The sequence below is a fragment of the Engystomops pustulosus genome, chromosome 8 (genome assembly GCF_040894005.1).
Source record: "Engystomops pustulosus chromosome 8, aEngPut4.maternal, whole genome shotgun sequence".
NCBI lineage: Eukaryota > Metazoa > Chordata > Amphibia > Anura > Leptodactylidae > Engystomops > Engystomops pustulosus.
The window spans coordinates 12791562-12935740 of record NC_092418.1 but is presented as its reverse complement, the minus strand read 5'-3'; the positions used below and the strand labels follow the sequence as shown (position 1 = coordinate 12935740).

The 144179-nt window shown below is 44.9% G+C and overlaps 4 protein-coding genes across 4 annotated transcripts; all 4 read right to left on the bottom strand.

Moving 5' to 3' along the window:
* Nucleotides 1-11743: 11743 nt before the first annotated feature.
* On the bottom strand, nt 11744-12670 carry LOC140076122 (olfactory receptor 5V1-like). Its single transcript, XM_072122628.1, has one exon. The coding sequence runs from the start codon at nt 12668-12670 to the stop codon at nt 11744-11746; it is 927 nt and encodes a 308-aa protein (XP_071978729.1).
* Nucleotides 12671-54096: 41426 nt separating this feature from the next.
* LOC140076121 (olfactory receptor 2M4-like) lies at nt 54097-55065 on the bottom strand. The gene has a single exon (XM_072122627.1). It carries the CDS (start codon nt 55063-55065, stop codon nt 54097-54099), a length of 969 nt encoding a protein of 322 aa, XP_071978728.1.
* Nucleotides 55066-82395: 27330 nt separating this feature from the next.
* LOC140076120 (olfactory receptor 1G1-like) lies at nt 82396-108939 on the bottom strand. Its single transcript, XM_072122626.1, has 3 exons — nt 108897-108939; nt 82958-83336; nt 82396-82828 (listed from the first exon to the last, which is right to left on the bottom strand). The coding sequence occupies exons 1-3, from the start codon at nt 108937-108939 to the stop codon at nt 82396-82398; spliced, it is 855 nt and encodes a 284-aa protein (XP_071978727.1).
* A 780-nt stretch (nt 108940-109719) lies between these two features.
* On the bottom strand, nt 109720-116019 carry LOC140076119 (olfactory receptor 6P1-like). The gene is made up of 4 exons (XM_072122624.1): nt 115963-116019; nt 110757-110763; nt 110282-110438; nt 109720-110152 (listed from the first exon to the last, which is right to left on the bottom strand). The coding sequence occupies exons 1-4, from the start codon at nt 116017-116019 to the stop codon at nt 109720-109722; spliced, it is 654 nt and encodes a 217-aa protein (XP_071978725.1).
* Nucleotides 116020-144179: the final 28160 nt, after the last annotated feature.

Sequence of the window (144179 nt, the reverse complement as noted above, 5' to 3'; positions counted from 1 at the left end):
ACAATTCAGGAAACCCCAGATCTACAGCAGACACTAATACTGGAGACCCTGAGACATATAATAGTGGAGACCCCCAGAGCAGATATAATATAGTGGAGACCTTCAGAGCAGACCTATAATACTGTGGACCCCCCAGAGCAGATATATAATAGTGGAGACCTACAGAGCAGCCTTATAATACTGTGGACCCCCCCAGAGCTGATCTATAATTTTGGAGACCCCTAGACCAGACCTATAATACTGTGTTGTGTTTCTTACAGGTTACAGGGTTGGCTGTTGGATAGAGGAGGATACAGCGGGATTTGGAGAGGAGATGGAAACCCCTGCAGTGCGATGTGTGATCATCCATCTGCTGTTTGTCAGGTCGGGAAGAGGTAGCAGTACTTATAATGAGATGTAAGTGGTAACAGAAGAGTCAGGGGAATAATAACATTGCATCTATTTTTCTTACATCATTACTTAGATTTTTTTCTGTGTATCCTTCTCCCCAGGTTTGTAATTTTTTATTCTCTCTGGATCTTATTTTTTTTTATAGTATACACAATGACAAAGCGGCGGCCATGCTTAAAACATAAAAATAATCATAAAGTACAAAAAGCAGAGTCGCTGTGCACATGCAACACTCCGGATCTGCATTCACCGATCTGCATATTTACAGTCCATCATCAGCCGAGCTCCGATTACACAGAAGACGAGATGGTCTTCACTGTAGACATGACCGTGTTGGGTACTATCATGTAAAATCCCTAAAACGAGTGTGGCATATTTGGCAGATGGCTGTGGATGTTCGGTACAAATATATTCAATGGACAGACAGAAAACCAAAGACTTGATTTCATCAGCACATTAAAGGGAACAGTTAGGGGCAGGTTCCCATAGAGCCCTCGTAACTAACTGACACCCTACTTTTAGCTAAAAATTGTTCCCCTCAGCTTCCAATATATTCAGCTTTATAATTTTACCTGGTATTCAAGGATGTCTATAGCAAGTCGAGGTGGGCGTGGCCTCCTCTGGCTGCATTTAGCATCTCCTCCCCATGCTCTATCTTCATGAAGCAGTAATGTCATGTGACCAGGGTTACATCATTGCAGGTCCTTTAGACTCCTAACATTAGCAAACTGTACACCAAGCATATATCACATGAAATCACAGCAGTCTGCATGGAGAGAAGCAGAAGTCCATGCAGGTATGCTGTGATTTTTTGTGGGCAGATACGTGCATGGCGTAAAGTTTGCTAATATTAAGAGGCTAAAGGACCGGTGATGATGTCACCCTGGTCACATGACATTAGACCACTCCCCGACCAGCTTTATAGATCCCTAGATACCAGGTTAGTTTACAACTCTGATTCTACGGGGATATTGAACTTATACCAACACAGTTCATCGGAACGATCCAAAGTGGCTTTCATCATCAGCCTCCTCTCTGGGAAAGCCCTAGTATGGGCTACTCCTCTCTGGGATATGAAAGACCTGTTCACAGCTGATATTACCTCCTTCTTCACTGAGTCTGTCTTTGAGAAACCTCCTCGGGAGTCTTCTGCTGAACCTGCATCAAGGGGACTCTTCTGTCAGTGACTATGTGGTTTGGTTACATACCCTGGATTCAGAGTTAACCTGGAATGAAGCAGCTCTGGTCGCAACTAGAGATGAGCGAACATACTCGTCTGAGCTTGATGCTCGTTCGAGCATTAGCGTACTCGAAACTGCTCGTTGCTCGGACGAATACTTCGCCCGCTCGAGAAAATGGCATCTCCCGCCGTTTTGCTTTTTGGCGGCCAGAAACAGAGCCAATCACATGCCAGGAGACTCTGCACTCTACCCAGCGTGACGTGGTACCCTTACACGTTGATAGCAGTGGTTGGCTGGCCAGATCAGGTGACCCTGGAATAGACTAGCCCCTGCCCGCGCTGCTCGTGTCATTCTCTGTCTGGATGCCGCTAGGGAGAGAGCTGCTGCTGGTCAGGGAAAGCGTTAGGGTGTTCTATTAGAATAGTGTTAGGCAGGAGTGATTCTACAAGAACCCAACAGTCCTTCTTAGGGCTACAATAATGTTATATTTTCCTTTTTTTTGGTTTGCTTGTGGCTGGGCTTGCTGCTATTAGTAGTGCAGCTAGTACCATATTGTGAGTAATTTGCAGGGAGACTTGTGTTTAGCTCTTAGTGACACACATATCCACCTCAATACAATACAATAGCGTTATATTTTCCTTTTTTTTTGGTTTGCTTGTGGCTGGGCTTGCTGGCATTAGTAGTGCGGCTAGTACCATATTGTGAGGAATTTGCAGGGAGACTTGTGTTTAGCTCTTAGTGACACACATATCCACCTCAATACAATACAATAGCGTTATATTTTCCTTTTTTTTTGGTTTGCTTGTGGCTGGGCTTGCTGGCATTAGTAGTGCAGCTAGTACCATATTGTGAGGAATTAGCAGGGGGACTTGCGACCGTTGTGTTTAGCTCTTAGTGACACACATATCCACCTCAAACACCGAAGTGGGACAATTTATTAGGGGTTTGATTTGAATTACGCCGAGTCTGCTGATTTATTTTTTTTTTAAGTTTATTTCTCTTATAACTCAAAGTCATCTGGCACAGCACAAAATCCAGTTGTGTGCTGTCAGTGTAGGTTAGAAACTAGCCATATCAATAGGATAGCATTTAAAAAAAAATCACAAAAAAGCACAAAAAAAAAAAAAATTTGAAGTTTACACTTTAATTTTGAAAATGTTTAACCCGAGGGCAAGGGGTAGAGGACGAGGGCATGGGTGTCCAACTACTGCAGGGGTCAGAGGCCGTGGTCCTGGGCGGGGTGAGACACCACCTGCTGATGAGGGAGCAGGGGAACGCGCAGAGCTACACTCCCTAGGTTCATCATGTCTCAAGTTACTGGGACTCGTGGTAGAGCACTGTTGAGGCCAGAACAGTGCGAAGAGGTGATGTTGTGAATTGCGGACAATGCTTCTAGCCATTTGTCCACCAGTCAGTCTTCCACGCAGTCCACCCATGTCACCGAAATCAGCACTCCTCCAGCTCCTCCACCTCAGCCTCCTTCCCCCCCCAGTCTGCCCCCTCCCAGCAAAATTTGGCATTTGAACCGGCATACTCTGAGGAACTGTTTTCTGGACCCTTCCCACAGTCACAAACCACTTGTCCGGTTGCTGCTGAGCAATTTTCCGATGCCCAGGTTTTCCACCAGTCGCAGTCTGTGGGTGATGATGACATTATTCACGTAGTGGAAGAAGTGTGTAAAGAGGTGTCGGACGATGAGGAGACACGGTTGTCAGACAGTGGTGAAGTTGTTGTCAGGGCAGGAAGTCCGAGGGGGGAGCAGACTGAGGGATTGGAGGATGATGAGGTGACAGACCCAAGCTGGGTTGATAGGCCGGGTGAACACAGTGCTTCTGAGACGGAGGCGAGTCCTATAGCAGAACAGGTTGGAAGAGGCAGTGGTGGGGCCAGACGGAGAGGCAGGGCCAGAGCTGGTGCATCAGCACCAAATGTTGCCCGTAGTCAAGCTCCCGTGGCGAGGGCTAGATTTTCAGAAGTCTGGAGGCTCTTTATAGAAACACCGGATGACCGACGGACTGTGGTGTGCAACCTTTGCCAAACCAGGATCAGCAGGGGTTCCACCACTACTAGCTTAACTACCACCAGTATGCGCAGGCATATGAATGCTAAACACCTCACTCAATGGCACCAAGCCCGTTCACCTCCAGCCGGGCACACCACTGCTCCTTCCCCTGTGTCATCTGCTAGTCAGCCCCCTGCCCAGGACCACGGCCCAAACACCTCCCGTGCGAAAACCCCATCTTCGCCTCCACGATCCTCCACAGCATCCACTAGCGTTAAGCTCTCCATACCCCAGACGCTGGAGCGCAAAAGGAAGTATAGCGCAACCCACCCACTCGCCCAATCCCTCAAAGTCCACATCTCCAAGTTGCTTAGCCTGGAGATGCTGCCCTATAGGCTGGAAGAGACCGAGGCCTTTCGAAACCTCATGGCGGCGGCCACCCCGCAGTATTCGGTCCCCAGCCGCCACTACTTTTCCCGATGTGCCGTCCCAGCCCTGCACAAGCACGTGTCAGAGAACATCATCCGTGCCCTGACCAATGCCGTTTCTGACAAGGTCCACCTGACCACGGACACGTGGACGAGTGCTGCCGGGCAGGGCCAATATATATCGCTGACGGCACATTGGGTAAACTTGGTGAAGGCTGGGACCGAGTCTGACCCTGGGGCTGCTCATATACTGCCGACGCCGAGGATTGCGGGGGCCTACCTCGGTCCAGGTCTCAAAGGCCTACTATGCCTCCTCCTCCTCCCACCCCTCCTCCACCTCCTCCTCCTCCGAATTACCATCCGTGGGCATGGCGCCATCAGTCGGTAGCTCTAGGCACAGCAGCAGTGCCATCGCTAAGCAACAGAAGGCGGTGCTCAAACTGCTGAGCCTAGGCAATAAAAGGCACACCGCCCAAGAGCTATTACAGGGCATCACGGCGCAGACTGATCTGTGGCTGGCACCGCTGAACCTGAAGCCAGGCATGGTTGTGTGTGACAACGGCCGTAACCTGGTGGTGGCTCTGCAACTCGGCAGACTGACACATGTGCCATGCCTGGCCCATGTGTAAAATCTCATAGTTCAGCGTTTCCTCAAGACATACTCCAATCTGTCTGATTTGCTCACGAAGGTGCGCCGCATCTGTGCGCATTTCAGGAAGTCCAGCACAGATGCTGCCACTCTCAGGGCAGCGCAGCGCCGCCTCCAACTGCCCGCTCACCGACTGTTGTGCGACGTGCCCACGAGGTGGAATTTAACATTTACCATGTTATCCAGAGTTTACCAGCAGCGCAGAGCGATTGTAGACTGCCAGATGTCAACTTCCACCAGAACTGGTAGTCAGGTCAGTCAGCTTCCTCAAGTCTACAATGAGGAGTGGACGTGGATGTCTGATATCTGTCAGGTGCTGAGTAACTTTGAGGAGTCAACACAGATGGTTAGTGGCGATGCCGCCATCACCAGCCTCACCATCCCGCTGCTTGGCCTGTTGAAAAACTCTCTGGTCAGCATGAAGTCGGAAGCTTTGCGCTCGTCACAAGAGACGGGGGAAGAAGATTCTCTTGTTGATAGCCAAAGCACCCTCAGGTCTGTTTCTCAGCGCAGGAGGTGGAGGAGGATGAGGAGGAAGAGGAGGAGAATGTTGGCGAGACAGGTGACCGAAAGCCATTGGCCATAAATTTGCCTTAGGAGAGTGGCATTATCTTCTGGAAGAAACGCATTTTCCAGTCTGCATTTACACAGATCACAGGTCTATAGATCATAACTGGAGGAGTTTGTGCCCATATATCACATCCGCATACATCTTTTCTAAATTATGACTAGTTATGATTAAGTTCGACGTTCCGTCCAAAACGCATCAACTCTACTTGGCATAAAGCTCTCAAGATTTGAAATGGTCAAGCTGGAGCAGCATCTTTTGTTTCTTTTTTACTTACCTGGAGCAACCCTGACCCTTCCTATGTGCGACCCTCCTAATTTTCAGTCCTGGACATGTCCTTGTATCATTAGTTTTTTATTCTTTTGCAAAATACACAAGAGATACTTTACTTGGTCTTCATGAACCTTCGACAAGCTCTCTTAATTTCCCTGTTACGTAGACTGTATATGACAGGATTGAGCATGGGAACTACTATGTTGTAGAAGGTTGAAAAGCTCTGACTGAGGGTCACTGTTTGGTATGATGATGGTGTCATGTACACCAAGCAACCTGTGGAGTAGTAAATCATCATGACAATGAGATGGGACAGGCAGGTGGAGAAGGTTTTCCTTCTTCCTTCTTTTGACTTAATACATAAAATCACTCGGATTATTCTTATATAAGACAGGAAGTTGCAGGAGAGAGGACCAACTCCAAACACCACAAACTCTACATAGATTACAATGGTGAACTTTGGAGAACCCCCATGGAAAGCATTGACTACATCCACAGCATGACAAAATAAGTGATGAACGGTAATGGCCTCCTGGAAGGGCAGTGATAAGAGGGGACTGATGATGAATAAAGAATTCAGGAAGGCACAGACCCAGATGACGACTATGATCAGGATACAGATTTTCTTGTTCAAAATTTGGTGGTAGTAGAGAGGATGACAAATCGCTATGTACCGGTCATATCCCATTGCGAAAAAAAGTGTAAGTTCTGCTGTGACGGCTAAAAAGTGGAAATACATCTGAGTGAAGCATTGCTTGAAGGACAAGGACTTCATCCCTGAGTGCACTATATGGAGAAGCTTTGGGATGATGACTGTGGTGTAGCAGATGTCTATGAAGGATAAGTTACAGTGGAAGACGTACATTGGGGAGTGTAGCCGAATATCGAAACAAATCACAACGAAAATAAGCAAATTCACCAAGACCCCGATAGAGTATATAGACGAGAAAACAGTAATAATTACAAACTTATTGGTAGTCGTTGAGAACGGCACAATCTGGAATTCTACACACGTGCGGTTATCCATGGAGACTTGTCACAATCCTGTAAGAGCAAAGGATTTTCTGTTGATATAAAATAAGAAAAAAACATAACGAAGACGGTGGAATTCCCATGTAATAAATGTATTGTAATTTTAAAGGCATAAGAAATAACAATAAGGGGGAGCTGTCAAGTTGCAAACTAACTGGAGAAAACTATATACAATTCTCCTTGGGATAAAAAATGAGGGGTGCACGACCTAATTTGGATACGGTGCTGCTCTAACCTGAAAAATTATATAGCAAAACAGTTGTCACTGACCATTCCTTAAAATCAAGTCTTCATTTTGTGCATCAATAACAAAATTTCCTAAGGGAGGGATGGAATAAAGCAGGAGGCAGGTGAAGGTGATATCCAAGCGCTCATTGTTATTTTTTTTGCCTTAACTAGTTTTGTCTTTTAATTTGACTTATCTGGGCATCTATTACAGATACTTTCTCGTCGGTCAATGTAGTTGAGGTGACACTGCTTTTACTTATTAAAACATAAGCAAATATAAAGAGCATTTTGAGCTCGGATAGAAATCTTCATCAGTCTAATGTACTTAGAGACATCTTTCGTTACAATGGTTCAAGTATCGAAAATAAAAATAAGTGATGGCTCTTCATGGGATCATGCATCAAGGGTAAATGTGGTGTCAAAAATGTGGACATGTGATTGGAAGTACAATAAATAATAGTTGACAAAAGTATTTAAAAAAATAACTTCCCGGTCTTTGAACCGTTTGGTTGTCCATTATATGGGGTCCCTAGAATATAATAGTAAAAAGACAATATTTAGGCTGCAAAGGGACTACCGTTGGCTTTTTTGCTTAATATAAAAGCAGAAAAAGTAAGGGACGTATTTATTATTATGTAGTCGAGTCAGAAGCAAGACATGGGAAACTATTATCTCCTGAAGCACTTAAAGGGGTCGTCCACTTTCTTCAAAGAATTGATAAGGTTTGATAAACCTTATCAATTATTTGCTGAAAGTGGTCAGTCCCTTCAAGTAAGGGTAGAAAAATCAAGTGAACATCTACACAAGAAAGAGTTTGACATTTTTCATACACTTTTTAAAAATTGGTTATTCACGGTGGTGGACCCAGTATTGGTAAATAGCAGCCAAATGTCCGAATTGGCACTTTTTTTCAATTTTGCAGGCCCAAGCAGAAGTTCTGTGGTCGTCAAAGCAAACATTATAATGCATAATGGTTATTGTGAGATACATAACGGAAACTGAGCACAAAGTAACACACCAGTAATACACCACACAGTAACACCAGTAACGGAGCACACAGTAACACAAATAATGGAGCACACAGTAACACAAGTAATGGAGCACACAGTAACAGAGCACACAGTAACACACCAGTAATACAGCACACAGTAGCACACCAGTAATGGAGCACACAGTAACACACCAGTAATACAGTACACAGTAACACAAGTAATGGAGCACACCGTAACACAAGTAATGGAGCACAAAGTAACATTCCAGTTTTGGAGCACACAGTAACACGTCAGTATTGGAGCACACAGTAAAACACCAGTAATATAGCACACAGTAACACAAGTAATGGAGCACACAGTAACACACCAGCAACGGATCACACAGTAACACACCAGTAACGGAGCACAAAGTAACATACCATAAATGGAGCACACAGTAACACATCAGTAAAGGAGCACACAGTGACACACCAGTAACGGAGTACACAGTAATACACCAGTAACGGAGCACACAGTAACACACCAGTAAAGGAGCACAAAGTGACACACCAATAACGGAGCACACATTAATATACAAGTAACGGAGCACACAGTAACACACCAGTAATGGAGCACACATTATCACACCAGTAATGGAACACACATTAATAAACCAGTAATGGAGCACACAGTAACACACCAGTAATGGAGCAAACAGTAACACACCAGTAATGGAGCACACAGTAACACACCAGTAACGGAGCACACAGTAAAATACCAGTAACACAGCACACAGTAACCCACCTGTATCAGAGCACACAGTAACAAACCAGGAACACAGCACACAGTAACACACTAGTAACTGAGCACACAGTAATAAACCAGAACGGAGCTCATAGTAACACACTAGTAATGGAGCACACAGTAGTATATCAGCAACGGAGCACACAGTAACACACCCTTAACTAAGCACACAGTAACACACTAGTAATACAGCACACAGTAACACACCAGTAACGGAGTACACAGTAACAAACCAGTAACAATGCACACAGTGACACACCAGTAGCAGAGCACACAGTAACACACCAGTAACGGAGCACACAGGAACACATCAGTAACGGAGCACACAGTAACAGACCAGTAACAGAGCACACAGTAACACTACAGTAATGGAGCACACAGTAACATATTAGGAACAGAGCACCCAATAACAGACCAGCAATGGAGCACACGGTAACACACCAGTTAAAGAGCACACAGTAACACACCAGTAATGCAGCACACAGTAACAAACAAGTAACAGAGCACACAGTGGCAAACTAGTATCGGAACACACAGTAACATGCCAGCAATGAAGCACACAGTACAATAACAGTAACAGAGCACGCAGAACATACCAGTAATGGAGCACACAGTAACATACCAGTAAGGAAGCACACATTAACCTACCAGTAACAGAGCACCCAGTAACGCACCAGTAACAGAACACACAGTAACATACCAGCAATGGAGCACACAGTAACACACCAGTTATGGAGCACACAGTAACACACCAGTAATGGAGCACACAGTAACACACCAGTAACGGAGCACACAGTAACATACCAGTAATGGAGCACACAGTAACATACCAGTAATGGAGCACACAGTAACATACCAGTAACAGAGCACACATTAATATACCAGTAACGGAGCACCCAGTAGCACACCAGTAACGGAGCACACAGTAACATACCAGTAATGGAGCACACAGTAACATACCAGTAGTGGAGCACACAGTAACATACCAGTAATGGAGCACACAATAACATAGCAGTAACGGAGCACACAGCAGGTACATTACAGGCTATAACATGCCAGGGTAGGGGGGGTCTAAGCTCTGCTTATATCTTGTAGTACGTGACACCATGTGGTTCTTCCCCAGACAGAAGTCTCCCTGCAGTCCTCATTACACTCCCTGACACTGAGATTCATTGTATTATTTATTAGTTTATCATTTCCCTTTTATATATTTTAATAAAATTTAGGAATTTACATTAAACATTTTGAAACTCTTTGCTTTATCTCTTCCTGGCCTTTCCATAGGTCTGGCCACATGTAGTTCTCCGATAAGGGATCTCTATAATAAGGGCCTAAGAAACGGAGCTTAATTTTAGTCAGTTTATTCCAATAATTTAGGAGGATATGAATGGATCTGGCGTGTCTGGGTCCTGACCTCTTGGCGATGCCGGTGCAACACTAGGGGACCAGAATTGAAATATACAGCAGGTCCAGGCTGGTGGAGAATTCAGTGTTTGGCTCGGGTTATAGTAGTTTTGGCAGAACATCCCTGCCCTGGCTCGTCACCACATACTTTGTGAAGGAATCGTGACTTTTCATGCCTTACAGTACATGAGATATCTGCCCCTCAAGTTTTCTTTGTCATTTTTTAACCCCAGTTTTTGCATTTTCTCTCTTGTCGCATAATGTTGGTGTATTGTAGATCATTTAGATTCAGAACATTAGGGCTTGTTTTTTTGTGTGGGACAGTTTCTAGATTTCATGGCCCCATATTTGGGTGAATGTAACTTTTTCATGAAAATGTTTTACCATTAATGCAGAGGAAAAATAGCAATTCTGTTATTGGCTTTTTACATGCTAAATTTTGTTGTAGCATAAATAACAATAGGGCACATTTATTTACCAGGTCCCTGCGCGATCCCCGATCCGGACTGTCCGATGAGGATGAACTCTGCCGCGATTCATGAAGATCGTTCGCCCGATATCCTGCATGTGTCGCTTCACCGCTCAGGTCCGCCGGAGTTCACCTTCTTCTTCCTGAAGCATGTAAGTGCTTGGTTTGCGACACAATTTTGAAGTTAAATCCTACGGTTTGTCCGAATCCGTTGGATCGTCCGACGGCCCACCCCCCGATTTGTGTCGCATGAAAGCCGGCGTGATTGCACCAAAATCCGATCGCGTGCGCCAAAAACCCCTTTTAAATCCCTGTCCCAGCACCGCAAAATGTAAATTGTCGGGATGTCCGACGAAAGTGCGGTCCACGGGGCCCTTAGTGAATGAGCTTCAATATGTCCATGTTGATACAATTGCAGAGATGCCCTAAATAATTTTTTTTTTTTCATTTGGGAAGCCTTTCATACTTAAATCACTTGTTACACAAAGGAAAATGTGTTCCTTTCCAAGACCCATATAATATTTCTTTTTTGTGATGTAACCATGTGGGGGTCTTGTTTTTTGCAGAATTAGATGTTGTTTTTATTGGTACCATTTTTTTTTTTTGCTATATTTAGATTTTTATTTAGGTGGCTGCATAAAAATTGCAAAACTTGTATTGTCTTTTAGGATTTTTCTTTTACTTTATTCAATGTATGTGTCAAAAAGGCAGTTACAGTTAGGGGTTAGGGTTACAGGGTTAGGGTTGCAGTTAGTAGTTTAAGCAGCCTTAATGGGATCTCCTTCCAATCCAAACTGTTAGATCAGGTGCCCATTTGTTACAGGACAGTCAAGCTTCTGCTTGATTAGCTATAAAAATAAATCTTCTCCAAAGTCATGGGAAAATGATCATATTTTGAGTTAAGTCACTTATAAAGCTGAAGACACCCTTATCTTCAGTTCTATAGCTCTTAAATTCAAGCTTTTGGTGTCATGTTTGAGAATCTCACCTTTCAGATGACTTTAGGCTTGATGTGGTCTGAAGGATTTCTACCTGTACTTTGACAGCAAAGGCATGTTTCCAGGAGCAATGGATCTACATAAAGGGACATCTAAAGTAAAGTAATGTCCCTTTAGGCTATAAAGTCACTCATCGTAATCAAAATATAACTATTCTCTGTACATTTTTGCATTACTTTAGAGGAAATTTTTTTTTATAGAAAATGGGTGAAATTCCACCTAGGAAAGCAAATTCTATAATGGACATTTATCCCCTACCTGGAAGGGCTTGTCATTGAGTGGGATAAAATCTAATGACAGAGTCCTTTTCTTCTTCATATGAGTTATGTTGTTGTTCACTGATATTTCATGAGATCTTCATTAGCTTCTTACAAGCAGTGATGATTTCTTTGTTGCGTAGACTATAAATGATCGGATTGATTGTGGGAACAATTATCACATAAAACACTGAAAGGATCTGCTTCAGGAGCTCCGTGTGCCCTGAAAAGGGCATCAGATACACCACGGAACCTACAGAGTAATAAATGGCCATAACAGTGAGATGGGACAAGCAGGTGGAGAGGGTCTTCCTCCTTCCTTCTTTTGACTTCATGTGGAGAATAACACGGAATATACATACGTATGACATAAAGTTGCATAAAAATGGCAAAAATCCAAGCAGCACCAACTCTACATAGACAATAAGGGTGAACTCCCGAGAGCCGCCATGAATACTAACAACTTTATTAAAGGACAATGTTAAGAGTGATCTTAGGAGTAAGGAAGAATTTAGGAAGGCACAGATCCAGATGATGACTACAGTCAGGAGACATTTGTTTCTTTGAAACATTTGGTGATAAGAAAATGGATGACAAATGGCAACGTATCGGTCAAACCCCATCACAAATAGCAGAAGAACCTCTGCACTGGCACATAACATATAACAGTCCATCTGGGAGAAGCATTGGGTGACAGATAACAGGTCATCCCCAGATAGTAATATGTAGAGGAGATTAGGTATAGTAACTGTGGTGTAGCAGATGTCTATGGAGGACAAGTTACAGAAGAAGACATACATAGGAGAGTGTAGATGGGCATTAAGACAAATCCCCACAATAACAACCAAATTCAGAAAGATTCCTGTGAAATATAAAGTGGAAAAAGCCCAGAGATTCAGCAGCTTCTCTTTGTTTCTTGAGGAGAACGGCAGAATGTGAAATGAAATGTACATGGGGTCGTCCATGAGATATCGACAAGGAAATTCTGCAAGAAAGGAAAAATTCTGAGGATCCATCGTTTTTTCCCAATGTGATTGTCCTTCCCTCAAGTGTGACCCACAGTTCAAATAAATAAAAGAATCTCAAAAGATCCATTGAGTTTTCCCAAAATGTATTTGAGTTCTGCTCCATAGGGGGGTCTTCAGTTGGAGGTAAGGGATAATCCGGATGCCATAACGTCACTTTATTACATTTTGAGGAATAAAATCATCTACAGCCTCTTACATTCTTATATTCATAATTATATAAATCTAAACATAACAAAAGTCTGTCACCCCTCGTGTCGTGTAATGTAAACGGATCCTTTAAATTGGCCTTATATATAGATCAAACTGAATAAAAAATAATGACATCCCAAAAGGAAATTTCCCAGTGGCTCCGATTACATCAGTTACTCTACAATAACAAGGACCTGTTTTTTTAGTGTTATTTTTAAAATATTTCAGATTGGTGTGGGCCCCAGAACAGGGACTTGCATCCATCAAGTGTTTATGACATCCTGAGGCAATGCCATTGTCCAGATTCAAGGGTAGTGGACCCACTGGACCCCCACAGATGAAGATGTAAGCTGACACCTGGAAACAGAGTCTAAGTGGTACCTGGTTTTCACCAAAATCCCACTGCAAAGCAGGATGGACTTGCTGCAGTGTGTTACCACCAGGTCGCGACTTTGTCTGTGGTGGCCACTAAGATCAGGAGGTACAGAGTCTTGAGGCAAAATCATGGTTGGAGGACAGACAGAAGGTCAGTGCAGGCAACGGATAAGCGATATCAGGAACAGAACTGGGTTGACAACGGGAAATCAGTCTAAACACATGGCATAGAAGCACAAAGATCCAGCAGGGAACACAGGAAGGAGCTGGCTTTTAAACAGGGATGGTGGCTGGTCAGTGCCAAATATTGGCCACTGGCCCTTTAAATCTCAGAACACCGGTGCACGAGCCATTGGAGATGACGTCGCATTGGAGCGAGGCGACCATCGTACAGTCCAAGATGGTAGTCAATGCAGGGGCGGAGAGATACGTCTTTCTTGGCCACAAAGAAGAAACCAGCACCTGCAGGGGAAGAAGACTTGATGTAGGCTGACATTGATACGGTTTCAGGTACAGACAGGTGCAGACAGTGGGTACACCCAACTGCGTGGGGGAGATCTGCCCGGCAGATGGTCAAAAGGACAGTTGTAGGGACGGTGAGGTTGCAGAGTCTCTGCTTGCTTCTCCGAGCAGACATCAGCAAAGTCCGTATAAGAAGCTGGGAGACCCATCAGAGCCTTGGTGGACAACGGAGAAGGCACAGGATGAAGTGCCACTAGACAGCAAGACTGGCATTTTGGTCCAATGAAAAACTTCCCTAGTCTGTCAATTGAGCACAGGTGCGTGGCGCTGCAGCCACAAAAGACTCAGAAGAACAGAAGATGTAGATCAGGGTTGGCACAATAGATATAGAGATTCTCCTGTCTTTGTCTAGAGTGCTCTTAGAGTGTTAGCTGGGTTTTATCCACCTACATAGGTTCTTCAGTAACAGACATAGAGGACGGCAGAGAGGGCCTTTGGATGACTGCAGCCAAACAGGGTAGCCGTCGGACTCTGGCTTGCATTAGTTCTGCTTGCAGTTCCTCCAAGCGTTCAGAGCGGGGGATGTCAATCCGGGTAGCCAGAGAGATCAGGGCGCTCAGGGAAGTCAGCAGATCCCGTGCTGACAGGTTGCCTCTGATCAGACCAGACAGTCATTTTTTAAACGTGCCAACCAAAGCTGCTTCATTCCAGGAGAGCTCGGAAGCGTAGTCAACAACTGAAGAGTCCCATTGGCGCAAGTTCAACAGGGCGATCACCGCAGATCAAGCCCGGGATGGTTCCTTGAGTATGGAGTGGAATTCTGTGAGGAATGCGGTGATATTGGCCAAGACCGTGTCGTTCCTGTCCCAATATTGGCCGTGACCGGGTCATTCCTGTCCAAGAGGGGTGTAGCCCATGCCAGGGCCATCCCGGAAAGGAGCCTGATGAAGAAGGCCACCTTAGACTGTTCTGTGATCAACTGCATTGGCATTAGTTCAATGTGCAAGGAGCACTGGGTAATAAAGCCCCCGCAGAATTGTGGTCGGGGACAGGCAGGAGGTCGAGAGAGGCAGCACTGGTTCAATGTCAGAGGCAGAGCAGGAGGTCAGGGAAGGCAGCAGAGAAGTGATATCAAGAACAGAACCGGGGTCACAAGGGGAAATCAGTTTTATTGCAGGAGATATGGGACATACCTTTATGGGACAAGGCATAGAAGCACAAAGATACAGCAAGGGGACACGGGAAGGGGCTGGGATTTAAACAGAGAAGGCGCCATTTATCAGAGCGAGGAGACTGATTGGTGGAAAAAAATGCAATAAGCTACATAAATTTCAATGTCTTACATGCCTCAAAGTGTGATAATGGCTTAGTGGTACTGTATATATAGAAATAAAACCAGGTCAAAAAATAAAATAACACTTACACTATATAAAAGTATTTATGACATATGATCTAAGTAAGTCTCATTTATTATTTGAATTCTACCAAGTTTCTATTATTAAATTCTACCAAGTTTATTCTTCCCGCAGTCCTCCTGGAATGTGAGACGGTGGAATATTAGGATCAATTCTCAAATCTGTTTTTAACTGAAAAAACATCCTCATATTCATTAGAGAAGTTGGTTTATTTAAAGTTACGGATTCCTGCAGAAAATCATCACTGGGAGACGTCTCTAGTTGTTCTTTTATACACAAACAGGAATATAATTACATTCTATAATTTCTGGCATAATATTACCGCCGGCAGGATAAGCTTTTCCTCCCTCAGATAAGAATTAAATTGAATGAATCACATTTTGCAGTTTGAAAAAAATATTTTCTAAACATAATAATAATTAAACTAAGATGCATAAAACTTACCGAAATTGTCATTTTATTGGATTAAAGCGATTTTCATAAAATACTGTTTGTAATATTCTGAAAATGTTATGTTTTGTATTAAAGTTCCTGATAACATGTGTTTTTTTTTTTAAACTTACCATTAAAAACATTTTAAGACACTTCAATCCATTCCAAATCTTTGAAGCTGCTGGAGTGATGTGAAGAGCTCTCTACAGAATCCAGAAAATGTACTTAGTTACTTTAAAAAAAAACAATCTTCATGGGGTTAGTAATATTATTTTTTATTTTATATTTTCATATGCAGAAAAAAGAAGACACAACAAGTATAAAACGCATATACTGTACATAGGAAATGAAAAATAATAATAATAATAATAATAAGGGTAAACTAGTAGCACGTAGAAGGTGATAGACCACTGTCCTCACCCAACTAATCATCTGAACTATCGCTTATCGTTACACAATGGGGCTCATTTACTAAGAGTCCATGGAACACATTTCTGTCGGGTTTCCTGAATTTTTCCGATTTGCCCCGAATTGCACAGGGGTTTTTGGTGCATGCGATCTGATTTTGGCGCATTGGCGCTGGCTTTCATGTGACACAAATCGAGGGGCATGGCCGTCGGACAACCCGACTGATTCGGACAGACCCCGGAATTTAAAATTCAAATTGTGTCGCAAGCCATGCACTCACATACACCGGGAAGAAGAAAGTGAACTCCGGAGGACCTCAGTGGCGGAAGCGACACATGCAGGAAATTGGACGCACGATCTTAGTGAATCGCGGCAGCTCCGAATACTCGTCAGACAACGCACCTCGGGGATCGTGATGTGATGGGTAAGTAAATGTGCCCCAATATATTCCTGGTCAATCTCCAGATGTCATTAGTATGACAATATGCTTCAGACTGTCTAAACATGATCCAGTGATGCCATAAAGAATGAAAATTATCATAAGAACCTGAGGCGGAAGATATGCACATAATGGGGCACATTTACTTACCCGGTCCCTGCGCAACCCCCGATCCGGAATGTCCGACGATAATGAACTCTTTAGGAGGGGCCGTAACTTTAGAGACAAGGTAGTCCACAGTCACTTTGTAAGACCTAAATCTGACCAGACTTGGCTTACTCAGATCCGCAAAGGCTGTTACCGCTGCAGTGGAGGTATTGCCTGCAAAGTAGTTAAGACCTGCAAGAGGTTCATGAGTAATACTACAGGACTTACATATGACATCAACCATTTCATTAATTGTAAATCCCTAGGGGTGATTTATCTATCCACCTGCAAATGCGGTAAAAAGTACATCGGAAAGACCTTCCGCGAGTTCCGCCGCAGGGTTGGAGAACACCTAGGGGACATTAAACACAACAGAGACAAACTACTGGCTAGACACATCCACGAGGAACACTGTGGCAACTTGACAGGTCTATCCTTTATCGGCATTGAACTGCAGAAAGAGGGGGAGACTGGGACCGCCTTCTCAGACAAAAGGAAACACGATGGATTTTCAGACTCAAGACTGAATCCCAACTAGGTCTCAACGAACAGTTGAGTTTCGCATGTTTCCTTTAAATAACCCCCCTTCCTCATAATTTTATGTCAATTCAATTCTTGGCATTAGAATTTTCTTACATTGTTCCTTTCAGACACCAACCTCAGTACCTGCCACTCACACTGGAGTTCCTCTCACAACCACTGAGACAAATATGCCACAAATCCCTACTCTTTTTATTTATTAGTACCCATCGTGTGTTATTGCACTCACTTTGGATCACTATCACATTGCGGAGGTGTCCTACCTTCACCCCGCACCATTATCCTATTATGTGCCCGTACTATTGTTGAACTGTTACCTTTTGCCTACGACTCCTCCCTGCTGCCACCCGGCTCCGCCTATCTAGTGGGCAGCTGTTCACTTCTTGGTGAGTACCCGGTCGGCAGTGCACACGCGCCGTGCGCATGCGCATAAACATCGGCATTCCGCACTCGCATTGGCACTCGCTAGCTGGCGTGTACCTGTCGCGTGCGCCTGCACCACCCACTGAGGCGGCCTCTTCTGGAACCTCACTAATAGGCTGACACCCATGGGCGGTGTTGTTGGGGGCGGGGGCCAGGCACACCTCCTCATTACGGCACGCCCTTTTTTTTTTTTTTTTTTTTTTTTTTTAAGTTTTAAAAATTTTTTATTGAGAAATCGACAATACATGTCATATAAACATATAAATCAGAAAATCGGGGCTCGCAGGCACCGAATCTGCGAAATTAACAATTGTCTTATTACTATAAACAGGATTGGAGGGGGTGGGGAGAGAGGGGGGGGGGAAGGTTTGGGGTAGTAGGTGTGTAAAGGGAAGAGGTTACAGACATCTGGTTGACCATTGCACATTTTATCCTATCATCTGAAAGTCATATAATATATTTAGATGTTAGACAGTGTAAGTATAGTCAATTGTCATCTATGAACACAGTATGAGCAAATTCTGTTATGTTTCTTAGAGAGAGCTAGGAGATCACCGGCAAAAACAGTTGGTAAACTTGAGCAGACTCTAATAGCTTTAGGTAACTTGGCTCCTAAACAGGGACCCTGGGGACCATATCTTTATGAATGTGTCATGTTTCCTATCAGACCAACTGGTGAGCTCCTCCAATCTACTCATTTGATCCACTTTATTAATCCATTCTGGGATCGTGGGAGGGGTCTTACTCAGCCAGTGCAGTGGGATGAGCAATTTAGCTGCTTGTACTAAGGATGTGACTAGATTTTTCCTCGAGGGAGTCCAAGTTTTGTTAGGAAGCCATAGAAGCACACTTGCTGGGGTAAGTTGGATGGACTGGGAAGTAATCTGATTTATTACTCTGGAGATATCCTTCCAGAATTTTTGAATGCCAGGACACGTCCAGAATATATGTGAGTGCGTGCCACTTGCTGCATTGCATCTCCAACATCTGTCATGCATGGTTAGTCCCATCTGGTTGAGGGTCTTAGGGGTTCTGTACCACCTGGTTAATAATTTATAAGAATTTTCTTGGACTCTTACGCATCCAGAAAAACCATGTGAGTTTCTATGGATTTTGGAAATTTCAACATCGTTGAAGATGACTCCTAACTCTCTCTCCCAATTGCCTATGTAGTCGGGCTTTTGTACTCCTAAGGTGTCTTCCATTAATTTGTTGTAAATAGAGATGAGCGAGTATACTCGTCCGAGCTTGATGCTCGTTCGAGTATTAAGGTACTCGAAACGGCTCGTTGCTCGGACGAATATTTCCCCTGCTCGAGATCGAGCATTTAATTAAAAAAACACAGTGAAGAACAATGAAGAATAGAATAAAAACAGTGAACACAGTGAACACAGGATCATTTAAGTGAAAAACACAGTGAAAAACACAGTGAAGAATAGATTACAGATGTTCGGCACATCTGCTTACTTGTCGGGAGATACGCGCGGAACGGTGCGAAGAAAATAGCATGTGAAGAACAATATATATGTGTGAAGAACACATTGCAGAACACGGTGAGCAGGACAGAGACAACGAGGAGCAGCACAGAGACACCGGGGAGCAGCACAGAGACACCGGGGAGCAGCACGGAGACATGGGGCAGCGGCAGCACGAAGACATGGGGCAGCGGCAGCACGGAGACATCAGGCAGCGGCAGCATGGAGACATCAGGCAGCGGCACGGAGCGGCACGGAGACATCGGGGCACGGAGACATCGGGGAGCGGCGGGGAGCCGCACGGAGACATTGTTGCACGGAGACATCGGGGAGCGGCACGGAGACATCGGGGCACGGAGACATCGGGGCACGGAGACATCAGGGCACGGAGACAGCGGGGCACGGAGACAGCGGGGCACGGAGACATCGGGGCACGGAGACAGCGGGGCACGGAGACATCGGGGCACGGAGACAGCGGGGCACGGAGACATCGGGGAGCGGCGGGGAGCCGCACGGAGACATCATTGCACGGAGACATCGGGGAGCGGCACGGAGACATCGGGGCACGGAGACAGCGGGGCACGGAGACAGCGGGGCACGGAGACAGCGGGGCACGGAGACATCGGGGCACGGAGACAGCGGGGCACAGAGACAGCGGGGCACGGAGACAGCGGGGCACGGAGACAGCGTATCTCCCGACAAGTAAGCAGATGTGCCGAACATCTGCAATCTATTCTTCACTGTGTTTTTCACTTAAATGATCCTATTCTTCACTGTTCTTCACATCTGCTAACTTGTCGGGAGATAATATACGCGCGGAACAGTGAAGAATAGATTGCAGATGTTTGCATACATCTGCTAACTTATCAGAAGACATTCTTTTTCAATTAATTAACACATTTTATTCCCGAACCATGGTCCCTTTGAAAAATGCTCGAGTCTCCCATTGACTTCAATGGGGCTCGTTATTCGAGACGAGCACTCGAGCATCTGGAAAAGTTCGTCTCGAATAACGAGCACTCGAGCATTTTAGTGCTCGCTCATCTCTAGTTGTAAATTTTTGAAATCAGGCCTTTAGGTTTCTGCCTTTTACACATTAATTCCTCTAACCATGTGTGGGGTCTAGTTCTTGGATTACTAGCAACTATTTGCCTTGTGAAGCTTTGTATTTCAATTTTATGCAAAAAATGCATATTAGGGAATAGAACTTCTAAGTAATTAGATAAGGTGTCCGGTTGGGCTAATTTATTAAGTATTTCTGAGGCCGGTATGGATTCTAGTCTGGACCATAATCCTAAGTTTTGTCTGTTTGTGGGCTTTACAAAGTACGGAAGTAACCGTGCTGGCATAACTGGGGATGGGGTAGGGAAGAGTGAACTGTAGAGCTGGACTACTTCCAGGGTGCCTTTTGTTAGTAAATTGTCAGGTTTATTACACTTGCCCTTTATCAGCCCCCAAGTCCAGGCTAGTTGTTCATCTGTTATGTTCGCCGATTCTATATCTACACCCATCTGCCGTCCCATAGGGGAGTTAAGATGTATCCATCTTTTCAGGTGGATTGCTCTATAATACATTAATGGATCTGGGAGGCCCATTCCCCCTTTGTTTCTATGCTGGGTAAGGCGAGCATAATTTATTCTGGCTCTTCTGTTCTGCCACAGAAATCTACGAAATGTATTTTGCACTTGTTGAAAGAAGTTTTTTGGGACATGCAAAGGTAGCATTTGCATTAAATAAAGTAATTTGGGCATTATATATGCTTTTAATATGTTTTTTCTTCCTATCCAGGACACAAAAGGGATTTTTAGTGAGTTTAAGAACTGGTCAATATTTTTCAGTAATGACTTATAATTGGCGTCGTACAGTTTAAACGGATCTCTGGTCATGTATACACCTAGGTATTTTATTTGGTTGGGCTGCCAGACGAATGGGAAGCTTTTCTGTAGTTCCTTTACTAATGCACTGTCAGCTGTTATGTTCAGAGCCTTTGTGAAATTAATTTTAAAGTTAGACAAGGAGCCAAATTCCTCTATAAGTGTCATTATGTTAGGGAAGGCCTCCTTCGGGTTAGTGATAAGAAGCAAAAGATCATCCGCAAACGCGGCGTTTAGATGAGTTGTGTTACCCACTTGGAGACCTTTTATATGTGGATGTTCTCTAAAAGCTTGCAATAGTGTTTCCATGATGAGGACAAATAGAGATGGGGATAGGGGACAGCCTTGTCTTGTGCCGTTCCTAATTAGGAAGGGGTTCGAGAGGTAGTTATTTACTCTTACTCTAGCACTAGGCTTAGAATATAAAGTCATAATTGATTTTACAAATTCAGGAGGGAAGCCAAATTTACTCAGAGTGGAAATCATGAAATCCCAATTTATTCTATCAAACGCCTTCTCGGCATCTGTACCGAGAAGAACTAAAGGAATTTTGTGTTTTTTGGCATGAAAGATGGCATGAACCACTCTTGTTGAATTTTGGTTTCCTTCCCTCGAAGGTACAAAACCTGCTTGTTCTTGGTTAAGTAATTGTGGTAACGCTCTATTCAGCCTTAGTGAGAGTATTTTGGCCCATATTTTTGCTTCCACGTTTATTAGTGAAATTGGGCGATAGCTACTGCATAGCTCTGGTTTCTTCCCTTCTTTAGGGATAACTGTAATTGTGGCTTCTAGCGCTTGTGGAGGTAAAGGGTTACCTAAGCGTAAGGCTTCACACCATGATGTTATATGCGGCAAAAGGGTGGTGGCAAATTTACGATAGTATGCTGTCGGAAGGCCGTCAGGACCTGGGGCTTTGTGTAGCGGTAGGGACATGAGAACTTCTTCTACCTCTTTCTGTGTAATTGGTTGCGTTAATTCTTCTTTTTCCGCTTGTGATAGGGATGGCAAGGTAAGCTTATTTAAAAAAGCGTTTATGTAGAGATGAGCGAACATACTCGTCCGAGCTTGATGCTCGTTCGAGCATTAGCGTACTCGAAACTGCTCGTTGCTCGGACGAATACTTCGCCCGCTCGAGAAAATGGCAGCTCCCGCCGTTTTGCTTTTTGGCGGCCAGAAATAGAGCCAATCACAAGCCAGGAGACTCTGCACTCCACCCAGCATGACGTGGTACCCTTACACGTCGATAGCAGTGGTTGGCTGGCCAGATCAGGTGACCCTGGGATAGACTAGCCGCTGCCCGCGCTGCTCGGATCATTCTGTGTCTGGATGCCGCTAGGGAGAGAGCTGCTGCTGGTCAGGGATAGCGTTAGGGTGCTAGTAGATTACTGTTAGGCAGGAGTGATTCAACAAGAACCCAACAGCCCTTCCTAGGGCTACAATAACGTTATACTTTTTTTTTTTTGTTTGCTTGTGGCTGGGCTTGCTGGCACTAGTAGTGCAGCTAGTACCATATTGTGAGGAATTTGCAGGGGGACTTGCTACCGTTGTGTTTAGCTCTTAGTGACACACATATCCACCTCAAACACCAAAGTGGGAAAATTTATTAGGGGTTTGATTTCAATTAGGCACAGTCTGCCAGTTTCTTTTTATTTTACGTTTATTTTTTCATAACTCAGCGTCATCTCATCAGTGTGCTTTCATACTTGGCTAGAAAATAGCCAAAGGAGAATCCAAATGGCTTACTTACGCCTACAATAGCATTATATATATTTTATTTCTGGTTGATCTGCTGGTGGCTGTCCTTGCTGCAGTGCATATACTAGCCAATTGTGAGGAATTTGTAGTGAGACTTGCGACCGCTGTGTTTAGCGCTTAGTGACGCACATATCCATCGCAAAGACCGAAGTGGGAAAATTTATTAGGGGTTGGATTTCAATTAGGCACAGTCTGCCATTTCCTTTTTATTTTACGTTTATTTTTTCATAACTCAGCGTCATCTCATCAGTGTGCTTTCATACTTGGCTAGAAAATAGCCAAAGGAGAATCCAAACGGCTTACTTACGCCTACAATAGCGTTATATATATTTTATTTCTGGTTGATCTGCTGGTGGCCGTCCTTGCTGCAGTGCATATACTAGCCAATTGTGAGGAATTTGGAGTGAGACTTGCGACCGCTGTGTTTAGCGCTTAGTGACGCACATATCCATCGCAAAGACCGAAGTGGGAAAATTTATTAGGGGTTGGATTTCAATTAGGCACAGTCTGGCAGTTTCTTTTTATTTTACGTTTATTTTTTCATAACTCAGCGTCATCTCATCAGTGTGCTTTCATACTTGGCTAGAAAATAGCCAAAGGAGAATCCAAACGGCTTACTTACGCCTACAATAGCGTTATATATATTTTATTTCTGGTTGATCTGCTGGTGGCTGTCCTTGCTGCAGTGCATATACTAGCCAATTGTGAGGAATTTGGAGTGAGACTTGCGACCGCTGTGTTTAGCGCTTAGTGACGCACATATCCATCGCAAAGACCGAAGTGGGAAAATTTATTAGGGGTTGGATTTCAATTAGGCACAGTCTGCCATTTCCTTTTTATTTTACGTTTATTTTTTCATAACTCAGCGTCATCTCATCAGTGTGCTTTCATACTTGGTTAGAAAATAGCCAAAGGAGAATCCAAACGGCTTACTTACGCCTACAATAGCGTTATATATATTTTATTTCTGGTTGATCTGCTGGTGGCTGTCCTTGCTGCAGTGCATATACTAGCCAATTGTGAGGAATTTGGAGTGAGACTTGCGACCGCTGTGTTTAGCTCTTAGTGACACACATATCCACCTCAAACACCAAAGTGGGAAAATTTATTAGGGGTTGGATTTCAATTAGGCACAGTCTGCCATTTCCTTTTTATTTTACGTTTATTTTTTCATAACTCAGCGTCATCTCATCAGTGTGCTTTCATACTTGGCTAGAAAATAGCCAAAAGAGAATCCAAACGGCTTACTTACGCCTACAATAGCATTATATATATTTTATTTCTGGTTGATCTGCTGGTGGCTGTCCTTGCTGCAGTGCATATACTAGCCAATTGTGAGGAATTTGTAGTGAGACTTGCGACCGCTGTGTTTAGCGCTTAGTGACGCACATATCCATCGCAAAGACCGAAGTGGGAAAATTTATTAGGGGTTGGATTTCAATTAGGCACAGTCTGCCATTTCCTTTTTATTTTACGTTTATTTTTTCATAACTCAGCGTCATCTCATCAGTGTGCTTTCATACTTGGCTAGAAAATAGCCAAAGGAGAATCCAAACGGCTTACTTACGCCTACAATAGCGTTATATATATTTTATTTCTGGTTGATCTGCTGGTGGCCGTCCTTGCTGCAGTGCATATACTAGCCAATTGTGAGGAATTTGGAGTGAGACTTGCGACCGCTGTGTTTAGCGCTTAGTGACGCACATATCCATCGCAAAGACCGAAGTGGGAAAATTTATTAGGGGTTGGATTTCAATTAGGCACAGTCTGGCAGTTTCTTTTTATTTTACGTTTATTTTTTCATAACTCAGCGTCATCTCATCAGTGTGCTTTCATACTTGGCTAGAAAATAGCCAAAGGAGAATCCAAACGGCTTACTTACGCCTACAATAGCGTTATATATATTTTATTTCTGGTTGATCTGCTGGTGGCTGTCCTTGCTGCAGTGCATATACTAGCCAATTGTGAGGAATTTGGAGTGAGACTTGCGACCGCTGTGTTTAGCGCTTAGTGACGCACATATCCATCGCAAAGACCGAAGTGGGAAAATTTATTAGGGGTTGGATTTCAATTAGGCACAGTCTGCCATTTCCTTTTTATTTTACGTTTATTTTTTCATAACTCAGCGTCATCTCATCAGTGTGCTTTCATACTTGGTTAGAAAATAGCCAAAGGAGAATCCAAACGGCTTACTTACGCCTACAATAGCGTTATATATATTTTATTTCTGGTTGATCTGCTGGTGGCTGTCCTTGCTGCAGTGCATATACTAGCCAATTGTGAGGAATTTGGAGTGAGACTTGCGACCGCTGTGTTTAGCGCTTAGTGACGCACATATCCATCGCAAAGACCGAAGTGGGAAAATTTATTAGGGGTTGGATTTCAATTAGGCACAGTCTGCCATTTCCTTTTTATTTTACGTTTATTTTTTCATAACTCAGCGTCATCTCATCAGTGTGCTTTCATACTTGGCTAGAAAATAGCCAAAAGAGAATCCAAACGGCTTACTTACGCCTACAATAGCGTTATATATATTTTATTTCTGGTTGATCTGCTGGTGGCTGTCCTTGCTGCAGTGCATATACTAGCCAATTGTGAGGAATTTGTAGTGAGACTTGCGACCGCTGTGTTTAGCGCTTAGTGACGCACATATCCATCGCAAAGACCGAAGTGGGAAAATTTATTAGGGGTTGGATTTCAATTAGGCACAGTCTGCCATTTCCTTTTTATTTTACGTTTATTTTTTCATAACTCAGCGTCATCTCATCAGTGTGCTTTCATACTTGGCTAGAAAATAGCCAAAAGAGAATCCAAACGGCTTACTTACGCCTACAATAGCGTTATATATATTTTATTTCTGGTTGATCTGCTGGTGGCTGTCCTTGCTGCAGTGCATATACTAGCCAATTGTGAGGAATTTGGAGTGAGACTTGCGACCGCTGTGTTTAGCGCTTAGTGACGCACATATCCATCGCAAAGACCGAAGTGGGAAAATTTATTAGGGGTTGGATTTCAATTAGGCACAGTCTGCCATTTCCTTTTTATTTTACGTTTATTTTTTCATAACTCAGCGTCATCTCATCAGTGTGCTTTCATACTTGGTTAGAAAATAGCCAAAGGAGAATCCAAACGGCTTACTTACGCCTACAATAGCGTTATATATATTTTATTTCTGGTTGATCTGCTGGTGGCTGTCCTTGCTGCAGTGCATATACTAGCCAATTGTGAGGAATTTGTAGTGAAGCTTGCGACCGCTGTGTTTAGCGCTTAGTGACGCACATATCCATCGCAAAGACCGAAGTGGGAAAATTTATTAGGGGTTGGATTTCAATTAGGCACAGTCTGCCATTTCCTTTTTATTTTACGTTTATTTTTTCATAACTCAGCGTCATCTCATCAGTGTGCTTTCATACTTGGCTAGAAAATAGCCAAAGGAGAATCCAAACGGCTTACATACGCCTACAATAGCGTTATATATATTTTATTTCTGGTTGATCTGCTGGTGGCCGTCCTTGCTGCAGTGCATATACTAGCCAATTGTGAGGAATTTGGAGTGAGACTTGCGACCGCTGTGTTTAGCGCTTAGTGACGCACATATCCATCGCAAAGACCGAAGTGGGAAAATTTATTAGGGGTTGGATTTCAATTAGGCACAGTCTGCCATTTCCTTTTTATTTTACGTTTATTTTTTCATAACTCAGCGTCATCTCATCAGTGTGCTTTCATACTTGGCTAGAAAATAGCCAAAAGAGAATCCAAACGGCTTACTTACGCCTACAATAGCGTTATATATATTTTATTTCTGGTTGATCTGCTGGTGGCTGTCCTTGCTGCAGTGCATATACTAGCCAATTGTGAGGAATTTGGAGTGAGACTTGCGACCGCTGTGTTTAGCGCTTAGTGACGCACATATCCATCGCAAAGACCGAAGTGGGAAAATTTATTAGGGGTTGGATTTCAATTAGGCACAGTCTGCCATTTCCTTTTTATTTTACGTTTATTTTTTCATAACTCAGCGTCATCTCATCAGTGTGCTTTCATACTTGGTTAGAAAATAGCCAAAGGAGAATCCAAACGGCTTACTTACGCCTACAATAGCGTTATATATATTTTATTTCTGGTTGATCTGCTGGTGGCTGTCCTTGCTGCAGTGCATATACTAGCCAATTGTGAGGAATTTGTAGTGAAGCTTGCGACCGCTGTGTTTAGCGCTTAGTGACGCACATATCCATCGCAAAGACCGAAGTGGGAAAATTTATTAGGGGTTGGATTTCAATTAGGCACAGTCTGCCATTTCCTTTTTATTTTACGTTTATTTTTTCATAACTCAGCGTCATCTCATCAGTGTGCTTTCATACTTGGCTAGAAAATAGCCAAAGGAGAATCCAAACGGCTTACATACGCCTACAATAGCGTTATATATATTTTATTTCTGGTTGATCTGCTGGTGGCCGTCCTTGCTGCAGTGCATATACTAGCCAATTGTGAGGAATTTGGAGTGAGACTTGCGACCGCTGTGTTTAGCGCTTAGTGACGCACATATCCATCGCAAAGACCGAAGTGGGAAAATTTATTAGGGGTTGGATTTCAATTAGGCACAGTCTGGCAGTTTCTTTTTATTTTACGTTTATTTTTTCATAACTCAGCGTCATCTCATCAGTGTGCTTTCATACTTGGCTAGAAAATAGCCAAAGGAGAATCCAAACGGCTTACTTACGCCTACAATAGCGTTATATATATTTTATTTCTGGTTGATCTGCTGGTGGCTGTCCTTGCTGCAGTGCATATACTAGCCAATTGTGAGGAATTTGGAGTGAGACTTGCGACCGCTGTGTTTAGCGCTTAGTGACGCACATATCCATTGCAAAGACCGAAGTGGGAAAATTTATTAGGGGTTGGATTTCAATTAGGCACAGTCTGCCAGTTTCTTTTTATTTTACGTTTATTTTTTCATAACTCAGCGTCATCTCATCAGTGTGCTTTCATACTTGGCTAGAAAATAGCCAAAGGAGAATCCAAACGGCTTACTTACGCCTACAATAGCGTTATATATATTTTATTTCTGGTTGATCTGCTGGTGGCTGTCCTTGCTGCAGTGCATATACTAACCAATTGTGAGGAATTTGGAGTGAGACTTGCGACCGCTGTGTTTAGCGCTTAGTAACGCACATATCCATCGCAAAGACCGAAGTGGGAAAATTTATTAGGGGTTGGATTTCAATTAGGCACAGTCTGCCATTTCCTTTTTATTTTACGTTTATTTTTTCATAACTCAGCGTCATCTCATCAGTGTGCTTTCATACTTGGTTAGAAAATAGCCAAAGGAGAATCCAAATGGCTTACTTACGCCTACAATAGCGTTATATATATTTTATTTCTGGTTGATCTGCTGGTGGCTGTCCTTGCTGCAGTGCATATACTAGCCAATTGGGAGGAATTTGGAGTGAGACTTGCGACCGCTGTGTTTAGCGCTTAGTGACGCACATATCCATCGCAAAGACCGAAGTGGGAAAATTTATTAGGGGTTGGATTTCAATTAGGCACAGTCTGCCATTTCCTTTTTATTTTACGTTTATTTTTTCATAACTCAGCGTCATCTCATCAGTGTGCTTTCATACTTGGCTAGAAAATAGCCAAAGGAGAATCCAAACGGCTTACTTACGCCTACAATAGCGTTATATATATTTTATTTCTGGTTGATCTGCTGATGGCTGTCCTTGCTGCAGTGCATATACTAGCCAATTGTGAGGAATTTGGAGTGAGACTTGCGACCGCTGTGTTTAGCGCTTAGTGACGCACATATCCATCGCAAAGACCGAAGTGGGAAAATTTATTAGGGGTTGGATTTCAATTAGGCACAGTCTGGCAGTTTCTTTTTATTTTAGGTTTATTTTTTCATAACTCAGCGTCATCTCATCAGTGTGCTTTCATACTTGGTTAGAAAATAGCCGAAGGAGAATCCAAACGGCTTACTTACGCCTACAATAGCGTTATATATATTTTATTTCTGGTTGATCTGCTGGTGGCTGTCCTTGCTGCAGTGCATATACTAGCCAATTGTGAGGAATTTGGAGTGAGACTTGCGACCGCTGTGTTTAGCGCTTAGTGACGCACATATCCATCGCATAGACCGAAGTGGGATAATTTATTAGGGGTTGGATTTCAATTAGGCACAGTCTGCCATTTCCTTTTTATTTTACGTTTATTTTTTCATAACTCAGCGTCATCTCATCTGGCATAGCAGTGTGCTTTCATACTTGGCTAGAAAATAGCCATAGCAATAGGATAGCATTGTTTGGTTTTAAAAACTAAAAAACACAAAAAAAAAACTAAAAAACACAAAAAACACAAAAAAAAGTTAAAAAAAAAATTAAAGTTATATAACTTTCATTTTCAAAATGTTTAACCCGAGGGCTAGGGGTAGAGGACAAGGACGAGGGCGGGGACGTGGGCGTCCATCTACTGCAGGGGTCAGAGGCCGTGGTCCTGGGTGGGGTGAGACACCACCTGCTGATGAGGGAGCAGGGGAATGCCGCAGAGCTACACTCCCTAGGTTCATCATGTCTCAAGTTACTGGGACTCGTGGTAGAGCACTGTTGAGGCCAGAACAGTGCGAACAGGTGATGTCGTGGATTGCCGACAATGCTTTGAGCAATTTGTCCACCAGTCAGTCTTCCACGCAGTCCACCCATGTCACCGAAATCGGCACTCCTCCAGCTCCTGCACCTCAGCCTCCTCCCCCCCAGTCTGCCCCCTCCCAGGAAAATTTGGCATTTGAACCGGCATACTCTGAGGAACTGTTTTCTGGACCCTTCCCACAGTCACAAACCACTTGTCCGGTTGCTGCTGAGCAATTTTCCGATGCCCAGGTTTTCCACCAGTCGCAGTCTGTGGGTGATGATGACCTTCTTGACGTAGTGGAAGAAGTGTGTAAAGAGGTGTCCGACGATGAGGAGACACGGTTGTCAGACAGTGGTGAAGTTGTTGTCAGGGCAGGAAGTCCGAGGGGGGAGCAGACTGAGGGATCGGAGGATGATGAGGTGACAGACCCAAGCTGGGTTGAGAGGCCGGGTGAAAACAGTGCTTCTGAGACGGAGGAGAGTCCTATAGCAGAACAGGTTGGAAGAGGCAGTGGTGGGGCCAGACGGAGAGGCAGGGCCAGAGCAGGTGCATCAGCGCCAAATGTGTCACGTAGTGAAGCTCCCGTGGCGAGGGCTCCCGCGGCGAGGGCTAGATTTTCAGAAGTCTGGAGGTTCTTTAAGGAAACACCGGATGACCGACGGACTGTGGTGTGCAACCTTTGCCAAACAAGGATCAGCAGGGGTTCCACCACTACTAGCTTAACTACCACCAGTATGCGCAGGCATATGAATGCTAAACACCCGAATCAGTGGCACCAAGCCCGTTCACCTCCGGCCGTGCACACCACTGCTCCTTCCCCTGTGTCAGCTGATAGTCAGCCCCCTGCCCAGGACCCTGGCACAAAAACCCCATCGTCGCCTCCACGATCCTCCACAGCATCCACCAGCGTTCAGCTCTCCATACCCCAGACGCTGGAGCGGAAAAGAAAATATAGTGCAACCCACCCGCACGCCCAAGCCCTTAATGTCCACATCTCCAGATTGCTTAGCCTGGAGATGCTGCCCTATAGCCTAGTAGAGACCGAGGCCTTTCGCAACCTCATGGCGGCGGCCGCCCCTCGGTATTCGGTCCCCAGCCGCCACTACTTTTCCCGATGTGCCGTCCCAGCCCTGCACCAGCACGTGTCAGACAACATCATCCGTGCCCTGACCAACGCCGTTTCTGACAAGGTCCACCTGACCACGGACACGTGGACGAGTGCTGCCGGGCAGGGCCACTATATATCGCTGACGGCACATTGGGTTAACTTGGTGGAGGCTGGGACCGAGTCTGACCCTGGGGCTGGTCATATACTGCCGACGCCGAGGATTGCAGGGCCTACCTCGGTCCAGGTCTCAAAGACCTACTATGCCTCCTCCTCCTCCCACCCCTCCTCCACCTCCTCCTCCGAACTACCATCCGTGGCCATGGCGCCATCAGTCGGTAGCTCTAGGCACAGCAGCAGTGCCGTCACTAAGCGACAGCAGGCGGTGCTCAAACTGCTGAGCCTAGGCGATAAAAGGCACACCGCCCAAGAACTATTACAGGGCATCACGGCGCAGACTGATCTGTGGCTGGCACCGCTGAACCTGAAGCCAGGCATGGTTGTGTGTGACAACGGCCGTAACCTGGTGGCGGCTCTGCAACTCGGCAGACTGACACATGTGCCATGCCTGGCCCATGTGTTAAATCTGATAGTTCAGCGTTTCCTCAAGACATACCCCAATCTGTCAGATTTGCTCACGAAGGTGCGCCGCATCTGTGCGCATTTCAGGAAGTCCAGCACAGATGCTGCCACTCTCAGGGCAGCGCAGCGCCGCCTCCAACTGCCCGCTCACCGACTGTTGTGCGACGTGCCCACGAGGTGGAATTCAACATTAACCATGTTATCCAGAGTTTACCAGCAGCGCAGAGCGATTGTAGACTGCCAGATGTCAACTTCCACCAGAACTGGTAGTCAGGTCAGTCAGCTTCCTCAAGTCTACAATGAGGAGTGGACGTGGATGTCTGATATCTGTCAGGTGCTGAGTAACTTTGAGGAGTCAACACAGATGGTCAGTGGCGATGCCGCCATCATCAGCCTCACCATCCCGCTGCTTGGCCTGTTGAAAAACTCTCTGATCAGCATGAAGTCGGAAGCTTTGCGCTCGTCACAAGAGACGGGGGAAGAAGATTCCCTTGTTGATAGCCAAAGCACCCTCAGGTCTGTTTCTCAGCGCATATATCGGAGGAGGTGGAGGAGGATGAGGAGGAAGAGGAGGAGAATGTTGGCGAGACACAAGAGGGGACCATTGTTCAGTCCTTCACTGTTCAGCGTGTATGGGCAGAAGAAGAGGAGTTGAAGGAGTTGGAGGAGGAGGAAATGGACAGTCAGGCCAGTGAGGGGAGTGAATTCTTGCGCATTGGTACTCTGGCGCATATGGCAGATTTCATGCTAGGCTGCCTATCCCGTGACCCTCGCGTTCAAAGAATTTATTCCAGCACCGATTACTGGGTATTCACTCTCCTGGACCCACGGTACAAGCAAAATCTTTCCACTCTCATCCCTGGAGAGGAAAGGAGTGTGAGAATGCATGAATACCAGCAGGCCCTGTTGCACAAGCTGAAACAGTATTTCCCTTCTGACAGCGCTAGCGGCAGAGTGCGTAGTTCTGCGGGACAAGTAGCGAGGGAGAGTAGGCGAGCAGGCAGCTTGTCCAGCACTGGCAAGGGTGCGCTTTACAAGGCTTTTGCCAGCTTTATGTCACCCCAGCAAGACACTGTCACCTGTCCCCAGTCTCGGCAGAGTAGGGCTGATCTTTACAGAAAGATGGTGAGGGAGTACGTAGCTGACCATACCATCGTCCTAAATGATCACACAGCTCCCTACAACTACTGGGTTTCAAAGCTGGACATGTGGCACGAACTGGCGCTGTACGCCTTGGAGGTTCTTGCCTGCCCTGCCGCTAGCGTGTTGTCCGAGCGGGTTTTCAGTGCAGCTGGTGGCATCATTACCGATAAGCGTACACGCCTGTCGACTGACAGCGCTGACAGGCTGACGCTTATTAGATGAATAAAGCCTGGATTTCTCATAATTTCCAATCTCCACCAGGTGAAGGAAGCTCAACCTGAATAATTTATGCACTCCTCCTCCTCATTTTCCTCCTTCTCCTCCTCTTTGTACACTAAAGCAGAGGAAACTGGCTATTTTTTGACAGGGCCCACTGGCTCTAGCTATAGTACTCTATGCATTTAATTTTTCTGGAGGGCCACCTACCCGGTCCTCTGTTTTAAACAATTTTTGGGACTGCCACATACAGGCACTCAATCTATTCAATTTTTCTGGAGGGCCACCTACCTGCTCCTCTGGTTTGAAAACTTTTTTGGACTGCCACATACAGGAACTCAATCTATTTCATTTTTCTGGAGGGCCACCTACCTGCTCCTCTGGTTTGAAAACTTTTTTGGACTGCCACATACAGGCACTCAATCTATTTCATTTTTCTGGAGAGCCACCTACCTGCTCCTCTGGTTTGAAAACTTTTTTGGACTGCCACATACAGGCACTATCCAAATTAAATTGTCTCCATAGCAGCCTCCACACGTTGTCTCCATTGCTACCTCCAAAAGTCGTCCATATAGCTGCCTCCATACATCGTCCCCTTATCAAACGAGGTGTGTCAGGCAGAAATTTGGGTTGTTTTTATGGATTCCACATCAAAGTTGTTAACTTTGTCGCCACCCTGCTGTGTTATCCACAAAATATACTGGCAAACTTTTATGATTAACCGATATTATTTCAGCGCTTCTTGCGCATCTGTTTACATTCCCCTCACCCGCCATATCCCAAACTTATAAGAACGCTACTACACTTGATCTTATACAAAAGGTTCTTAGAAGTGCTGTTTGGGGAGTAGCCTAGAGACAGGGGCTTGGATTGGCGAAAGCTCGCCTGGCAGCGGAGCGCCAGCTCCATCCCAAGATCCAACTAACATAGTTTTAACTGCAGCACCTTTAATCTACTACTAGTTCACAGCCTCCATACTGTCCCCTGTCCCCTTATCAAACGAGCTGTGTCAGGCAGAATTTTCAGGTGTTTCACCACATACATAGTGGAACTCGGCGCGTCTGTCGCCGCCATGCTGGAGACCTGCAGTTGCAATCATAGAAGCGCAATATGGATGCCCCATACTGTCGCTCTTAATCATGGAAGTCCTCTCCATGGCTGCCTCCAAATGTCGTCCCCTTATCAAACGAGCTGTGTCAGGCTCATTTTTCGGGTGTTTCACCAGATACGTTATGGAACTTGGTCACTATGTCGCCACCATGCTGTGTTATCGACTAAATATACCGTCAACCTTTTGTTCACAGAGGAAATAATTTCAGCGCTTCTTGCTCACCTCCTTTGGTTCCTCTCTGCCACCCATTGGTTTGAAGCCTGAGTCCATTTAGGGTATGTCGCCATGAGACTCTCTAGCCTGCCACTGCTGCCGCTGCCTCTGCATGCCGTCCCCTATAGTGTCAGGGTCAATTATTGGATGTTTTAGATGCTATCTAGCTTCATTCTGTCACTCTGTCATGGCCATGCTGTTGCCCATAATTTTGGCATAATGGTGCGATTAAGCAGCCTCAGAGGCATCCATGCATGCTGCCCCTGCTGTTTCCTGTCCATTTCCGTGGTGTTTCCATCCTTTTCTGAGGTTCCCAGGTGTTTGGCCAAGCTTCCCTGTGCAGAGCCTTGGTCCCCTTGAAAAATGCTCGAGTCTCCCATTGACTTCAATGGGGCTCGTTATTCGAGACGAGCACTCGAGCATCGGGAAAAGTTCGTCTCGAATAACGAGTACCCGAGCATTTTAGTGCTCGCTCATCTCTACGTTTATGGCTTTTAAAGTTTGCCGTTCACCCCTAGGGTGTTGTGGGGTTAAGTTATACAGTTGCTCATAGTATAACCTAAATTCTTCTGCAATTTCGTGAGTTTTGTCTGTCTTATGGTCGGGAGATTTTGCTATACTGTACTAGAAACAACTGAGGAGTCTTTGTGTTTCTTAATTAAGAGGGTCATTAACTTGTTCCCTTTGTTCCCATGTGAGTAATGCCTAAATTTAGCATACAGATAATTCTTTGCAGCTTTAGCATTAAGAAGGTCTTTTAATTTCTTCCTTTCTGATTCTAACTCATGTGAAGTGGCTACCAGCTTGGATTTTTTAAAAACTGACTCTAGTTTGTAGATTTTTGTGAGTATTTCGTCTAAGTCCTTCGTGCGCTTCTTTTTAAGGTAAGCTCCTAAGGCCATAAATTCCCCACTTATAAAAATTTTATGGGCTTGCCAGTTAAGGGGTATTGATGTATCTTGTGGTTGATTTCTAGAAAAGAATGCAGATAATTTGTCCTTTATGATTTCTATTTTCTCTTCAGAGTCTATTAGTGATTCGTTTAACCTCCACGTGTTTGATGCAGAAGGCACACTTTGGAAGCAAAGGAACACAGACACTGGTGCGTGGTCAGATACAGTGATTGACCCTATCTCTGCCTTTGTGACCGTATCCACAGAGCTATTGGATACAAATATATAATCCAAGCGTTGAAAGGAGTGGTGGACTGGTGAATAAAAAGAGTAATCTTTTACTAATGGATTTAACATTCTCCAAGAGTCTGTCAGGGAGTAATTCCTGAGTGTTTTAATGACACTTGCTAATGATCTTTGCGAGTGGACTGACTTAGAGGTGGATGAATCAATTGTTGGATTTAGTGTGATATTTAAATCTCCACCAACTATCCATGTTCCTTCGGCAAAGGTGCTCAACGTTTCCAACGTTTCTCTAATCCAATTTGTTTGCTGTTTGTTAGGCGCATAGAAATTGGCAAGAGTGACTTTAGATGTTCCTATTTTCCCCAGTACAAATAGGAATCGACCCTCTGGGTCCTGATAAGACGCTAAATGCTGGAATGGGACTTTCTTACTAATAGCAATTGAAACACCTCTGCTGGCTTGTGTATAACAACTATGAAACCACTGATTAAAATAGTTGGTGGGTAGAGCTGGAATTTTCTCTGATTTAAAATGCGACTCTTGTATGAAGCATATATCTGTGTTCATTTTTTTAATTAGTGTAAAAACTTGCGTTCTTTTTTGTGGGACATTTAGACCTTTTACATTAAAAGTCGAGACCTTAAATACTGTCATTGTTCATTATTGTTTTAAATCTGTGCATACTAATCGTATTTTCCTGTGTTTTTTAGCCAACCTCGAGATATCTGTCACAGGGAGGGAGTTAAACAAGAAACCAGGTAAACTCGCATGCTTGGTTACGTCACCAAGCACACTGTAACAAGAAACTGCCACCAATGTGGCGTAAAATAGATTTGAGTATTGCTGTGATCCTAAGTATTTACATTTCTGTAATTTTTTATACCAATTTGTTGACACTCTCATCCCTTTATGGGGTGGCCACTCCAGGGTTGAGCTTGGTGGGGGGGTGAACAGTGTCACTGAGCCTGATCTAGGTGAGGGGTGTAGTGACCCGGATGAGGATGGTCGGGGGGGGGGGGGGTGAGGGGGAGGAATCTAGTAGTATTATCCTTACATATTACTGAGTTCTGCAGGTTGCAGGTATGTTGATGAAGAAACGCCTAAAGTTTCAAATTGATTCCAGCCATAGACCAGAAACGGTTTCTAACCCATGGCCTACACCAACCCGAAACCCAAATGCTATCAACATATTTCATCTACTTTATATGTATCACATTCGTGGTGCATTTGCTTAACTATAGTTATATAGCAATAAAAGTATACTTAGTGTCCCTTGGACTATCTGTTCTCCGTCTCAAGATCCACAAATGGCATGGTGAATATACTGCTGTTGACTGTAACAGTCACTTTTTCGGTCTCGGCGATTTTGTGGACCCTGCTACCTTCCATGGCTGACGCTGCGGCAAGGGCGGCAAGTCCAGTAGGTGTTCCGGAACAGTCTGCCATGACTGGATCTCCATCGGGTTAATGTCTAGAATATCCCAGACTTGCAGTAGGTCTTCAGGTGTTCTAACTGTGCCTCTTTTCCCCCTGAATTGGAAGGTGAGTGCAAATGGGTATAGCCAGCGAAACAGTATTTTATTGCTCTTTAAGTAATCTGTGAGCGGCTTTAGATGTCTACGTTTGTTAAGCGTAGAGGAGGACAGGTCTTGGAAGAAATTGATCTTGTCTCCTTTGAAGGAATAATCTCCTTTCTCCCTTGCTGCTCTTAAAATGGCGGCTGTGTCGACGTAGCTTAACAGCCCACAAATGATGTCTCGCGGCGGATCATCCTGTTTAGGCGCAGGTCTTAGTGCCCTATGGATGCGCTCTATGCATATTTGATTGGCTCTTTCTGGTGTCAGGAGATCTGCAAACATATCTACTGCATAACTCTGCAGGTCGTCATACAGTATAGTCTCTGGGACTCCCTTTATTCTAACATTCTTCCTCCTGCTACGGTTTTCTTGATCTTCTAATAAAGAAAATGCTGAGTTGATTGCTCTTAATTGTGCTTTGTGGCCCTCTTCCATAGCTGTACTATGGTCTATGATGGCGTCCTGCGCTTCTTCTAATGTCTCCACTCTCCTTCCTATTTGCCTGATTTCTGCTCTTAAGTCTGCTAGCTCTTTGGCCACAGGCGTTAGGGCTTGAAAAAGCGTTTTCTTCAGGAATGACCGTGATAGAGGTACCTCAGATGTTGCTGCTGCATCGCTATTGTCAGCTAGGCTTTCCAGGTCTGACTCGTCTGGCACATCAGAGTCATGCGGTTCAGCCGGCGCCATCTTGCGGCCTGTGGCTGGTGGAGTAGCGAGCTTCTTTTTAAGAAACTTATCCAAGTCTCCTTGATGCTTCTTAGTCCTCGGCGTCTCAATCCTCTCCACGGCTCTTTCCTTTGCTTTCCCCATCTTTAGAAGCGATATTATAATTGCTATATGGCGGGTCGCGTCTCCTCACAGCGGGAGCTCACTCAGACGCAGCCGTCTCGCTCTGCGGTCAGGCTCCGCCCCACGGCGCGCCCTTTTTAAACCCCCGGCATCTAGGACCGAAACAGAAGATCCCACTGGACCCCATGGCTTAGACAATGAGCGTACCCCACACTCTCTAAGCAACCTCTATTCACCTGGCTGCATTGCCTTACCCGTAAACTGCCCCCACAAGGGACAAGGTAAGACTATTAAGCTCCTTTGATCAATATACACCACTCTTGTTTCACATGCATCCTAGCAGGGCAAACATTAAAACAAGCTACCCACTTTTCAATAGGATGTTTGTTGGATGAACCCAGTGATCCCCTGATGAACCCCATAGGGCGAAACAAGCCTTGTCAGGATTTGGGATTCATACTCCATTCAGGACATGCATCTTATAACGCAGGAGCCACAACTCCATTTGTGACACCTCTGTAACATTATAAGGACCATTACCTGACTTTAGCTGCTAAATAGGTCTATAACAGGGCCAGCTATTGCAGGGTCAGGTTCCAGTCGGGCCTGTGGTTTAATAGGACCACAGTCCCGAGGCTAGGCTACCAGGGTGTATTAGATCTATGTTCCAAACTAGGGTTTGCTAGGGACTTACTTTGTGACTATAGTCCATAACCCACATGGACATAACGCTTATCTTTTCACCCTCTCTTTTAAGTATTCTGTGCACTCCTCATGGATCGTTCATCTACCCCACTGTGACCATTAACTATCCTCTAACTGACTCTGGGGTAGAATTATCCCTGACACCACTTCCTAAGGAGTCTCGCAGATCCCACATTTGGAAGTTTTGCAGACATACGCAACTCCGGAGGTGAGCCCATTTTCATCGTCTATTACAACCTTTCGGACACCCCGAGCTGACTCTCATACTCCTTTAATCTATTTCATTTTTAGATTGGTCACCAATGCCGAAGATTTGAATACGCAAGGCAAAAGATCTCAATACACGTTTCGTTGTAAATAGTTGTAAATAAATAAGCACTATCATATCATCAAATCATGAGTTTTACTTTCCTTTATTAACATTTACGTGATTTTTTAGGGCCATCTCAGTAGACCTCCTGAGAAACCCAACACAAATTTTTTTCGATAATGAACTCTGCGGCGACTCACTTAGATTGTGCACCCGATTTCCTGAATGTGTTGCTTCCCCGATCAGGTCCGCCGGAGTTAACCATCTTTCTCCTGATGTATGTAAGTACTTTGTCTTGCAACACAATTTTTAAGTAAAATCCTGCGGTTTGTCAGAATCTGTCGAATCGTCCAACGGTCCGTCCCCCGATTTGTGTCCATGAAAGCTGCTAAATACCTGTCCAAGTGTCGCGATCCCTGAAAAACGCTGGGGAACCCAACCGATATGCAACCGTGGGACCCTTAGTAAATAAGCCCCAATATTGTTTACCATTTCATTTATCATTTATCCAAAAGGTGCATTTGGTTAGCGCCATTTTCTAAAAGTGCAACAGCGATCTTTTATATATCTGGACAGGAGTCTCGCTGGGCTGAAGGAGGATCAGGCCCAATCTGGTTCAGAAATATCCTGAATTTGCCAAACTTTGGCCAGATTGATTCCCAAAATAGGGATAGAGCCTGACCAGTATTCCTTCAGAGACTACAGCAAAAGGCTCTGCCAGTACCAATCTGGTCTATAGATCAGAACTGGTGGAGATTGCACCCATAATCACTAAGAGGCCGGAGTGGATCAGGGTACATATGATGGTGCTGCCACTGTTCTAAACTCGATAAGCAATGAGAAAATGTCAAGAATGTCCAGACATTTTGAAATCTACATTTGTCAGTAATTGATTCTATGCTAGTTCAAGGTATCAGAAAGGTCAACCTGTGAGGGTTTCTGGATCATGACCCTTAGGGTGCAGCCACACGTTCAGTTTTTTAGATGCAATTTTTTAAGCCAAAAGCAGGTGTGGGTTCATAATGGGTAATGCATTATCATTGAGAATTGTTACTCCTCCTCTATTTTTACTACACTCCGGGTTTGGGCATCAAAAACTGCATCTGAAAAACTAAACGTGTGGACGCACCCTCAACCCTCAAGTTCTCCTAATGGTCTCAATCTCAAAATCTATTTGTTATACTCTTAGTAGAAAATTGCTTTTGTGATGTGTCCTGATATGATACATTCTTGAATCTCTACTTGTATTTGCATTTATAAATACCGGTATTCAAACATATATATATATATATTATATTATACGTTACTACATTTTCTCCTTTTTTCTGTAATATCACATCCGCTTATGTCTTTTCTAAATTATGTCTAATTACTATTAAGGACAATGTTCCATCCGAAACGTGCCAACTAGAGATGAGCGAACATGCTCGTCCGAGCTTGATGCACGTTCGAGCATTAGCGTACTCGAAACTGCTCGTTGCTCGGACGAATACTTTGCCCGCTCGAGAAAATGGCAGCTCCCGCCGTTTTGCTTTTTGGCGGCCAGAAACAGAGCCAATCACAAGCCAGGAGACTCTGCACTCCACCCAGCATGACGTGGTACCCTTACACGTCGATAGCAGTGGTTGGCTGGCCAGATCAGGTGACCCTGGGATAGACTAGCCGCTGCCCGCGCTGCTCGGATCACTCTGTGTCTGGATGCCGCTAGGGAGAGAGCTGCTGCTGGTCAGGGAAAGCGTTAGGGTGTTCTATTAGCTTACTTTTAGGCAGGAGTGATTCTCCAAGAACCCAACAGCCCTTCTTAGGGCTACAATAACGTTCTACTTTTTTTTTTTTTATTTGCATCTAGTACCATTTTGTGAGGAATTAGCAGGGGGACTTGCTACCGTTGTGTTTAGCTCTTAGTGGCACACATATCCACCTCAAACACCAAAGTGGGAAAATTTAGTAGGGGTTGGATTTCAATTAGGCACAGTCTGCCATTTTTCCTTTTTTATTTTACGTTTATTTTGTTTAATAACTCATCTCATCTGGCATAGTAGTGTGCTTTCATACTTGGCTAGAAAATAGCCATAGGAGAATCCAAACGGCTTACGCCTACAGTAGCGTTATATATTTGATTTCTGGTTGATCTGCTGGTGGCTGTACTTGCTGCAGTGCATCTACTAGCCAATTGTGAGCAATTTGTAGTGAGACTTGCGACCGCTGTGTTTTGCGCTTAGTGACGCACATATCCATTGCAAAGACCGAAGTGGGAAAATTTAGTAGGGGTTGGATTTCAATTAGGCACAGTCTGCCATTTGTCCTTTTTTATTTTACGTTTATTTTGTTTAATAACTCAGCGTCATCTCATCTGACATAGTAGTGTGCTTTCATACTTGGCTAGAAAATAGCCATAGGAGAATCCAAACGGCTTACGCCTACAGTAGCGTTATATATTTGATTTCTGGTTGATCTGCTGGTGGCTGTACTTGCTGCAGTGCATCTACTAGCCAATTGTGAGCAATTTGTAGTGAGACTTGCGACCGCTGTGTTTTGCGCTTAGTGACGCACATATCCATTGCAAAGACCGAAGTGGGAAAATTTAGTAGGGGTTGGATTTCAATTAGGCACAGTCTGCCATTTGTCCTTTTTTATTTTACGTTTATTTTGTTTAATAACTCAGTGTCATCTCATCTGGCATAGTAGTGTGCTTTCATACTTGGCTAGAAAATAGCCATAGCAATAGGATAGCATTGTTTGGTTTTAAAAACTCAAAAACACAAAAAAACACAAAAAAACACAAAAAAAAGTTAAAAAAAAATTAAAGCTATAACTTTCATTTTAAAAATGTTTAACCCGAGGGCTAGGGGTAGAGGACGAGGGCGGGGACGTGGGCGTCCAACTACTGCAGGGGTCAGAAGCCGTGGTCCTGGCCGGGGTGAGACACCACCTGCTTATGAGGGAGCAGGGGAACGCCGCAGAGCTACACTCCCTAGGTTCATGTCTGAAGTTACTGGGACTCGTGGTAGAGCACTGTTGAGGCCAGAACAGTGCGAACAGGTGATGTCGTGGATTGCTGACAATGCTTCGAGCAATTTGTCCACCAGTCAGTCTTCCACGCAGTCCACCCATGTCACCGAAATCGCCACTCCTCCAGCTCCTGCACCTCAGCCTCCTCCCCCCCAGTCTGCCAAATGTGTCAACTAGTGAAGCTCCCGTGGCGAGGGCTCTTGCGGCGAGGGCTAGATCTTCAGAAGTCTGGAGGTTCTTTAAGGAAACACCGGATGACCGACGGACTGTGGTGTGCAACATTTGCCAAACCAGGCTCAGCAGGGGTTCCACCACTACTAGCTTAACTACCACCAGTATGCGCAGGCATATGAATGCTAAACACCCCACTCAGTGACAACAAGCCCGTTCACCTCCGGCCGTGCACACCACTGCTCCTTCCCCTGTGTCAGCTGATAGTCAGCCCCCTGCCCAGGACCCTGCCACAAAAACCCCATCGTCGCCTCCACGATCCTCCACAGCATCCACCAGCGTTCAGCTCTCCATACCCCAGACGCTGGAGCGGAAACGCAAATATAGTGCAACCCACCCGCACGCCCAAGCCCTTAATGTGCACATCTCCAGATTGCTTAGCCTGGAGATGCTGCCCTATAGGCTAGTAGAGACCGAGGCCTTTCGCAACCTCATGGCGGCGGCCGCCCCTCGGTATTCGGTCCCCAGCCGCCACTACTTTTCCCGATATGCCGTCCCAGCCCTGCACCAGCACGTGTCAGACAACATCACTCAGTGTCATCTCATCTGGCATAGTAGTGTGCTTTCATACTTGGCTAGAAAATAGCCATAGCAATAGGATAGCATCGTTTGGTTTTAAAAACTCAAAAACACAAAAAAAAAAAAAAAACACAAAAAAAAGTTAAAAAAAAATTAAAGCTATAACTTTCATTTTAAAAATGTTTAACCCGAGGGCTAGGGGTAGAGGACGAGGGCGGGGACGTGGGCGTCCAACTACTGCAGGGGTCAGAAGCCGTGGTCCTGGCCGGGGTGAGACACCACCTGCTTATGAGGGAGCAGGGGAACGCCGCAGAGCTACACTCCCTAGGTTCATGTCTGAAGTTACTGGGACTCGTGGTAGAGCACTGTTGAGGCCAGAACAGTGCGAACAGGTGATGTCGTGGATTGCTGACAATGCTTCGAGCAATTTGTCCACCAGTCAGTCTTCCACGCAGTCCACCCATGTCACCGAAATCGCCACTCCTCCAGCTCCTGCACCTCAGCCTCCTCCCCCCCAGTCTGCCCCCTCCCAGGAAAATTTGGCATTTGAACCGGCATACTCTGAGGAACTGTTTTCTGGACCCTTCCCACAGTCACAAACCACTTGTCCGGTTGCTGCTGAGCAATTTTCCGATGCCCAGGTTTTCCACCAGTCACAGTCTGTGGGTGATGATGACCTTCTTGACGTAGTGGAAGTGTGTAAAGAGGTGTCCGACGATGAGGAGACACGGTTGTCAGACAGTGGGGAAGTTGTTATCAGGGCATGAAGTCCGAGGGGGGAGCAGACTGAGGGATCGGAGGATGATGAGGTGACAGACCCAAGCTGGGTTGAGAGGCCGGGTGAACACAGTGCTTCTGAGACGGAGGAGAGTCCTCGACCAGAACAGGTTGGCAGAGGCAGTGGTGGGGCCAGACGGAGAGGCAGGGCCAGAGCTGGTGCATCAGCGCCAAATGTGTCAACTAGTGAAGCTCCCGTGGCGAGGGCTCTTGCGGCGAGGGCTAGATCTTCAGAAGTCTGGAGGTTCTTTAAGGAAACACCGGATGACCGACGGACTGTGGTGTGCAACATTTGCCAAACCAGGCTCAGCAGGGGTTCCACCACTACTAGCTTAACTACCACCAGTATGCGCAGGCATATGAATGCTAAACACCCCACTCAGTGACAACAAGCCCGTTCACCTCCGGCCGTGCACACCACTGCTCCTTCCCCTGTGTCAGCTGATAGTCAGCCCCCTGCCCAGGACCCTGCCACAAAAACCCCATCGTCGCCTCCACGATCCTCCACAGCATCCACCAGCGTTCAGCTCTCCATACCCCAGACGCTGGAGCGGAAACGCAAATATAGTGCAACCCACCCGCACGCCCAAGCCCTTAATGTGCACATCTCCAGATTGCTTAGCCTGGAGATGCTGCCCTATAGGCTAGTAGAGACCGAGGCCTTTCGCAACCTCATGGCGGCGGCCGCCCCTCGGTACTCGGTCCCCAGCCGCCACTACTTTTCCCGATATGCCGTCCCAGCCCTGCACCAGCACGTGTCAGACAACATCACCCGTGCCCTGACCAACGCCGTTTCTGACAAGGTCCACCTGACCACGGACACGTGGACGAGTGCTGCCGGGCAGGGCCACTATATATCGCTGACGGCACATTGGGTTAACTTGGTGGAGGCTGGGACCGAGTCTGACCCTGGGGCTGGTAATATACTGCCAACGCCGAGGATTGCGGGGCCTACCTCGGTCCAGGTGTTTCAGGCCTACTATGCCTCCTCCTCCTCCCACCCCTCCTCCACCTCCTCCTCCGAACTACCATCCGTTGGCACGGCGCCATCAGTCGGTAGCTCAAACTGCTGAGCCTAGGCGATAAAAGGCACACCGCCCAAGAGCTATTACAGGGCATCACGGCGCAGACTGATCTGTGGCTGGCACCGCTGAACCTGAAGCCAGGCATGGTTGTGTGTGACAACGGCCGTAACCTGGTGGCGGCTCTGCAACTCGGCAGACTGACACATGTGCCATGCCTGGCCCATGTGTTAAATCTGATAGTTCAGCGTTTCCTCAAGACATACCCCAATCTGTCAGATTTGCTCACAAAGGTGCGCCGCATCTGTGCGCATTTCAGGAAGTCCAGCACAGATGCTGCCACTCTCAGGGCAGCGCAGCGCCGCCTCCAACTGCCCGCTCACCGACTGTTGTGCGACGTGCCCACGAGGTGGAATTCAACACTGACCATGTTATCCAGAGTTTACCAGCAGCGCCGAGCCATTGTAGACTGCCAGATGTCAACTTCCACCAGAACTGGTAGTCAGGTCAGTCAGCTTCCTCAAGTCTACAATGAGGAGTGGACGTGGATGTCTGATATCTGTCAGGTGCTGAGTAACTTTGAGGAGTCAACACAGATGGTCAGTGGCGATGCCGCCATCATCAGCCTCACCATCCCGCTGCTTGGCCTGTTGAAAAACTCTCTGATCAGCATGAAGTCGGAAGCTTTGCGCTCGTCACAAGAGACGGGGGAAGAAGATTCCCTTGTTGATAGCCAAAGCACCCTTAGGTCTGTTTCTCAGCGCATATCGGAGGAGGTGGAGGTGGAGGAGGATGAGGAGGAAGAGGAGGAGAATGTTGGCGAGACACAAGAGGGGACCATTGTTGAGTCCTTCACTGTCCAGCGTGTATGGGCAGAAGAAGAGGAGTTGGAGGAGTTGGAGGAGGAGGAAATGGACAGTCAGGCCAGTGAGGGGAGTGAATTCTTACGCGTTGGTACTCTGGCGCATATGGCAGATTTCATGCTAGGCTGCCTATCCCGTGACCCTCGCGTTCAAAGAATTTATTCCAGCACCGATTACTGGGTGTTCACTCTCCTGGACCCACGGTACAAGCAAAATCTTTCCACTCTCATCCCTGCAGAGGAAAGGAGTGTGAGAATGTATGAATACCAGCAGGCCCTGGTTCACAAGCTGAAACAGTATTTCCCTTCTGACAGCGCTAGCGGCAGAGTGCGTAGTTCTGCGGGACAAGTAGCGAGGGAGAGTAGGCGAGCAGGCAGCTTGTCCAGCACTGGCAAGGGTACGCTTTACAAGGCTTTTGCCAGCTTTATGTCACCCCAGCAAGACACTGTCACCTGTCCCCAGTCTCGGCAGAGTAGGGCTGATCTTTACAGAAAGATGGTGAGGGAGTACGTAGCTGACCATACCATCGTCCTAAATGATCCCACAGCTCCCTACAACTACTGGGTTACAAAGCTGGACATGTGGCACGAACTGGCGCTGTACGCCTTGGAGGTTCTTGCCTGCCCTGCCGCTAGCGTCTTGTCCGAGCGGGTTTTCAGTGCAGCTGGTGGCATCATCACCAATAAGCGTACACGCCTGTCGACTGACAGCGCTGACAGGCTGACGCTTATTAAGATGAATAAAGCCTGGATTTCTCATAATTTCCAATCTCCACCAGGTGAAGGAAGCTCAACCTGAATAATTGATCCACTCCTCCTCCTCCTCATTTTCCTCCTTCTCCTCCTCTTTGTACAGTAAAGCAGAGGAAACTGGCTATTTTTTGACAGGGCCCACTGGCTCTAGCTATAGTACTTTATGCATTTAATTTTTCTGGAGGGCCACCGACCCGGTCCTCTGTTTTAAACAATTTTTGGGAGTGCCACATACAGGCACTCAATCTATTCAATTTTTCTGGAGGGCCACCTACCTGCTCCTCTGGTTTGAAAACTTTTTGGGACTGCCACATACAGGCACTCAATCGATTCCATTTTTCTGGAGGGCCACCTACCTGCTCCTCTGGTTTGAAAACTTTTTGGGACTGCCACATACGGGCACTCAATCTATTCTATTTTTCTGGAGGGCCACCTACCTGCTCCTCTGGTTTGAAAACTTTTTGGGACTGCCACATACAGGCACTCAATCGATTCCATTTTTCTGGAGGGCCACCTACCTGCTCCTCTGGTTTGAAAACTTTTTGGGACTGCCACATACAGGCACTCAATCGATTCCATTTTTCTGGAGGGCCACCTACCTGCTCCTCTGGTTTGAAAACTTTTTGGGACTGCCACATACAGGCACTCAATCGATTCCATTTTTCTGGAGGGCCACCTACCTGCTCCTCTGGTTTGAAAACTTTTTGGGACTGCCACATACAGGCACTCAATCGATTCCATTTTTCTGGAGGGCCACCTACCTGCTCCTCTGGTTTGAAAACTTTTTGGGACTGCCACATACAGGCACTCAATCTATTCTATTTTTCTGGAGGGCCACCTACCTGCTCCTCTGGTTTGAAAACTTTTTGGGACTGCCACATACAGGCACTCAATCTATCCTATTTTTCTGGAGGGCCACCTACCTGCTCCTCTGGTTTGAAAAATTTTTGGGACTGCCACATACAGGCACTATCCAAATTAAATTGTCTCCATAGCAGCCTCCACACGTTGTCTCCATTGCTACCTCCAAAAGTCGTCCATATAGCTGCCTCCATACATCGTCCCTTTATCAAAAGAGGTGTGTCAGACAGAAATTTGGGTTGTTTTCATGGATTCCACATCAAAGTTGTTAACTTTGTCGCCACCCAGCTGTGTTATCCACAAAATATACTAATAAACTTTTATCATTTACCAATATTATTTCAGCGCTTCTTGCGCATCTGTTTACATTCCCCTCACCCGCCATATCCCAAACTTATAAGAACGCTACTACACTTGATCTTATACAAAAGGTTCTTAGAAGTGCTGTTTGGGGAGTAGCCTAGAGACAGGGGCTTGGATTGGCGAAAGCTCGCCTGGCTGCGGAGCGCCAGCTCCATCCCAAGATCCAACTAACATAGTTTTAACTGCAGCACCTTTAATCTACTACTAGTTCACTGCCTCCATAATAATAATAATAATCTTTATTTGTATAGCGCCATCATATTCCGTAGCGCTTTACAAATCATAGGAAACAAATACAAATGTAATGTAACAGAGCACAACATTTGTACGGAACAACAGGAGTGAGGTCCCTGCTCGCCAGAGCTTACGGTTTATGAAGATGATGGGGTAACACGAGGTAAAAGAATATTTAATGGTCAAGCCATTCTTCTTAGGGAATAGAACAAAATATAATAAATGGAATTGCTGTCGCTTGAACCACTCAGCCGTCATCTTATATACCAGGTCCAGGGTGAATGGGACTGTAGAGAAGTCTGGTGCCTGTTGGTTGCTGGATAACAGATGGGAGGACGACACAGGACGGGTTAGTAGAAGAGTTAAAACTTCATGCAGTTAATGAGTGTTATAGGCTTGCCTAAAGAAATGGGTTTAAAGAGCACGTTTGAAACTTTGGAGGTTAGGTATTAGTCTGATAGTCCAGGGCAGAGCATTCCATAGAATTGGTGCAGCTCTAGAGAAGTCTTGGAGACGCGAGTGGGAGGTCCGCACTAGGGTAGAGGTTAATCTAAGATCACTGGCAGATCTAAGAGCACGGGTTGGGCGATAGACTGAGATAAGAGAGGAGAGGTAGGGGGGTGCAGCATTATACAGAGCTTTATGGATGAGGGTTATTATTTTAAACTATTCGAAAGGAGACTGGCAGCCAGTGCAGCTACTGGCATGAACTGTAAGCATACATGGTCCCCTTATCAAACGAGCTGTGTCAGGCAGAATTTTGGGTTGTTTTCATGGCTTCCACAACAAACTTGTTAACTTTGTCGCCACCCTGCTGTGTAATCCACAAAAAATACTGGCAAACTTTTATCATTTACCGATATTATTTCAGCGCTTCTTGCGCATCTGTTTACATTCCCCTCACCCGCCATATGCTAAACTTATAAGAACGCTACTACACTTGATCTTATACAAAAGGTTCTTAGAAGTGCTGTTTGGGGAGTAGCCTAGAGACAGGGGCTTGGATTGGCGAAAGCTCGCCTGGCAGCGGAGCGCCAGCTCCATGCCAAGATCCAACTAACATAGTTTTAACTGCAGCACCTTTAATCTACTACTAGTTCACTGCCTCCATACATGGTCCCCTTATCAAACGAGCTGTGTCAGGCAGAATTTTGGGTTGTTTTCATGGCTTCCATGTTAACTTTGTCGCCACCCTGCTGTGTAATCCACAAAATATACTGGCAAACTTTTATCATGTACCGATATTATTTGAGCGCTTCTTGCTCACCTCCTTTGGTTCCTCTCTGCCACCCATTGGTTTGAAGCCTGAGTCCATTTAGGGTATGTCGCCATGAGACTCTCTAGCCTGCCACTGCTGCCGCTGCCTCTGCATGCCGTCCCCTATAGTGTCAGGGTCAATTATTGCATGTTTTAGATGCTATCTAGCTTCATTCTGTCACTCTGTCATGGCCATGCTGTTGCCCATAATTTTGGCATAATGGTGCGATTATGCAGCCTCAGAGGCATCCATGCATGCTGCCCCTGCTGTTTCCTGTCCATTTCCGTGGTGTTTCCATCCTTTTCTGAGGTTCCCAGGTGTTTGGCCAAGCTTCCCTGTGCAGAGCCTTGGTCCCCTTGAAAAATGCTCGAGTCTCCCATTGACTTCAATGGGGTTCGTTATTCGAGACGAGCACTCGAGCATCGGGAAAAGTTCGTCTCGAATAACGAGTACCCGAGCATTTTAGTGCTCGCTCATCTCTAGTGCCAACTCTACATGGAATAAAGCTCTCAAGATGGTCATGCTGGAGCAGAACCTTTCCTTTCTTCATAACTAATTGGAGAAAACCAGTCCCTCCTATTTTTCAGTCCTGGACATGTCCTCCCAAAGGAGAGCTCTATCCTTAGTTTTTTTATTCTTTTGCAAAATACACAAGAGATACTTTACTTGGTCTTCATGAACCTTCGACAAGCTCTCTTAATTTCCCTGTTATGTAGACTGTATATGACAGGATTGAGCATGGGAACTACTATGTTGTAGAAGGTTGAAAAGCTCTGACTGAGGGTCACTGTTTGGTAGGACGATGGTGTCATGTACACCAAGCAACCTGTGGAGTAAAAAATCATCAGGACAATGAGATGGGACAGGCAGGTGGAGAAGGTTTTCCCTCTTCCTTCTTTTGGACCAACTCCAAACACCACAAACTCTACATAGATTACAATGGTGAATTTTCGATAACCCCCATGGAAAGCATTGACTACATCCACAGCATGAAAGAATAAGTGATGAACAGTAATGGCCTCCTGGAAGGGCAGCGATAAGAGGGGACTGATGATGAATAAAGAATTCAGGAAGGCGCAGACCCAGATGACGACGTGAAGCATTGCTTGAAGGACAAGGACTTCATCCCTGAGTGCACTATATGGAGAAGCTTTGGAATGATGACTGAGGTGTAGCAGATGTCTATGAAGGATAAGTTACAGAGGAAGACGTACATTGGGGAGTGTAGCCGAATATCGAAACAAATCACAGTAAAAATATGCAAATTCACCAAGACTTCCATAGAGTATATAGACGAGAAAACGGTAAGAATTACAAACTTACTGGTAGTTGTTGAAAATGGCACAATCTGGAACACGTGTCGTTATCCATGGAGACCTACCACAATCCTGTGAGAGCAAAAAATTTTAAGTTCATATAAAATAAGAAAGAACATAACGAAGACGATGGAATTCCCTTGTAATAAATGTATTGTAGTTTTAAAGGCATAAGAAATAACAATAATTAACTGGAGGAAACTATTTACAATTCTCCTTGGGATAAAAAATAAGGGGTGCACGACCTATGTAGGATACGGTGGTGCACTAACCTGAAAAATTGATATAGCAGAACAGTTGCCACTCACCATTCCTTAAAATTAAGTCTTTATTTTGTGCATCAATAAAAAATATGGGAGGGAAGGAATAAAGCAGGAGGCAGCTGAAGGTGACCATTTTGTGCTATCCAAGCGCTCATTGTTATTTTTTTTGCCTTAACTAGTTTTGTCTTTTAATTTTACTCAACTGGGGGTCTATTACAGATACTTTCTCCTTGGGTCAATGGCAGTGGATAATCTTCAGACTTTGTAGTTGAGGTGACACTACTTTTATTTATTAAAACATAAGTAAAAATAAAGCGCATTTTGGGCTCGGAGAGACGTCTTCATCAGTCTAGTGTACTTAGAAACATCTTTCGTTACAATGTTTGTTACAAGTGACGGCTCTTCGTGGGATCATGCATCAAGGGTAAATGTGGTATCAAAAATTTGGACATGTGATTGGACGTAGTATAAATAATAGTTTACAAAATTATTGAAAAAAATTACTTCCCTGTCCTTTTAACCGTTTAGTTGTTAAATACAGGGGGTCCCTATAATATGATGGTAAAAAGACAATCTTTAAGGTAAAAAAAATTAAAAGTGTCTTTTTGCTTAATTTGAAAACAGAAAAAATAAAAGACCTATTTAGGGTCTATTTAATTGAGGAAAACAATTGTTGTTGCGGTGCACAATTTGCCCCTTACGGAGCTACTCACGGAACAAGACAGGTCCACAAAGTCTCAATGATAAAGCAGTTTTTTTTTAAAGAAAATAATCAATTTTCCTTCTAGCCGGAGCTCCAGAGTTCTTCTAATTCTTCTCCTATAGTGTTAGATATCCATTCGATGAAATCCAGCATTAGCAATGACAGATCCTTCTGATGAAACTATGCCTCAGTTCAGACCAGCACCACCGCGTTTGTTCCCCTTTCGTCTCTTAACTGATTCTTGTCAGACGATATTGCTACGAGGAACATACAGGCAGATGGTGTAGTGTGTTTCAACAGGTTAAAAATGTATTAAAAGAAATACTCAAAAACATACCGTATATACTCGAGTATAAGCCGACCCGAGTATAAGCCGAGACCCCTAATTTTACCACAAAAAACTGGGAAAACCTATTGACCCGAGTATAAGCCGAGGGTGGGAAATGCATTGGTCACAAACCCCCCAGTATACAGCCCAGCCTGCCCCCAGTAGTATACAGCCCAGCCTGCCCCCAGTAGTATACAGCCCAGCCTGCCCCCAGTAGTATACAGCACAGCCTGCCCCCAGTAGTATACAGCACAGCCTGCCCCCAGTAGTATACAGCACAGCCTGCCCCCAGTAGTATACAGCACAGCCTGCCCCCAGTAGTATACAGCACAGCCTGCCCCCAGTAGTATACAGCACAGCCTGCCCCCAGTAGTATACAGCACAGCCTGCCCCCAGTAGTATACAGCACAGCCTGCCCCCAGTAGTATACAGCCCAGCCTGCCCCCAGTAGTATACAGCACAGCCTGCCCCCAGTAGTATACAGCACAGCCTGCCCCCAGTAGTATACAGCCGTGCCCCCAGTAGTATACAGCCGTGCCCCCAGTAGTATAGAGCCGTGCCCCCAGTAGTATAGAGCCGTGCCCCCAGTAGTATACAGCACAGTCCCCAGTGGTATACAGCACTGCCCCCAGTAGTATACAGCCCAGCCTGCCCCCAGTAGTATACAGCACAGCCTGCCCCCAGTAGTATACAGCACAGCCTACTCCCAGTAGTATACAGCACAGCCTGCCCCCAGTAGTATACAGCACAGCCTGCCCCCAGTAGTATACAGCACAGCCTGCCCCCAGTAGTATACAGCACAGCCTGCCCCCAGTAGTATACAGCACAGCCTGCCCCCAGTAGTATACAGCCGTGCCCCCAGTAGTATACAGCCGTGCCCCCAGTAGTATACAGCCGTGCCCCCAGTAGTATAGAGCCGTGCCCCCAGTAGTATACAGCACAGTCCCCAGTGGTATACAGCACTGCCCCCAGTAGTATACAGCACAGCCTGCCCCCAGTAGTATACAGCCCAGCCTGCCCCCAGTAGTATACAGCACAGCCTACCCCCAGTAGTATACAGCACAGCCTGCCCCCAGTAGTATACAGCACAGCCTGCCCCCAGTAGTATACAGCACAGCCTGCCCCCAGTAGTATACAGCACAGCCTGCCCCCAGTAGTATAGAGCCGTGCCCCCAGTAGTATAGAGCCTCTTGCTTCAGGTTGCTGGGCGCCGTCATGTTCTTCTCGCAGGCGGCGCCTAGTATGACGCGCCGCTGCTGACGTCATACTAGGCGCCGCCCGCGAGAAGAGCATGGCGGCGCCCAGCACGCTGAAGGAAGAAGAACAGCCGGGAAGCCAGAAGAGGAGCCGCGATGACATCGGGGGAGCAGCGCTGCGCATCGGGGCCACCGGAGGGTGAGTATATAAGTTTATTATTTTTTTAGTCAATTTTAGTCAGTATTGACTCGTGTATAAGCCGAGGGGATGTTTTTCAGCACATTTTTTGTGCTGAAAAACTCGGCTTATACACGAGTATATACGGTAAGTAAAATTGCGCATCAAAATTAATAGCAGGATGCTAGCTTAACCAAGCTGCCCGACCCAGGGTTTCGCCTCCAAGGCTTCTTCCGGGGCATGAGCTGAAGAAAGAGTGGGAAATTTTTCGTACACTTTTTTAAAAAAAATGGTTATTCTCGGCGATGAACCTATTTGTTGAAAAATAGCTCCCAAATGTCTGAACTGCACCATTTTAGCAATTTTGCAACACATATAAAATTTTAATAAAAGGTGATCAAAAGATTGTACAGTCACCAAAATGAAAACAATGAAAACATTGGGGCTCATTTACTAAGGGTCTGAATCGCGCACTTTCGTTGGGTTTCCCAACAATTTGCGATTTGCTCTAATTGCCCCAGGATTTAGGCGCAAGTGATAGGATTTTGGCTCATCGGCGCCGACTTTTACGCGACAGAAATCAGAACACGTGGCCGTCAGACAGCCTGACGGATCCGGAGACAACGCGGAATTTAAAAAAGAATTTGTATCGAAAGATCAGCACTTACATGCACTGGGATGAAGAAGGTGAACTCCGGCGGACCTCGGCGCAGCAGCGACACCTGCTGGATATCGGGTGCACGGACCTTACTGAATTCTGGCAGACCCAAATCAGCATCGCACAATGCGCCGCGGGATCGCGACTGGAACGCGTAAGTAAATGTGCCCCATTATCTCATTCCACAAAAAAATAACACTTTGCACAGGTCTGTAGACCGAAGTTTGGCCTCAAAATATGGCAAAATGAAGAATTTATATTTTTGTACAAAAGATTCAAATTTGTTAAATCTACTAAAACATTATAAAACCTATATATATATATTTGGTATCACAATGATTTTACTGACCCAAAGAATAAAGGGGACAAGTCATTCTGAGAGCAAAGTGAGCAAATCCATAAAACAGGCCCCAAAAGCATATGTGCAAATGTGTTTTTTCATCAATTCCACTGAATTTGGATTTTTTTTTCCAGCTTCCAAGTACATGCCATGGAATATTAAATACCATCACTAGGAAGTAAAATTTGTTAAGCAGAAAACAAGCCCTTATTTAGCTATTAACAGAAAAATAAAAGTTGGGTGTCAAAAATGGAAACGCAAAAAACACAAAAGTCTGTGTCTATAGCACCTTAAACCAAGCTTTTGGTGTCATGTTTAAGAATCTCAACTTTCAGATCACTTTAGACTTCATGTGGTCTGAAGGATGCGACTCCTATCTGTACTTTGATACTGTAGGCATGTTTCCAGGAGCAATGGATCCAAATAAAGGGACATCTGAAGTAATGCTCCTCCTTTAGGCTATAAGTCACCAAACAGAATCAAAATATAACTAATTTTTGCACATTTTTGCATTTCTTTGGAGGAAACTTTTTATAGACAATGGGGGTCATTTACTAAGGGCCCGATTCGCGTTTTCCCGACATGTTACCCGAATATTTCCGATTTGCGCCGCTTGTACATGAATTGCCCCGGGTTTTTGGCGCACGCGATCGGATTGTGGCGCATCGGGGCCGGCATGCGCGCGACAGAAATCGGGGGCGTGGCCGAACGAAAACCCGACGTATTCGGAAAAACCGCCGCATTTAAAAACCGAAAATGTGTCGCTTGGGGAGCGCTCACCTTCACCTTCTATGGGATGGTGCATTCCGGGGCGTTAAGATTATTTTTGGCGCTGCAGCGCCACCTGGTGGACGGCGGAGGAACTACCATCTTAAATCCCAGCCGGACCCGAATCCTGTGCAGAGAACGCGCCGCTGGATCGCGAATGGGCCGGGTAAGTAAATGTGCCCCAATGGGTGAGATTCCACCTAGGAAAGCAAATTCTATGATGCACATTTATCCCCTACCTGAAAGGTCTTGTGTTTTAGTGGGATAAAATCTAATGACAGAGTCCTTTTCTTCTTCATATGAGTTATGTTGTTGTTCACTGATATTTCATGAGATCTTCATTAGCTTCTGACAAGCTGTGATGATTTCTTTGTTGCGTAGACTATAAATGATCGGATTGATTGTGGGAACAATTATCACATAAAACACTGAAAGGATCTGCTTCAGGAGCTCCGTGTGCCCTGAAAAGGGCATCAGATACACCACGGAACCTACAGAGTAATAAATGGCCATAACAGTGAGATGGGACAAGCAGGTGGAGAGGGTCTTCCTCCTTCCTTCTTTTGACTTCATGTGGAGAATAACACGGAATATAGAAACATATGACAGAAAGTTGCATAAAAATGGCAAAAATCCAAGCAGCACCAACTCTACATAAACTATAAGGGTGAACTCCCGAGAGCCGCCACATGATGCCTTAAATACATCTAGGGTATCGCAGAAGAAATTACGAATACTAACAACTTCATTGAAGGACAATGTTAAGAGAGATCTTAGGAGTAAGGAAGAATTTAGGAAGGCGCAGATCCAGATGATGACTACAGTCAGGATACATTTGTTGCTTTGAAACATTTGGTGATAAGAAAATGGATGACAAATGGCGACGTATCGGTCAAACCACATCACAAAGAGCAGAATAACCTCGGCACTGGCACATAACATATAACCGTACATCTGGGAGAAGCACTGGGTGACAGATAACAGGTCATCCCCAGATAGTAACATGTAGAGGAGATTAGGAATAACGACTGTGGTGTAGCAGATATCTATGGAGGACAAGTTACAGAAGAAGACATACATAGGAGAGTGTAGATGGGCATCGAGACAAATCACCACAATAACAACCAAATTCAGAAAGATTCCTATGAAATATAATGTGGAAAAAGCCCAGAGATTCAGCAGCTTCTCTATGTTTTTTGAGGAGAACGGCAGAATGTGAACTGTAATGTACATGGGGTCGTCCATGAGATATCGACAAGGATATTCTGCAGGAAAGGAAAAATTCTGAGGATCCATCGTTTTTTTTTGCCAATGTTATCGTCCTTCCCTCTAGTGTGACCCACAGATACCTACATTATATTCATAATTATATAAATCTAAAAATAACAAGTCTGTCACCCCTCGTGTCATGTAATGTAAATGCGTTCTTTTTATTGGCCTTATATATAGATCAAACTGAATAAAAATAATGTCATCCCAAAAGGAAATTTCCCAGTGGCTCCGATTACATCAGTTACTCTACAATAACAAGGACCTGTTTTTTTTAGTGTTATTTTTAAAATATTTCAGATTGGTGTGGGCCCCAGAACAGGGACTTGCATCCATCCATCAATTTATTTATTTTTTATTTTTAGTGTTATTTTGTAATATTTTTATTGTTTTATTGATATCTTTATGTGCACTTCTTCAGATTCGTTAGGGTGTATTCATACTGGGTTGTGTATTGGGCATCCATTGCTTTTGTCGCTGTTTGGTTCTTTTTTTGTCTCCAAGTCTGCAAACCACCATTGGTCAGAAACCATAACACCTGGATTCGCGGCCTGGTTTTGCGAACTCAGACTATTGGCCTCATCAGTGAAAAGCATTGGACTGGTTTACATTTTTTTTCCCACGGACAACACATCAGTGGAAAAAAAGCCAATGTGAAAATACTCATAAAAACCAATGGCTCAGAAAAAGTGTCTGTGAAGATAAATAATGCCAAGTCTAGACGAGTCAATCAATAATACCGACCCCAGGCCACACAATAACATAGGGCTTAGCTGAGACAATTACTATTAATGTAGAACCCTCAAATCAGACAATTAATAACGATGTTGACCTCAGACCAGACAGTTAATCTTAATGAAGATCCCTGGTCCGTCAATAATAATGCAGACCATAATAATGGAGCCTAAAGAGGCAGCAGTGAATTACAATATAGACGGTTTGGGTGATAGCCCGGGGCCCGAGCCTTCTAAGGGGGCCATGGTCACCAGTTCTACTGACCAAATCTTTTACTGAGAAGGACCTTAGCCACTGGATGCTCATTCATTTGTTCTTTCTCCCAATACAGAAGTCCACAGGAGCCATTAGGACCTTTGACGAAACCTCAGATTGAAAGCAGCATAAGGGACACATCCTCTATTCCCCAAGAAGCTTGTTTCTAGTACCATATGTAGGAAGTGATTCCAGACTTTTAGGGGCTTTAATACCAATACAACGCAGGACCCATGCCAGCCTTGTGCAGAACGAAAAATAGACCCAAGAACAGATAACCATGTTCCAAGCAGGTAACCGGATGCTTCATCTGCTCTGATTGCCCACGCGAAACACGTTGTCCAATTTTATAAATTTCATATTATCTTTGATTTTTAATTTAATAAAGAACATTTTGATATAGAATGTCTATCCCCATTACTAAAACTATCACAGTCCGCACCACTTCAACGTCCATTTTATGCACTGGTTCTGTGCAAGAGGCCGCACCTACTGGATCCTATTCTTATCTAGAATAGTGAGGAGTCATCAAACCATGGCAAAGAGTCACAATTGTCAAGGGATAAGCCGACTGCATTTCAATGTCTTACATGCCCCAAAGCAGACTATTTGCTTAGTGGTATATATAGATATACCATATACCAGATAAGAATTTAATAGAATGAATGCATCAAACTTTGCAGTGTGAATAAAAATATTTCATACACATAATAATAATAAAAAATAAAGATGCATAAAACTTAGCAAAAACTTAACAACATTTACATTAAATTAGATTAAAGTGATTTTCATAAAATACTGTTTGTAATATAATAAATATGTTTTTTTTTTAAATTTGTATTAATTAAATAAATGTTATTAAATAATTTCTACGGCACCAATCTATTAAAGTTAATAACACTGATATTTTAAACCCACCATCCTAGAGCTAGAGGTGGACTGTAAAGAGCTCCCCACAGAAACCAGAAAAATTTACTTAGTTACTTGGAAAAAAAACCCATCTTACCAGGGTCTGTAATTTTATTCTTTATTTGATATTTTCATATGCAGAATAAAGAAGACATAACAAGTATAAAACACATGTACATAGGAAATGAAAATAATTTAATTAAGTAAATAATTAAATAATAATAATAATAAGGGTCTCTCACTCACTCTTCCTGACTGTCTCTCTGTCATTCACTCTCTCTGACTGTCTCTCACTCGCTCACACTCCCTGTCCGTCTCTCTGTCACTCACTCTTCCTCACTGTCTGTCTCTCTGTCACTCACTCTCTCTGACTGTCTCTCTATCACTCAACTCCCCTGACTGTCTCTCTGTCATTCACTCTCCCTGCATGTCTCTCACTCTCCCTACCTGTCGCTCTGTTACTCACTCTCCCTGACTGTCTCTGTCCCTCACTCTCTCTGACTGTCTCTTTTTCACTCACTCTCCCTGATTGTCTCTCTGTCACTCACTTTCTCTTGGTATGGGGACCGAAGGACGGGTCTACAGCCTTGCAGGTCTCCAGCAGGTGGTGTGTGCAATAAATATGGAGGGAGAGGCTTCTCCCTGGGGCAAACCTTTGGATGTATATTGAAGTCCCTGGATGATGGAAGTTGGGGAGCCTGTGGTGGCGATATAGTCTGATCCAGGGATTACACAGAGGCACGATGTGCAAATCAATTTAAAGTTCTTTATTCAACTTCAAACAGCAGGCAATGGCCAAATAGTAGCAGCAGATTCAGCAAACTGGAAGGTTGATGGAAATAGCTGGTCCACAGGAAGGTTTACTCACATCATGGTAGTAGCTTCTGGCTGGGCTGGTAAAGATGGAGCTGAATCCGGATGGTGGACCTCCGCTTTTGGGGCTTAGTCTTCCAACTTTCCCTGGGTGATAGGCAGTGGCCTGAGGCACCTCTTCTTCCTGGTATCACTGGCTCATGCGGCTCTACAGGAGCTTCACTGTCCTCTGCTTGCTTTGCTGACATGAGTATCAAGATGGAGTCTCTGCTCTCTGACTAGTTCTGACTTTGACTGAGTGTGCAGACCATGAGGTCTGTCTCTCTGCCCTGACCATATGCTCCCGCCCACTAGGGATTTTATTCTCCCTTGGTCAGGTGGTATCACTCTCCAATCAGCTTCCAGCTTGCTTTACAATAATATAGATTCATATTGGACAACAACATTTCACATGGTTAACTCTTGCATTACAGCTGCAATTACAAAGTTTTCCAGTATTTAGAGACCACTTAAAGAGATGATCAGCTTCCCTAACAGCAGAGGGTGCTATTTGCAACAACCACCTTGCCTAAGAGTTAGCAGGGGTGTTGCACAATCAAAGCTCAGAGCTCATATTAATGACCTGTGGCAGAGCAGCAACCAATCACGGCTCAACTTCCAACTGCCACAGCAGCAGCAGACAATGGCTCCTGTACATTGTGGTCAATAAGTGGGTTTTGGAAAGTCGGGGCAGAATCAAGTCTGTGATGTTCTATGAGTCACAGAGAGCAGCTGTGCAAAATGTGGTGATTGTAAACACAACGGTACAGATTCTTTTAGCAGACATACATACATACATACACACATATACACACACACATACATACATACATACATACACACACATATACATACATACACACGTATACACACACACATACATACATACATACATATACACACATATACATACATACACTAAGCTTTATATATTAGATAGCCATGAGGGGCTGTATATAAAATAATCACTGTTTGATATACTTTGATATACTTGATTATACTGGATGATTAACTAGTGAATATTTTAGGGAACAGGAGACTGTTTTAGTTTCTGAATGTTCAATGCCACCACGTGAGTTCACTGCAAAGGGGCCACTGAAACCCTGACCCCGATCCTTACCCAACTAATGATCTGAACTATTGTTCTTTGTTACACAATGGGACTTATTTACTAAGGTCCCCGGCCGCATTTCCATCGGTTTTTCCAACGTTTTCGGGGATCGCGCTGGGGATTACGTCGCAGCGTGATTGGATTGTGTCACATTCATGTGACCCAAATCGGGGGCGGCCGACGGATTCAGACAACGCACGGGATTTAACAAATCAATTTGTGTCACATCCAATACACCGGCAGGAAGAAGGTGAACTCCGGCGGCCCTGATCGGGGAAGCGACACATGCAGGAAATCAGGCACACAATCTTAATGAATCGCGGAAGATGGGCTTTCCGATGGACAACGCACCTCGGGGATCGCGCAGGGACCAGGCAAATGTGCCCCAATATATTCTTGGTTACACGAGGCAGCATCGTTACAATGGAATAGGAAAGATGTATATCTAGCTTTTATCTGTTAATGGCTTCAAAAAGAGTTGAGTTCAGCCTTGAAACGCATAGCCTAAAAATTTTAACGGGGTTTACTGAGGGGATGCTAATGTTGGGAGGGGACTTCAACTTCCCTTTGGATGTATTACTAGACACCTCCTTGGGAAAAAGCCAGGTCTCCCTGCAACAGCTGGGCTCCTTTAGAAAGGACATACACAACCTCCAGTTAATTGATGTTTGGTGAATCGTTCACCCTAGGGACAGAGACAATACATATTATTCCTCAGCACATGACTCTTATAGTCGTATAGATTTCTTTCTCATCCAGCACAGAGCGTTAACGTGGGAGTCGACAGCATCAATAGGGAACATTGTGATTTCCGATCATGCGCCAATATATGTGACAGTCACTATCCCTAATATTGCCAAACGACCATGGGCTTGGCATCTTAACGATTACTTGCTTAAGGACGCCCTCTGTATACAGGAGAGAAAACATACTCTTGAATCCAATTTAGGATCGCCCGACCTCCATCCCGAGGTTATGCCTATGAAGGGGGAAGCTCTTAAATGTGAGCTACGCAGTCGCTTCACTGAACATGGGGTTCGATTTAAAAAAGAAAATGCAGCTAAACTCACCTCACTGTTACAGGAACTACACTCTCTTGAGCAAAGACATAAAACAACTCGGTCCCCGGAGGTTCTGGCAGATCTAGTAATAGTGAGAGATGACATCAGAGCCCTATTAGACTGCAAATCACTCTCCCAGCGCATGCAATGCAAAAGTCGAATCTATGAACATGCTAACAAATGTGGCCGCCAGCTGGCCAGACTCCTCCACCCACAGGTGGTAACAGCACACATCCCCAAAATTAGGACCTCAGAAGGGAAAGAAACATACATCCCGGCCAAAATTAGCGCAGAATTTGGTAAATACTATACCCAACTGTACAAAATTAGAGGCCCACTCACTGATTTAGATCCAATCTTGCTGACAAGGCAGATAGACACCTATATGAGAGACACAGCTTTGCCTCCACTGGAGGAGGACAAGGTTGAGGCGTTGGAAGCGGATCTCAGTGAGTAGGAAATATCTAAGGCAATTAGGAACACCCCCGCGGGGAAGAGCCCAGGCCCCAACGGCTTCTTGTCGCCATTTTATAAATTATTCAGGGAGTCCCTGGCTCCATTTCTGACAAGAGTCTTCAACTCTATTCCCCACTCTTCAGCATTTCATCCTCAGTCCTTAGAGGCAAATATCAGTGTTCTTTTAAAGCCGGAAAAGGACCTCTTATCACCCGTGAGCTATTGGCCCATTACCCTTTTAAATGTAGACCTGAAGCTATACTCCGAAATCTTGGCGGATCGCCAGGCCCAGTACCTCCCAAAATTAGTAAGCACCGACCAACTAGGGTTTGTGAGGGGCAAAGAAGCAAGGGACAACTTAAACAAGACATTCCTCCTCATGAAACAGGCACAGAAAAGATCTATTCCCTCCTTCCTCCTCTCAATCGATGCAGATAAGGCTTTCGACAGGGTACATTGGGGTTTCATGACCGCCGCGCTTAAACTACTTGGGCTGGGCCCAAAATTTATGGGGAAGATCCTCGCCTTATTTAACAGCCCCACAGCCAGAGTCAGGGCAAATGGGTTCTTCTCGCAGCCTATACACATCAGAAACGGAACCCGTCAGGGGTGATTTTCAAGGAACCCCTGGCTACAGCTATTATAAATAACCCAAACATCAAGGGTATACAGGTAGGCCAGCTCCAATACAAACTGTCCCTCTTTGCCGATGACCTTATGCTCTATATATCCCAAGCCTGGATTTCTCTCCCATCCCCCATCATGGAATTTAAAAGATATAGTCAACTGAGTAATTTAAAAATTAACTTTAGCAAGTCAGAGATGTTGAACATATCCCTGTCGTCGGATGATATCTAGCTGATCAGAACTAGTTTCTCCTTCTGTTGGCGCCATGCATCAATCAAATACTTAGGTGTCCAAGTCCCAACAGACCTATCGAGATTGTATGCCATCATCTATCTACCACTACTGGAACGCACAATGAAGGAACTTACTGGGTACAATAGGAAACAGTTGTCCTGGTTTGGTCGCATCAATGTGATAAAAATGGACATATTACCCCGATTCCTATATATCTTTCAGGGAGTCCCGATCATCCCCCCCTCATCGTTCTTCAAACCAATCAGATCAGCACTCATGTGTTTCGTATGGGGCACAGCTAGGCCACTTATTGGCTGGCGATTCTTGACTAGACCTAAATCGGCGGGAGGGGTGGGGCTCCCAGACTTTAAGCTGTGCCACCAAGCAGCCATCCTAGTGCGCACCCTCGACTGGCAGTACCACCTACATACCAAGCAATGGGTCCGGCTAGAGCAGTATAGCTCCCCGATTCCTATAAAGGTACTGCCATGGATCTCTTTCCAACACATCGAAATTTAACCTCAAAAGCTGTTTCTGGACCAAACCCTGAAGTTATGGAGGTCTCTCATTAAACATAGGATACTGTCCCGTCCCTTGAGCCCTCTCACGCCTCTCTTCCATAACCTAAATTTCCAGCCAACATTTGCCAAAACCAGGTTCCTGGGCCACTCGATACATGAGGATCTCCGCATGTGTGATATGTTGGGAGAGGCACCGATCCCGTCCCACCAAGAACTACTGGAATTGGCGAGATCTTCCAATCTCTCGTGGTTGGAAATGTCTCAATTGGAGTCGTTCCTCAGATTACCAGGATCAGCAGCGTCCTTTAACTCCCCACTCACCCCCTTCAAGGCCCTATTCCGCCTGTAGTCCCCTCCGGAATACTGCATCTCCCAGATATTTAGCCTTCTGATACAAGAATCGGATACATCACACCTGCCCTTCCTATCCGGATGGGCTAGATACCTAGGTGTCTCCTTGTCCTCTAAAGATTGGGATAAGGCTTTTTTGTTCACTCACAAATTATCGGTGGCCTGTGCATCAGAGGAACAAAATTACAAGGTGGTACAGGGTACCGTCCCTCCTGCACGCAATCTATCCCTCAGTCCGGGAGGCTCCCGCTGATGTCCTCCTTCCTCCTGCCTGTATGCCATCCTAACAGGATTTGTATATGACATTTTGTCACCTACTGACAACTCCTTTGCAGAGTTGTGCCTTGAGTGATAGCAACTCTTCTACTTTATAATAAGAACTTTACTGTCACTTCCACTAAGATCATATATGATATTGGCTTATTTTAGGTATAGTGTTATCTATACTTTCTTTTCTACATGCTTCCTGTTTGATGGTGGTTATACACTCACCGGCCACTTTATTAGGTACACCTGTCCAACTGCTCGTTAACACTTAATTTCTAATCAGCCAATCACATGGCGGCAACTCAGTGCATTTAGGCATGTAGACATGGTCAAGACAATCTCCTGCAGTTCAAACCGAGCATCAGTATGGGGAAGAAAGGTGATTTGAGTGCCTTTGAACGTGGCATGGTTGTTGGTGCTAGAAGGGCTGGTCTGAGTATTTCAGAAACTGCTGATCTACTGGGATTTTCACGCACAACCATCTCTAGGGTTTACAGAGAATGGTCCGAAAAAGAAAAAACATCCAGTGAGCGGCAGTTCTGTGGGCGGAAATGCCTTGTTGATGCCAGAGGTCAGAGGAGAATGGGCAGACCTGATAGAGCTGATAGAAAGGCAACAGTGACTCAAATCGCCACCCGTTACAACCAAGCTAGGCAGAAGAGCATCTCTGAACGCACAGTACGTCGGACTTTGAGGCAGATGGGCTACAGCAGCAGAAGACCACACTGGGTGCCACTCCTTTCAGCTAAGAACAGGAAACTGAGGCTACAATTTGCACAAGCTCATCGAAATTGGACAGTAGAAGATTGGAAAAACGTTGCCTGGTTTGATGAGTCTCGATTTCTGCTGCGACATTCGCATGGTAGGGTCAGAATTTGGCGTCAACAACATGAAAGCATGGATCCATCCTGCCTTGTATCAACGGTTCAGGCTGGTGGTGGTGGTGTCATGGTGTGGGGAATATTTTCTTGGCACTCTTTGGGCCCCTTGGTACCAATTGAGCATTGTTGCAACGCCACAGCCTACCTGAGTATTGTTGCTGACCATGTCCATCCCTTTATGACCACAATGTACCCAACATCTGATGGCTACTTTCAGCAGGATAATGCGCCATGTCATAAAGCTGGAATCATCTCAGACTGGTTTCTTGAACATGACAATGAGTTCACTGTACTCAAATGGCCTCCACAGTCACCAGATCTCAATCCAATAGAGCATATTTGGGATGTGGTGGAACGGGAGCTTCACATCATGGATGTGCAGTCGACAAATCTGCAGCAACTGCGTGATGCCATCAAGTCAATATGGACCAAAATCTCTGAGGAATGCTTCCAGCGCCTTGTTGAATCTATGCCACGAAGAATTGAGGCAGTTCTGAAGGCAAAAGGGGGTCCAACCCGTTACTAGCATGGTGTACCTAATAAAGTGGCCGGTGAGTGTAGGTGTTGTTAGTAATATCTTTACATAGGCTTTTTGCAGACTTGTACATTTGGGAGGTTGGATATCATTATTAGTGATTGGACATCGGTGGTACGGTTGACACATACCGGGGTCACTGTTATGTATGATATGTACATTATGTTTTTTAAATGTTTTTAAATGTATGTCTTTGGATTGGTTTGTCTTGTTGAATAATTACAATAAATATTGACGTTTTGTGTACTGAATCTATCTATTAGCCGTTTTTCGTGCATCTCTTTTTCTTCCTATCTGTACTTTGACACCATAGGCATGTTTCCAGGAGCAATGGATCCAAATAAAGGGGCATCTGAAGTAATGCTCCACCTTTAGGCTATAAGTCACCAAACATAATCAAAATATAACTAATTTTTGCACATTTCTGCATTACTTTGGAGGAAACTTTTTATACAAAATGGGTTAGATTCCACATAAAAAAGCAAATTCTATGATGGACATTTATCCCCTACCTGGAAAGGCTTGTCATTTAGTGGGATAAAATCTAATGACAGAGTCCTTTTCTTCTTCATATGAGTTATGTTGCTGATCACTGATATTTCATGAAATCTTCATTAGCTTCTGACAAGCTGTGATGATTTCTTTGTTGCGTAGACTATAAATGATCGGATTGATTGTGGGAACAATAATCACATAAAACACTGAAAGGATCTGCTTCAGGATCTCCGTGTGCCCTGAAAAGGGCATCAGATACACCACGGAACCTACAGAGTAATAAATGGCCATAACAGTGAGATGGGACAAGCAGGTGGAGAGGGTCTTCCTCCTTCCTTCTTTTGACTTCATGTGGAGAATAACACGGAATATATAAACATATGACACAAAGTTGCATAAAAATGGAAAAAATCCAAGCAGCACCAACTCTACATAAACTATAAGGGTGAACTCCCGAGAGCCGCCACATGATGCCTTAAATACATCTAGGGTATCGCAGAAGAAATTACGAATACTAACAACTTCATTGAAGGACAATGTTAAGAGAGATCTTAGGAGTAAGGAAGAATTTAGGAAGGCGCAGATCCAGATGATGCCTACAGTCAGGATACATTTGTTTCTTTGAAACATTTGGTGATAAGAAAAAGGATGACAAATGGCGATGTATCGGTCAAACCCCATCACAAAGAGCAGAATAACCTCGGCACTGGCACATAACATATAACCGTACATCTGGGAGAAGCACTGGGTGACAGATAACAGGTCATCCCCAGATAGTAATATATAGAGGAGATTAGGGATAACGACTGTGGTGTAGCAGATATCTATGGAGGACAAGTTACAGAAGAAGACATACATAGGAGAGTGTAGATGGGCATCGAGACAAATCACCGCAATAACAACCAAATTCAGAAAGATTCCTATGAAATATAATGTGGAAAAAGCCCAGAGATTCAGCAGCTTCTCTATGTTTTTTGAGGAGAACGGCAGAATGTGGACTGTAATGTACATGGGGTCGTCCATGAGATATCGACAAGGATATTCTGCAGGAAAGGAAAAATTCTGAGGATCCATAGTTTTTTTGCCAATGTGATTGTCCTTCCCTCTAGTGTGACCCACAGATACCTACATTATATTCATAATTATATAAATCAAAACATAACAAGTCTGTCACCCCTCGTGTTGTGTAATGTAAATGCGTTCTTTTTATTGGCCTTATATATAGATCAAACTGAATAAAAATAATGACATCCCAAAAGGAAATTTCCCAGTGGCTCCGATTACATCAGTTACTCTACAATAACAAGGACCTGTTTATTTTTAGTGTTATTTTGTAATATTTTCATTGCATTATTATATTATCTTTATTTGCACTTCTTCAGCTTTGTTAGGGTGGATTCATACTAGGGTGTGTATTGGGCGTCCATTGCTTTCGTCTCTGTCTTGTCCTTTCTGTCTCCAAGTCTGCAAACCACCATTGGTCAGAAACCATAACACCTGGTTTCGCGGCCTCATTAGTGAAACAAATTGACCTGTCAAAAATCCAATGTGAAAATACTCATAAAAAGCAATGGCTCAGAAAAGTGTCAGTGAAAATAAATGATACCAAGTCTAGATGAGTCAATCAATAATACAGACGCCAGGCCAACATAGAGCTTAGCTGAGACAATTACTATTAGTGTAGAGCCCTCAAATAAGACAATTAATAATGATGTTGACCTCAGACCAGACAGTTAATATTAAGGAAGATCCCTGGTCCGTCAATAATAATGCAGACCATAATAATGGAGACTAAAGATGCAGCAGTGAATTACAATATAGACGGTTTGGGTGATAGCCCGGGGCCCGAGCCTTCTGAGGGGGGCCATGGTCACCAGTTCTACTGACCAAATCTTTTACTGAGAATGATCTTAGCCACTGGATGCTCATTCATCTGTTTTTTTCCTTAAATATAGAAGTCCACAGGAGAAATTAGGACCTTTGAAGAAATCTCAGATTGAAAGCAGACAGAAGGGACACATCCTCCATTCCCCAAGAAGCTTGTAGGATGTAGGAAGTGATTCCAGACTTGTAGGGGCTTTAATATCAATACAACGCAGGGCCCATGCCAGCCTTAATCCACCCCTGTGAAGAACAAAAAATAGACCCAAGAACAGATAACCATGTTCCAAGCAGGTAACCGGATGCTTCATCTGCTCTGATTGCCCACGCGAAATACGTTGTCCAATTTTATAAATTTCATATTATTTATGATTTTTAATTTAATAAAGGGCATTTTGATATAGAATGTCTATCCCCCTTACTAAACATATCACAGTCCGCACCACTTCAACGTCCATTTTTTGCACTGGTTCTGTCCTAGAGGCCACACCCACTGGATCCTATTCTTATCTAGAACAGTGAGGAGTGGTCAAATTATGGCAAAGAGTCACAATTGTCAAGGGATAAGCATTTCAATGTCTTACATGCCCCAAAGGCTTAGGGGTATATATAGATATACCATATACCAGATAAGAATTTAATAGAATGAATGTATCAAACTTTGCAGTGTGAATAAAAATATTTCATACACATAGTAATAACAAAAAATAAAGATGCATAAAACTTAGCAAACACTTAACAACATTTACATTATATTAGATTAAAGTGATTTTCATAAAATACTGTATAATAAATATGTTATGTTTTGTATTAAAGTTTTTTAAAATTTGTATTAGTTAAATAAATGTTATTAAATGATTTCTACGGCACCAATCTATTAAAGTAAATAACACTGATATTTTAAACCCACCATGTACATAGGAAATGAAAATAATTTAATTAAGTAAATAATTAAATAGTAATAAGGGTCTCACGCTCCCTGATTGTCTCTCACTCATTCCCTGTCCATCTCTCTGTCACTCAATTTTCCTCACTGTCTGTCTCTCTGTTACTCACTCTCTCTGACTGTCTCTTTATCACTCACCTTCCCTGACTGTTTCTTTATCATTCACTCTCCCTGCATGTCTCTCACTCTCCCTACCTGTCGCTCTGTTACTCACTCTCCCTGACTGTCTCTGTCCCTCACTCTCTCTGACTGTTTCTCTGTCACTCACTCTCCCAGACTGTCTCTCTGTCACTCACTTTCTATTGGTATGGGTACGGAAGGACGGGTCTACAGCCTGACAAGTCTCCAGCAGGTGGTGTGTGCAATAAAAATGGAGGGAGAGGCTGATGAAAGAGGTTTCTCCCTGGGGCAAACCTTTGGATGTATATTGAAGTCCCTGGATGATGGAAGTTGGGGAGCCTGTAGTGGCGATACAGTCTGATGCAGGGATTACACAGAGGCACAATGTGCAAGTTCTTTATTCAACTTCAAACACCAGGCAATAGCCAAATAGTAGCAGCATATTCAGCAAACTGGAAGGTTGATGGAAATAGCTGGTCCACAGGAAGGTTTACTCACATCCTGGTAGTAGCTTCTGGCTGGGCTGGTAAAGATGGAGCTGAGTCTGGATGGTGGACCTCTGCTTTTGGGGCTTAAGTCTTCCAACTTTCCCTGGGTGCTAGGCAGCGGACTGAGGCACCTCTTCTTCCTGGTATCACTGGCTTATGCGGCTCTACAGGAGAATCACTCTCCTCTGCTTGCTTTGCTGACATGAGTACCAGATGGAGTCTCTGCTCTCTGACTAGTTCTGACTTTGACTGGGTCTGCAGACCATGAGGTCTGTCTCTCTGCCCTGACCATGTGCTCCCGCCCACTAGGGATTCTATTCTCCCTTGGTCAGGTGGTATCACTCTCCAATCAGCTTCCAGCTTGCTTTACAATAGCATAGATTCTTATTGGACAACAACATTTCACATGGTTAACTCTTGCATTACAGCTGCAATTACAAAGTTTTCCAGTGTTTAAAGACCACTTAGGCTTCCCTAACAGCAGAGGGTGCTATTCGCAACAACCACCTTGCCTAAGAGTTAGCAGGGGTGTTGCACAATCAAACTCAGAGCTCATATTAATGACCTGTGGCAGAGCAGCAACCAATCACGGCTCAACTTCCAACTGGCACAGCAGCAGAAGACAATGGCTCCTGTACATGGTGGTTAATAAGTGGGTTTTGGAAAGTCTGGGCAAAATCAAGTCTGTGATGTTCTCTGAGTCACAGAGAGCAGCTGTGCAAAACATGGTGATTGTAAACGCAATGGTAAAGATTCTTTTAGCAGACATACATACATACACACTAGAGATGAGCGAACATACTCGTCCGAGCTTGATACTCGTTCGAGCATTAGCGTACTCGAAACTGCTCGTTGCTCGGATGAATACTTCGCCCGCTTGAGAAAATGACATCTCCCGCCGTTTTGCTTTTTGGCAGCCAGAAACAGAGCCAATCACAAGCCAGGAGACTCTGCACTCCACCCAGCATGACGTGGTACCCTTACACGTCGATAGCAGTGGTTGGCTGGCCAGATCAGGTGACCCTGGAATAGACTAGCCCCTGCCCGCGCTGCTCGGATCATTCTGTGTCTGGATGCCGTTAGGGAGAGAGTTGCTGCTGCTGGTCAGGGACAGCGTTAGGGTGTTCTATTAGAATAGTGTTAGGCAGGAGTGATTCTACAAGAACCCAACAGCCCTTCTTAGGGCTACAATAACGTTATACATTTTTTTTTTTTATTTGCTTGTGGCTGGCCTTGCTGGCACTAGTAGTGCAGCTAGTACCATATTGTGAGGAATTTGCAGGGGGACTTGCTACCGTTGTGTTTAGCTCTTAGTGACACACGTATCCACCTCAAACACCAAAGTGGGACAATTTATTAGGGGTTTGATTAGAATTAGGCAGAGTCTGCTGATTTATTTATTTTTTTACCTTTATTTCATTTTATAGCTCAAACTCATCTTGCAAAGCAGTGTGCTTTCAGTGTAGGCTACAAAATAGCCATAGGAGAACCACAACGGCTTACTTAGGCCTACAATAGCGTTATATTTTCCTTTTTTTTGTTTGCTTGTGGCTGGGCTTGCTGGCATTAGTAGTGCAGCTAGTACCATATTGTGAGGAATTTGCTGGGAGACCTGCGACTGTTGTGTTTAGCTCTTAGTGACACGCATATCCACCTCAAACACCAAAGTGGGACAATTTATTAGGGGTTTGATTAGAATTAGGCAGAGTCTGCTGATTTTTTTTTTTTTTACCTTTATTTCATTTTATAGCTCAAAGTCATCAGGCACAGCACAAAATCCAGTTGTGTGCTGTCAGTGTAGGTTAGAAACTAGCCATAGCAATAGGATAGCATCGTTTTGTTAAAAAAAAAAAAAAATTAAAAGTTTACACTTTAATTTGGAAAATGTTTAACCCGAGGGCTAGGGGTAGAGGACAAGGGCGTGGACGTGGGCGTCCAACTACTGCAGGGTCAGAGGCCGTGGTCCTGGGCGGGGTGAGACACCACCTGCTGATGAGGGAGCAGGGGAACGCCGCAGAGCTACACTCCCTAGGTTCATCATGTCTCAAGTTACTGGGACTCGTGGTAGAGCACTGTTGAGGCCAGAACAGTGCGAAGAGGTGATGTCGTGGATTGCGGACAATGCTTCTAGCCATTTGTCCACCAGTCAGTCTTCCACGCAGTCCACCCATGTCACCGAAATCAGCACTCCTCCAGCTCCTCCACCTCAGCCTCCTTTCCACCAGTCTGCCCCCTCCCAGCAAAATTTGGCATTTGAACCGGCATACTCTGAGGAACTGTTTTCTGGACCCTTCCCACAGTCACAAACTACTTGTCCGGTTGCTGCTGAGCAATTTTCCGATGCCCAGGTTTTCCACCAGTCGCAGTCTGTGGGTGATGATGACATTATTGACGTAGTGGAAGAAGTGTGTAAAGAGGTGTCGGACGATGAGGAGACACGGTTGTCAGACAGTGGTGAAGTTGTTGTCAGGGCAGGAAGTCCGAGGGGGGAGCAGACTGAGGGATCGGAGGATGATGAGGTGACAGACCCAAGCTGGGTTGATAGGCCGGGTGAACACAGTGCTTCTGAGACGGAGGCGAGTCCTATAGCAGAACAGGTTGGAAGAGGCAGTGGTGGGGCCAGACGGAGAGGTAGGGCCAGAGCTGGTGCATCAGCGCCAAATGTTGCCCGTGGTCAAGCTCCCGTGGCGAGGGCTAGATTTTCAGAAGTCTGGAGGTTCTTTAAAGAAACACCGGATGACCGACAGACTGTGGTGTGCAACCTTTGCCAAACCAGGATCATCAGGGGTTCCTGCTTAACTACCACCAGTATGCGCAGGCATATGAATGCTAAACACCCCACTCAATGGCACCAAGCCCGTTCACCTCCGGCCGGGCACACCACTGCTCCTTCCCCTGTGTCATCTGCTAGTCAGCCCCCTGCCCAGGACCACGGCCCAAACACCTCCCGTGCGAAAACCCCATCTTCGCCTCCACGATCCTCCACAGCATCCACCAGCGTTCAGCTCTCCATACCCCAGACGCTGGAGCGCAAAGGGAAGTATAGCGCAACCCACCCACACGCCCAAGCCCTCAACGTCCACATCTCCAAGTTGCTTAGCCTGGAGATGCTGCCCTATAGGCTGGTAGAGACCGAGGCCTTACGCAACCTCATGGCGGCGGCCGCCCCTCGGTATTCGGTCCCCAGCCGCCACTACTTTTCCTGATGTGCCGTCCCAGCCCTGCACAAGCACGTGTCAGAGAACATCATCCGTGCCCTGACCAACGCCGTTTCTGACAAGGTCCACCTGACCACGGACACGTGGACGAGTGCTGCCGGGCAGGGCCACTATATATCGCTGACGGCACATTGGGTTAACTTGGTGGAGGCTGGGACCGAGTCTGACCCTGGGGCTGCTCATATACTGCCGACGCCGAGGATTGCGGGGCCTACCTCGGTCCAGGTCTCAAAGGCCTACTATGCCTCCTCCTCCTCCCACCCCTCCTCCACCTCCTCCTCCGAATTACCATCCGTGGGCATGGCGCCATCAGTCGGTAGCTCTAGGCACAGCAGCAGTGCCATCGCTAAGCGACAGCAGGCGGTGCTGAAACTGCTGAGCCTGGGCGATAAAAGGCACACCGCCCAAGAGCTATTTCAGGGCATCACGGCGCAGACTGTTCTGTGGCTGGCAGCGCTGAACCTGAAGCCAGGCATGGTTGTGTGTGACAACTGCCGTAACCTGGTGGCGGCTCTGCAACTCGGCAGACTGACACATGTGCCATGCCTGTCCCATGTGTTAAATCTCATAGTTCAGCGTTTCCTCAAGACATACCCCAATCTGTCTGATTTGCTCACGAAGTTGCGCCGCATCTGTGCGCATTTCAGGAAGTCCAGAACAAATGCTGCCACTCTCAGGGCAGCGCAGCGCCGCCTCCAACTGCCCGCTCACCAGCTGTTGTGCGACGTGCCCACGAGGTGGAATTCAACATTAACCATGTTATCCAGAGTTTACCAGCAGCGCAGAGCGATTGTAGACTGCCAGATGTCAACTTCCACCAGAACTGGTAGACAGGTCAGTCAGCTTCCATGAGGAGTGGACTTGGATGTCTGATATCTGTCAGGTGCTGAGTAACTTTGAGGAGTCAACACAGATGGTCAGTGGCGATGCCGCCATCATCAGCCTCACCATCCCGCTGCTTGGCCTGTTGAAAAACTCTCTGGTCAGCATGAAGTCGGAAGCTTTGCGCTCGTCACAAGAGACGGGGGAAGAAGATTCCCTTGTTGATAGCCAAAGCACCCTTAGGTCTGTTTCTCAGCGCATATCGGAGGAGGTGGAGGAGGATGAGGAGGAAGAGGAGGAGAATGTTGGCGAGACAGAAGAGGGGACCATTGTTCAGTCCTTCACTGTTCAGCGTGTATGGGCAGAAGAAGAGGAGTTGGAGGAGTTGGAGGAGGAGGAAATGGGCAGTCAGGCCAGTGAGGGGAGTGAATTCTTGCCCGTTGGGACTCTGGCACATATGGCAGATTTCATGCTAGGCTGCCTATCCCGTGACCCTCGCGTTCAAAGAATTTATTCCAGCACCGATTACTGGGTATTCACTCTCCTGGACCCACGGTACAAGCAAAATCTTTCCACTCTCATCCCTGGAGAGGAAAGGAGTGTGAGAATGCATGAATACCAGCAGGCCCTGGTGCACAAGCTGAAACAGTATTTCCCTTCGGACAGCGCTAGCGGCAGAGGGCGTACTTCTGCGGGACAAGTAGCGAGGGAGAGTAGGCGAGCAGGCAGCTTGTCCAGCACTGGCAAGGGTACGCTTTACAAGGCCTTTGCCAGTTTTATGTCACCCCAGCAAGACACTGTCACCTGTCCCCAGTCTCGGCAGAGTAGGGCTGATCTTTACAGAAAGATGGTGAGGGAGTACGTAGCTGACCATACCATCGTCCTAAATGATCACACAGCTCCCTACAACTACTGGGTTTCAAAGCTGGACATGTGGCACGAACTGGCGCTGTACGCCTTGGAGGTTCTTGCCTGCCCTGCCGCTAGCGTGTTGTCCGAGCGGGTTTTCAGTGCAGCTGGTGGCATCATCACCGATAAGCGTACACGCCTGTCGACTGACAGCGCTGACAGGCTGACGCTTATCAAGATGAATAAAGCCTGGATTTCTCCGGATTTTCATTCTCCACCAGGTGAAAGAAGCTCAACCTGAATAATGTATGCACTCCTCCTCCTCATTGTCCTCCTTCTCCTCCTCTTTGTACGCTAAAGCATAGGAAACTGGCTATTTTTTGCCAGGGCCAACTGGCTCTAGCTATAGTTCTCTATGTATTTAATTTTTCTGGAGGGCCACCTACCCGGTCCTCTGTTTTAAGCAATTTTTGGGAGTGCCACATACAGGCACTCAATCTATTTAATTTTTCTGGAGGACCACCTATCTGCTCCTCTGGTTTAAAAACTTTTTTGGACTGCCACATACAGGCACTCAATTTATTTAATTTTTCTGGAGGACCACCTACCTGCTCCTCTGGTTTGAAAACTTTTTTGGACTGCCACATACAGGCACTATTCAAATTAAATTGTCTCCATAGCAGCCTCCACATGTCGTCTTTTTAGCTGGCTCCACACGTTGTCTCCATTGCTACCTCCACACGTCATCGCCATAGCTGCCTCCAAAAGTCGTCCATATAGCTGCCTCCATACATTGTCTCCTTATCAAACGAACTGTGTCAGGCAGAATTTTGGGTTGTTTTCATGGATTCCACATCAAACTTGTTAACTTTGTCGCCACCCTGCTGTGTAATCCACAAAATATACTGGCAAACTTTTGTCATTTACCAATATTATTTCAGCGCTTCTTGCGCATCTGTTTACATTCCCCTCACCCGCCATATCCCAAACTTATAAGAACGCTACTACACTTGATCTTATACAAAAGGTTCTTAGAAGTGCTGTTTGGGGAGTAGACTAGAGACAGGGGCTTGGATTGGCGAAAGCTCGCCTGGCAGCGGAGCGCCAGCTCCATCTCAAGATCCAACTAACATAGTTTTAACGGCAGCACCTTTAATCTACTACTAGTTCACTGCCACCATACATCGTCCCCTTATCAAACGAGCTGTGTCAGGCAGAATTTTGGGTTGTTTTCATGGCTTCCACATCAAACTTGTTAACTTTGTCGCCACCCTGCTGTGTAATCCACAAAATATACTGGCAAACTTTTATCATGTACCAATATTATTTCAGCGCTTCTTGCGCATCTGTTTACATTCCCCTCACCCGCCATATCCTAAACTTATAAGAACGCTACTACACTTGATCTTATACAAAAGGTTCTTAGAAGTGCTGTTTGGGGAGTATCCTAGAGACAGGGGCTTGGATTGGCGAAAGCTCGCCTGGCAGCGGAGCGCCAGCTCCATCTCAAGATCCAACTAACATAGTTTTAACTGCAGCACCTTTAATCTACTTCTAGTTCACTGCCTCCATACATCGTCCCCTTATCAAACGAGCTGTGTCGGGCAGAATTTTGGGTTGTTTTCATGGCTTCCACATCAAATTTGTTAACTTTGTCGCCACCCGGCTGTGTAATCCACAAAATATACTGGCAAACTTTTATCATTTACCAATATTATTTCAGTGCTTCTTGCGCATCTGTTTACATTCCCCTCAACCGCCATATCCTAACATAGTTTTAACTGCAGCACCTTTAATCTACTACTAGTTCACTGCCTCCATACATCGTCCCCTTATCAAACGAGCTGTGTCAGGCAGAATTTTCAGGTGTTTCACCAGATACATAGTGGAACTCGGCCCATCTGTCGCCGCCATGCTGGAGACCTGAAGTTGCAATCATAGCAGCGCAATATGGATGCCTCATACTGTCGCTCTTAATCATGGAACCATTTCCGTAAAAACTATGAAAAATAGAACCACTATGCTATTCCATTATTCCTAGGTGAAATATTCAAACGACCCTGCCTGATTTGAAAATTATTATTTTTTCAAAGTTAACGCTTCTGGCCCCCAGGCCCATTTTGGGTGGGGAGGAGCCGAGAGACAGGGGCTTGGACAGGCGAAATCTCGCCTGGCAGTAAACCGCCAGCTCCATCCCAAGATTAGGCAGCCTCAGAGGCATCCATGCCTGCTGCCCCTGCTGTTTCCTGTCCATTTTGCCTCCACGATCCTCCACAGCGTCCACCAATGTCTCATTTCAACTCTCTATACCCCAGACGCTGGAGCACGAGAGGATATGCAGCACATCATCCCCTTATCAAACGAGCTGTGTCAGGCAGAATTTTCAGGTGTTTCACCAGATACATAGTGGAACTCGGCCCATCTGTCGCCGCCATGCTGGAGACCTGAAGTTGCAATCATAGCAGCGCAATATGGATGCCCCATACTGTCGCTCTTAATCATGGAAGTCGTCTCCATGGCTGCCTCCACATGTCGCCCCCTTATCAAAAGAGCTGTGTCAAGCTCATTTTTCGGGTGTTTCACCAGATACGTTATGGAACTTGGTCACTATGTCGCCACCATGCTGTGTTATCGACTAAATATACTGTCAACCTTTTAGGGTATGTCGCCATGACACTCTCTAGCCTGCCACTGCTGCCGCTGCCTCTGCATGCCGTCCCCTATAGTGTCAGGGTCAATTATTGCATGTTTTAGATGCTATCTAGCCTCATTCGGTCACTCTGTCATGGCCATGCTGTTGCCCATAATTTTGGCATAATGGTGCGATTAAGCAGCCTCAGAGGCATCCATGCATGCTGCCCCTGCTGTTTCCTGTCCATTTCCGTGGTGTTTCCATCCTTTTCTGAGGTTCTCAGGTGTTTGGCCAAGCTTCCCTGTGCAGAGCCTTGGTCCCCTTGAAAAATGCTCGAGTCTCCCATTGACTTCAATGGGGCTCGTTATTCGAGACGAGCACTCGAGCATCGGGAAAAGTTCGTCTCGAATAACGAGTAGCCGAGCATTTTAGTGCTCGCTCATCTCTAATACACACATATACACATATACATACATACACTAAGCTTTATATATTAGATAGCCATGAGAGGCTGTATATAAAATAATCATTATACTGTTTGATATACTTGATTATACTGGATGATTAACTAGGGAATATTTTAGGGAGTTAGTTTCTGAATGTTTAAAGCCGCCACGTGAGTTCACTGCAAATGGGCCACTGAAACCTGACCCCGATCCTTACCCAACTAATGATCTGAACTATTGTTCTTTATTACACAATGGGACTTATTTACTAAGGTCCCCTGGCCGCATTTCCGCTAGGTTTTCCGACGTTTTCGGGGATCGCGCTGGGGATTACATCGCAGCGTGATCGGATTGTGTCACAATCACACTGGCTTTCATGTGACCCAAATCGGGGGCGGCCGACGGACGATCCGACGGATTCAGACAACGCACGGGATTTAACAAATCAATTTGTGTCACATCCAATACACCGGCAGGAAGAAGGTGAACTCCGGCGGCCCTAATCGGGGAAGCTACACATGCAGAAAATCAGGCACACAGGGGCAGATTTACTTACCCGGTCCATTCGCGATCAGCGGCGCGTTCTCTGCGGTGGATTCGGGTCTGGCCAGGATTCGCTAAGGTAGTTCCTCCAACGTCCACTAGGTGTCGCTGCTGCGCTTAAGAGCATCGGAACGCACTGAAGTTCACCGAGCCATCGTGGGTGAAGGTAAGCGCGTGTCGAGCGATACTTTTTTTTAAAAAATGCGGCGGTTTTCCCGAATCCGTCGTTTTTTTTTTACGGCCATGCCCCACAATTTCCGTCGTGTGCATGCCGGTGCCGATGCGCCACAATCCGGTCGCGTGCGCCGAAATCCTTGGGCAATACAGTAAAAATCAGTGCAAAACGGAAAAATTTGGTTAACCCGTCGCAAAAACGCGAATTGGGCCCTTAGTAAATGACCCCCACAATCTTAATGAATTGCGGCAGATGAGCATTCTGGCGGACAACGCACCTCGGGGAACGCACAGGGACCAGGCAAGTTAATGTGCCCCAATATGTTCTTGGTTACACACCACGGCAATCTGAGCTCCAAACCTGACGAAGCACCCGAGGCAAGGATGCGAAACGCGTTGTCACACTGTTCTATGTTCAAATAAATGGAACCGACCCTAACAGTTAACCTTTCCCTTTTAAATTGTCTCTTTTTCCAGTGCTTCTGGCTAAGGCAGTCATACAATTCACCTATAGCATCTTGCAAATAGTTATTGACCAGGGTTCAATGGAAATACCCAAGGTCCAAGACAAGGCAGCATCGTTACAACAGAATAGGAAAGATGTATATCTAGCTTTAATCTAGATAAAGAGTCAAGTTCAGCCTAAAAATTTTATACTTGCAAGAATTTTATTTATTAATTTTTTGTATAACCGTAAATACTACATCTTTTAATGAAATAAAGTAAGAACCAGAAAACTCTTTTGAGCACTTTTTTCTGAAGACCGGGGGATTACAGTAACACAAGGAGCGCTCCGTGGATCTCCAATTTTGCATTACAGAGAATATAACACCAGGATACTTTACATGTCAAAAGAAAAAATGCCTTCCTTGTCACATAATTAAACATAAAAAATATAGTTTTACCTCGGAGAGCACTGGGGAAGTTTAAAGAGTCAGTATAAATAAAACCACAATAGTTAGTACCGCACATCCTTAGCCTTCTTGATTCCTTCGGCTCGCCATATTCTGTATGAAGGAAAGAAGCAGTCTCTCTTCAGTTTTCAATGTTTTTACGGTCAGATGGGACAAAATAAAGTGGGTCTCATGTAATAGATACATAGGGGGTCATTTACTAAGGGCCCGATTCGCATTTTCCCAACGTGTTACCCGAATATTTCTGATTTGCGCTGATTTTCCCTGTATTGCCCCGGGATTTTGGCGCACACGATCAGATTGTGGTGCATCGGTGCTGGCATGCACGCAACAGAAATCGTGAGGCGTGGCACAATGAAAACCTGACGGATTCGGAAAAACCGCCGGATTTAAAAAACAAAAAGTGTCGCAGAGCTTGCACTTACCTTCACCAGGAATAGGCCGGTGTACTTAAGTGCATTTCAGCGGACTTCAGCGCAGCAGCGCCACCTGTTGGACGTCGGAGGAACTACCTTAGTGAATCCCGGCCGGACCCGAATCCACCGCAGAGAACGCGCCGATGGATCGCGAATGGACCGGGTAAGTAAATCTGCTTCATAGTATCATTGTATTACCTTTATCCTTACATGTACCTGGATGACTAACAAATAAAACAACAAAATAAAAATTTAATACAAAAAGCAGAGAAGGAAGGGGCAGCTAGTGATGCTGGGGCAGAAAGTCAGAAGTGGAGTGGTGTAACCATCTGCTATGTATTTCCCCTACAGTGGTGGGACCTAAAAACTGTGCTGGCAGACATAAAATTGAGCTGCACAGCAGATATCCTTTATGTCATACTAGTGTTCAACAAGCCTCGTTATAATGTCTAGGACATGTGTCAGAATAGGGTTGCTAGGTTCCTCCCTGCTTGCCCTGCCCCACCTGCTCCACTTGGCCACCATCCTTGGGACAAGCCAATACACCTATGAAAGTGGGCAATACATGTTGGATCTCAAATGCTCAGTCACAGCCAGGGATCATGTTCTGGTCCATTTAAGAGAGATCTCATGGACATTTATTTTTTTTCCATTTAATAAAAATTTTGTATGCTACAGATGTTTATAGTTTGATGCTGTTGTTGGTGTCTTATTTTTTTACATCAAAATTAAAAGTTAATATTTTAAGGTATCAATGCTAACAATAGGGTATGTTCAGTTACTTAAACCCTGCTCTAGTGTCGGTGTTATCCCAAAACCATAACCAGTGGAACAGTCAGGGTTAACTAAAACCCTGAATCAGGTTATGGAGGTTAGAGCAGAGTTATGGATGGTCTTGACCCTTGCCTAACCTTAACCCTAGCCAAGGGTTATTAGGGTTCACCATAACCATGCATAATAAACATACCCATGAAATAAAGTATTAAACATTTTAATTAAAAAAGGAAGCCAATCTTGTTTCTTTAAAACTTTCATGAAAACAAATCTTTGATGAGACAACTTTTTTACTCATTTTTTTTTATTAAAAAAGTTGGTCACAAAATCATCTCTTGTGAGTTCCCACACTAATTAGCTAAAATAGCATGTAATTATAAAAATAGCTAAACTAAGGAGTCTTCTGATAAGATCTAACTGTCGTGGAACTGCCCCCTCTGGGGAAATGAAGCATGAGAGAAATGGGTAACAGTCCTGCTGCTCCAAGTCTTCCTTGAAGAATGAGCTCCAAGTGGAGCAAAGCTGTTGGATGATGTTCCTCCAGGTCATCATTAGAGGGCACCGCCATGGATCCGAACCTAGTTGTATACAATACTGCAGGCTTACACTACCAGCTTCACATTGCTGACTCCATCTGAATCGAGCAATGGAGAATTTGCCACTTGCTGCAAAGAATCCCAAAGACACACTCCACATACCGTCTAGCAAGGCAAGTAGGAAGATGGAAATCCGCCTCTGATCATTATGTCAATGGTGACAATATGGGTTACTCGGCCCATATGTGCTGTCAAAAAATGGCCACAAACACAGGACATCAATTGCATACACTTGTGTGAATGGAGTATAGTGGAAGGCTGGAGTAAAATGATAAATTGCTCATCACGTACAACTTAGTTTGAGATAGTATTAAAAAAAACCTTCTCCCGTAATATATATTTTTTTCAATTTTAATGACTAAATATAATTTATGTAAAAACAAGAATAAAGTAAACCTTCAATGATTGTAGTGACGTGGCAGAAGTAACTGCGGAACTCAATATTCACAAAATGCCTGTCATGAGTCAAATCATAAAAAAATGAAGTCCCTGCCCTCTTCTCGCTCTTCCATGCTGCCTGGATTAAATTTGACAGAAAAGGAAAAATAATGGCAAGTGCTAGCAATAATCTAGTATTTGTGATTATTATATCAGGGCTTTTACGCCACTGGTGTGGTGCAGCAGAATAGCCATTGGAAAAAATGATAAATAGTGGTAATGATTTGGTTCTTTTCGTTGAGTGCATAATACTATTATAAACACCAAGAATAACAGAAGTTTTTGGTCTTCAGCATCTCATTGGGGCACATTTACTTACCCGTGCTGTCGCGATCCCTGAGGTGCATTGTCCAACAAGGATTCGGAGCTGCCGCGATTCACGAAGATCGTGCGTCCAATTTCCTCCATGTGTTGCTTACCTGCTCCAGTCCGCCGGAGTTCACCTTCTTTTTCCTGGTGCATGTAAGTGCATGGCTTGCGACACAATTTTGAATGTTAAATATCAAAAGAGAAAAAGAGAAAAAGCCAGCTCACCAGTAGTTCCTCTCTTGCAGACCTCCAAGGTGCACGGATAGACGTGTAAGCCCACACAAGTATAGAAAGCTCAAGTAAATGCAAGTTCCAGCACGATCACGGAGGACGCTTGTAGTAGTTCAACAGCTTTATTTCATGGGTAAAAAGTCACAAAACATGCAGCACATGGACATAAAAATGACCTACGCGTTTCGTCTGGTTAAGACTTAATCATGGTCCACCACCAAAGAACATAGACTGAACATTTAAACCCTGTGTAGCACACCTGTTGGGCGGGGAATGGATCACGTGATACCACCTAGTACGAGACAGCTAATTTTTGCTTGAGCCTGTTCGTGGCCTGAAATAAAAGGGAAGTGATCCATTCCTGGTCCAATTGATAAAAACAATATTACAGACATATCTTGATTTAGGAACAATTGTTACATATAATAATGAGATGTTAACATTTGGCACGAGTTAGCGGTAAGGAAACTATTAATATATTAAATATTGATCCATTCTACAATATGAAGATTCTGCACTTTTATATCTTCGGCACTGCATACAGGAAGAGCGCATCCTTTTAGATCGAAATCTATTACAAATAAACTTATGTGAGCAGAAAAAGCAGAGACATTCTGCTGTTTGTATACTCCTGCCTATCCGTCCCTAACATACCCATGTGAGCTTGATTAAAGGGATCTTGATGAATAACCTATGTTGCAGAATACTTCATTCTTAAAGTGGTATGTGACATATTACATTTTCCTGTTCGAGCCAACTTTGTATAACTGTCTACATAGAATGCAAAAACGTCAATGACATCAACTAAAATTAATCCTGGTGAAGCTTTGTGCTATAATCTAATTATTTAAAACATTTTTTTGCTGGAACATTAAGGTGAAAATAAAGCAAGCTTCGTATATTCTTCCATAATTTGTAATACCCGCTTCACTATATGATAATTCATAATGTACTATATTTCAGGTTCCTTATTTGTTGCTCAGTTATACCAGAGTATTAAATCTCTTCTGGAATTTAGCCCCAAGGGCACCCTGCTTTCCAGAGAGAATATCCAAAAAGCCTCTCGATTCAGGAGTTTTCTCCTATGATCACCCCCTCTAGGTGGACGATGCACTTTCTCTATACCTTTCCAGGAGAAAGACGAGGTGTTCTTTCCATGGACATCTCGGAAGTGTTTCGACACCGCCGAGATGTTACATTGGGTACTGGAAACATCTGATAAGTGGCGCCTTTTACGTATTTTCAAGGGGCCAGTGGTGCACCCTACGTATTGGAGTCTACATACATTGCAGCAAATCACATAGACTACGTAAGGTGTATTGCAATTAATATAGGTACCTATTTTATGTCTGGTGTTATTAACATACGACGTGACAAAATTTGCTGTATCCAACAAGGGACAGACTTTGCAAACTTTATGGCCACATCTGTGGTTCCCTGGATAATGTAGCCATGTGAATCCCCCCTTGGATTTGTGGCTATTGAACATACTGGGACTGACTTGATTGCCTATGGTAGGGGCCCGTTTAGTACTGAATCTGATACCTCCCTGCAAGCATTTTGCTGTTACCTCATCCTGTTCTAATATTGGTGTGTATCTTCTAATAATATTTTTAATTTTTTTGTGACTTTTTACCCATGAAATAAAGCTGTTGAACTACTACAAGCGTCCTCCGTGATCGTGCTGGAATTTTGAATGTTAAATCCTGTGCATTGTCCCAATCTGTCAGATCGCCCAACGGCCCCCGATTTGTGTCGTGGGAAAGCCGGCACCGATGTGCCAAAATCTGATTTAAAAACCCTTTTAAATGTGGCACACATTGGAAAACATCAAATATTCCAATGATAGTGCGGAACGCCGACCCTTAGTAAATGAGGCCTATTGTGTTAATTGCAAAGCTTTGATCTTCATAGGACACTTGTCCTTGACTAATGAATATACTGATAAGTTCTTTGGTGCTTCTCAAATTCTTCTGCTTAGTTGCCACTATTACCGCGGTGGCTCTCTAAAAACTTTGTTGCAGAGCACTTAGTGAAAAGCCAAAAGGGCAGGTTAAGGCAGCAGGCAAGGATAGTCAGGGCAATATCAGCCAGCCTTAGCATAAGAGGAAGAGTCAGAAGTGACAAATTTGGAGATCACCATACAGCTTGACAAGAACTCGAGAGAACAAAGACCATTCCTCGGGCTCTTCACCATTAGAACCCTTCTCTTACATTATCATCCTCTATTATATGGATAATACAAAAAATTCTAAACTTCAGAATTCATGTCATTTAATCTTTAACAACTTTCGAGAAGCTTTTATGATTTCACTGTTGCGTAGACTGTAGACAAGGGGATTGATCATGGGAACCGCTATAATATAAAACACAGATAAGATCTGCTTCATGATCTCCATGTTGTCTGAGAATGGCATAACATACACCAGAGAACCTGTCGAGTAGTAAATTGTCATGACGATGAGATGGAACAAGCAGGTGGAGAAGGTTTTCCTCCTTCCTTTCTTTGACTTAATCCGTACAATCACACGGACAATATTCACATAGGACAACACATTGCAAAAGACTGGGAAGAGACCAAAGACCACAAGATCTGCATATATCATGATGTTAAACTCATAGCTGCCACCACAAGAGGCATTGAAGATGTCCATGATATCACAGAAGACATTTTTAATACTTACAACTTTATTAAATGTCAACCTAAGCAGTAAAATAAAATATAGAGATGAATTGAATGAAGCAGTGATCCAGATAGTGACCATTAGCAGGATACAGATCTTCTTATTCAGGAATCTGTGGTAGGACAATGGATGACAAATGGCGACGTACCGGTCATATCCCATCACAAAGAGAAGCGTCACCTCCGCACTGGCACATGTAATGAAGAAGTAGATCTGGGAGAAACACTGAGTGACAGATAACAGGTCATCCCCAGATAGTAATATGTAGAGGAGATTAGGGACAGTAACTGTGGTGTAGCAGATATCGATGGAGGACAAGTTACAGAAGAAGACATACATAGGAGAGTGTAGATGGGCATCGAGACAGATCACAGCAATAACAGCCAAATTCAAAAATATTTCAGTTAAGTAAATAGCCAAGAAAATTCCAAAAATTAGTGGCTTATCTTTGGCTTCTAAAGAGAAGGGCAGAATGTGGAATTTTATAGACGTCTGGTTGTCCATGAGAAAACTTTGAGATGTCGTTTCTGTATAAAAAAAGAGAAAAACAAATTAGTGATTTTGAAATCCATATAAAATTTAATTCATGAGGTTAAATTATTCCTTAGACCAGTAGAACTCACAGTTCAACTGCAAACAGAAGTGGAGAGTGTTTAAAATTATTCTTGAGCGTCTTTTACACTGCGGGACAAGTCATGGCAAAACATCCTTATTAGAGATGAGCGAACATGCTCGTCCGAGCTTGATGCTCGGTCGAGCATTAGGGTACTCGAAACTGCTCGTTGCTCGGACGAATACTTCGCCCGCTCGAGAAAATGGCAGCTCCCGCCGTTTTGCTTTTTGGCGGCCAGAAACAGAGCCAATCACAAGCCAGGAGACTCTGCACTCCACCCAGCATGACGTGGTACCCTTACACGTCGATAGCAGTGGTTGGCTGGCCAGATCAGGTGACCCTGGGATAGACTAGCCGCTGGCCGCGCTGCTCGGATCATTCTGTCTCTGGATGCCGCTAGGGAGAGAGCTGCTGCTGGTCAGGGAAAGCGTTAGGGTGTTCTATTAGCTTACTGTTAGGCAGGAGTGATTCTCAAAGAACCCAACAGCCCTTCTTAGGGCTACAATAACGTTCTACTTTTTTTATTTTAATTTGCATCTTTTACCATTTTGTGAGGAATTAGCAGGGGGACTTGCTACCGTTGTGTTTAGCTCTTAGTGGCACACATATCCATAGCAAAGACCGAAGTGGGAAAATTCAGTAGGGGTTGGATTTCTATTAGGCAATAACTCAGTGTCATCTCATCTGGCATAGTAGTGTGCTTCCTTTGATACTTGGCTAGAAAATAGCCATAGGAGAATACAAACAGCTTCTTGAAGCCTACAGTAGCGTTCTATATATTTGATTTCTGGTTGATCTGCTGGTGGCTTTAGTTTCTGCAGTGCATGTACTTGCCAATTCTGAGCAATTTGTAGTGAGACTTGCGACCGCTGTGTTCTGCGCTTAGTGGCGCACATATCCATAGCAAAGACCGAGGTGGGAAAATTCAGTAGGGGTTGGATTTCTATTAGGCAATAACTCAGTGTCATCTCATCTGGCATAGTAGTGTGCTTCCTTTGATACTTGGCTAGAAAATAGCCATAGGAGAATACAAACAGCTTCTTGAAGCCTACAGTAGCGTTCTATATATTTGATTTCTGGTTGATCTGCTGGTGGCTTTAGTTTCTGCAGTGCATGTACTTGCCAATTCTGAGCAATTTGTAGTGAGACTTGCGACCGCTGTGTTCTGCGCTTAGTGGCGCACATATCCATAGCAAAGGCTGAAGTGGGAAAATTCAGTAGGGGTTGGATTTCTATTAGGCACTAACTCAGTGTCATCTCATCTGGCATAGTAGTGTGCTTCCTTTGATACTTGGCTAGAAAATAGCCATAGGAGAATACAAATAGCTTCTTGAAGCCTACAGTAGCGTTCTATATATTTGATTTCTGGTTGATCTGCTGGTGGCTGTAGTTTCTGCAGTGCATGTACTTGCCAATTCTGAGCAATTTGTAGTGAGACTTGCGACCGCTGTGTTCTGCGCTTAGTGGCGCACATATCCATAGCAAAGGCTGAAGTGGGAAAATTCAGTAGGGGTTGGATTTCTATTAGGCACTAACTCAGTGTCATCTCATCTGGCATAGTAGTGTGCTTCCTTTGATACTTGGCTAGAAAATAGCCATAGCAATAGGATAGGATTGTTTGGTTCTAAAAACTCAAAAAAAAACAAAAAACACAAAAAAAAACAAAAAACACAAAAAAACACAAAAAAAAACAAAAAAAAGTAAAAAAAAAAAAAAAGTTATAACTCTCATTTTAAAAATGTTTAACCCCAGGGCTAGGGGTAGAGGACGAGGGCGGGGACGTGGGCGTCCAACTACTGCAGGGGTCAGAGGCCGTGGTCCTGGGCGGGGTGAGACACCACCTGCTGATGAGGGAGCAGGGGAACGCCGCAGAGCTACACTCGGTTCATGTCTGAAGTTACTGGGACTCGTGGTAGAGCACTGTTGAGGCCAGAACAGTGCGAACAGGTGATGTCGTGGATTGCTGACAATGCTTCGAGCAATTTGTCCACCACCAGTCAGTCTTCCACGCAGTCCACCCATGTCACCGAAATCCCCACTCCTCCAGCTCCTGCACCTCAGCCTCCTCCCCCCCAGTCTGCCCCCTCCCAGGAAAATTTGCCATTTGAACCGGCATACTCTGAGGAACTGTTTTCTGGACCCTTCCCACAGTCACAAACCACTTGTCCGGTTGCTGCTGAGCAATTTTCCGATGCCCAGGTTTTCCACCAGTCACAGTCTGTGGGTGATGATGACCTTCTTGACGTAGTGGAAGTGTGTAAAGAGGTGTCCGACGATGAGGAGACACGGTTGTCAGACAGTGGGGAAGTTGTTGTCAGGGCAGGAAGTCCGAGGGGGGAGCAGACTGAGGGATCGGAGGATGATGAGGTGACAGACCCAAGCTGGGTTGAGAGGCCGGGTGAACACAGTGCTTCTGAGACGGAGGAGAGTCCTCGACCTGAACAGGTTGGAAGAGGCAGTGGTGGGGCCAGACGGAGAGGCAGGGCCAGAGCTGGTGCATCAGCGCCACTGTCAACTAGTGAAGCTCCCGTGGTGAGGGCTCTTGCGGCGAGGGCTAGATCTTCAGAAGTGTGGAGGTTCTTTAAGGAAACACCGGATGACCGACGGACTGTGGTGTGCAACATTTGCCAAACCAGGCTCAGCAGGGGTTCCACCACTACTAGCTTAACTACCACCAGTATGCGCAGGCATATGAATGCTAAGCACCCCACTCAGTGGCAACAAGCCCGTTCACCTCCGGCCGTGCACACCACTGCTCCTTCCCCTGTGTCAGCTGCTAGTCAGCCCCCTGCCCAGGACCCTGCCACAAAAACCCCATCGTCGCCTCCACGATCCTCCACAGCATCCACCAGCGTTCAGCTCTCCATACCCCAGACGCTGGAGCGGAAACGCAAATATAGTGCAACCCACCCGCACGCCCAAGCCCTTAATGTGCACATCTCCAGATTGCTTAGCCTGGAGATGCTGCCCTATAGGCTAGTAGAGACCGAGGCCTTTCGCAACCTCATGGCGGCGGCCGCCCCTCGGTATTCGGTCCCCAGCCGCCACTACTTTTCCCGATGTGCCGTCCCAGCCCTGCACCAGCACGTGTCAGACAACATCATCCGTGCCCTGACCAACGCCGTTTCTGACAAGGTCCACCTGACCACGGACACGTGGACGAGTGCTGCCGGGCAGGGCCACTATATATCGCTGACGGCACATTGGGTTAACTTGGTGGAGGCTGGGACCGAGTCTGACCCTGGGGCTGCTCATATACTGCCGACGCCGAGGATTGCGGGGCCTACCTCGGTCCAGGTGTTTCAGGCCTACTATGCCTCCTCCTCCTCCCACCCCTCCTCCACCTCCTCCTCCGAACTACCATCCGTGGGCACGGCGCCATCAGTCGGTAGCTCTAGGCACAGCAGCAGTGCCGTCGCTAAGCGACAGCAGGCGGTGCTCAAACTGCTGAGCCTAGGCGATAAAAGGCACACCGCCCAAGAGCTATTACAGGGCATTCCACATCAAAGTTGTTAACTTTGTCGCCACCCTGCTGTGTAATCCACAAAATATACTTGCAAACTTTTACGATTTAGGGATATTATTTCAGCGCTTCTTGCGCATCTGTTTACATTCCCCTCACCCGCCATATCCTAAACTTATAAGAACGCTACTACACTTGATCTTATACAAAAGTGCTGTTTGGGGAGTAGCCTAGAGACAGGGGCTTGGATTTGCGAAAGCTCGCCTGGCAGCGGAGCGCCAGCTCCATGCGCATCATGCGCTTCTTGCGTATCTGTTTACATTCCCCTCACCCGGCATATCCTAAACTTATAAGAACGCTACTACACTTGATCTTATACAAAAGTGCTGTTTGGGGAGTAGCCTAGAGACAGGGGCTTGGATTGGCGAAAGCTCGTCTGGCAGCGGAGCGCCAGCTCCATGCCAAGATCCAACTAACATAGTTTTAACTGCAGCACCTTTAATCTACTACTAGTTCACTGCCTCCATACATGGTCCCCTTATCAAACGAGCTGTGTCAGGCAGAATTTTGGGTTGTTTTCATGGCTTCCATGTTAACTTTGTCGCCACCCTGCTGTGTAATCCACAAAATATACTGGCAAACTTTTATCATGTACCGATATTATTTGAGCACTTCTTGCTCACCTCCTTTGGTTCCTCTCTGCCACCCATTGGTTTGAAGCCTGAGTCCATTTAGGGTATGTCGCCATGACACTCTCTAGCCTGCTGCCGCTGCCTCTGCATGCCGTCCCCTATAGTGTCAGGGTCAATTATTGCATGTTTTAGATACTATCTAGCTTCATTCTGTCACTCTGTCATGGCCATGCTGTTGCCCATAATGGTGCGTTTAAGCAGCCTCAGAGGCATCCATGCATGCTGCCCCTGCTGTTTCCTGTCCATTTCCGTGGTGTTTCCATCCTTTTCTGAGGTTTGGCCAAGCTTCCCTGTGCAGAGCCTTGGTCCCCTTGAAAAATGCTCGAGTCTCCCATTGACTTCAATGGGGTTCGTTATTCGAGACGAGCACTCGAGCATCGGGAAAAGTTCGTCTCGAATAACGAGTACCCGAGCATTTTAGTGTTCGCTCATCTCTAATCCTTATTCATAAACATACGTGGACATGACCTGGAGCATGACACCTGTGGTGCCATGTCCACATGGAAGATGATGTTTAGAAATTAGGAATTATGAAGTTTTGTCATGAATGTGAATAATGTCCCAGATTTAGCAATAACAGTGTCGTGTGCAGAGTGCCCCAGATTGATGTATTGTGGTGCACGTTCTTGGCATCCTCTGCACTGCTCCGACAGAACTTTTGTTGGTGCACCTTTAAACCCTTCTTATACCTTGACTAAACTCTAAGTCATAGGATGCGGGTAGTTCCTGCACCTTACGTCATGGTGAACACCAATCCGGGTTCCCACAGTAACAGTTGAGATCTCGACTATCACAATCCCGGTTGTTTAACCCAATGGACCCCGCTTTCCTAGTGACCAAGGCATCTATAGAGCATTACCGAGATGATCGGCATGCTCCGTGGAATGCTATGGCAGCTTTGAGGTCTGATGAAGGACCCCAGAGCTGCCTTCAGTAGAAGCCTGCTACATCGTGCTGAATGAACAATCTTACAGGGCTGATGTCAGCCTAACACAACACAAAAGAGTTAAAATCACTAAGAAACAGCACTTATTGGGCATCACTATGTCCGTGTAGACCCGTACAATATAATTGAATTGTCACTGAACCTGTAAGAGGAAGGCTATAAATGAAACGCAAAAAAACGCACAAAATTGATCAAAAAGTAACATTGACCACAACATGATACCAAGAAAAAGTACAGATTGTCCAGCAAAAAACAAGCCCTTAAACAGCTCTGTTAACAAACAATATAAATGTTATGCCCATTAATACATGGTGATGCAAAAACAAGCAAATTTCTCACGAAATTAGCTTCATATTCTGCAAAACAAGTTAACCATAAAAAGCTATATAAATCGTCTATCGCTGTAATGCGAAGGGATGACCAATAGAATAAAGATAACACATTCTTTTTATCATATGGTGAATGGACAGAAAAAATGCTAAAGACCTTAAACAAGAATTAATGATTTTTTTTACCACCATCAAGAAAGACTTTATAAAATTTCATTTTTAGCAACTGAACCCCCCCTAAATTATGCACCTGAAAAAAAGATCTTGTCCGCAAAAAAATAAGCCCCCATATGTCCAGATTACAATAACAATAAACATGTTATAGCCTGTAAAATGTGACAATGCAGATCTGCTCTAAATGGCGCCTCCTTCCATTCTATGCCCGGCTGTGCGCCCATACAGCAGTTACCACCACATATGGGGCATCTTCATACTCGGGAGAAATTGGGCATCAAACTTTGTGGAGTTTTTCGTCATCTAATACATTGGGGGACATTTACTTACCCGGCCACAGGAGTTCCCAATTTCCCGAGTGTCCGTCGATCATGCACTCCGGATCAATTCACAAAGATTGTGCGTCCAATTTCCTGCATGTGTCGCTTCCCCAATCAGGTCCGCCGGAGTTCACCTTCTTCCTCCCCGTGTATGTAAGTGCTTGGATTGCGACACAATTTTTAAGTTAAATCCTGTGGTTTGTCCAACGACCGCCCCATGATTTGGGTTGCATGAAAGCCGGCGTGATTGCGCCAAAATCCGATCACGTGCAACACAATGCCCTTCTAAATCCCTGTTTCGGGGTGTTGATCCCCAAAAAGTCAGAAGACTCGACGGAAAAGCATTTTAATTAATAAATTGTATAAAAAATGTACAGTTTGAAAATTACACCCCATTTACCCCTGTGACACATCCAAATGGTTAACACGCTTCTTAAAGTTGATTTTTCATACATTGAGGGGGGTTCGTTTTTATAATGACCCCCAGAGCGTCATCTCTCGCAGCAGAGCTGAATAATAGTTGCCCTGATGATTCAGTTTTAATGAGACAATGCTCCATGGAAGATGCAGACAGCGCTCCCTTCTATCTGATCTATTTACCACAGAAAAAGAGGCCCCTCAACCCGAGACCCCACTCATTCCCCAATTGTACAAAAAAACACTATTCGTATAGGTATTGTGTTATTAGTCACCAAGGAAACATGATGACAACAGACCCACTAACCCTACGCGTTTCGCCGTTCTCACCGGGGTCTCGACGAGGTCTCACTGTGGAAAGGTAAAAACTACCCAATGTCCTCACAATAAATCATCAATAGATCAACATACAAATCATTAGCATCCAAAATTTTCAATGATCAGACTCAAAGGAAATGGAAAAAATGCAGGTACCCTATTTTCTGTCTCAGAACAGACACATATTTATCAGGACCTCTGCACCAGGCTATTGGCGCAGAGGCCCTGAAATAATCCTATTGCCTATTGCTAGCACTTGCGACTATTTAGCCCTCTCCGCTACCTTCATCCCAGTGGGGCGTGAAGGGATGTGAGGGAGTGGGTGCAGCCAGGTGGGAGTGAGCCGTTGCAGGGCGTTACTGTCCCCGCACCGGCGCACTTGCTGCCACCAGCGACTTCTAACCCTGGCCCTGCCAGGAGCGCCAACATATGATAAATGACCCCCATTAAATCTATTTACATCCCTTCAATTCACAAAATAGAGAGATAAGTAATGATTAGAGATGAGCGAGCACTAAAATGCTCGGGTACTCGTTATTCGAGACAAACTTTTCCCGATGCTCGAGTGCTCGTCTCGAATAACGATCCCCATTGAAGTCAATGGGAGACTCGAGCATTTTTCAAGGGGACCAAGGCTCTGCACAGGGAAGCTTGGCCAAACACCTGGGAACCTCAGAAAAGGATGGAAACACCACGGAAATGGACAGGAAACAGCAGGGGCAGCATGCATGGATGCCTCTGAGGCTGCTTAATCGCACCATTATGCCAAAATTATGGGCAACAGCATGGCCATGACAGAGTGACAGAATGAAGCTAGATAGCATCTAAAACATCCAATAATTGACCCTGACACTATAGGGGACGGCATGCAGAGGCAGCGGCAGCAGCTGCAGGCTAGAGAGTGTCATGGCGACATACCCTAAATGGACTCAGGCTTCAAACCAATGGGTGGCAGAGAGGAACCAAAGGAGGTGAGCAAGAAGCGCTGAAATTATTTCCTCAGTGAACAAAAGGTTGACGGTATATTTAGTCGATAACACAGCATGGTGGCGACATAGTGACCAAGTTCCATAACGTATCTGGTGAAACACCCGAAAAATGAGCCTGACACAGCTCTTTTGATAAGGGGACGACATGTGGAGGCAGCCATGGAGACGACTTCCATGATTAAGAGCGACAGTATGGGGCATTCATATTGCGCTGCTATGATTGCAACTTCAGGTCTCCAGCATGGCGGCGACAGATGGGCCGAGTTCCACTATGTATCTGGTGAAACACCTGAAAATTCTGCCTGACACAGCTCATTTGATAAGGGGATGATGTGCTGCATATCCTCTCGTGCTCCAGCGTCTGGGGTATAGAGAGTTGAAATGAGACATTGGTGGACGCTGTGGAGGATCGTGGAGGCAAAATGGACAGGAAACAGCAGGGGCAGCATGCATGGATGCCTCTGAGGCTGCCTAATCTTGGGATGGAGCTGGCGGTCCACTGCCAGGCGAGATTTCGCCTGTCCAAGCCCCTGTCTCTCGGCTCCTCCCCACCCAAAATGGGCCTGGGGGCCAGAAGCGTTTACTTTGAAAAAATTATAATTTTCAAATCAGGCCGGGTCGTTTGAATATTTCACCTAGGAATAATGGAATAGCATAGTGGTTCTATTTTTAATAGTTTTTACGGAAATGGTTCCATGATTAAGAGCGACAGTATGGGGCATCCATATTGTGCTGCTATGATTGCAACTTCAGGTCTCCAGCATAGCGGCGACAGATGGGCCGAGTTCCACTATGTATCTGGTGAAACACCTGAAAATTCTGCCTGACACAGCTCGTTTGATAAGGGGACCATGTATAGAGGCAGTGAACTAGTAGTAGATTAAAGGTGCTGCAGTTAAAACGATGTTAGTTGAATCTTGGGATGGAGCTGGCGCTCCGCTGCCAGGCAAGCTTTCGCCTATCAAAGGCCCTGTCTCTCGGCTACTCCCCAAACAGCACTTCTAAGAACCTTTTGTATAAGATCAAGTGTAGTAGCATTCTTATAAGTTTGGGATATGGCGGGTGAGGGGAATGTAAACAGACGCGCAAGAAGCGCTGAAATAATATCGGTAAATGATAAAAGTTTGCCAGTATATTTTGTGGATTACACAGCAGGGTGGCAACAAAGTTAACAAGTTTGATGTGGAAGCCATGAAAACAACCCAAAATTCTGCCTGACACAGCTCGTTTGATAAGGTGACGATGTATGGAGGCAGTGAACTAGTAGTAGATTAAAGGTGCTGCAGTTAAAACGATGTTAGTTGGATCTTGAGATGGAGCTGGCGCTCCGCTGCCAGGCGAGCTTTCACCAATCCAAGCCCCTGTCTCTAGGCTACTCCCCAAACAGCACTTCTAAGAACCTTTTGTATAAGATCAAGTGTAGTAGCGTTCTTATAAGTTTGGGATATGGCGGGTGAGGGGAATGTAAACAGATGCGCAAGAAGCGCTGACATAATATTGGTAAATGATAAAAGTTTGCCAGTATATTTTGTGGATTACACAGCAGGGTGGCAACAAAGTTAACAAGTTTGATGTGGAAGCCATGAAAAAAACCAAAAATTCTGCCTGAAACAGCTCGTTTGATAAGGGGACCATGTATGGAGGCAGTGAACTAGTAGTAGATTAAAGGTACTGCAGTTAAAACTATGTTAGTTGGATCTTAGGATGGAGCTGGCGCTCCGCTGCCAGGCGAGCTTTCGCCAATCCAAGCCCCTGTCTCTAGGCTACTCCCCAAACAGCACTTCTAAGAACCTTTTCTATAAGATCAAGTGTAGTAGCGTTCTTATAAGTTTGGGTTATGGCGGGTGAGGGGAATGTAAACAGATGCGCAAGAAGCGCTCAAATAATATCGGTAAATGATAAAAGTTTGCCAGTATATTTTGTGGATTACACAGCAGGGTGGCGACAAAGTTAACAAGTTTGATGTGGAATCCATGAAAACAACCCAAAATTCTGCCTGACACAGTTCGTTTGATAAGGAGACCATGTATGGAGGCAGCTATATGGACGACTTTTGGAGGCAGCTATGGCGATGACGTGTGGAGGTAGCAATGGAGACAACGTGTGGAGCCAGCTAAAGAGACGACATGTGGAGGCTGCTATGGAGACAATTTAATTTGGATAGTGCCTGTATGTGGCAGTCCAAACCAGAGGAGCAGTTTTCAAACCAGAGGAGCAGGTAGGTGGTCCTCCAGAAAAATTAAATAGATTGAGTGCCTGTATGTGGCACTCCCAAAAATTGCTTAAAACAGAGGACCGGGTAGGTGGCCCTCCAGAAAAATTTAATACAGAGAGTACTATAGCTAGAGCCAGTTGGCCCTGGCAAAAAATAGCCAGTTTCCTCTGGTTTAGTGTACAATGAAGAGGAGAAGGAGGACAATGAGGAGGAGGAGTGCATACATTATTCAGGTTGAGCTTCTTTCACCTGGTGGAGAATGAAAATCCGGAGAAATCCAGGCTTTATCTTGATAAACGTCAGCCTGTCAGCGCTGTCAGTCGACAGGCGTGTACGCTTATCGGTGATGATGCCACCAGCTGCACTGAAAACCCGCTCGGACAACACGCTAGCAGCAGGGCAGGCAAGAACCTCCAAGGCGTACAGCGCCAGTTCGTGCCACATGTCCAGCTTTGAAACCCAGTAGTTGTAGGGAGCTGTGGGATCATTTAGGACGATGGTATGGTCAGTTACGTACTCCCTCACCATCTTTCTGTAAAGATCAGCCCTACTCTGCCGAGACTGGGGACAGGTGACAGTGTCTTGCTGGGGTGACATAAAACTGGCAAAGTCCTTGTAAAGCGTACCCCTGCCAGTGCTGGAAAAGCTGCCTGCTCGCCTACTCTCCCTCGCTACTTGTCCCGCAGAAGTACGCCCTCTGCCGCTAGCGCTGTCAGAAGGGAAATACTGTTTCAGCTTGTGCACCAGGGCTTGCTGGTATTCATGCATTCTCACACTCCTTTCCTCTCCAGGGATGAGAGTGGAAAGATTTTGCTTGTACCGTGGGTCCAGGAGAGTGAATACCCAGTAATCAGTGCTGGAATAAATTCTTTGAACGCGAGGGTCACAAGATAATCAGCCTAGCATGAAATCTGCCATATGCGCAAGAATTCACTCCCCTCACTGGCCTGACTGCCCATTTCCTCCTCCTCCAACTCCTCCAACTCCTCTTCTTCTGCCCATACACGCTGAACAGTGAAGGACTGAACAATGGTCCCCTCTTCTGTCTCGCCAACATTCTCCTCCTCTTCCTCCTCATCCTCCTCCACCTCCTCCGATATGCGCTGAGAAACAGACCTAAGGGTGCTTTGGCTATCAACAAGGGAATCTTCTTCCCCCATCTCTTGTGACGAGCGCAAAGCTTCCGACTTCATGCTGATCAGAGAGTTTTTCAACAGGCCAAGCAGTGGGATGGTGAGGCTGATGATGGCGGCATCGCCACTGACCATCTGTGTTGACTCCTCAAAGTTACTCAGCACCTGACAGATATCAGACATCCACGTCCACTCCTCATTGTAGACTTGAGGATGGTAATTCGGAGGAGGAGGAGGTGGAGGAGGGGTGGGAGGAGGAGGAGGCATAGTAGGCCTTTGAGACCTGGACCGAGGTAGGCCCCGCAATCCTCGGCGTCGGCAGTATATGACCAGCCCCAGGGTCAGACTCGGTCCCAGCCTCCACCAAGTTAACTTAAAGTGCCGTCAGCGACATATAGTGGCCCTGCCCGGCAGCACTCATCCACGTGTCCTTCGTAAGGTGGACCTTGTCAGAAACGGCGTTGGTCAGGGCATGGATGATGTTCTCTGACACGTGCTTGTGCAGGGCTGGGACGGCACATAGGGAAAAGTAGTGGCGGCTGGGGACCGAATACCGAGGGGCGGCGGCCGCCATGAGCTTTCGAAAGGCCTCGGTCTCTACCAGCCTATAGGGCAGCATCTCCAGGCTAAGCAACTTGGAGATGTGGACGTTGAGGGCTTGGGCGTGTGGGTGGGTTGCGCTATACTTCCTTTTGCGCTCCAGCATCTGGGGTATGGAGAGCTGAACGCTGGTGGATGCTGTGGAGGATCGTGGAGGCGAAGATGGGGTTTTCGCACGGGAGGTGTTTGGGCCGGGGTCCTAGGCAGGGGGCTGACTAGCAGATGACACAGGGGAAGGAGCAGTGGTGTGCCAGGCCGGAGGTGAACGGGCTTGGTGCCATTGAGTGGGGTGTTTAGCATTCATATGCCTGCGCATACTGGTGGTAGTTAAGCTAGTAGTTGTGGAACCCCTACTGATCCTGGTTTGGCACAGGTTGCACACCACAGTCCGTCGGTCATCCGGTGTTTCTTTAAAGAACCTTCAGACTTCTGAAAATCTAGCCCTCGCCACGGGAGCTTGACTACGGGAAACATTTGGCGCTGATGCACCAGCTCTGGCCCTGCCTCTTTGTCTGGCCCCACCACTGCCTCTTCCAACCTGTTCTGCTATAGGACTCTCCTCCGTCTCAGAAGCACTGTGTTCACCCGGCCTATCAACCCAGCTTGGGTCTGTCACCTCATCATCCTCCGATCCCTCAGTCTGCTCCCCCCTCGGACTTCCTGCCCTGACAACAACTTCACCACTGTCTGACAACCGTGTCTCCTCATCGTCCGACACCTCTTTACACACTTCTTCCACTACGTCAATAATGTCATCATCACCCACAGACTGCGACCGGTGGAAAACCTGGGCATCGGAAAATAGCTCAGCAGCAACCGGACAAGTGGTTTGTGACTGTGGGAAGGGTCCAGAAAACAGTTCCTCAGAGTATGCCGGTTCAAATGCCAAATTTTGCTGGGAGGGGGCAGACTGGGGGGAAGGAGGCTGAGGTGGAGGAGCTGCAGGAGTGCTGATTTCGGTGACATGGGTGGACTGCGTGGAAGACTGACTGGTGGACAAATTGCTCGAAGCATTGTCGGCAATCCACGACATCACCTGTTCGCACTGTTCTGGCCTCAACAGTGCTCTACCACGAGTCCCAGTAACTTGAGACGTGATGAACCTAGGGAGTGTAGCTTTGCGGCGTTCCCCTGCTCCCTCATCAGCAGGTGGTGTCTCACCCCGCCCAGGACCACGGCCTCTGACCCCTGCAGTAGTTGGACGCCCACGTCCACGCCCTTGTCCACTACCCCTAGCCCTCGGGTTAAACATTTTCCAAATTAAAGTGTAAACTATAATTTTTTTTTTTTTTGTGTTTATTTTTTTAAATTTATTTATTTTTTTAAACAAATTGATGCTATCCTATTGCTATGGCTAGTTTCTAACCTACACTGACAGCACACAACTGGATTTTGTGCTGTGCCTGATGACTTTGAGCTATAAAAAGAAATAAAGGTAAAAAAAAATAAATCAGCAGACTCTGCCTAATTCTAATCAAACCCCTAATAATTTGTCCCACTTCGGTGTTTGAGGTGGATATGTGTGTCACTAAGAGCTAAACACAACGGTCGCAAGTCTCCCAGCAAATTCCTCACAATATTGTACTAGCTGCACTACTAATGCCAGCAAGCCCAGCCACAAGCAAACAAAAAAAAGGAAAATATAACGCTATTGTAGGCCTAAGTAAGCCGTTGGGGTTCTCCTATGGCTATTTTGTAGCCTACACTGAAAGCACACTGCTTTGCAAGATGACTTTGAGCTATAAAAAGAAATAAACGTAAAAAAAAATAAATCAGCAGACTCTGCCTAATTCTAATCAAACCCCTAATAAATTGTCCCACTTTGGTGTTTGAGGTGGATATGCGTGTCACTAAGAGCTAAACACAACGGTAGCAAGTCCCCCTGCAAATTCCTCACAATATGGTACTAGCTGCACTACTAGTGCCAGCAAGCCCAGCCACAGGCAAACCAAAAAAAAGTAAAATAAAACTTTATTGTAGCCCTAAGAAGGGCTGTTGGGTTCTTGTAGAATCACTCCTGCCTAACAGTAAGCTAATAGAACACCCTAACGCTTTCCCTGACCAGCAGCAGCTCTCTCCCTAGCGGCATCCAGACACAGAATGATCCGAGCAGCGCGGGCAGGTACCACGTCATGCTGGGTGGAGTGCAGAGTCTCCTGGCTTGTGATTGGCTCAGGGGTGCCGGCACCCCTGAGGACGCCATCGTTTTGGCGAAACATGTCGGGGGGGGGGGCTATTATTCTCTTTTTAGATAGCAATGATATGGTGTGTAGGGATCAGCTTATTTGTCCATTAATTGTTAGATAGTGAGAAATAATATCTACAGATAGGGAGAGCTCTAGTGGATATACCAGTGAATGGTGACTTGGAAGTCAGCCAACAGTAGCACATTGCTACATCAGTGATTACAGTTATAGCAACTAAGTTGCAAAACTAACGAAAACATTATTGATTCAATATATAGATAAACCAGAACTAATTTACTGGCGACATCTAGTGGTTCTCCCTATATTGAATTGAAATGATAGACAATTCCGCTCTAACTGGACTCACTTACAAATAATAATAGATCCCACACCATGGATTTGTAGAAATTTTAATTGTGTGTTTTAGAATAGGTTTAAACAATCCAAATAAGACTTTTTATTGTTTGAACACATTAAAAGTTAAGTTTTAGACCAATGGGTCTCAGTGAGGTCCCCAGGGACCTTTTTGTAAATAACTAACGCTTTGGATTTTGGCGCAGCTGCACTGCTTCCATGAGACAGAAATCGGGGTCGGCCGTCAGACAATCCGACTGATTCGAACTGAGCGCAGGATTTAACATTCAAATTGTGTCCCAAGCCCTAGCACTTACATGCACCAGGAAGAAGAAGGTGAACTCCGGGGACCTGAGCGGGGAAGCGACACATGCAGGATATCGGGTGCACGATCTTAGTGACTCCCCGCACAGCGCATTATACACGGACAATGCACTTACATGCACCAGGAAGAAGAAGGTGAACTCCGGGGACCTGAGCAGGGAAACGACACATGCAGGATATCGGGTGCAGGATCTTAGTGACTCCCCGCACAGCCCATTATACATGGACAATGCACTTACATGCACCAGGAAGAAGAAGGTGAACTCCGGGAACCTGAGCGGGGAAGCGACACATGCAGGATATCGGGTGCACGATCTTAGTGACTCCCCGCACAGCGCATTATACACGGACAATGCACTTACATGCACCAGGAAGAAGAAGGTGAACTCCGGGGACCTGAGCAGGGAAACGACACATGCAGGATATCGGGTGCAGGATCTTAGTGACTCCCCGCACAGCCCATTATACATGGACAATGCACTTACATGCACCAGGAAGAAGAAGGTGAACTCCGGGGACCTGAGCGGGGAAGCGACACATGCAGGATATCGGGTGCATGATCTTAGTGACTCCCTGCACAGCGCATTATACATGGACAATGCACTTACATGCACCAGAAAGAAGAAGGTGAACTCCGGGGACCTGAGCAGGGAAGCGACACATGCAGGATATCGGGTGCATGATCTTAGTGACTCCCTGCACAGCGCATTATACACGGACAATGCACTTACATGCACCAGGAAGAAGAAGGTGAACTCCGGGGACCTGAGCGGGGAAGCGACACATGCAGGATATCGGGTGCATGATCTTAGTGACTCCCCGCACAGCACATTATACACGGACAATGCACTTAGATGCACCAGGAAGAAGAAGGTGAACTCCGGGGACCTGAGCGGGGAAGCGACACATGCAGGATATCGGGTGCATGATCTTAGTGACTCCCCGCACAGCACATTATACACGGACAATGCACTTACATGCACCAGGAAGAAGAAGGTGAACTCCGGGGACCTGAGCGGGGAAGCGACACATGCAGGATATCGGGTGCATGATCTTAGTGACTCCCCGCACAGCACATTATACACGGACAATGCACTTACATGCACCAGGAAGAAGAAGGTGAACTCCGGGGACCTGAGCGGGGAAGCGACACATGCAGGATATCGGGTGCATGATCTTAGTGACTCCCCGCACAGCACATTATACACGGACAATGCACTTAGATGCACCAGGAAGAAGAAGGTGAACTCCGGGGACCTGAGCGGGGAAGCGACACATGCAGGATATCGGGTGCATGATCTTAGTGACTCCCCGCACAGCACATTATACATGGACAATGCACTTTCTGTGAACTACAGGGGAAATGTAAGTAAATGAGCTTCTTTATGCAGAATATTTTTGAAGACTTTGAAGACCCTCCCTGTGTACAGAGCTGAGCAGTAAGAGATCAGTGTAGGGTCAGGGGAAGGTACAGAAATTACATTATTTTCAATATTTAAATGGTTTAAATCAATTACTCTCCTTATTCTGTTCTATTTTCTTATAAAATATGATAAAATTCTTAAAGTTTTAAAGAGATAAAGCCCAAGAAAACAACAAAGAGAAGTAAATAATTCTATGAAGATAAGCTTACACTTGCTGTGAGATAGTAAGCAGCGTCTGTGTCCTCCCCCGGCTGTGTATTAGGAAGGGCTTCTCTAGTCTCAGATTATATAGGATCCGGCCCTTGGATAATAAAAGAAAAAATTGACTTTGTGCCACAAGGAGATTTCCCCGAGGTTCTGATCATGGTAATTACTCTAAACTAACTGTGACTTTTAAGTTCTTACTTTTTATTCCTGGTCCCTCTCGCATGTTGTCTGTAGAGATTATCCTCTTAATTCCGACATAAGATGCACAAATAAAAGTTGTACTTAAAGAAACCAGAATTTTACCCGTGGGTTATGCTGCTGCATGGATCTTCAGTACTTATGGACTGTCTGCCAATATTCAACTATAGACATATAAAGCTCTGCTTACTTATAGGAAATATTGTGTAAATGGGGCCCTGTGTTACATTCATGTCATGTGACAACGGTAATGACATCTAAGGTCCTTTCCCCCTTTACATTTGCAAAATCAACCCCATGTATGTATCTGATCACATGAAATTACAGCATGCTTCCATGGAAGATGTGGAGGATTAGAAATCCATGGAGGAAGTGGAGGAGTAGAAGTTCATGGAGACTGCTGTGATTTCATGTGATCTGATACATACATAGGGCACATTTTGCAAATGTAACAGGGAAAGGTCCTTACATGACAACACTCTGGCATAAGGCATATGGAGGAGTATATGGGAGGGCCAAGCAGGACACGCCACCTCTTATGCCAGGTAATATAAAATAAAGTTGATTTCATGGGGATGTGAGGGAAACAATTTTTAGCTAAAAGAAGGGTGAAAGTTAACTAAAAGTCGTCTATGGGAGCCTGTCACTGGTTGTTCTTATGAAAAACAATTTGTTCTTGTCAATAAAGTGTTTAAATAGTAAAGCTACATTAAGTATTTAACAGGACACAGGCATATAAAGAAAAGCAAACACAAAGGTCTCCAAAATTAGTCCCTTTTGGGCATGAGACCCAGTTTACCTTACCCTACAGAAGAGCATAGATAAAACTTAATGGTAGTCTACCTGTCAAGATAGGAAAGAGTTGCAGGTAGAGATGAGCGAGTATACTCGTCCGAGCTTGATGCTCGTTCGAGTATTAAGGTACTCGAAACGGCTCGTTGCTCGGACGAGTATTTCCCCTGCTCGAGATCGAGCATTTAATTAAACAAACACAGTGAAGAACAATGAAGAATAGAATAAAAACAGTGAACACAGGATCATTTAAGTGAAAAACACAGTGAAGAATAGAGTACAGATGTTCGGCACATCTCCTTACTTGTCGGAAGATACACGCGGAACGGCAGCAGGGAGACATCGCGCACCAGGGAGACATCGGGCGCAGCAGAGACACATCGGGCGCAGCAGAGACATATCGGGCGCAGCAGAGACACATCGGGCGCAGCAGAGACACATCGGGCGCAGCAGGGAGACATCGGGCGCAGCAGGAAGACATTGCGCGCAGCAGGGAGACATCGCGCGCAGCAGGGAGACATCGCGCGCAGCAGGGAGACATCGCGCGCAGCAGGGAGACATCGGGCAGCAGGGAGACATCGGGGAGACTTCAGTGGAAGAAGAGGAGCGGATCCCGGGACAGCTTATCTCCCGACAAGTAAGCAGATGTGCCGAACATCTGCAGTCTATTCTTCACTGTGTTTTTCACTTAAATGATCCTGTGGTCACTGTGTTCACTGTTTTTATTCTATTCTTCACTGTTCTTCACATCTGTTAACTTGTTGGGAGATAATATACGCGCGGAACAGTGAAGAATAGATTGCAGATGTTTCCATACATCTGCTAACTTATCAGAAGACATTCTTTTTCAATTAAATAACACATTTTATTCCCGAACTATGGTCCCTTTGAAAAATGCTCGAGTTTCCCATTGACTTCAATGGGGCTCGTTATTCGAGACGAGCACTCGAGCATCTGGAAAAGTTCGTCTCGAATAACGAGCACCCGAGCATTTTAGTGCTCGCTCATCTCTAGTCGCAGGCCCTGAGGTATTCAGAACCTCCATCTCCGCCTACTTGCCAGGACTTTAACTAACCTACATTAAGCAACTGGATGACGTTCCCTACTCTGAGTATCCGCTCAGAAAAGATGACTAACAAAAAGAACATTAGTCACAAGTAAATTCAGGATAACCTGGTCAAAATGAAGATGGATGCGAGGTACCAAATGCTGTGGCAAAGAATAGTGAATAATGTAGCAAGAGTAGCATAGAGAAAGAAACCAGAGACCAGTATAACCAGCATCGAGCATAGTGACTATCAGGTATAGATGGAGTTCCTGGATGCCGCCCATCACTCAAACTACAACTTACACACATATTCAGTTCCAAGGTGAGCAACAAGAAACCTCTGCTTACAGCAGAAAAATGAACCTGGATGAAACCGCCAAAAGTGTTCTGACACTTCTGTTCACCGTTTCGTTTTTTTTTCCAGTGGTTCCTCTCAAGTCTCCTCTCGTAATTTCTTCTGTAAGTGGACAGCTTCTTTCCAATCCAGTCCAGTACCGCACGGAACCTATCCGACTTCAAGTTGGAGCCTGACGTTTTGTCTAAGAAGCAAGCGGAGACCTTGCCACCACATAGTCCCTATGATTGAAGTGTGCGCAGTGTCTGAGTGTCTGTGTGTGACTTACATTTAAGGGACTTAAGTTTGAGAGACTTTAGCAGGTAACTGCTGTATTTTGTGTTACTTTGACAGTAAATTCTTCTTTTTGTGCATATTTCTATTGTAATCTCCATTAGAACAATGGACTCCATAAGTGGCATTGCTACACGGTGTACATCCTGTGCCATGTATGCTTTCCTTGAACAGCCGTTCGAGGGGGAATACTGCTGAGTGGGATGTGTTAAAATTGCTCATCTGGAAGCCCAGATTCTGGATCTAAATGAGCAAGTTTCAAGGCTGCGGGCAATTGACAATATGGAGCGAAGTTTGCTGCTCCTGGAGCACAAACTCTCTGGGGAAGATGGGTGTGGGGAGGGAAGTATGGAGGTGCAGAGTGAGGGGCAGCTAGTTGGGTAACATGTAGAAGGCGGGGTAGAGGGAAGAGTTGTAGGGAGTCTAGTCCTGATCTGGTGCACCCCAATAAGTTTGCCAGGCTGGCGGATGAGGGGGATATCAGCTCTGGGGTAGCAATGCTGCAGCAAGATGTGGCCTCTAGCAACCAGGAGACTGTCTGCTCCAGTAAGAAGGGTAATGGGAGCACAGGCAAGGTCAGACAGGTGCTGGTAGTGGGAGATTCCATTATTAGGGGAACACACAGGGCAATCTGTCACAAAGACCGTGCATACCGAACAGTGTGTTGTTTGCCGGGTGCTCGGGTTCAGCATGTCACGGATCGGGTTGACGGATTACTGGGGGCTGGTGAGGAACCAGCGGTCATGGTCCACATTGGCACTAATGACAAAGTAAGAGGTAGGTGGAAGGTCCTTAAAAATGATTTCAGGGATTTAGGCCATAAGCTCAGGGCAAGGACCTCAAAGGTAATTTTCTCCGAAATACTACCTGTACCAAGTGCCACACCAGAAAGGCAGCGGGAGATCAGGGAGGTAAATAAGTGGCTCAAAAGTTGGTGTAGGAAGGAGGGTTTTGGGTTCATGGAGAACTGGGCTGACTTTTCTGTGGGCTACAGGCTCTACAGTAGTGATGAGCTGCATCTCAATGGGGAGGGTGCAGCTGTTTTGGGGGAAAAATGGCTAGAAGGTTGGAGGAGTGTTTAAACTAGAGACCTGGGGGGAGGGCAAGTACACTTGTGCAGGGCAAATAGACAGTGTAGATAGAGAGCTGGGAAGAGTCATAGTACATGGGGGAGGAAGGGGGGCTGGAATGAGATTGGGGAACAAGAACAAAAGGAATACGGACAGGGAAAACCATATAAAGTGTATGTACACAAATGCCAGAAGCCTCACAAACACAATGGAGGAACTGGAACTCTTGATGTTGGAGAGAAATATGATATAGTGGGTATCAGCAAGACATGGCTGGACAGTAGCTATGACTGGGCTGTTACTATAGATGGTTATAGTCTTTTTAGAAAGGATCGTATAAATAAAAAAGGGGGAGGGGTTTGTTTATATGTGAATTCTTGCCTCAAGCCCGTCCTGCGAGATGACATCAGTAACACAAATGCAAATGTGGAGTCCCTATGGGTGGAGATAAGGGGAGGGAAAAAGAATAATAAAATATTACTAGGGGTTTGTTATAAGGCTCCAAATATAATGGAGGCAACAGAGGAAATGCTGATAAGTGAAATGGATGCGGCTTCAAAGCATGGTGAAGTTCTTATCATGGGGGACTTCAATTACCCAGATATTGACTGGGGGGCAGAAACCTGCAGGTCCTTCAAAGGTAGCAGGTTCTTGTCAACAACAAAAGACAATTACCTGTCGCAACTAGTCCTGGAGCCAACAGGAGGGGGGGGGGGGCACTGCTGGACCTTATCCTTACCAACAGTCCTGATAGGGTATCAAAACTACAGGTTGGGGGGAACCTGGGGAATAGTGATCATAATATCATTGATTTTGTATTACGCTTTACTAAGAGCGTTAGTGAAGGGGCAACCAGCACTCTAAACTTCAGGAGGGCAAATTTTCAGCAACTAAGGGACGACCTTAAAGGCATAGACTGGGATAATGTTCTCAAAGACAAAAGCCCCCCCCCCCCAAAAAAAAATGGGACTTTTCTCATATATTCTGAAAAAGTCCTGTGAGAAACACATACCTTATGGGAAAAAGCATAAAAGGAACAAGAAAAAGCCTATGTGGCTAACTAGTCTTGTAAGGAAAGCAATAAGCGAGAAAGATAAGGCGTTTAAGGTGCTAAAACGTGAAGGTAGCGATGAGGCATTACAGGATTATAGAGAGAAAAATAAATCATGTAAAAAGCAGATAAAGGCCGCAAAAATAGAGACTGAGAGAAATATTGCCAGGGAGAGCAAAAATAACCCCAAATTATTTTTCAAGTATATAAATGATAAGAAACTAAAAACAGAGACTGTGGGTCCCCTTAGAAATAACATGGGGGTCATGGTGGAAGGGGATGAGGAAAGGGCCAGTCTACTGAATGTCGCCTTCTCAACCCAGGAAAATCCCCTGGTGGAAGACACAATGAGGAATAATGTAAATTCTTTTTGGAATGTCAACAGTTTAACCCAGGAAGAGGTACGGCGCCGCCTCGCAACCACTAAGATAGATAAATCACCGGGGCCAGATGGCATACACCCCTGGGTTCTGCATGACCGTTATTTTTAATATTTGAAGATTCACTGAGGACTGGTTATGTTCCACAGGACTGGCGCATAGCAAATGTGGTACCGATATACAAAAAAGGATCAAATAGCGATCCTGGAAACTACAGACCCGTGAGTCTAACTGCTGTGGTGGGGAAAATATTTGAGGGGTTTGTTAGAGATGCTATCCTGGAGTATCTCACTGTGCACAACCTTATAACCCAGCGTCAGCATGGGTTTATGAGAGATCGGTCCTGTCAGACTAATCTGATTGGTTTCTACGAGGAGGTAAGTTCAAGACTGGATCTGGGGGACGCTGTGGATGTTGTATATCTGGACTTTTCAAAGGCATTTGACACCGTGCACATAAAAGCTTGGTATATAAAATGAGACTGCTGGGAATAGGAGAAAATCTGTGTATTTGGGTAAGTAATTGGCTTAGTTATAGAAAACAGAGGGTGGTCATTAATGGCACATTCTCAGATTGGGTTGATGTTACCAGTGGAGTGCCACAGGGGTCAGTATTGGGGCCACTTCTTTTTAATATTTTTATTAATGACCTTGTAGTGGGTTTACACAGTCAAGTTTCAATATTTGCAGATGATACTAAGCTGTGTAAAGTAATAAATACTGAGGTCGATAGTTTAGCATTACAGAGGGATTTGTGGAAGCTTGAGGAGTAGGCAGAGGAATGGTTGATGAGGTTTAATATAGATAAATGTAAAGTTATACACTTGGGCCATGGAAACAAAAAGTATAATTATGTTCTAAACGGTCAATTACTTAGTAAAACTGGAGTTAAAAAGGACTTGGGGGTATTGGTGGATGGTAAACTTAATTTTAGTGACCAGAGCCAGGCGGCTGCTGCTAAAGCAAATAAAATTATGGGATGTATCAAGAGAGGAATAGATTCTCATGATAAAGATTTGTTTTACCCTTATACAAATCCCTGGTCAGACCACACATGGAATATTGTATACAGTTTTGGGCACCAGTGTATAAAAAGGATATAGTAGAGCTGGAACGGGTGCAGAGGAGAGCAACAAGGATTATTAGGGGAATGGAGTGATTAGAATACACTGACAGATTACAAAATTTGGGATTATTCAGTTTAGAAAAAAGACAGCTGAGGGGAGACCTCATTACAATATACAAATACCTGCATGGACAGTACAAGGATCTCTCCAAAGATCTTTTTATACTTAGGCCTGTGACCAGGACAAGGGGGCATCCTCCACGCCTAGAGGAGAGGCGATTTTACCATCAACATAGACAAAGGTTCTTTACTGTAAGAGCAGTGAGACTATGGAACTCTCTGCCACAGGAGGTTGTTATGGCGGACTCTATGTACATGTGGAGGGGCCTGGACACCTTTCTGGAGAGAAAAAATATCACGGGTTATGGGGGTAAAACATTTATTTAATTCTTAAAGGTTGGACTTGATGGACTTGCGTCTTTTTCCAGCCTTATATACTATGATACTATGATACTATGATTGCCCAGTGGATCTCCTGCCTGGCACTACCCCTCCCAGAGGTCGAGTCTATCCACTTTCGGTTCCAGAGACGGCTGCCATGTCTGAATACATCAAGGAGAACCTGCAGAGGGGATTCATACGCAAGTCCTCCTCTCAGGCCGGTGCAGGTTTTTTCTTTGTCACCAAGAAAGACGGGTCATTACGTCCCTGCATAGACTATCAAGGGCTGAACAAGATCACAGTTAAAAATTGCTACCCTCTGCCGTTGATTACAGAACTTTTTGATCGCCTACGCAGTTCCAGGGTGTTCTCCAAGCTGGATCTTCGGGGTGCATACAATCTCATCCGGATCCACAAATGTGACGAGTGGAAGATGGCGTTTAATACCCGTGACGGGCATTTTGAATACTTAGTAATGCCCTTCGGACTGTGTAATGCCCCTGCCGTTTTTCAAGAATTTGTGAATGACATTTTCCGGGATCTTCTTTATACGTATGTCGTGGTCTACCTGGCTGACATTTTAGTATACTCTCCAGACCTTGAATCCCATCAGAGACACGTACGTCAAGTTCTTGGTCGACTTCGTGCCAACCATCTGCACGCCAAACTGGAGAAATGCCAGTTTCACCAGCAAAGACTTCCATTCCTGGGTTACATAATTTCCAATAGAGGCCTTCATATGGATCCCGCAAAACTGTCTGCTGTTCTTCAATGGCCACGCCCAGAAGGTCTCCGAGCCATACAGAGATTCCTGGGGTTTGCGAATTATTATCGACAGTTCATTCCCCACTTCTCCACTGTCGTGGCTCCTATTGTGGCACTCACTAAGAAGGGTGCCAATCCACGTGCCTGGTCTCCTACTGCTGAAGAGGCCTTTTCCAAGTTGAAGTCCGCATTTGGCTCGGCACCAGTCCTCTCTAGGCCTGATACCAACAAGCCTTTTTATCTTGAGATGGATGCATCTTCTATAGGAGCTGGAGCAGTGCTCTCCCAGAAAGGGCCTAATGGACGAACTTCTACATGCGGCTTCTTTTCCCCAGCGGAAAGAAATTATTCGATTGGAGACAGGGAGCTGTTAGCCATCAAGCTTGCGCTAGAAGAATGGCGCTATCTTCTTTTTTCGTTTCGACCTACTGATCCATTTTCATCCGGCGGACAAGAATGTCAAGGCTGATGCCCTGTCCCGGGTTTCGGATGTTGTCGGAGAAGAACTGGCTCCTCGACACATAATTTCTCTGGACCAGCTTGTTGTTGCAGCTCCAGTGGATCTTCGGCAGCTACCTCCTGGCAAGACGTATGTTAGACCCGCTCTCCGGAAGAGGATTTTAGCTTGGGGACATTCTTCCCGTGTGGCTGGGCACCCTGGGGTGCAACGCATTGTGGCCTTCATCTCCCACTACTACTGGTAGCCAGACCTGGTCCAAGATGTTCGGGGGTTTGTGGGATCCTGCTCCTCCTGTGCCCGTAACAAAGCCTCCCGTCTTAAATCGGCTGGACTGTTACTGCCGCTGCCGATACCCAGTCGCCCATGGTCCCATGTGGCAATGGACTTTGTCACTGATCTGCCTGTCTCCTCGGGCAGTACTGTCATCTGGGTGTTAACGGACAGGTTTTCAAAGATGTCCCATTTTATTCCCCTTCCAGGTCTTCCGTCTTTTCCACAGCTTGCCAGTCTATTCCTCAAACACATCTTCCGACTGCATGGTCTTCCGCTACACATCATGTCCGATCGAGGAGTCCAGTTTGTATCAAAATTCTGGCGTTCCTTATGCAATCAACTACAGATCAACGTTGATTTTTCCCCTGCCTACCATCCGCAGTCTAATGGTCAAGTGGAAAGGGTGAACCAGACTTTGGGCTGTTACCTCCATCACTTCGTTTCAGCCCGTCAGGACAACTGGGCTGACCTTCTACCTTGGAGTTCTCTTACAATTCCCTGGACTCTGGGTCCACCGGCTCAGCTCCATTCTTTGTGGTCTATGGTCGTATTACTCGCCCGCCTCTCCCGTTGTCTACTCCCTCTGATGTCCCTGCAGTAGAAGATTTGGTGCAGGACCTCAAGTCTGTTTGGGATCAGACCCGCTAGTCTCTTCTACGAGCTCCGGACCATACCAAAATCCAGGCTGATAAGAAACGTTGACTTCCTCCTGTCTTCTCTCCTGGGTGATAAAGTATGGTTGTCCTCCAAATACGTCCGGCTTAAGATACCCAGCTACAAACTTGGTCCTCGTTCCTTGGTCCCTTTGTGATAATCAAGCGCATCAATCAAGTAGCCTACAAGCTCCGCCTTCCTCCATCTATCCGCATCCCGAACTCCTTCCATGTCTCCCTCCTGAAGCCAGTCATCTTGAACCGCTTCTCCCAACAATCCCCTCCTCCTGCTCCTGAAGCTGATTCCCCAGATGTCTGTGAAGTTAAGGAGGTTCTGGACATGAAGACCATAAGGGTTAAGCGGTTCTTTCTTGTAGACTGGAAGGGGTTCAGGCCTGAGGAGAGATCTTGGAAGCCCGAAGAGAACATTTTGGATTGGACTCTCCTCCAGAAATTTCTTGGGACCAAGAAGAAGAGGGGAAGGCCGAAGGGGGGGGGGGGTGTACTGTCATGGGTTGCACCCGTGCCTCCTCAGGGTCCGGTCCCCGGCTCCTCTCACCTCCCCCGGCTCCAGCGGCGTCCTCCGCAGCTTCCGCTGACATGCTTTGCTGACATGAGTACCAGATGGAGTCTCTGCTCTCTGACTAGTTCTGACTTTGACTGAGTTTGCAGATCATGAGGTCTGTCTCCCTGCCCTGACCATGTGCTCACGCCCACTAGGGGTTTTTATACTCCCTTGGTCAGGTGGTAGCACTCTCCAAGCAGCTTCTAGCTTGCTTTACAATAGTATAGAGATTCTTATAGGACAACAACATTTCACATTGTTAACTCTTGCCTAAAATCTGAAATTACAAAGTTTTCCAGTATTTAGAGACCACTTAAAGAGGTGATCATTCTTCCTAACAGCAGAGTGTGCTATTCCAACAATCACCCTGCCTATGAGTTAGCAGGGGTGTTGCACAATCAAAGCTCAGAGCTCATATTAACGACCTGTAGCAGAGCAGCAACCAATCATGGCTCAGCTTCCAACTGCCGGTGGCTCGCTGAAAATTTTGTTGCACTGACAAAGCACTTAGTGAAAATCCAAAAAGAAAGCAGGTTAAGGCAGCAGGCAAGGATAGTCAAGGCACTATCGGCCAGACTTAAGGAAGAGGAAGAATCAGAAGTGACAAATGGGGAGATCACCATACAGCTTGACAAGAACTCGAGAGAACAAAGACCATTCCTCGGGCACTTCACCATTAGAACTTTTCTCTTACATTATCATCCTCTATTATATTGATAATACAAAATATTCAAAACTTCAGAAGAAAGAAGACATGAGGGAATATTAACTTTTTTACTTATTTTTAAATTGAAAAGAATCAACTGATGTATTCATGTCATTTAGTCTTTAACAACTTTTGATAAGCTTTTCTGATTTCATTGTTGCGTAGACTGTAGACAAGGGGATTGATCATGGGAACCGCTATATTATAAAACACCGATAAGATCTGCTTCATGATCACCATGTTGTCTGGGAATGGCATAACATACACCAGAGAACATGTTGAGTAGTAAATTGTCATGACGATGAGATGGGACAAGCAGGTGGAGAAAGTTTTTCTCCTTCCTTTCTTTGACTTAATCCGTACAATCACACGGACAATATTCACATAGGACAACACATTGCAAAAGACTGGGAAGAGACCAAAGACCACAAGATCTGCATATATCAAGATGTTAAACTCATTGCTGCCACCACAAGAAGCATTGAAGATGTCCATGATATCACAGAAGAAATTTTTAATACTTACAACTTTATTAAATGTCAACCTAAGCAGTAAAATAAAATATAGAAATGAATTGAATGAAGCAGCGATCCAGATAATGACCGTTATCAAGATACAGATCTTCTTATTCAGGATTCTGTGGTAGGACAATGGATAACAAATGGCGACGTACCGGTCAAATCCCATCACAAAGAGAAGTGTCACCTCTGCACTGGCACATGCAATGAAGAAGTAGATCTGGGAGAAGCACTGGGTGACAGATAACAGGTCATCGCCAGATAGTAATATGTAGAGGAGATTAGGGATAACGACTGTGGTGTAGCAGATATCTATGGAGGACAAGTTACAGAAGAAGACATACATAGGAGAGTGTAGATGGACATCGAGACAGATCACAGCAATAACAGCCAAATTCAAAAATATTCCAGTTAAGTAAATAGCCAAGAAAATTCCAAAAATTAGTGGCTTATCTTTGGCTTCTAAAGAGAAGGGCAGAATGTGGAATTTTATAGACGTCTGGTTGTCCATGAGAAAACTTTGAGATGTCGTTTCTGTATAAAAAAAGAGAAAAACAAATTAGTGATTTTGAAATCCATATAAAATTTAATTCATGAGGTTAAATTATTCCTTAGACCAGTAGAACTCACAGTTCAACTGCAAACAGAAGTGGAGAGTTTAAAATTATTCTTGAGCGTGTTTTACACTGCGGGACAAGTCATGGCAAAACTTCATAATTTATAAATAGAGATGAGCAAGCACTAAAATGCTCGGGTGCTCGTTATTCAAGATGAACTTTTCCCGATGCTCGAGTGCTCGTCTCGAATAACGAACCCCATTGAAGTCAATGGGAGACTCGAGCATTTTTCAAGGGGACCAAGGCTCTGCACAGAGAAGCTTGGCCAAACACCTGGAAACCTCAGAAAATGATGTAAACACCGTGGAAATGGACAGGAAACAGCAGGGGCAGCATGCATGGATGCCTCTGAGGCTGCTTAATTGCACCATTATGCCAAAATTATGGGCAACAGCATGGCCATGACAGAGTGACCGAATGAGGCTAGATAGCATCTAAAACATCCAATAATTGACCCTGACACTATAGGGGACGGCATGCAGAGGCAGCGGCAGCAGTGGCAGGCTAGAGAGTGGCATGGCGACATACCCCAAATGGACTCAGGCTTCAAACCAATTTAAAAAATTCCTTTTGGCAAGTATAACGTGTAGCACTGTATGTATCAGTATTTTGCCTGGTTAAGGCGGCAGAGAGGAACCAAAAGAGGTGAGCAAGAAGTGCTGAAATGAAATCCTATGTGAACAAAAGGTTGACGGTATATTTAGTCGATAACACAGCATGGTGGCGACATAGTGACCAAGTTCCATAACGTATCTGGTGAAACAATGAGCCTGACACAGCTCGTTTGATAAGGGGATGACATGTGGAGGCAGCCATGGAGACGAATTCCATGATTAAGAGCGACAGTATGGGGCATCCATATTGCGCTGCTATGATTGCAACTTCAGGTCTCCAGCATGGCGGCGACAGATGCGCCGAGTTCCATTATGTATTTGGTGAAACACCTGAAAATTCTACCTGACACAGCTCGTTTGATAAGGGGATGATGTGCTGTATTTCCTCTCGCGCTCCAGCGTCTGGGGTATAGACAGTTGAAAGTTGCGCATGGAGACATTGGTGGACGCTGTGGAGGATCGTGGAGGCGAAATGGACAGGAAACAGCAGGGGCAGTATGCATGGATGCATGATTGCAACTTCAGGTCTCCAGCATGGCGGCGACAGATGGGCCGAGTTCCATTATGTATCTGGTGAAACACCTGAAAATTCTGCCTGACAGAGCTCGTTTGATAAGGGAACGATGTATGGAGGCAGTAAAGTAGTAGTAGATTAAAGGTGCTGCAGTTAAAACTATGTTAGTTGGATCTTGGGATGGAGATGGCGGTCCGCTGCCAGGCGAGCTTTCTCCTGTCCAAGCCCCTGCCTCTCGGCTCCTCCCCTCCCAAAATGGGCCTGGGGGCCAGAAGCGTTTACTTTGAAAAAATTATAATTTTCAAAGCAGGCGGGGGCTACAAACAACACTTCTAAGAACCTTTTGTATAAGATCAAGTGTAGTTCTGTTCTTATAAGTAATTGGTTTGGTTATGACGGGTGAGGGGAATGTAAACAGATGCGCAAGAAGCGCTGAAATAATATCGGTAAATGATAAAAGTTTGCCAGTATATTTTGTGGATAACACAGCAGGGTGGCGACAAGGTTAACAAGTTTGATGTGGAAGCCATGAAAACAACCCAAAATTCTGCCTGACACTGCTCGTTTGCTAAGGGGACGAAGTATGGAGGCAGCTATATGGACGACTTTGGGAGGCAGCTATGGAGATGATGTGTGGAGGTAGCAATGGAGACAACGTGTGGAGGCAGCTATAAAGATGACGTGTGGAGGCTGCTATGGCGACAATTAAATTTGGATAGTGCCTGTATGTGGCAGTCCAAAAAAGTTTTCAAACCAGAGGAGCAGGTAGGTGGTCCTCCAGAAAAATTAAATAGATTGAGTGCCTGTATGTGGCAGTCCAAAAAAGTTTTCAAACCAGAAGACCGGGTGGGTGGCCCTCCAGAAAAATTAAATACATAGAGTACCTGTATGTGGCACTCCCAAAAGTTGTTTAAAACAGAGGACCGGGTAGGTGGCCCTCCAGAAAAATTAAATACACAGAGTACTATATCTAGAGCCAGTTGGCCCTGGCAAAAAATAGCCAGTTTCCTCTGCTTTAGTGTACAAAGAGGAGGAGAAGGAGGAAAATGAGGAGGAGGAGTGCATACATTATTCAGGTTGAGCTTCTTTCACCTGGTGGAGAATGGAAATCCTGAGAAATCCAGGCTTTATTCATCTTGATAAGCGTCAGCCTGTCAGCGCTGTCAGTCGACAGGTGTGTACGCTTATCAGTGATGATGCCACCAGCTGCACTGAAAACCCGCTCAGACAACATGCTAGCGGCAGGGCAGGCAAGAACCTCCAAGGCGTACAGCGCCAGTTCATGCCCCATGTCTAGCTTTGAAACCCAATAGTTGTAGGGAGCTGTGTGATCATTTAGGACGATGGTATGGTCAGCTACGTACTCCCTCACAATCTTTCTGTAAGGATCAGCCCTACTGCCGAGACTGGGGACAGGTGACAGTGTCTTGCTGGGGTGACATAAAACTGGCAAAGGCCTTGTAAAGCGTACCCCTGCCAGTGCTGGACAAGCTGCCTGCTCGCCTACTCTCCCTCGCTACTTGTCCCGCAGAAGTACGCCCTCTGCCGCTAGCGCTGTCAGAAGGGAAATACTGTTTCAGCTTGTGCACCAGGGCCTGCTGGTATTCATGCATTCTCACACTCCTTTCCTCTCCAGGGATGAGAGTGGAAAGATTTTGCTTGTACCTTGGGTCCAGGAGAGTGAATACCCAGTAATCGGTGCTGGAATAAATTCTTTGAACGCGAGGGTCATGGGATAGGCAGCCTAGCATGAAATCTGCCATATGCGCCAGAGTCCCAACGCGCAAGAATTCACTCCCCTCACTGGCCTGACTGTCCATTTCCTCCTCCTCCAACTCCTCTTCTTCTGCCCATACACGCTGAACAGTGAAGGACTGAACAATGGTCCCCTCTTCTGTCTCGCCAACATTCTCCTCCTCTTCCTCCTCATCTTCCTCCACCTCCTCCGATATGCGCTGAGAAACAGACCTGAGGGTGCTTTGGCTATCAACAAGGGAATCTTCTTCCCCCGTCTCTTGTGACGAGCGCAAAGCTTCCGACTTCATGCTGACCAGAGAGTTTTTCAACAGGCCAAGCAGCGGGATGGTGAGGCTGATGATGGCGGCATCGCCACTGACCATCTGTGTTCACTCCTCAGTTACTCAGCACCTGACAGATATCAGACATCCACGTCCACTCCTCATTGTAGAATTGAGGAAGCTGACTGACCTGACTACCAGTTCTGGTGGAAGTTGACATCTGGCAGTCTACAATCGCTCTGCGCTGCTGGTAAACTCTGGATAACATCGTTAATGTTGAATTCCACCTTGTGGGCACATCGCACAGCAGTCGGTGAGCGTGCAGTTGGAGGCGGTGCTGCGCTGTCCTGGGAGTGGCAGCATCTGTGCTGGACTTCCTGAAATGCGCACAGATGCGGCGCACCTTCGTGAGCAAAACAGACAGATTGGGGTATGTCTTGAGGAACCACTGAACTATGAGATTTAACACATGGGCCAGGCATGGCACATGTGTCAGTCTGCCGAGTTGCAGAGCTGCCACCAGGTTACGGCCGTTGTCACACGCAACCATGCCTGGCTTCAGGTTCAGCGGTGCCAGCCACAGATCAGTCTGCGCCATGATGCCCTGTAATAGCTCTTGAGTGGTATCGCCTAGGCTCAGCAGTTTGAGCACCGCCTGCTGTCGCTTAGCGATGGCACTGCTGCTGTGCCTAGAGCTACCGACTGATGGCGCCATGCCCACAGATGGTAATTCGGAGGAGGAGGTAGAGTAGGGGTGGGAGGAGGAGGAGGCATAGTAGGCCTGAGAGACCTGGACCGAGGTAGGCCCCGCAATCCTCGGCGTCGGCAATATATGACCAGCCCCAGGGTCAGACTCGGTCCCAGCCTCCACCAAGTTAACCCTATGTGCCGTCAGCTATAAATAGTGGCCCTGCCCGGCAGCACTCGTCCACATGACCGTGGTCAGGTGAACCTTGTCAGAAACGGCGTTGGTCAGGGCACGGATGATGTTCTCTGACACGTGCTTGTGCAGGGCTGGGACGGCACATCTGGAAAAGTAGTGGCGGCTGGGGACAGAATACTGAGGGGCGGCCGCCGCCATAAGGTTGCGAAAGGCCTCGGTCTCTACCAGCCTATAGGGCAGCATCTCCAGGGGTATAGAGAGCTGGACGCTACGCATGGAGACATTGGTGGATGCTGTGGAGGATCGTGGAGGCGAAGGTGTGGTTTTCGCATGGCAGGTGTTTGGGCCAGGGTCCTGGGCAGGGGGCTGACTAGCAGAGGCAGCAGTTGACACAGGGGAAGGAGCAGTGGTGTGCCCGGCTAGAGGTGAACGGCCTTGGTTCCATTGAGTGAGGTGTTTAGCATTCATATGCCTGGGCATACTGGTGGTGGTTAAGCTGGTAGTGGTGGAACCCCTGCTGATCCTGGTGTGGCACAGGTTGCACACCATAGGGCGTTGGTCATCCGGTGTTTCTTTAAAGAACCTCCAGACTTCCGAAAATCTAGCCCTCGCCACGGGAGCTTCACTACGTGAAACATTTGGCGCTGATGCACCAGCTCTGGTCCTGCCTCTCCGTCTGGCCCCACCACTGCCTCTTCCAACCTGCTCTCGTCGAGGACTCGCCTCTGTCTCAGAATTATTGTGTTCACCCGGCCTATCAACCCAGCTTGGGTCTGTCACCTTATCATCCTCCGATCCCTCAGTCTGCTCCCCCCTCGGACTTCCTTCCCTGACAACAACTTCACCACTGTCTGACAGTTTCGAGTACGCTAATGCTCGAACGAGCATCAAGGCTTAGCAGCACCTAGGTAATTTATAAAATCTCAAGTTTATTACAAATTTTCTAAAAATTAGCAACTACTCACTAAGGAGCGAGATGCGTTATGTCTTATTATTTGACATTGCTAATTTACAATGTCAAAGTGATACATACAGATAGACAAAACGAGTGAACAAAATACGGCTAACAACAAAACAGGTATGTATATATGGGCACAAAAATGCTAGGTGGCAGATAATGTAATCGTGAAGAGTTTAACAGCCTAGGTTGGCTGACATTATACCTTCAACTGATATATGTTGTTTCTTACCTTACCAGCATACGATACCCGAGGATGATGTTTGGCTGGGTGGGAGCCTATCGTCATTACAGACAGGAAGGTGTAGGGTTCTAAACAGTCTAACCCTATTACCCCATGACTCCCGCCCTTACAAGAGCAGTCCCAAAAACTGTCCCTTGTACTAAAACAAGTATCACACCTCCCTGACACATTTCGACAGAGGTCTCATCAGAGGGAGAATATATACCAACACAGAAGTAGCCCATAGAGCTAATGCCTCCAAGTCTGGTTAGCCTGAAGGGGGAGGGGGAAGGAGTGCCTTCATCCCTCGGTAGAGCCGTGTGTTCACACCAGATGAGCATCAAGCTCGGACGAGTGTGTTCGCTAATCTCTATTTATAAACATACATGGACATGGCCTGGAGCATGACACCTGTGGTGCAATGTTCACAAAGAAGATGATCTTTAGAAATAAGAAATTATGAAGTTTGTCATGAATGATATCTCGACTATCTCAATCCCAGAAGTTTAACCCAGCTTTTGTAGTGACCAAGGCATCTATAGGGCATTAACGAGATGATCGGCACGCTCCATGCAATGTTATTGCAGCCTTGAGGTCTGATGAAGGACCCCAGTGCTGCCTAGATCGTGCTGAATGAACAATCTTACAGGGCTGATGTCAGTCTAATACACCATAAAACAGTAAAAATCACTAAAAAACAGCACTTACGTCTGTGTAGACCTGTACAATAAAATAGAATTGTCACTGAACCCTTCCAGGAAGGCCATAAATGAAACACAAAAAATCTCACAAAATTGATCAAAAAGTAACATTTACCACAACATGATACCAGGAAAAAGTACAGATTGTCCTGCAAAAAACAAGCCCTTAAACAGCTCTGTTAACAAACAATATAAATATTATGCCCATTGATACATGGTGATGCAAAAACAAACAAATTTCTCACAAAATTAGTTATGTACCTGAAAAAAAGATCTCGTCCGCTATAGGCACCCTTAATCATGGCACTGCCAACTGACAACGCGTAGGCCTTGTCACGCAACATGTAACAACTGGTGTTGCCATTGGGGAGTCATGCTCTGTGTTTTATCATTTGGAAGAAAATAAAGATTGGAAAAATGGTTTTAACTAAGCCACGTCGGTGCCGGAGTGATTCTGCTTACATCTTGTTTCTACGCCAGGCCCTGCCAGGAGCGCCAACATATGATAAATGTCCCCCATTAAATCTATTTACATCCCTTCAATTCACAAAGTAGAGAGATAAGTAATGATGCATGTATCGCTCAGCTTTATATAACACATTGGGGGTCATTTACTAAGGGCCCGATTAACGTTTTCCCGACGTGTTACCCGAATATTTCCGATTTGCACCGATTTCCCCTGAATTGTCCCGGGATTTTGGCGCACGTGATCGGATTTTGGCGCATCGGCGCTGGCATGCACATGACAGAAATGGGGGGGGGGGGGGCCGAGCGAAAACCTAGCGGATTCGGAAAAAACGCCGCATTTTTTAAAAAAATCTGTTGCGGAGCTTGCACTTACCTTCACTCAGCACGGCTCGGTGAACTCCAGCGCGTTCCGATGCTCTTCAGCGCAGCAGCGGTGGCGGAACTACCTTAATAAATCCCGGCCGGACCCGAATCCACCACAGAGAACGCGCCGCTGGATCGTGAATGGGCCGGGTAAGTAAATCTGCCCCATTATGAGGTACTAAAAGCACGGTTGTAATGAAAGTTTACTAACGCTTTGGTTCTCATGCTGCTCACTTTTGTCGGACCTTTGTCACCGGATTTTGGCGAAGCTGCGCTGCTTACATGAGAAAGAAATCGGGGTCGGCCGTCAGACGATCCGACTGATTCGGGCTGAGCGCAGGATTTAACATTCAAATTGTGTCCCAAGCCCTAGCACTTACATGCACCAGGAAGAAGAAGGTGAACTCCGGGGACCTGAGCCGGGAAGCGACACATGCAGGATATTGGGCGCAGGATCTTAGTGACTCCCCGCACAGCACATTATACACGGACAATGCACTTACATGCACCAGGAAGAAGAAGGTGAACTCCGGGGACCTGAGTGGGGAAGCGACACATGCAGGATATCAGGCGCAGGATCTTAGTGATTCCCCGCACAGCGCATTATACACGGACAATGCACTTACATGCACCAGGAAGAAGAAGGTGAACTCCGGGGACCTGAGCGGGGAAGTGACACATGCAGGATATCGGGTGCACGATCTTAGTGACTCCCCGCACAGCGCATTATACACGGACAATGCACTTACATGCACCAGGAAGAAGAAGGTGAACTCCAGGGACCTGAGCGGGGAAGCGACACATGCAGAATATCGGGCGCACGATCCTAGTGACTCACCGCACAGCACATTATACACGGACAATGCACTTACATGCACCAAGAAGAAGAAGGTGAACTCCGGGGACCTGAGCGGGGAAGCCACACATGCAGGATATCGGGCGCACGATCTTAGTGACTCCCCGCACAGCGCATTATACACGGACAATGCACTTACATGCACCAGGAAGAAGAAGGTGAACTCCGGGGACCTGAGCGGGGAAGCGACACATGCAGGATATCGGGTGCATGATCTTAGTGACTCCCTGCACAGCACATTATACACGGACAATGCACTTTCTGTAAATGAGCTCCTTTATGCAGAATATTTTTGAAGACTATGAAGTCTCTCTGTGTACAGAGCTGAGCAGTAAGAGATCAGTGTAGGGTCAGGGGAAGGTACAGAAATTACATTATTTTCAGTATTAAAAAGTTTTAAATCAATTACTCTCCTTATTCTGTTCTATTTTCTTATTAAATATGATAAAATTCTTGAAGTTTTAAAGAGATAAAGCCCAAGAAAACAACAAAGAGAAGTAAATAATTCTATGAAGATAAGCTTACACTTGCTGTGAGATGGTAAGCAGCGTCTGTGTCCTCCCCCGGGTGTGTATTAGGAAGGGCTTCTCTAGTGTCGGATTATATAGGATCCGGCCCTTGGATAATAAAAGAAAAAATTGACTTTGTGCCACAAGGAGATTTCCCCGAGGTTCTGATCATGGTAATTACTCTAAACTAACTGTGACTTTAGTTTTAAGTTCTTACTTTTTATTCCTGGTCCCTCTCGCATGTTGCCTATAGAGATTATCCTCTTAATTCCGACATAAGATGCACAAATAAAAGTTGTACTTAAAGAAACCAGAATTTTACCTGTGGGTTATGCTGCTGCATGGATCTTCAGTACTTATGGACTGTCTGCCAATATTCAACTATAGACATATAAAGCTCTGCTTACTTATAGGACATATAGTGTAAATGGGGCCCTGTGTTAACTTCATGTCATGTGACAACGGTAATGACATCTAAGGTCCTTCCCCCCTTTACATTTTTGCAAAAATCAACCCCATGTATGTATCTGATCACATGAAATAACAGCATGCCACCATGGAAGATGTGGAGGGTTAGAAATCCATGGAGGAAGTGGAGGAGTAGAAGTTCATGGAGACTGTGCTGTGCTGTGATTTCATGTGATCTGATACATACATAGGGTACATTTTGCAAATGTAACAGGGAAAGGACCTTAGATGACATCACTCTTGCATAAGGTATATGGGAGGGACCGGCCAAGCAGGACACACCACCTATTATGCCAGGTAATATAAAATAAAGTTGATTTCATAGGGATGTGAGGGAAACAATTTTTAGCTAAAAGAAGGGTGTAAGTTATCTTATAGTTATCTATGGGAGCCTGTCACTGGTTGTTCTTGTGAAAAATAATTTGTTCTTGTCAATAAAGTGTTTAAATAGTAAAGCTACATTAAGTATTTAACAGGACACAGACATATAAAGAAAAGCGAACACAAAGGTCTCCAAAATTAGTCCCTTTTGTGCATGAGACCCAGTTTACCTTACCCTACAATTTTGTTATTCTTTTCTGTCACAGAAGAGCATAGATGAAACGTAATGGTAGTCTACTTGTCAAGATAGGAAAGAGTTGCAGGCCCTCATGTATTCAGAACCCCCACCTACTTGCCAGGACTTGTGCTAACACACAGGAAGCAACTGGATGACGTTCCCTACTCTGAGTATCCGCTCAGAACAGATGACTAACAAAAAGAACATTAGTCACAAGTAAAGTCAGGATAACCTGGTCAAAATGAAGATGGATGCGAGGTACCAAATGCTGAAGCAAAGAATAGTGAATAATGTAGCAAGAGTAGCATAGAGAAAGTAACAAGAGGACAGAATAACCAGTACTGAGCATAGTGGTATCAAGTATAGATGGAGTTCCTGGATGCTGCCCATCACTCAAACTACAACTTACACATATATTCAGTTCCAAGGTGAGCAACAAGAAACCTCTGCTTACAGCAGAAAAACGGACCTGGATGAAACCGCCAAAAGTGTTCTGACACTTCGTTCACCGTTCCGTTTCTTCACAGTTTCTTACATGCACCTGTAGAGTGTAGGGTGACTGAAAAAGTAGTAAAGAACATAATTGACAACTATGGAGGGATAACAGAAACAGTATCATCATCAGCAACATGGTGGAGAGTATGAGGGGTCTAGACAGGGAACAGGAGATGTCCGACTGCAAAGGTAAATTACTAGCAGCCGCAGCAGAACAGCATGGAACAAACTCCACTACAATAAAAGTACAATTTAAAAAAATAACTGAATTTCTAAAATGAGAAAGAAGTAAAGTACAGAACATGATTAACAAAGTGATACAAACAATGCAAGTTTTTCTAGTTTGATTACATAACTACAAAATGTAAATCTTTGGAACATTTTTACCTATTTTAAAATTTTACCATTGGGCATTTTTGGACATGCAGACCACCCTATATATGTTTTTTCCCTATTCTTTAAATTTCATTCACTTTTAATGTCAGACTTTTATATAACTTTGTCCAATGTAATAGAAAACAAAGCTTTGGCAAGATCTATCACTGTGAATCATGTAGCATTTACTGGGAACTGTCACAGTATTTAGTATTATATCAATTTTAGTATTATATTTTACATGGGGAAGTCACAACAGGTCCGGTCAACATGACGAAACTCCCGATTGCAGATGCGAAACACGTAGTGTATTTAAAAAAAATGTCATATTATTTAGGATTTTTAATTCAGTGAAGGATATTTTGATATAGAATGTCTGTCCCCTATTTATTGAAACTATCACAGTCCACACCACTTCTACAGCTATTTTTTGCACTGGTTGTGTCCGGGAGGCTCGCCACACCCACTAGATCCTAACCTTATCTAGAATAGTGAGGAGTGGTCAAAAATGGCAAAAAACTCACCATTTTCATTACATAAGCCACACAGTTTGCTATGTCATACATGCCCCTTGGCAAAATATATAGAAAAAATCCAAGGACAAAAAAAAAATAAAATAACAGTTACACTTTATATAATATATAAAACTGTATAAAAATTACAATAAATTAGACATATACTCAGATTATAAATCTAAATTCTATTGAGTTAATCTTTTTACAGTTCACTAGAATCTGAGACGGTAAAATACTAAGATCAGTTCCCAAATGTGTTATTTGTACGGACACGTCCCGCTATTCATCAGGGAAGTTGGTTTATTGAAAGTTTGGGATTCCTGCAGTATTCTAGGAGGACAAAGAAGTGAAACTGATCCCCGGGCCCCATAGACTATTAGAGAAAGACATTGCTCAGTTATAAGTTTAGAAAATCATCACTGGGAGACGTCTCTAGCTGTTCTTTTATACATGAACAGGAATCTAATTACTGGTATAATATTACCACTGGCAGGATGAGCTCTTCCTCTCTCGGACTAGGATTAAATTAAATGAATGTATTACATTTCGTCATGAAAAAACTATATTTTAGAAAAATAATAATAAAAATATCGAGGGTGCATAAAACATAACAAAAATAACTAATAAGGACAAACCATTTGTTGAATAACATAAATTATTAATTGAATGACATTAGAGCAATTTTCCTAAAATACTATTTGTAATATTATAAACATGTTATGTTTTAAAGTAAACTTAATAAACTTTGTGAGTTTTTTTTAAACCCACCATGAAACAACTAAACCCAAATAGTTTTAAGACCCCTTTAATCCATTTCAAGCTAGAGGTGTGTTTTGAAGAGTTTGCTCCCACAGAATCCAATAAAATTTACTTTGTTAGTTGAAAAAAAAAATCTTACACTCTTATAATTTGCAGATTTGTATTTTTTTCTTCTTTTTTTGATATTTTCACGTACACAAAAACAGGACATAACAAGTATAACACATGTACATAGGAAATTAAAATAAGGGTAAACTAGTAGTAAGGGGAGTATAATAGGGCTCTATCCTCAACCAACAACTCATTAGAACTGTTGTTCATCGTTACACCAAGCATAAGTTTGCCAGGCTGGTGGATGAGGGGGATATCAGCTCTGGGGTAGCAATGCTGCAGCAAGACGTGGCCGCTAGCAACCAGGGGAATGTCTGCTCCGGTAAGAAGGGTAATGGGAGCACAGGCAAGGTCAGACAGGTGCTGGTAGTGGGAGATTCCATTATTAGGGGAACACACAGGGCAATCTGTCACAAAGACCGTGCTTACCGAACAGTGTGTTGTTTGCCGGGTGCTCGGGTTCGGCATGTTGCGGATCGGGTTGACGGATTACTGGGAGGGGCTGGTGAGGAACCAGCGGTCATGGTCCACATTGGCACTAATGACAAAGTAAGAGGTAGGTGGAAGGTCCTTAAAAATGATTTCAGAGATTTAGGCCATAAGCTCAGGGCAAGGACCTCAAAGGTAATTTTCTCCGAAATACTACCTGTACCACGTGCCACACCAGAAAGGCAGCGGGAGATCAAGGAGGTAAATAAGTGGCTCAAAAGTTGGTGTAGGAAGGAGGGTTTTGGGTTCATGGAGAACTGGACTGACTTTTCTGTCGGCTACAGGCTCTACAGTAGGGATGGGCTGCACCTCAATGGGGAAAAAATGGCTAGAAGGTTGGAGGAGTGTTTAAACTAGAGACCTGGGGGGAGGGCAAGTACACTTGTGCCGGGCAAATAGACAGTGTAGATAGAGAGCTGGGAAGAGTCATAGTCCATGGGGGAGAAAGGGGGGCGGAATGAGATTGGGGAATAAGGACAAAAGGAATACGGACAGGGAAAACCATATAAAGTGTATGTACACAAATGCCAGAAGCCTCACAAACAAAATGGAGGAACTGGAACTCTTGATGTTGGAGAGAAATATGATATAGTGGGTATCAGCGAGACATGGCTGGACAGTAGCTATGACTGGGCTGTTACTATAGATGGTTATAGTCTTTTTAGAAAGGATCGTATAAATAAAAAAGGGGGAGGGGTTTGTTTATATGTGAATTCTTGCCTCAAGCCCGTCCTGCGAGATGACATCAGTAACGCAAATGTGGAGTCCCTATGGGTGGAGATAAGAGGAGGGAAAAAGAATAATAAAATATTACTAGGGGTTTGTTATAAGGCTCCAAATATAATGGAGGCAGCAGAGGAAATGCTGATAAGTGAAATGGATGCGGCTTCAAAGCATGGTGAAGTACTTATCATGGGGGACTTCAATTACCCAGATATCGACTGGGGGGCAGAAACCTGCAGGTCCTTCAAAGGCAGCAGTTTCTTGTCAACAACAAAAGACAATTACCTGTCGCAACTAGTCCTGGAGCCAACAAGAGGGGGGCACTGCTGGACCTTATCCTGACCAACAGACCTGATAGGGTATCAAAACTACAGGTTGGGGGGAACCTGGGGAATAGTGATCATAATATCATTGATTTTGTACTACGCTTTACTAAGAGCGTTAGTGAAGGGGCAACCAACACTCTAAACTTCAGGAGGGCAAATTTTCAGCAACTAAGGGAAGACCTTAAAGGCATAGACTGGGATAATGTTCTCAAAGACAAAAGCCCCCCCAAAAAATGGAAGACACAATGAGGAATAATGTTAATTCTTTTTATAATGTCAACAGTTTAACCCAGGAAGAGGTACGGCGCCGCCTCACAACCACTAAGATAGATAAATCACCTGGGCCAGATGGCATACACCCCCGGGTTCTGCATGAATTATGTACGGTGATAGACAAACCGTTATTTTTAATATTTGAAGATTCACTGAGGACTGGTTATGTTCCACAGGACTGGCGCATAGCAAATGTGGTACCAATATACAAAAAAGGATCAAATAGCGATCCTGGAAACTACAGACCCGTGAGTCTAACTGCTGTGGTGGGGAAAATGTTTGAGGGGTTTGTTAGGGATGCTATCCTGGAGTATCTCACTGAGCACAACCTTATAACCCAGCGTCAGCATGGGTTTATGAGAGATCGGTCCTGTCAGACTAATCTGATTGGTTTCTACGAGGAGGTAAGTTCAAGACTGGATCTGGGGGGCGCTGTAAATGTTGTATATTTGGACTTTTCAAAGGCATTTGACACCGTGCCACATAAAAGGTTGGTATATTAAATGAGACTGCTGGGAATAGGAGAAAATCTGTGTATTTGGGTAAGTAATTGGCTTAGTGATAGAAAACAGAGGGTGGTCATTAATGGCACATTCTCAGATTGGGTTGATGTTACCAGTGGAGTGCCACAGGGGTCAGTATTGGGGCCACTTCTTTTTAATATTTTTATTAATGACCTTGTAGTGGGTTTACACAGTCAAGTTCAATATTTGCAGATGATACTAAGCTGTGTAAAGTAATAAATACTGAGGTCGATAGTTTAGCATTACAGAGGGATTTGTGGAAGCTTGAGGAGTGGGCAGAGAAATGGTTGATGAGGTTTAATGTAGATAAATGTAAAGTTATGCACTTGGGCCATGGAAACAAAAAGTATAATTATGTTCTAGACGGTCAATTACTTAGTAAAAATGAAGCTGAAAAGGACTTGGGGGTATTGGTGGATGGTAAACTTAATTTTAGTGACCAGAGCCAGGCGGCTGCTGCTAAAGCAAATAAAATTATGGGATGTATCAAGAGAGGAATAGATTCTCATGATAAAGACATAGTTTTGCCCTTATACAAATCCCTGGTCAGACCACACATGGAATATTGTGTATTTGGGCACCAGTGTATAAAAAGGATATAGTAGAGCTGGAACGGGTGCAGAGGAGAGCAACCAGGATTATTAGGGGAATGGGGGAACTAGAATACACTGACAGATTAAAAAATTTGGGATTATTCAGTTTAGAAAAAAGACGACTGAGGGGAGACCTCATTACAATGTACAAATACCTGAACGGACAGTACAAGGATCTCTCCAAAGATCTTTTTATACCTCGGCCTGTGACCAGGACAAGGGGGCATCCTCTACGCCTAGAGGAGAGGCGATTTTACCATCAACATAGACAAAGGTTCTTTACTGTACGAGCAGTGAGACTGTGGAACTCTCTGCCACAGGAGGTTGTTATGGCGGACTCTATGTACATGTTCAAGAGAGGCCTGGATGACTTTCTGGAGAGAAAAAATATCACGGGTTATGGGGATAAAACATTTATTTAATTCTTAAAGGTTGGACTTGATGGACTTGTGTCTCCTTCCAGCCTTATATACTATGATACTATGAAAAGGACAAACAACACAACAAGTAAGATAGGTGTCAGGCTAGGTGTAGTGGACACACTGGACCACCACAGAGGACTGTGTTAGCTGACACCTGGGACCGGTTTTCATCAGAGCCCACTGCAAAACAGTTTGGACTTGTTGCGGCATGGTACAACCAGGTCGTTCCACAGGCGTAACTTTTTACATGGTGGCAGCCAAGGCAGAGTACAGAATCGTAAGGGAAACTCATGGTCGGGGATAGGCAGGAGGTAGGGACAGGCAGCACAGGATCAAAGTCAGGGACGTAGTGGTAGGTCAGGACAGGCAGCGAGGGATCAGACTTGGTAACAGAATCGAGGTCACAATGGGAAATCAGGATAATCACAAAGGGCATGGAACAAAGCTTTCTCTCAGGAATAGAAGCACAAAGATCTGGCAGGGGTCACAGAAAGAGGCTGAGCATTTATAGGTAGTCGGGTGGCCAGTGCTAATTAGCGGTGGCAGGAGATTTTTTATCCCCCAAATGTCCAACTTAGTGAAAACCTTAGCTCCATGAAGGTGGTCAAAGAGTTCAGTGATCAAGGGTAATGGGTAACTGTTCTTCATGTTAACCTTATTAAGCCCACGATTGTCTATGCAGGGGCGGAGCAGCAGGAGACAAAGACTTGTGGATGACCCCTTTCTGCAGATTCTCCTTAATATCAGCTGACATAGCCGTGGTCTCAGTCACGGACCTCATGGTGGTAATGTGCCCGGCAGCAGCACTAGATGACAGTTGTAAGGACTGTGTGGGGGTAGAGTCTCTGCTTGCTTCTCTGAGAAGACGCCGGCAAAGTCTGTTTAAGCAGCAGGAAGACTCACCAGAGGCTTTGAGGATATCGAAGAAAACATTGTGGCCACCGGCCAAAGATCCAAGAGACAGCAAGACTAGCACTCTGGACCCCAGCCAAGAACCTCCCCACTCTGCGAGTTGAGCACTGGAGCATGTAGCTGCAACCCAACAAAATGGCAGACGTACATCGGGGAAGCACATAAAATGACAGTCTCATGACAGCATGGTGCGGTAATATACAGGATTGCTGAGGACCTGTACACTAATGGAGGAGATAACCAGCAGCTTCTCTAGGCGGACCACAGGAAGGCGATACTGGGAGACTAGGACAGCATCCACGAAATTTCCTGCAGAACCAGAATCCAAGAAGGCAGTGGCTTGGAGTACCTATCCTGGAGCTGAGTAAAACAGGCAAGTTTAGTCATGGAGAAGGTTTGCTTGCACCTAGGGATTTTCCTCCCAAGAACCCTAGGTGCAAGCATTTGGACAAGACTAAAGAAAGTGTTCTGGGCTGGCACAATGTTCTGGGCTGGCACAATAGAGGCAAAGGTTCTCCTGTCGTCAGGAGTGGTCTTCCTCAGCGGCAGACACGGAGAGCAGCAGAGGTGGTCTTTGGAAGACAGGAGCCAAGCAGGATAGATCAGACCACTCGGGGAAGACGGCAGGTCCCGTGCAGACAGGGCATCTTTGACTTGACCAGTCCTTTTTTAAAGTGGCAACCAAAGGCTCTTCATTCCACGAGAGCTCAGATGCAAAAATGCAGATGTGAACAGATGAGTCCCCTTGGTGTAAATTCAGCAGAGCGGCTTCTGCAGACAAGGCCCAGGATGGTTCCTCAAAGATGGCCATGACCGGGTCTTCCTGTCCCAGAGAGGAGTAGCCCATGACAGGGCTTTACCGGAAAGCAGACTTAGCATGAATGCAATCTTAGGCCTTTCTGTGGCAAACTGTGTAGGCATCAGCTCAGTGAACCCAACAATTGCTGCAGGATGGCAGTGAGTTGTCCAAGTTGTTGGCCTTGTGCGGTAATCCGTTGGGACTGCTGGACCATAATGGTGGTAAGATCAGCCAGTTCATGTAGCTGATCTTGGTGGGATCCATGGCCAGATCTTACTGTCAGGCTCCAGGGGTAGTGGACCCACTGGACCACCGTGGACAATGATGTAAGCCGACACCTGGGACCAGAGTGTAAGCGGTACCTGGTTTTCACCAGAGCCCGCTGCAAAGCAGGTTGCACTTGTTGTGGCGTGATACCCCCAGGTCGTTCCACAGGCGCGACTTTGTCCATGGTGGCGGCCAAAGTGAAGTACAGAATCATAAGCCAAATTCAAGGTTGAGGACAAATTTAAGACGATTACCACAGTCACTGTACCTGGATCTATGAGTAATGACCCTGGTTTATCAGGATGGATTTTGATAGCAGATTTCCTCTAAGGTTGGCAATTTTATAAGTAAAGGGAACCTGCCACCATATGTTACCCCATTAAACTACCCGCCCCCTCAGATCAGGATGAAATGTCCTTTCTAGAATTGCCTCCTTTATGTTAAATGCCACCTGTTTACCTTTAAAAATCTCCCTAAAGTCATGTGACACTGAGCGCCCATGACCACAAAACTATCTTTTAAAAAATAGCAAAAAAAATAAAATATGTTTTAATAAACAATTATATTTTAGTTACACGTAGATTAACATAAAGAAAAGTTTTATTGTGTTTGTTCTCTCTCTGTGGTTTCCTGGAAGATGATTTACAGCTTTTTCCTGATGTATTTTTACATCTTGTCTAACAACAATTCCTGTTTGTATTCGGCAATTTGCTTTATTGATCGCAATGTGATAATCAACTCCCTAATGTAATTTGTAATTTTTTGTAACCTTGTTTTAACATAATTCCCTGTATTCACTAGGGAAGTGGTTTATGAGAAATGTATTTGTCTATTATCCTAAGTGAAAGAATTGATACAAGTAGATAGGATATGAGTGGAGCAGGAATATGTTCTATTATACATATGAAAAGTTTCAAAGACTTTTTTTTATTACGTAATAATTTGTTTCTATTGAAAACAAATTTTCAAATAATTTTTGAATTTATTAGAGATGAATAAATCGGTTCAGCACAAATTATTTTTTTTCCAAATTACTCAACACCTATACAAAATGCAGGGAAACAGATGAATTTTCTCACAAAACGGTACCACCCCGCTATTCTACTATAACACAAAACAGGGGGGGTAGTTACAAATATCATATAAACATCTTTTCTTCATCACATTAAAATATACATTAAAATAGCGACTTAAACTGAAAAAAGATGTCTACTAGAGATGAGCGAGCACTAAAATGCTCGGGTGCTCGTTATTCGAGACGAACTTTTCCAGATGCTCGAGTGCTCGTCTCGAATAACGAGCCCCATTGAAGTCAATGGGAGACTCGAGCATTTTTCAAAGGGACCATGGTTCGGGAATAAAATATGTTATTTAATTGAAAAAGAATGTCTTCTGATAAGTGATCAGATGTATGCAATCTATTCTTCACTGTTCCGCGCGTATATTATCTCCCGACAAGTTAACAGATGTGAAGAACAGTGAAGAATAGAATAAAAACAGTGAACACAGGATCATTTAAGTGAAAAACACAGTGAAGAACACAGTGAAGAATAGATTACAGATGTTCGGCACATCTGCTTACTTGTCGGGAGAGGAGATACGCTGTCCCGGAATCCGCTCCTCTTCTTCCACTGAAGTCTCCCCGATGTCTCCCTGCTGCCCGATGTCTCCCTGGTGCCCGATGTCTGCCTGCTGCCCGATGTCTCCCTGGTGCCCGATGTCTCCCTGCTGCGCGCGATGTCTCCCTGCTGCGTGCGATGTCTCCCTGCTGCGCCCGATGTGTCTCTGCTGCGCCCGATGTGTCTCTGCTGCGCCCGATGTGTCTCTGCTGCGCCCGATGTGTCTCTGCTGCGCCAGATGTCTCCCTGCTGTGCGATGTCTCCCTGCTGCCGTTCCGCGTGTATCTTCCGACAAGTAAGCAGATGTGCCGAACATCTGTAATCTATTCTTCACTGTGTTCTTCACTTAAATGATCCTGTGTTCACTGTGTTCACTGTTTTTATTCTATTCTTCATTGTTCTTCACTGTGTTTGTTTAATTAAATGCTCGATCTCGAGCAGGGGAAATACTCGTCCGAGCAACGAGCCGTTTCGAGTACCTTAATACTCGAACGAGCATCAAGCTCGGACGAGTATACTCGCTCATCTCTAATGTCTACCCAAGATAAATAAGTTATATATAGTTATATTAATACTTTCAATATACAATTGGTCTGTAATATGACCCTTAAAACAAAAAATCCATATTGCACAGGTTCTCAATATACTTTATACACAGTGGAGCACATTTACTAAGGGTCCGCGGACCGCATTTTCGTTGGGTTTCCGACTTTTTCCATTTTGCAACGTCGGACAACCCGACTGATTCGGACTAAGCGCGGGATTTAACATTCTAAATTGTGTCGCAAGACATGCACTCACATACACCGGCGAAGATGGTGAACTCCGGCGGATCTGAGCGGGGAAGCGACACTCCTGCAGGAAATTGGACGCACGATCTTGTTGAATCGTGGCAGGTAAGTAAATGTGCTTTTTGCCAGATTTACAATTTGAGACTTTCCGTTAACATTTTTTTTCAAAGCCACCCAATACCCTGAGAAAAGACTTGTATCATGCAAGATAGGAGATCATCATGTGTCTGACGCATTAAAAAATGGTGTACAACCAATGACAGCGAGCACAAGAAGCAAAACACATGACAAACCCCCCTATTGTTTTTTTCTCTGTGTTATATGTTGAGTCAACAGATGGCACATGGAGGGATTTATTCATCCGCATACAATAGCTGTGGTTTCCATCGCTCTATATATGAGTCCAATGTCTGAGTTGCGAAACCCTTAGATCCCTGTACATGATGATATTTCCTTGGTTAGCCATAACGTTTTACTTTTACATTTGCTTTAATGGGTAATTTGATATTTCCCACGCAGCGTATGTGAGCCGGGCAGTGGCACCGCAAAAAAAATCTTTAGACCGATTGCAGCGCAACTTTCTGTCGAAAGAAAGGGGGCATGAGGGGCGCTTACTCCATTCTTCACATGACCATATGTTATAGCCTTAAACCATCCTGGTTGAGCACACGTCGTGGGCATGGATCTTTATTACAATGCATGTTACTAATGATTGCACAGGGTTTTTTTTTTATTTTTTATGGTCTAGAAAAAAATTAGCATTTCCTTTTCCCTGAGAAATCCTTGGAAAGTTCTATAAACTACTTCTTATTCAATTAATTGTCTAGGGTCACATTGAAGAAACTAACAAACATGTTAAATGAAACTAAACAAATTTTTATTTGCTGTAAACATAATTCTGTATTTGTAGATAAAATATTCTTTAACAATTTATCAATCCAAATTTTTTTAAAATTCCACCAGCATTGCTATCAAAAGTTCTTCTAATACTGATGAGAAAGTGTCCTTCATGCTATCAAGCTCATATCTCACTACTTGTTGCTTGACCTAATTCCATCGCATCTTATCCCCAACCTCACCACTGTGCTCATCCCAGGTCTAACTCTTTAACGTTTGGTATCACTGACCTGACCCTTTCATGGATCTCCTCATACCTCTCCAACCGGACATTCAGTGTCTATCGCTTTCATACCAGCTCTTCACCTCGTGACCTGTAATCTGTGTTGGTGCAACTTAAGATTCTGTCCTGGGACCCCAAATCTTCTCCATCTATTTCCCTGGCCTATGATAGCTCAATAAGTCCCACAGCTTTAACTACCACTCTTATGACACACATATTGTGGTCCAGATATCTCCTCTCTTCTGGACAAAATTCCAGAGTTTCTATAGAATAATGCTCAGAAATTATAATAATAGTTCCAGTGCAAAAATGAAGCATAGCCAATAAGGGCATCGGCGCTGGCTTTGACGTGACAGAAATCGGGAAAACCCAACGATATCGGAAAAAACTGGGAATTTTTTTTAAAAAATTGTGTCGCAAAAATAGCACTTACATACACAGAGACGGAGGAGGGGAATTCCGGTGGACTTCAGCGCAGCAGCAACACCTAGTGGACATCGGGAGACCACTAGTGAACACGACCTTAGTGAATCCCGGCAGAACCCGAATCAGCTCCGCTGGATCGCAACTGGACCGGGTAAGTAAATCTGCCCCAATGTCAGTGTTTATCTCCATATAAACAGTCCTTGTGACAAAATATAAACCCACTTGGTAATGTAGCATTTATTTATGACTGCTTTCAAAATTTGTCGTAGCAAAAATTTTTAATGTTCTTACAATTACATTTTGCACAATATTGCAATTCAGGATTATTAGACTGTGAAAACATATGATTTATCACATCATACTTTTATGATAATATCCAGAAGTTCTAAAACTTCCATTTTGAGCATTAAAGTGAGTTTATTGTTATAAGGATAGGCCAATAATAGAGATGCCAGACCACAGAGAACAAAATGAATGCTAGCTGCTAGCTCAGTGTTGGACTATAGCATGCAAAAACCAATAATAAGCATAGCATTTTATAAAATGAGTGGATCAGTTCTCTGACTTCATACATGACAAAAAAGTGAGTGGCGGGAGATTTGGTCAATCACAGCAGATAAACTGTTTGCAAACCAGAGCAGAGTTGACAGGAGACAGACAGGTATGGTGGAGATCAAATAAGGCTTATGGGAAAGGAGTTCACCAGTGTTCAGACTAGCAAAGACAGAATGGAACAAGTTCTTGGAAGAAGTACATTAATCAGTGCATCCTCAGTCGTATGTATGGATAGAGGATGTTGCTAAAACGCGAACCCGCACAGATGTAAATGAATATTTTTATTGTTTCATGAGCATTAAAAAAATAAATACAAATCACATAAGAAATGTCCGAAATTAGTTTGAAAACGATTAAAATACAATGTATTTATACATAAATATGCTGGAGGTAATAAAAAAGAATTTTAGATTCCCCCCAAGACTTGGACCTCTATTAAACAGGACGTTAGAGTCCGACTTTGTTACCCATTTAGATTTCATTATTTTGGAGTCAGATCACAGAATACAATAAAAAAAGATTTTTGTAAACCACAGCATTATGAACTTTTTTTTTTACATTTGTCACTAACTATTATCACATTATTATGTGAATCAAAATAATTTCATTGGCCACACAAAATGATCAATTTTACACTTTTTTTAAATATGTCAATATATTGAATTTAGTCTTCAACAACTTTTGATCTTAAGATTGTGCTGTTGCGTAGACTGTATATGATGGGATTGATCATGGGAACCACTATAATATACATTACCGATAATATCTGTTTCATGATCACTGTGTGGTCAGAGAATGGCACTACATATACCATGGAACCTGCAGAGTAATATATTATCATGACAATGAGATGGGACGAGCAGGTGGAGAAGGTTTTTATTCTTCCTTCCTTTGCCTTAATGCGTAAAATCACAGACTATGTTCACATAAGATACAACATTGCAAAGGAAAGGTACAAGTCCAAGGACCACCATCTCTGTATACACTACGATATAAAATTTGTGGGAGTCACGACAAGAGGCATAGTAGATGTCCATGGCATCACAGAAGAAATTTTGAATGATTGCAACTGCAGGGAATGGCAATTCATAGAGAGGAATGATAAATAGTAAGGAATTTAGAAAGGAGGACATCCAGATAATGACCAATATCAGGATACAAATTCAAAAATATTCCAGTCAAGTAAATGTTCAAGAAAATTCCAAAAACAAGTGGTTTATCTTTGTCTTCTAAGGAGAAAGGCAGAATATGGAATTTTATAGACGTCTGGTTGTCCATAGACAGATCTCTGCGAGGAAGAACATTTTAGGAGTTTAGCTCCTTTCTAGACAAAAATAATTAGAACCATAAATAATTAGCCTTTTACTTTAAATCTTTTAAAAAATAAGGCTCAATGTTATATTCCCCCTCGGCCTATGGGGACAGAATATAGAAGTTAAGGATATTCTGCTAAAAAAATAATTCCACTATAAGATACTGTATATTCCCTATGTCTAGGTAGTTTTCCAAAACGTTGTTCTGGAAAGTCCTATCAAAAATGTATTTCTGTCGCAGCCGCGCCACAATCTGATCACGTGCGACACAATCCCATTGCAAACCCCTGTTAAATACCTGTCAAAGCTGCGCAAATCCTGAAAACCCTGAACAGTCTGACGAAAGTGCGATCTGCGACCCATAGTAAATAAGCCCCCATAAGTCAGTATTTAAAAAAAATATGGCAGGTCCTTCATACGGTAGTCCCAATAGCTTTTTTATTTTTATATTACAAAAATAGACAGAATTTTATCATCCGAAAAACTGTGAACATCGATTTCTTATACATTTCTTCACTTATACACTTATTAATAACTCACAGTATATTTAATCAATACCCCCCCATCCCTTTCCCACCCCACCGGCAAGCGAGAAAAGAGAAAAAAAAAGGAGACACAATTTCCCTATCTATTGATTACCGATTCCATCAAGTTGGCTCAGTTCACTGTCTCATTTTTCTATTTCCAATTGCTCCAAATCTCGGCCCATTTCCCCCTTGTTCCTCTTGTATCATGTGGATTTGTTCATATTTTTTAATTTTCTGGGAAAGATCGTACCAGTGATTTACAGTAGGAATTATACCACTCCCCCATTCCCGATTTATGAGAACCTTAGCTATTGACAAGAGCCTTGTTACCAATACAAGCTCCTTTTATCCAATGTTAAACATAAACCAATCCCCGGGGAAGGGGAGGAAAACCAACTGGACCCGCCAAGGTCATAAGCACTAAGTGGATAAGGGTAACGCCAACAATAAATACTACCAAAAAGTCGCCCGGCTCGTGAGCAAAAAAACCCTTTTCGTCCACTAGGGCTAAAATGAATCGATTGAATGTAACTTTTATTTCATAATTTGTTAAGACCAATTCAGTGAGGAAGATTAAAATTACAAGCAAGCAGTGCCCGGACCCATAGTAATATGGGATATAGGGGAACTATCCTATAGCAACAATGTATCTGGATGAAGGGAAGTTGAATTCACTTTCCCCTATATATCATTCATAGTTTAAGTTGCGGATAGACTTATCCCTATTTATCCCTAAGTTCCAGATAGACCAAAGGGGAGGTGGTTCTATCAGCCCTAGAGTAGATCCTATGGCACAGCCTATAGTCTTAATCCCTAGGGATAATGGCAGGTATAGGACACTGGCTGCTGCTCATTAAAAATCATACAACACATCAGCTAAGCCCACCCGACATGTTTCGCCTTGACTGGGGGTTTAGGGCTGACTGAGGCGTAATTAATGGCTATTGGAAGCTTATTTAACTTACCATTCCCATGATCATCATTCTGCGTCTAGAGTGGATAGACCGGGTACCAATGAGGTCTGGTTTTTGAAATTAAAAAGTAAATGATGCTTATTAGGCTGCATTGGATAGGTCAAAAAGACCCTCGGTATCTTACTCGGTGCCGGATGTTATCATCCTGTGATGTGGCGCATTTGATCTAATGTTGTCACTAGCCCCAAACATTCCCATGACCGCCACACAAATCAAGGCAGTCAGGGATATCTCTAGGGCGTTATTTATCCACTGCTATATTCCATCCCAAAAAAACATTTTATTCTAGGATGCGACCAAATTGTGTGAAGGAAATCGGCTTCCTTTATTTCACAGTTAAAGCATTTAGAGGACACCCTTACTTTCATCTTATACAACGCAACTGGAGAGTAATATAACATATATAAGATTTTCACCTGAATAGTTCTGTGATTTTCACTAATCAATCCTACCTTCAGAGTCCTACAAATCCCCTCCCACCCATGCTCTGAGATCTGTCCTATCAAATTTTCCCAACCAAACCTTTTTGTACTAGTGTTTTTAATGAAATCTATACATTGATGTGCTTCTAATTTTATACTTCTACGGGCCCTTATTGCTTTAATTGCGTGTGCTAACTGCGATCTGCGACCCTTAATAAATAAGCCCCCATAAGTCAGTATTTAAAAAAAATATGGCAGGTCCTTCATACGGTAGTCCCAATAGCTTTTTTATTTTTATATTACAAAAATAGACAGAATTTTATCATCCGAAAAACTGTGAACATCGATTTCTTATACATTTCTTCACTTATACACTTATTAATAACTCACAGTATACTGCAAATGTCTCAAAAAAATCCCCATTACTCAAACTTACTTTTAATTTAAGTGATGAAAAGCAAATCACTTTCCCATTTTCCAATATCTGTGAGAATAGACGCACCCCCTGCTTACCCCAAAAAATCGGATCTGGATGATTACTTAATTCTGGGAAGTCGGGATTGTGCCACAGTGGAGTGTCTTCTATAATACCATTAATGTGATTAATGTCCTCATAACGCTCCACCCTTTATCGGCCTTTTTAATTATATTTGTTCCCTTCTTATTCTGTTCTATCCATCTCTCGAGTGCTTCGTAGACTGTCAGGGCTTTCTCATCTTCCATTACCAGTGTTTTCATCGGATCATTTCACCCATAATTTTGAGGGTCATCGTTGTTAATATTTGTTGTTCTTTTGTCAGGAATAATTAGCAGATCACAATCTTGATAACACCGTAGGTCATACAAAAAATGTATAACTAAATAAAAAACATCTTCTCCCATCATTCAGTCCTATAATGGATTGTAGTCATAAATAGAGCTATAAATAGTGATTTGATGGGTTACGGCATCTGAATTGTCCATTTCTTATTGTGTTTAAAAAGTCAACATTTTTATTTAAGTCTTCAGTAACTTCTGACAAGACCTTAAGAGTTCCTTGTTGCGTAGACTATAGATGAGGGGATTGATCATGGGCACCACTATTATATACATTACTGATAAGATCTGCCTCAGGAGAACAGTTTTTTCTGAAAATGGTATCAAGTATGAGAGAGAGCCAGCAGAGTAATATATTATCATGACGATGAGATGGGACGAGCAGGTGGAGAAGGTTTTTGTCCTTCCTTCCTTCGACTTAATCTGTAAAATCACACGGATTATATTTCCATAAGACACAAGATTACAAATAAAAGGCACAAGTGCAAAGACCACTATCTCACCATAAATCAGGCTATAATAATCTTGGGAGCCACCACTGGACGCATTAAAGATGTCTATGGCATCACAGAAGAAATCTTGAATACTTGAAACTCTACGGAATGGTAATTTTTGGAGAGGAATGATAACTATGAAAGAATTTATAAAGGAGGTTATCCATATAGAGACCATTATCAGGATACAGATCTTCTTGTTCAAGATTCGATGGTAGGACAAAGGATGACAAATGGCGACGTACCGGTCAAATCCCATCACAAAGAGAAGAGTTTCTTCTGCACTGGCACATGTAATGAAGAAGTAGATCTGGGAGAAGCACTGAGTGACAGATAACAGGTCATCCCCAGATAGTAACATGTAGAGGAGATTAGGGACAGTAACTGTGGTGTAGCAGATATCTATGAAGGACAAGTTACAGAAGAAGACATACATAGGAGAGTGTAGATGGACATCGAGACAGATCACAGCAATAACAGCCAAATTCAGAAAGATTCCAATCAAGTAAACGTTCAAGAAAATTCCAAAAATGAGCAGCTTATATTTGGCTTCTAAGGAGAAAGGCAGAATGTGGAATTGTATAGACGTCTGGTTGTCCATAGACAGATCTCTGCAATGAAGAACCTTTGAGAAATGTCATTGCTTTCCACAAAGAGAATAGATCAAGTCATAAGTAATCACATTTACTATGAAACTGTAAAACATTTCATATCCATGATGCTCAATGTTCTATTTCCCTGCACTAATGCTACAGTCTATAGAACTAGGGGATATACTGTTACAAATGTTACTAGGCAGAATATACTTTTTTACTATGAGAACTGTCAATCTGTGGAATAGCCTGCCTCAGGCGCTGGTCACAGCAGGGACAGCAGAGAGCTTTAAGAAGGGTCTAGATGCCTTTTTACACCTAAATAACATTGATTGTTATGTCATATAGAATTGTTTCCCCTAAATCCCTTCCTCATCCAATCCCTTCCCTTCCTTGGTTGAACTTGATGGACAAGTGTCTTTTTTCAACCGTATAAACTATATAGAAAATGGATTTGTATGGAGGCTTCCTCAGCTGGAAGAGAAGATAAACGCTAAAATACAGAAGATTCCATGAAGATGAAATGACACTAGCAGTGATATAGTGAGCAGCGTCTGTGTCATACCCCGGGCTGTGTATTAAGAAGGGCTCCTATAGCCTCGGCTTATATAACATCGAACCCTTAAGCAGTAGAAGAAAAATATTGACTTTGTGCCAGAAGGAATTTCCCTGAGGTTCTGATTATAGTAATTGCTCTAGACTTCATATTCATATCCTAAACTTTTATACTGTTTGTCCAATACCTAATATAATTGGTTACATATTGACGTTACAAGTTCTAGTTTAGGGGTCAGTGATCGCCCAAGAGCTTTTTATATAGTAAGTAGAAACAGACAGGCTTGGCTTTACTTCATTCAATCTGTTTCTGGAAGTCCAATCAGTAATTCAAGAGAACCGTTCCTTCATATACAGGACATTTATTGGCAGGAGAAACTCTTTGCTCTTGTGATTAGAGATGAGTGGAACTAGTGGTGGGGTTTGGGTACAGCTGTTCTTTCGGACATATTGCCAGCCAAACAGCTAATCCAGCAAATTGATGCCCTTAAAGGGGTATTCTCCTCTCATCAGTTTCATTAATCTGCCATATATAAGCATTTCTTCAATTAGATGTTATTTAAAAAAAAATATTCCTGGGTAAAGATCATTTCTAATAAATGTAGTCATATGGTCCCTTAGAAACAAGACTGTGTCCTTGGATACGGCCACCTCTGCTGGAGAGATTGCGCAAATAAACAAAAGGTGTTTGTATATGAAATGTCCGGGAGTTACTGCAGGTCCCAAAGCCGTCCTGTGGTAATGATTGCTGAAGCCAGGTGGTCAGGGAGGACCCAATAAATCATGTCTGGCCACTGCTGCCAGAGTATGGGGTGGTCGTATCCAGGGAAGCTATCTTGTTTTAACCCCTTACCGCTCTGCGCCATAGCTCTACGGCGCAGAGGTATAAGGGATGTATGAAGAGGGCTCACGGGCTGAGTCCTCTTCATACAAAGGTGGGTGTTTTTGCATATTGCATAAAACCCCCACCGCTAATAACCGCGGTCGGTGCTTGCACCGATCGCGGCTATTAACCCCTCCGTTGCCGCCGGCAAAGTCGCCGGCGGCATTTAAAAGACGGTAGCGCGGGCGCCGCCATCTTTTTTTCGATCGCCACGCCCCCGAACGTCATCGGGGGGCGGCGATTGGTTGCAATGGTAGCCTCGGGTCTTCGTTTGACCCGAGGCTTAATGGCTTCTGCAGATTCGTTACAATGAGCCAGTGGCTCATTGTAATGAATGTGCTGCAAAAATGCCATATATTGCAATACAGAAGTATTGCAGTATATGGTAGGAGCGATCTGACCATCTAGGGTTAATGTACTATAGATGGTCTAAAAGATAGTGAAAAAAAAAAAGAAAAAAAAAAGTTTAAATAAAATATAAAAAATTCAAATCACCCGCCTTTCCCTAGAACTGATATAAAACATAATAAACAGTAAAAATCACAAACATATTAGGTATCGCCGCGTCCCAAAATGCCCGATCTATCAAAATATAAAAACGGTTATGGGCGGCGGTGACCTCCGAGGCGGGAAATGGCGCCCAAATGTCCGAAATGCGACTTTTACGCCTTTTTACATAACATAAAAAATGTAATAAAAAATGATCAAAATGTCGCACAGACCTCAAAATGGTAGCAATGAAAACGTCGCTTCATTTTGCAAAAAATGACCCCTCACACATCTCGGTGCACCAAAGTATGAAAAAGTTATTAGCGTCAGAAGATGGCAAAAATTTTTTTTTCTTTTTTGTACACATTCGTTTAATTTTTGAAAATGTATTAAAACTAGAGATGAGCGAGTATACTCGTCTGAGCTTGATGCTCGTTCGAGTATTAAGGTACTCGAAATGGCTCGTTGCTCGGACGAGTATTTCCCCTGCTCGAGATCGAGCATTTAATTAAAAAAACACAGTGAAGAACAGTGAAGAATAGAATAAAAACAGTGAACACAGTGAACACAGGATCATTTAAGTGAAAAACACAGTGAAGAACACAGTGAAGAATAGATTACAGATGTTCGGCACATCTGCTTACTTGTCGGAAGATACACGCGGAGCGGCAGCAGGGAGACATCAAGCAGCAGGGAGACATCGGGCAGCACGGGGAGACATCGGGCAGCGCGGGGGAGACATCGGGCAGCACGGGGAGACATCGGGCAGCATGGGGGAGACATCAGGCAGCGGGGAGACATCAAGCAGCAGGGAGACATCGGGCAGCACGGGGAGACATCGGGCAGCACGGGGGAGACATCGGGCAGCACGGGGAGACATCGGGCAGCACGGGGGAGACATCGGGCAGCACGGGGGAGACATCGGGCAGCACGGGGGAGACATCGGGCAGCACGGGGGAGACATCAAGCAGCACGGGGAGACATCGGGCAGCACGGGGGAGACATCGGGCAGCACGGGGCAGACATCGGGCAGCGCGGGGAGACATCGGGCAGCACGGGGGAGACATCGGGCAGCACGGGGGAGACATCGGGCAGCACGGGGGAGACATCGGGCAGCACGGGGGAGACATCAAGCAGCACGGGGAGACATCGGGCAGCACGGGGGAGACATCGGGCAGCACGGGGCAGACATCGGGCAGCGCGGGGAGACATCGGGCAGCACGGGGGAGACATCGGGCAGCACGGGGGAGACATCGGGCAGCACGGGGGAGACAACGGGCAGCACGGGGGAGACATCGGGCAGCATGGGGGAGACATCGGCAGCACGGGGAGACATCGGGCAGCACGGGGAGACTTCAGTGGAAGAAGAGGAGGGATCCCGGGACAGCGTATCACCCCGACAAGTAAGCAGATGTGCCGAACATCTGTAATCTATTCTTCACTGTGTTTTTCACTGCGTTTTTCACTTAAATGATCCTGTGTTCACTGTTTTTATTCTATTCTTCACTGTTCTTCACATCTGCTAACTTGTCGGGAGATAATATATGCGCGGGACAGTGAAGAATAGATTGCAGATGTTTGCATACATCTGATCACTTATCAGAAGACATTCTTTTTCAATTAAATAACACATTTTATTCCCGAACCATGGTCCCTTTGAAAAATGCTCGGGTCTCCCATTGACTTCAATGGGGCTCGTTATTCGAGACGAGCACTCGAGCATCAGGAAAAGTTTGTCTCGAATAACGAGCAACCGAGCATTTTAGTGCTCGCTCATCTCTAATTAAAACACAATAAAACCTGTATAAATTTGGTATCACCGCGATCGCACCAAACCAAAGAATGAAGTAGGCGTGTTATTTGGAGCGAAGAGTGAAAGTCGTAAAAACTGAGCCCACAAGAACGTGACGCACGTGCAGTTTTTTTTTCAATTTTTCCACATTTGGAATTTTTTTTCAGCTTCGCAGTACACGGCATGTTAAAATAAATAACATTACGGGAAAGTAAAATTTGTTACGCACAAAATAAGCCCTCACATAGGTCTGTACACGGAAAAATGAAAAAGTTATGGATTTTTGAAGTTGGAGAGCGAGAAATGAGCCGAAAAACCCTCCGTCCTTAAGGGGTTAAAGGGACAACATGGCAACGTTTATGAGAAATTATCTTCACACAGAAACATTTTTTTTTTAATAACATCCGATTGAAGAAATGTTTACATATGGCAAATGAATTAAATTAAAAGTGAATTACCCAGATGGGAACACCCCTTTAACAACTAGCCATGACTATTTGTTACTGGTGTCAATTTGCCAGATTCAAAGTGGGTGCATGAAGAGCAGTGTGGGGGCACAAGTGTCCAAAATGCGTCAGATCTTTCAGACGTTATGGTGTAATTATATTCCCTTTTTGTATTTAAATAAAGTGAGTTTTTTAACTAATATAAAGTTTGGATGCTGGAGTTCCGAATGAATTTTCTATGTTAGTAATTTGCCAGATTGGTCCAGGTCTGGCGGCCGAACCTTAACATTGAACCCAAACCTGACCATCGGGTCTGCTGATTTTTACTTATGATCCTTCTTACATTTCGTCCTCCTCTTATCTCCATAGAGAGACTTTTTCTTTATTCCATTACAATTCCAACGCCATGGGGGTCATTTACTAAGGGGCTGATTTGCGTTTTCCCGGCGTGTTACCCGAATATTTCCGATTTACGCCGATTTTTCCCTGAATTGCCCCGGGACTTTGGCACATGTGATCGGATTTTGGCGCATTGGCGCCGGCATGCACGGGACGAAAATCGGGGGCGTGGCTGAACGAAAACCCGAAAGATTCGGAAAAACCGCCGCATTTAAATTAAAAAAAAGTGTCGCGGGACTCGCGCTTACCTTCACTAGGAATAGGCCTGTGTACTTCAGTGCATTCCGGGGAACTTCAGCGCAGCAGCGCCACCTGGTGGACGTCGGAGGAACTGCCTTAGTGAATCCCGGCCGGACCCGAATCCACCGCAGAGAACGCGCCGCTGGATCGCGCATGGACCGGGTAAGTAAATCTGCCCCCATGTGTTATATTCTCCATTCTTTACCATAGCCTTTCCTCATAAGTTCTTATTCCAGGTCTTATGACATGTGGTCTCTGTGAGGACATTTGATAATGTGGAGTCGCCCCTTCTTCTCTCTTAGGCTATACTTGCAAACTAAATCCAAACAACTGCTTGTTTTTAATCCAAGTATTAACTAACTGTAATAAAAAGCTTTTTAGGGATTTATTTAGGATAGAGGATAAGATTTTAGTGCTTCCACGGAGCATAATTAACCCTACCATAATGTCAATTTTATGTGCCCTAAAAACCCATCCTTTCAGTTAGGCCTATCACATTCCCCAACTCCATGTAACTTTCACTTTCTTTTCTCTAATCCTTCGCTGATTTCTCCTCCTGTCTATGAAATCTCTCACCACTTCATGACATTAAAGGTTTTTTTGGCAGCCCGATGCACCCTGTAAATATTGATGGCTGCAGGGGACTGGGCTGGGGACTGGTTCTATCAGCATTATCTACATTTATTTTCCAAATGGGTGTTACCAGTTTGTCATTATACATCATTCTGCTCATGGGATGGTTTATTAGGAGTAGAATTTCAGTAAATATTAATAAAGCCCCAAGTGCCATGGAAAGCCATTGGTTTCGCCAATCTTTATCAAGCAGAGGTGATTGCAATGGTATAAAGAGTCCCATACCCACTGTAAACTGCTTGAAATTTTTACTGTCCATGCTATTTAAGGGGTTAAGCAGCTAGGATTTAAGTATCCCCTAATCATAACAATTATATCAGTAACTTAATTGTCACTAAACAGCCAAGAACCTCTTTCCCTTGCCAAAAGACTTCCATGTAGGTCATGTGACAGCAGTGTTGACCTCTATGACACCCTGATACAGTGAGCTTGTTCTTGTTATGCCTGCTCCTTAACCAAGCTGCAAGATATAGAGTCCCATACCTGCTCGGATTTGTGCCAGGGCCACCCTAATAGAAATCAGTGACAACGCAAAGAAACGGGCATGTGGTCCATTTTTTTGCTGTGAGTTGCCCAGAAGACCGGACCATGTGATCTCTGCTGACAGAGGTTTGCAGAAGAGAGCAGGAAGGAGTATTGTGTGGATAATAGAAAAGAGTTCAAATTGCTGAATTGCTTTGGCGTGCCCTATAGCACTTGTTGATGAACACCAACGGTAGAAGACTACCAGGAGCGTTGGTCGGTAATACCGTGCATAGGAAAAAATAACTGCCATGTGATCCTCGATGAGTGGCGAAGTGCCCACCCTAAACAGCATGAAGCTCTTGGTAAGTTCTGTCTTCTCCCAAACCTTTGTTCACTATGGGTTCCCGATCTGCTTACTGGATATTTGTGGACAAGATGTCAAAGACCAGGCACAGCAACTCCCTGCATCATTGTGAGATAGCATTGACCTTTCAGCCCGTGGGACATATTGGGACAGATTTACTTACCCGGTCCATTCGCGATCCAGCGGCACGTTCTCTGTGGTGGATTCGGGTCCGGCCGGGATTCACTAAGGCAGTTCCTCCGACGTCCACCAGGTGGCGCTGCTGCGCTGAAGTTCCCCGGAATGCATTGATCTTCACCAAGCCGGACCGAGTGAAGGTAAGCGCGAGTCCCACAACACTTTTTTTTTTTTTTAAATGCGGCGGTTTCTCAGAATCCGTGGGGTTTCGTTCGGCCACGCCCCCGATTTCCGTCGCGTGCATGCCAGCGCCGATGCGGCACAATCCGATCACGTGCGCCAAAACCCCGGGGCAATTCAGGGAAAATCGGCACAAATTGGAAATATTCGGGTAACACGTTGGGAAAACGCGAATCGGGCCCTTAGTAAATGACCCCCATTGTTCCATTTTGGTGTCGCTATTCATATTGCAAAATGGGACTCTTTGCATATGTTCCAATTATGCTGTCCAAGACATCTTTTTTCAAATAATGTATGATGATGTCTTTAACTTTTAAAAAAACATTTCTAAAGTGGAAAACATTAGCAAGTGCTGATGATCTGTCTGTGATCTATACAGACTTGAAAAAGGTCAGAATGCAAAAACTGGATTTGAGTAGAGATGAGCGAGTATTTCCCCTGCTCGA

What these genes read in the sequence shown, in the direction of transcription:
- LOC140076122 (XM_072122628.1), bottom strand. Translation starts at nt 12,670, where the DNA reads ATGGATCCTCAGAATTTTTCCTTTCTTGCAGAATTTCCTTGTCGATAT.
- LOC140076121 (XM_072122627.1), bottom strand. Translation starts at nt 55,065, where the DNA reads ATGGATCCTCAGAATTTTTCCTTTCCTGCAGAATATCCTTGTCGATAT.
- LOC140076120 (XM_072122626.1), bottom strand. Translation starts at nt 108,939, where the DNA reads ATGTCAGCGGAAGCTGCGGAGGACGCCGCTGGAGCCGGGGGAG. An exon ending in CGCCGCTGGAGCCGGGGGAG is followed by an intron (nt 83,337 to 108,896) that starts GTGAGAGGAGCC and finishes TTTTTTATACAG; the next exon opens with AAACGACATCTCAAAGTTTT. An exon ending in TTTGTGATGGGATATGACCG is followed by an intron (nt 82,829 to 82,957) that starts GTACGTCGCCAT and finishes TTTACTGCTTAG; the next exon opens with GTTGACATTTAATAAAGTTG.
- LOC140076119 (XM_072122624.1), bottom strand. Translation starts at nt 116,019, where the DNA reads ATGACGATAGGCTCCCACCCAGCCAAACATCATCCTCGGGTATCGTAT. An exon ending in TTTGTGATGGGATTTGACCG is followed by an intron (nt 110,153 to 110,281) that starts GTACGTCGCCAT and finishes TTTACTGCTTAG; the next exon opens with GTTGACATTTAATAAAGTTG.